The sequence below is a fragment of the Panulirus ornatus genome, chromosome 3, assembly GCF_036320965.1.
Source record: "Panulirus ornatus isolate Po-2019 chromosome 3, ASM3632096v1, whole genome shotgun sequence".
NCBI lineage: Eukaryota > Metazoa > Arthropoda > Malacostraca > Decapoda > Palinuridae > Panulirus > Panulirus ornatus.
In genome coordinates, this window is record NC_092226.1 from 31,238,470 (window position 1) to 31,382,648 (window position 144,179).

Below are 144,179 nucleotides of genomic sequence, written 5' to 3' on the forward strand. Positions count from 1 at the left end.
TCACATTATTCAGAAATCTACATATACGTAATTCAATGATACCTCTTCTTGTTTTTTATTCAATTAATCACAGGTAAATCTATAGATACTACAGCATTAAGTCCCTTGCACATACTACGAACGTAGCAATACCTGACCCATCTCTTACCTCGCTCAAGGGTTTCAACATCTTCAATGCACTACATAGGGTGCGGCATGTCTACTTTCTAAATTCCCTTCCTTATATTTTTTTTGCTTTTCTATTCCCCAATGCACAATATTTTTTTTCTGGCTGTTCTAACCCAGTAGTTGGAAGAGGATTTCCCCATATCAACTGTAGCATTCTACTACCTACGGTTTGTCTCTCACAAATTATAATTCTTTTAAATCCTTTTCACTATGCTGATTCATCTTTACACAGCAACTCACCTTCTCTCTCTCTCCTCATAATACTTTCATTCTCATACTGAATGTATTCACTCTTTCATTTCAGACTTATGCATCATCTCATAATAGGCAAACAGTAACCTAGTTAAATGCTGCAAAAATGCAATTTCTCTTTATATATCTCATCTCATAATAAACAGTAACCAAGATTAAATGCTGCAAAATGCAATTTCTTTATTTATCTGTCATTCATCTGCCTCTTTTCAAAGCACCACACTGTGATAAAATTGTAGTGTTACCAGCAGTAATGTGATATGCCTTGTGTTGATCAGAAGCTGTGGGGGTGCATCATGGATACATCTTTCAGGATGATTAAATGTTAAACCCCACTGAACACGTGCTTCCTCAGATGCTCACACAGCTCTGTTTATAGTTGAGAAAAGAGCCTCTAAACACAATATGCATACAATTCACTCATGAAAAAGTGTCAGCCCTAGCTGAGCCCCCATAAATATTATCAAACCCAAAGAATTCTACACATCAACAGGCTTGACCAAAACCACTAACATCAACCACATACACTGTAAAAACAAAATCTCCCATTGCAAAACCACGTACAATTACAGGTATCTAGTTTATAGCTGCACCTTAACAACACCCATCACATCCCTATACTTTATGTTTAGCCCCCCTTACCATTCACTAACATCAACCACATACACTGTAAAAACAAAATCTCCCATTGCAAAACCACGTACAATTACAGGTATCTAGTTTATAGCTGCACCTTAACAACACCCATCACATCCCTATACTTTATGTTTAGCCCCCCTTACCATTCACCCTTTAGAACATTCATCCATCATCATGGAACCATTATACAAACTTTACATTATGCATCTGACAACTCCAACCAATCTGCACCACCCCCCTCACAACACATATACAAACCTCTGATACCATATTCTCATCAGGAATTATGGGGCCAGGAATGTAAGCATTTATCCCATCTTTCTCCAAGACTATTTTGTCATGCAATCCATGGTGCAACTATTCCTGCTCTGTGGCCATTCAGATAAGGGATCAGGCATATCAGGCTTGGAAAAACTCTCCTTCCTCTGGCTCCCCTTCAGCATTTATCACTGCTCGTAATCAATGTAAGCACATTATCCAAGAGGCAAAGAGTTCCTTTATTCAAAGGAAGTGCGATAATCTCTCTTCATCATCCACTGATTTAGCTAAGGGCATCTCTAACAACATGTCGCTCTACCTTTCCCTCACTTTTCTGTTCTGACGGTACTATAGCTGTCTCTCCCATTGACAAAGCACTCTCTTCAGTTCATGTTTCTCCTCCAACACTACCTTGGATGACTATAACATTCCTTCATCCCTTGATGCTCCTAATACTGATCCTATGCCTCTTCCCATAATCTTTTAGGACTGTCCAAATAGCGCTTCTTTTTCTGGACACAAGCAAGGCAAGGCCCTAATGGCATCCATCCCTGTGTACTGAAAGTGTGCACCTCTGAACTTGCACCTGTGCTTACTTGTATGTTTTGTTTGTTTAAAAATCAAAACTTTCCATCTTGGAAACATGCTTTGCTGCATTCCATCCCTAAGAAGGGTGACTGTTCTGACCCCTCTATCATCCTCTTGCTTTGACATCTACCAATCTACCATTTCCAAAGTTTTTGAATCCCTCCTCAGCTCCCATATTCATAATCATCTTGAAAAATAGTCTCTCTCTGATCACCTGTATGGCTTCCGTAAGGAGAGATCCATTGGTGATATTCTTTCCTTTCTTACTAAAGTTTGGTCACCATCCCTGAAAGATTTTGGGGTAATATGTAGTTGCCCTTGACATATCTCAGGCTTTTGATAGGGTGTGGCATCGGGAGTCTCATCTCTAAGCTCCCATTTTATGGCTTCCCTCCCTCACTTTGCTTCTTCAATCTCTAGCTTTCTCTCTGATAATCTATCTGTATCTAGCTTTCTCCCTGATAATCTACCTCTATGGTTGTTGATGGAACAGCCTCCCCCCATTTCTTCAACAACAGCAATGCCTCTCAAGGTTCTTTTCAGTCCCCTGTACTTTTTCTCATTTTTTTAAATGATTTCCCCTCCTCCAAAAATAATCCAGTGCACTTATATGCTGATGACTCTACACTGCATTCATCCACATCCTTTAATTCTGCTCCCTCTTCTCTTATTCATCTCCATCTCATCATGATAAGCTTCCTCAATAAACTCAGAATTGGACAGAATATCTCGAGTGGGGTACACAAAATCTGAAGTTTAATGCCTCCAAGATCAATTTCTACCCATCTTTCTTTCGAAAACTCTTCACGACTCCTGTCTCTCCTTTGACGGTTTTGTAATCCCACCTCCTGACTAAACATATTTGGTATTACTGTATAGTCAACTTTCTTGGAAATCCCACATTACAGGAATAGCTAAGTCTGCCTCTAAGAAACTGGGTGTCCTATTTAGATGTCAAAACTTCTCTTCAGAACAGTTGCTCTGTTGTAGTACTTGCTCTTGTAGTACTGCTCTCAATTTTTTTCCTTTGCTTTTGGGGATGGGGGTTCTAGCTTTGCATCCCTACTTGACAGAGTTGATTCAAAAGCGGTTCGACTTTTAAACTGTCCCAGGTTATCTTCAAAACTTGACCCCCTTGCCTTATGCCACAATGTTGGTTCACTCTCCTCTTCTATAGGTATAACTTTGGTTTTTGCTACTTGTGCACCCAAACCACTAGCTAGACCACGCAATACTCAGTAAGCTGCTGCATCACGATTATTAATCTCCCCACATATCAGGACCCTATGAAAAGGCAAAACAATCCCTTGTATGATCAGGACAACTGTTTCATGAGAAAATTCTTTTTCAGCATCTAAGCAGGCCCTCCAGTCTTTTAGGAAGACTCATTTTTATGTGTAATGCAAGATTTCAAAGTGGATAAGGTGTCACAGTGATACTCTTGTTTATTGTCCCAAATGGTGGATTGCAAGGCCATCAAAGGAGACAAAATTTGATTGGTTTTAAAAATGCAAATAGGAAGTTGGGTTTAAAGGCATTAACCATTGACTTCATCTCCCCCACATGAAAATTTTTCCCATACCTTACAGAGGAAGTTGTAATAATATGTAATTTATGCAACAGAAGATCAAGTGGTGGATTTTGAAGTGGAGGAATATATCATTGAATATAAATATGAAAAGTTTTTATTGAGGACGTAAGGCATGTGTACGTGTAGGAAGAGAGGAAAGTGATTAGTTCTCAGTGAATGTAGGTTTGCGGCAGGGGTGTGTGATGTCTCCATGGTTGTTTAATTTGTTTATGGATGGGGTTAAGGAGGTGAATGAAAGAGTTTTGGAAAGAGGGGCAAGTATGCAGTCTGTTGGGGATGAGAGAGCTTGGGAAGCGAGTCAGTTGTTGTTCGCTGATGATACAGCGCTGGTGGCTGATTCATGTGAGAAACTGCAGAAGCTGGTGACTGAGTTTGGTAAAGTGTGCGAAAGAAGAAAGTTAAAGAGTAAATGTGAATAAGAGCAAGATTATTAGGTACAGTAGGGTTGAGGGTTAATTGGGAGGTAAGTTTGAATGGAGAAAAACCGGAGGAAGTAAAGTGTTTTAGATATCTGGGAGTGGATCTGTCAGCGGATGGAACCATGGAAGCGGAGGTGAATCATAGGGTGGGGGAGGGGCGAACAGCCTGGGAGCCTTGAAGAATGTGTGGAAGTCAAGAACATTATCTCCAAAAGCAAAAATGGCTATGTTTGAAGGAATAATGGTTCCAGCAATGTTGTATGGTTGCGAGGCGTGGGCTATGGATAGAGTTGTGCGCAGGAGGGTGGATGTGCTGGAAATGAGATATTTGAGGACAATATGTGGTGTGAGGTGGTTTGATCAAGTAAGTAATGTAAGGGTAAGAGAGATGTGTGGAAATAAAAAGAGCATGGTTGAGAGAGCAGAAGAGGGTGTTTTGAAATGGTTTGGGCAAATGGAGAGAATGAGTGAGGAAAGATTGACCAAGAGGATATATGTGTCGGAGGTGGAGGGAACGAGGAGAAGTGGGAGACCAAATTGGAGATGGAAAGATGGAGTGAAAAAGATTTTGAGTGATTGGGGCCTGAACATGCAGGAGGGTGAAAGGCAGGCAAGGAATAGAATGAATTGGATCGATGTGGTATACCGGGGTCGACGTGCTGTCAATGGATTGAATCAGGGCATGTGAAGCGTCTGGGGTAAACCATGGAAAGTTCTGTGGGGCCTGCCTGGATGTGGAAAGGGAGCTGTGGTTTCGGGCATTATTGCCTGACAGCTAGAGACTGAGTGTGAACGAATGTGGCCTTTGTTGTCTTTTCCTAGCGCTACCTCGCACACATGAGGGGGGAGGGGGATGTTATTCCATGTGTGGCGAGGTGGCGATGGGAATGAATAAAGGCAGACAGTGTGAATTGTGTGCATGTATATATATGTAGGTGTCTGTGTGTGTATATATATATATGTGTACATTGAGATGTATGTGTATGTATATTTGCGTGTGTGGACGTGTATGTTTATACATGTGTATGGATGTGGGTTGGGCCATTTCTTTCGTCTGTTCCCTTGCACTACCTCGCAAACGCAGGAGACAGCGAAAAAAAAAAAATGAGTGTACTTGATTGTTTATTAAAAGAAAATAGTTGATGAAAATAAGGGCAAGCCATAGCAAGGATGACAGAACCTTAAGGGTCATCACTATCAATAGGGAAAGGGAGAGATTTATCTGACAATAATTCCTGTGATATAAAAGCCAGAAAAGGGATCCAAAAATGAAGGAAATAGTAGTAAGGGAGAAATAAGAGGGGAGCTTGAAGATCATATCTGTGCCACACTAAATCAAAAATTTCTAATGTATCAAATGGTACAGCAGATTCCCTGAAGTCTCTAAGAGCAGATGACCAAATATTAATTACATTGAAGTAGATCTCTTAGTGATGATCAGAGTAGACTACGAGTAATGGATTTTAAGAAAATGGGAGTTGAACATATTCAAAGACTGAAAACTGAAGTCATAGCAACCTGGCAATAGTTTGAAGAGTTGGAATAGTTACCCTTCTCTGGGAGAGGTTGTGCTAATGTATGCTCGGATAATGAAAGTTCTGGTTTCTAAGCATAAGCAGAAAAATGAGCAAGTACAAGCATACAGTCAGTAAGACAGTCAGACCATTAACTATCTTTACTCATTCATGTTGAATAATATGACAAAATGGCAAAAAATTTCAAACTAAGCTGTTGTATTTGGTTTCACATTGGTAACCCTACTTTTCTTATATGGGAAAATGTGGAGCAACCAGTGCCAATATTCTAGTAACTTGCCTTGATATAACAGTGTTGTAATCACACTTATCAACCCTATCAAGAAGACAAGAAACGTAATGTTCAGTTTAAAACTGATCACACCCTTAGGTAATAGTATATTCCTTAAACACGAGTGATGTATCAGATCCTTATGCCTTTCTTGTGACCAGATAGAGAAATGTTTTTTGGAAAATAAAGAGATTGTAGGAATGGGTATAACAGTAGTATAGAGGTGTAACAATGAAGGTGACAGTATTAGGAGTCATCCTCAGTCAATTTAAGGGAGAAAAGATCAAAAGGAGTTGCCCTGTCAATATGAGAAAACCATGATGTCAAAACAGTAAAGCAAAAGATAGTACAACATTAGTGTAAATACTTAAGACCAGTAATAAGACCCATGTAGAAAAATCTGACACACTTCTGAATGAATGAATGCTTTGCCTCAGATAACATATCCATGACTTTGTAAGATGGAAGCAGAAGGTAATTAGGAGTTTTTCTGTCCCTTGTTCTGATGGTCACACAGCATGAATAGTTGAACCATGTCACACAATAGGAATGGTTGAACCATGTCACACAATAGGAATGGTTGAACCATGAACTGGGAGAAGAGACAGATTTATGCCTCCATTCCCACATCAACTTCAATGATATGCTCAGCAGAATTAGAAGCATCACCTGGGAAAAGATTGTAAATCTTCCAATGGAAAATAAAAATAGATTCTCCTGAGCCAGTCTAGGTGATCTACCAATATAGATGTTTAGAAGAGGCAGCCAAAGTAGGAGTGGTTAGGAGACATTTAGGAGTGTAGTCAGGTGAATCTATTCGAGGTGAGATTGTGTAAGTAATTGGAGGTGAAAAGTCATAATGGTTACAAGTCCACACTGCAGGAATGGTGGTTATTGATTTATTGGATGTTGTAAAGAGCTCAAACCTAATAATTACTCAGCATTTTTCAACAGGAAAAAAATCAAACTAATGACATATTGTGAACTTTTAAAGCTTAAAACTATCAATGAAACTAAACAAACATGTTTTTTAAGAATTTGTCCATCTACTTAGGGAGGTGAATGCAAGAGTTTTGGAAAGAGGGGCAAGTATGAAGTCTGTTGGGGATGAGAGAGCTTGGGAAGTGAGTCAGTTGTTGTTCGCTGATGACACGGCGCTGGTGGCTGATTCATGTAAGAAACTGCAGAAGCTGGTGACTAAGTTTGGTAAAGTGTGTGAAAGAAGAAAGTTAAGAGTAAATGTGAATAAGAGCAAGGTTATTAGGTACAGTAGGGTTGAGGGTCAAGTCAATTGGGAGGTAAGTCTGAATGGAGAAAAACTGGAGGAAGTGAAGTGTTTTAGATATCTGGGAGTGGATCTGGCAGCGGATGGAACCATGGAAGCGGAAGTGGATCATAGGGTGGGGGAGGGGGCGAAAATTCTGGGAGCCTGAAGAATGTGTGGAAGTCGAGAACATTATCTTGGAAAGCAAAAATGGGTATGTTTGAAGGAATAGTGGTTCCAACAATGTTGTATGGTTGCGAGGCGTGGGCTATGGATAGAGTTGTGCGCAGGAGGATGGATGTGCTGGAAATGAGATGTTTGAGGACAATGTGTGGTGTGAGGTGGTTTGATCGAGTAAGTAACGTAAGGGTAAGAGAGATGTGTGGAAATAAAGAGAGCATGGTTGAGAGGGCAGAAGAGGGTGTTTTGAAATGGAGAGAATGAGTGAGGAAAGATTGACCAAGAGGATATATGTGTCGGAGGTGGAGGGAACGAGGAGAAGTGGGAGGCCAAATTGGAGGTGGAAAGATGGAGTGAAAAAGATTTTGTGTGATCGGGGCCTGAACATGCAGGAGGGTGAAAGGAGGGCAAGAAATAGAGTGAATTGGATCGATGTGGTATACCGGGGTTGACGTGCTGTCAGTGGATTGAATCAGGGCATGTGAAGTGTCTGTGGTAAACCATGGAAAGCTGTGTAGGTATGTATATTTGCGTGTGTGGACGTATGTATATACATGTATATGGGGGTGGGTTGGGCCATTTCTTTCGTCTGTTTCCTTGCGCTACCTCGCAAACGCGGGAGACAGCGGAAAAAAAAAAACAAAAAAAACTTATATCAACATTGATGTCTAAAATTTCTCCACAATCACTGTTCCTTCAACTGCTGTCATAAAATTCATATTTGAATCTGACACTCCCATATCTTTGGCATTCTGTTAGTACATGTTCAATAAAAATATTGCAAATGCAGGGGTAGGTCTAATCCATTAAGAATGTACTAAATGAGGGCTTTAACCTTCCACATCACCTGTGTGGAAGGATTCCAACCATTCCTTATAGAGTGCATTGAAATCTAAATAGGAGACTTCAACTTGAGGGTGAGGAAATCACAGCCTCATTGCAAGAATTCTCATTGACAAAGAAATCTTTACTATTGTAATTTTAAGACAGTAGTATGCAAAACAAGGGAAAACAACTGTGGAGATATATCTAAAGGCAGATGAAGAAGTATAATGATTCCATGAGGTGTACAATAATCATATTAGTACATGAATTGTAAATGAAGGTTATAGCTGCAAATGAGAAAGGGGCTAAGGAATAGATTAGATATCAGAGTACCTCAAGAAAGTATGCTCTCAGGAATATCTAGATACACTCAACAAAAGAGAGATTAATGGCCCTCCTTTACAAAACATCAAGAGCTCTTCAAAATTCTAAGATTTTTCCTAGTGTTAAAAGCTTAAAAACCCAAACTCCCAGTACTATGTTTGAGCACATGACAATGACTATCACTTTTACCCACTTGATTTAAAGATTTTCTGAGAAAGTAATCAATTATATAAATGGATTATATATTTCAGGAAAACAGGATAATAAAATAAAATATCAGTGTTTTATATTATTTCCTGTATAATCTATGTAACTATATGACTTATTTACTAAAGTGAAAATACATGGAATTCTCAAAGAGAAAAACACCCTTATTCTATAGTCTGGTTCAGCCTAACACATATATCAACAAACTGTGTTTGCATATTTCTTTGCAGGTGGCTGGTACTGATGTCTACTAGTTCCACAAAAATGACCATTTACATCAGTATTTCACACACAAAGAAGCTTGAGGCAAATAATGAATGCTGCATATTCCTGGCACAAAGGACAAACGAACACAAAGGAAAATTAGCAGCTTAATGAAAATGCAATTGTACTAACATTTTACTTTTATTTGTGCACCTTTGGTGACCAAGAATAAATGGCTTTCTCACCAATTCAATAAATATATACATAAATAATTTTTCAAGGACATACAGCCCATCATTAAGAAAATGACTGAACACACTGACTTAGTTCCCAAACAGGTACAAGTGATCAAAGTCATGGCAAATTCACATCATAAAATCAGTAAAGTAGAATGCTGCAACACAGGAAACTATAAAAATTTTCCTGTCAAGCTTCACTTTCAAGTACAGCTCTTATCATGTAAACTGCCTCAGTCGTACTGTTGGGTCCATTAGTTTTAGGTCAGAAAGCCAGAACCCTTTAAAGTTCATCTTGGCATGGTAACAAAGTCACTATGACAGTGACTGCATGAAAAAGGCAGAAGTTAAATTTTTCTACAAACAAATAATACAGCCAACCATAGGAATATGTATGAGAAACCTACACAGATTTAAGTATCTTCATACCAGTCTGGAACATTACTGAAATATATATATGTAGATCCACTATTTTTTAATTTGGGTTCTGGGATTTTGGCTGTATCGTCAGATCTTTAGAGTCTGTTCCCAAGTCTGTCTGCTGAGTCATATAAAGTCAATATTTTTGCTAATGAATGAAGTGATGAGGGCTTTAGACCAGATTCTATAAATTTTAAAAGAAAAATGTAGTTACAAAATTATTCAAAATCACGTATGTACAACAGTGACTGACTGGCTAAAGGTAAAAAACAAGTTCTTATGCATGATTTCTGTGAAACTGTATACTTGTATGTTTTTCAAATTCAAATATACTATCAATTACAAAATAAATATTCATATTTGCAATATCATGCAATAATTCATCTTTCAAAGCTGCTTTACAATCTTTGAGAAATGTAATCTTCAACATACAAAAATCTCCTTTGGTACTCAACAGAATAAACAAACTTATACCAATTCAAACCGCCATTAACATATTCCATCCACAACTTAAGGATTATCCCCCTACAAGCATCAACTAGACGTGATGGTACAACAAAAAATCTTCAGCATCACTAAACAGAATTCCAGCTACCCCAACATGAACTATTTCTTCTAACCACCATTCTCCACACAGTAATAGTAAAGAAAAAAAAAATCATTTAAATCGCTATTGAAGTGATGGAGATGGAAATGGAATGTTAAGCATGACAGCAAAACCAAGTTATACCAATCCTCTTACGTGCAAACGAATCAATAAATAATCACCATGAACATTTGTGATGTCTCAAAGGGCAAAGGTGAAATAGGTTTGTTTAGTCTGTCGTCTTGTGAAAGAGGAAATTCATCAGCTTAGGTTTTTTCAATGATTTGAGATACAATCCTTTCAACTAGTGGTGACCATGTGAAACTGATATCACTGACCAATTCTACACCTAAAGTGATAATCTCAGTTCAAGCCATACTAAAAAAAAAAAAAAACTGAACTAGTCCCAATCACTAGTACCTTTTTACCTAGTCTCAAAGGTTGAGGTAAACATGGATACACAAAAAACTCAAAACTCAACTGTCTGACCACTAACATGGAACCATAATATATCCATTCACTACCGAAATTACTGACTCTAGGAACTTCAGCAACACTAGCCATGACTGGTAGTGCAGCATAGCACACAGAAAAAGTTATATGTAACTTTAATACTGAAGTATGCATGCCATACTGGATATTTGCTTCTAATCTAAAATACATTATATTTTACTCATTACAAGACAATTAACTGTTCTCAATACATGTAGAATTTTAAAACCCTATACATTAAGACCACTAAAATGTCATTTTAAATTAACACAGACTATACTGCATGAGATGGATATGGATATCCAGTACTTTACTTATCCCATCCAACACCCTCTCAGTTACCAATAAAAATTCTGGCGTCATGCATGTGCACCTGCTTGCACATAAACATTCATCACAATTAGTCACCTGTGTGTAGTCACATGTACACTGCAGCCTCATAGGCAAGTCATTTGCGAGTTTGTTACACGTGTTTGGCGTCACTGGGAACATGACTGTTGGAGGTGGTTGTCTAAAGGTACAAGGGGTTGGTTCATTGGATCGTTGGTTGGTTAGGGTAGTATTAGGTCGCTGTGTTGGCTGTCCGTAACTGTCCGTTGTGTAGTCGGCGTGGTCACGATGTCAACACGCTGCTGTGGAAACGAGATAATTAAGTAAGACCCATGAATTAATGAATTAGTCAGATTAGGAACATGTTGCCTGTGAGAAGTCATCTGACAAGAATTCTTACTTAAATTTTGTTCTTTAAATGTACTTTCAGGTTAATAAAATGAAAGGGGAAAACAAAGGCAGAAGATTATTTCCCATTACATTACATGCAAACATAATACTTTAAGAGATAGAAAACAATACATTGAAAATACATTTCTCATATCAGCACACTAAATACACAATGTGCATTCATAAAAGAAAACTAGTTTCACAATGAAGACATTTAACAGCAATGCACAACCAGCAATTACTATCACCAGTCATGCAAGTAGATAGTATGACAGTACCATGCTGATGACAATGGTTTTACACCTTGAACATTTAACGAAAAATCTACCACATGTATTAACACAACTTAGACAGCCATGCGACATCACTGATTTGTTTGTTCACCCTACAAACACAAACCCAACCATTCTCTATAATATACACATGTAATGTAACATTTAAAACTAACATTTTCTAGTCTGTGACTCAGCTTATCTGTAAAAATGCAAGTGCATATAATGCAATACAAAATTTAACAATGCTACAATCCAGTTCTTAAAGTAATTCACACTTCAAATTAAGTGATGATATCATTACCATACATATATTTCATAGTAAACCAAAATCCCTATCCATAAATTTGTTTTAGCAACTTCACAGCAATATCCCGTCCTACAGGCTAGTGTCTCGAGAGCTAAACATAACCTTCACTCAGCATTCTGGCTTTTACAATACACTATACTATATCTACATGCCATATCTAATGAGTACTTTCATAAATCATTAAATGGAAAAAATTTTCTATGCATCTCTACCTTTACAGCATTTTTTTTTAATAAGACATGTAACAAACAAGATATTAATCTCTTTAAAACTGCAGTATTACATATCTTTCAATTTGCAAATGTTCTAGCTATGTTCCCCATCTTACAGTTCTTTCAGCCTCAATATCTATATTCATATATCCACAGCAAAATGCTTTTCACAATTCAGCATCTCAAAAATACAGTTTGCCCCAATGTATCAAATATGGTAATTCAGTATGTTTCAGGCAAACCAAAATACAAGTATATGCTCAAGGTCATGTGCTTATTTATCTGTCAGGGCTTTGTTAATCATAAAAATATGCTACACTTATGAATAATTAGGAACAGATTCCAATGAAAAAATGAAACTACTCCACAATGCATTCACCCCATGTCTGAAGTTGATCCTGCAGATAGTTATGTCGAAAATAATGTAAAATATATATCTGTAGCAAGACCAAGTGAGCTAAACTGAAAAATTAACCTTTCTCCTGAAACAAAAATGGGCATGCACTAACATTATGTAAAATCCCTAAGTCTATCATTCATGTGAGAATGTTGACTGATGGTATGCTTACTGATTTTTATATGGAAAAGATTACATGTTACTGATACCTAAATTATGGGCTTGGGGAGGAATACAGAATAATACAATTTTCTTCAAAACTAAAAACCTCTAAATATATAACTCTGGTAAGTGAAATTATAAAACAAATTGCTCAAACTAATAGGGAGGGCAATTAGTCAGTTTTCTAAACATTCTCCTCCACTCTAAAAGATTCCAAGTTGAAGTCTTTCACTTCAACCTTCCCTTACCTACCTAGGTATCATCATTATGGCATGTTGACACTAGCTGCTACTGTGCAAAACTATTCACATGTGGGTGAAGTAATGAATATGAAAATACTGTGGTATATTCAGAAAATTTTTTTTAACTACAATACATATATACCATCCTAAATATACTTTTTCAGTATGAAAATAATAGTTAGTGTAATTTCATAAATCTAAAGCAGGAATTGTCAAAAATAACATCAATAAATGCAAAATAAATTTTGAGAATATGCATATGGGATAATGAGCAGTATCCTAACTGCTGACATTGGCTTCTCTCAACCATGAAAAATAATTTCAAACAACTATATTGAACTTTTACTTGCATCACAGAATCAAAAATATTAAAAAAATATATAAACATTTTTCACATATGAGATTCCTACTAATGAAGCTCTTTTAACTGGAATTAAATGTTGAAACACTTTTAAGTCAATGTCAAACAGCTGTTTTTCAAACTACTGCATACCCTTACAACAACCAAATCAAATCAAATTGTTTCAAGGAAACAATGAGAACTGACATGAAGTACTAGAAAAATAGTTCACTATCATTCATAGTAAAACGCTAAAATATAATGAGTGCAAAAAATCAAACAAATACACTGAAAATTGCTTATGTAACTACCTTTATCAGATGAAAAAATTTGCATCCTGAGGGTAATTCCCCAAAATGATAAGCTTTTAACAAGCCCAGTCTTCATGCATTTTTTAAGGTAAAGCTATGCAATAACATTCACATTACAAAATACGGAAATCAGGTTAAGAAACTTATCATACATGTGAAGACCATGCATATCAGAGGCCTGAAATCTCATACATCAACACCAAGTATCACCTAAAAATAAACCATGCACTAAATTTCTCACATACACAGTGAACATCCACACAAATGTCTGTGACATTAAGACCATTAAGTTGCATGCCACACACACTCCTTTATAAACATGCTGCCATGTTTCACTATCACAGATATCAATATCACAGCCTGTCATAAAAATGTCTTAAAACATTACTATAAAAAATACTGACAACTACAACCTTAATTCTTTCTGGAATGAAGACCACTTCAAATATACACCAATAATATGAAAACACACACACACACACACACATACTATATATGTATATATTTCTTTTCATTATATTATACACAGGAGCAGGAAAATAATCGACTCCTTTAGAGCAAGAAGGTTCTTGACAAGACTGCACTCTTCTCTGTCCATTAACAATAACACAGCCCTGCCAGAGTTAATTTGTCACTCTTGGTGTAACCACTGGCAAGCAGGCCGATAAAATATATGCTCAATTTTCACTTTCATATATGACTGTTACTTCCTACATAAGTGAGGTAGCATCGGGAACAGCTGACTGAGCACTGAAACAAAAATCCTTCTTAAGCATCTTCATCTTCATTTTTTTGGATAGTAATATAGGAGGGGAGGATTTCTAGTCTCACAGCATCCACCTCTTTTAGCTGCCTTCTATGACACACTTATGATAAAATGGCAATATTCTTTCTCACCTACCTCAAGGTTACACACTGACCTCACAAAACATTTCCTAGATGAATTCAACCAATCATGACTCCCCTTTGACACAGTACTAGGCAATAAACATCATAAAAGTATTCAACTCTATCCCCCACCACATCCTCTCACAAAAGATACTTGACACCACCCTCCACAACAACAAAAAGTGGATGGTGCTGTACGAGTGTGAACATAAGGAAGTGGACACATTAATTATGAGATGCCTGAGGACAATATGTGGGGAAAGGAGGGTTGATCATGTAAGGAATGACAGTGTAAGAGATTTGTGCTTGCAAGAGAAGTAAGATTTAAGTGCTAGATCAACATCAGAAATAAATGGAAAGAACAAGCTAAAAAGGTATGGCCATGTGCAAGGCATGAAAGTCACTAGATATACCAAGAAGTATTTGAACTGGACCCCGGACATTAGATATCCAACAGGACATCATAAAATGAGATGGAGCATGGGATCAAGAACTTGCTTGAAAGGAGAGGGTAGACATTGCAGAAACTTGTACAAAACATAGAGCACATGAACAAGAATGAGTGAAGACTGAGTGGGGGACCAGCACCTGACATGCTTCCATTAGCCTACTACCTTGTGTCTGGAGGGAAAATTGAGAAAAGTGATGTATGACAGAATGAAATGGAAGTTGCTGAAATGGTTTGGCTATGAGGAAGGAATGAAAAGACACTCACTAGAAATATATAAATGTTAGAAGTAGAGGAAGCAAGGGGTAGGGGGAATCCAAGTGGATAAGAGGATGGAGAGAAAGATGCTATGAGTTACCAGAACTTGAACATTCAGAAGGCATGCCTGGGATAGTGCAAAATAAAGCGAGATAATACAAAGGAGGAGGCTCGCTGTCTATAAGCTAAGCCATGGAGTATGCAGTGGTCAGGAGAAACCATGGAAAGGTCTGTAAGAACTGGCTGTAGATAGAGGGCTGAGGATGCAGTGCATTATACATGCAGGATAGAGAGTGGATATAAGCAAATAAAAACCACTCCATCTGTTCCTGGTGAAACCTCACTATGCAAGAAACAATGAATAAGTATGAATATCATCATTCTATTTATCTATTATACTATGTCGTTGTCTCCCACATTAGCGAGGTAGTACAAGGAAACAGATGAAAGAATGGCCCAACCCACCCACATACACATATATATACATGCACGTCCACACACGTGCATATACATATCTATACATTTCAACGAATACATACATACATATATATATATATATATATATATATATATATATATAAATATATATATATATATATATATATATATATATATATATATATATATATATATATATATATATATATATATATATATATATTTATTTATTTTGCTTTGTCGCTGTCTCCCGCGTTAGCGAGGTAGCGCAAGGAAACAGACGAAAGAATGGCCCAACCCGCCCACATACACATGTATATACATACATTTCCACCCATGCACAATATACATACCTATACATCTCAATGTACACATATATATACACACACAGACATATACATATATACACATGTACATAATTCATAGTCTGCCTTTATTTGTTCCCATCGCCACCTCGCCACACATGGAATAACAACCCCCTCCCCCCTCATGTGTGCGAGGTAGCGCTAGGAAAAACACCAACGGCCCCATTCGTTCACACTCAGTCTCTAGCTGTCATGTATAATGCACCAAAACCACAGCTCCCTTTCCACATCCAGGCCCCACAAAACTTTCCAAGGTTTACCCCCAGACACTTCACATGCTCTGGTTCAATCCATTGGCAGCATGTCGACCCCAGTATACCAAATCGTTCCAATTCACTCTATTCCTTGCACGCCTTTCACCCTCCTGCATGTTCAGGCCCTGATCGCTCAAAATCTTTTTCACCCCATCCTTCCACCTCCAATTTGGTCTCCCACTTCTCGTTCCCTTCACCTCTGACACATATATCCTCTTTGTCAATCTTTCCTCACTCATTCTCTCCATGTGACCAAACCATTTCAATACATCCTCTTCTGCTCTCTCAACCACACTCATTTTATTACCAGACATCTCTCTTACCCTTTCATTACTTACTCGATCAAACCATCTCACACCACACATTGTCCTCAAACATCTCAATTACAACACATCCACCCTCCTCCACACAAACCTTTCTACAGCCAACAACTTGCAACCATATAACATTGTTGGAACCACTATTCCTTCAAACATACCCATTTTTGCTTTCCGAGATAATGTTCTCGCCTTCCACACATTTTTCAATGCTCCCAGAACCTTCGCCCCTTCCCCACCCTATGACTCACTTCCGCTTCCACAGTTCCATCTGCTGCCAAATCCACTCCCAGATATCTAAAGCACTTCACTTCCTCCAGTTTTTCTCCATTCAAACTTACCTCCCAATTGACTTGTCCCTCAACCCTACTGTACCTAATAACCTTGCTCTAATTCATATTTACTCTTAGCTTTCTTTTTTCACACACTTTATGAAACTCAGTCACCAGCTTCTGCAGTTTCTCATCCAAATCAGCCACCAGTGCTGTATCATCAGCGAACAACAACTGACTCACTTCCCAAGCTCTCTCATCCACAACAGACTGCATACTTGCCCCTCTCTGAAACTCTTGCATTCACCTCCCTTACAACCCAATTCATAAACAAATTAAACAACCATGGAGAAATCATACACCCCTGCTGCAAACCTACATTCACTGAGAACCAATCACTTTCCTCTCTTCCTACTCGTACACATGCCTTACATCCTCGATAAAAACTTTTCACTGCTTCCAGCAACTTGTCTCCCACACCATATACTCTTAATACCTTCCACAGAGCATCTCTATCAACTCTATTATAAGCCTTCTCCAGATCCATAAATGCTACATACAAATCCATTTGTTTTTCTAAGTATAACTCACATACATTCTTCAGAGCAAACACCTGATCCACACATCCTGTACCACTTCTGAAACCACACTGCTCTTCCTAAATCTGATGTTCTGTACATGCCTTCACCCTCTCAATCAATTCCCTCCCATATAATTTCCCAGTAATACTCAACAAACTTATACCTCTGTAATTTAAACACCCACCTTTATCCCCTTTGCCTCTGTACAATGGCACTATGCATGAATTCTGCCAATCCTCAGGCACTTCGCCATGAGCCATACATATAGTGAATATCCTGATCAACCAGTCAACAACACAGTCACCCCCTTTTTTAATAAATTCCACTGCAATACCATCCAAACCAGCCACCTTGCCGGCTTTCATCTTCCGCAAAGCTTTCACTACCTCTACTCTGTTTACGTATGTATATTTTTCTATACTCATTTACCATTTCCTAAGTTGGTAACATAATGCTAGGAACACACAAAAGATTGGATTCACATACTCACATCCACTTTCCAACCATCATGTTATGCAAAGAAACCATGGCCCATATCCACAACCAGGCCCCACAGACCTTTCTGTGGTTTCCACTTGCCAACACTTTCAATGAGAATTTAAATGAACAAGAGTGAGTAGAAAAGAAAACAGTACCAAAAGGGGCACTCTCACCCAAAAGGAGCTTATATTGCCCTGCTCCCACAAGGAGCAAACCTTGAAGCCGACAGAACCCTCATAAAATAATCCTTGGGCTTCTGAATTATAATAAATAATACATAAATACATAAATACTATACTACTACTAATAATAATAATAATAGTAATACCAAATTTTATCATATACTTATATAAGGATTATGTGTACAATATTATATGGATATGAAGCATGGGCTACAGATGTAGGTGTAGGGAGAATGGTAGATGCACTGAAAGTGAAATGTCTGAGGACATCATGTGGTATGAGGTGGTTTGATTGAATAAGATAGGAGAGAAGTGTGGTATCAAAAACAGACTGGATGAGATAGATGCAAAAGGTGATGAAATGGTTTGGACATATGGAGAGAATGAGAGAAAAAAGGTTTACAAAGAAAATATATGTTTTGGATGTGGAGAGAAAATGGAGAAGGGGAAACCATATTGGAATGGAAGTATGGAGTGAAAAAAATTATCTGTGACTGGGACCTGAACATGCAAAGGGTGAAAAGCATACAAGGGAAACAGTGAATTGGAACAATGTGGTTTGGAGAGGTTGACGTGCTGTAAATGGACCAGGTAATGTGAAATGGCCAGCTAAGTCATGGAAAGGTCTGCTGGGCCTGGTTGTGGATTGGGAACAGTGGTTTTGGTTCATTACACATGAAAGCTAGAGAATGGATGTGAACAAGAAGCCCTTCATCTGTTCTTGGCAAGGCCTCACTAACGAGGGAAATAGTGATCCAGTATGAAATATACATACATATACATATTGTATTATACTGTTCACCATTTCCCACTTTAGCGATGTAGCGTTAAGAACAGAGGACTGGGTCTTTGAGGAAATATCCTCACTTGGCCCCCTTCTCTGTTCCTCTTTGGGAAAATTTAAAAAACGAGAGGGGGAGGATTTCCAGCCCCCCGCTCCCACATATACCCATACATATATATATATATATATATATATATATATATATATATAATATATATATATATATATATATATATATTTTTTGCTTTGTTGCTGTCTCCCGCGTTTGCGAGGTTGCGCAAGGAAACAGACGAAAGAAATGGCCCAACCCACCCCCATACACATGTATATACATACGTCCACACACGCAAATATACATACCTACACAGCTTTCCATGGTTTACCCCAGACGCCTCACATGCCCTGATTCAATCCACTGACAGCACGTCAACCCTGGTATACCACATCGATCCAATTCACTCTATTCCTTGCCCTCCTTTCACCCTCCTGCATGTTCAGGCCCCGATCACACAAAATCTTTTTCACTCCATCTTTCCACCTCCAATTTGGTCTCCCACTTCTCCTCGTTCCCTCCACCTCCAACACATATATCCTCTTGGTCAATCTTTCCTCACTCATTCTCTCCATGTGCTCAAACCATTTCAAAACACCCTCTTCTGCTCTCTCAACCACGCTCTTTTTATTTCCACACATCTCTCTTACCCTTACGTTACTTACTCGATCAAACCACCTCACACCACACATTGTCCTCAAACATCTCATTTCCAGCACATCCATCCTCCTGCGCCAACTCTATCCATAGCCCACGCCTCGCAACCATACAACATTGTTGTAACCACTAGTCCTTCAAACATACCCATTTTTGCTTTCCGAGATAATGTTCTCGACTTCCACACATTCTTCAAGGCTCCCAGAATTTTCGCCCCCTCCCCCACCCTATGATCCACTTCCGCTTCCATGGTTCCATCTGCTGCCAGATCCACTCCCAGATATCTAAAACACTTTACTTCCTCCAGTTTTTCTCCATTCAAACTTACCTCCCAATTGACTTGACCCTCAACCCTACTGTACCTAATAACCTTGCTCTTATTCACATTTACTCTTAACTTTCTTCTTTCACACACTTTACCAAACTCAGTCACCAGCTTCTGCACTTTCTCACATGAATCAGCCACCAGCGCTGTATCATCAGCGAACAACAACTGACTCACTTCCCAAGCTCTCTCATCCCCAACAGACTTCATACTTGCCCCTCTTTCCAAAACTCTTGCATTCACCTCACTAACAACCCCAACCATAAACAAATTAAACAACCATGGAGACATCACACACCCCTCCCGCAAACCTACATTCACTGAGAACCAATCACTTTCCTCTCTTCCTACACGTACACATGCCTTACATCCTCGATAACAACTTTTCACTGCTTCTAACAACTTGCCTCCCACACCATATATTCTTAATACCTTCCACAGAGCATCTCTATCAACTCTATCATATGCCTTCTCCAGATCCATAAATTATCCCTGGGGATAGGAGAGAAAGAATACTTCCCACGTATTCCCTGCGTGTTGTAGAAGGCGACTAAAAGGGGAGGGAGCGGGGGGCTGGAAATCCTCCCCTCTCGTTTTTTTTTAATTTTCCAAAAGAAGGAACAGAGAATTGGGCCAGGTGAGGGTATTCCCTCAAAGGCCCAGTCCTCTGTTCTTAACGCTACCTCGCTAATGCGGGAAATGGCGAATAGTTTGAAAGAAAAAAGAAAGATCCATAAATGCTACATACAAATCCATTTGCTTTTCTAAGTATTTCTCACATACATTCTTCAAAGCAAATACCTGATCCACACATCCTCTACCACTTCTGAAACCACACTGTTCTTCCCCAATCTGATGCTCTGTACATGCCTTCACCCTCTCAATCAATACCCTCCCATATAATTTACCAGGAATACTCAACAAACTTATACCTCTGTAATTTGAGCACTCACTCTTATCCCCTTTGCCTTTGTACAATGGCACTATGCACGCATTCCGCCAATCCTCAGGCACCTCACCATGAGTCATACATACATTAAATAACCTTACCAACCAGTCAATAATACAGTCACCCCCTTTTTTAATAAATTCCACTGCAATACCATCCAAACCTGCTGCCTTGCCGGCTTTCATCTTCCGCAAAGCTTTTACTACCTATTCTCTGTTTACCAAATCATTTTCCCTAACTCTCTCACTTTGCACACCACCTCGACCAAAATACCCTATATCTGCAACCCTATCATCAAACACATTCAACAAACCTTCAAAATACTCACTCCATCTCCTCACATCACCACTACTTGTTATCACCTCCCCATTTGCGCCCTTCACTGAAGTTCCTATTTGCTCCCTTGTCTTATGCACTTTATTTACCTCCTTCCACAACATCTTTTTATTCTCCCTAAAATTTAATGATACTCTCTCACCCCAACTCTCATTTGCCCTCTTTTTCACCTCTTGCACCTTTCTCTTGACCTCCTGTCTCTTTCTTTTATACATCTCCCACTCAATTGCATTTTTTCCCTGCAAAAATCGTCCAAATGCCTCTCTCTTCTCTTTCACTAATAATCTTACTTCTTCATCCCACCACTCACTACCCTTTCTAATCAACCCACCTCCCACTCTTCTCATGCCACAAGCATCTTTTGCGCAATCCATCACAGATTCCCTAAATACATCCCATTCCTCCCCCATTCCCCTTACTTCCATTGCTCTCACCTTTTTCCATTCTGTACTCAGTCTCTCCTGGTACTTCCTCACACAAGTCTCCTTCCCAAGCTCACTTACTCTCACCACCCTCTTCACCCCAACATTCACTCTTCTTTTCTGAAAACCCATACAAATCTTCACCTTAGCCTCCACAAGATAATGATCAGACATCCCTCCAGTTGCACCTCTCAGCACATTCACATCCAAAAGTCTCTCTTTCGCGCGCCTGTCAATTAACACGTAATCCAATAACGCTCTCTGGCCATCTCTCCTACGTACATGCGTATACTTATGTATATCTCGCTTTTTAAACCAGGAATTCCCAATCACCAGTCCTTTTTCAGCACATAAATCTACAAGCTCTTCACCATTTCCATTTACAACACTGAACACCCCATGTATACCAATTATTCCCTCAACTGCCACATTACTCACCTTTGCATTCAAATCACCCATCACTATAATATGTATATATATGTATATGTGTGTGTGTGTGTATATGTGCGTATGTATGTGTATGTATGTATATATGTTTATATATATATATATTGTCCCTGGGGATAGGGGTGAAAGAATACTTCCCACGCATTCCTCGCGTGTTGTAGAAGGCGACTAGAGGGGACGGGAGCGGGGGGCCAGAAATCCTCCCCTCCTTGTATTTTTTTAACTTTCTAAAACGGGAAACAGAAGAAGGAGTCACGCGGGGAGTGCTCATCCTCCTCGAAGGCTCAGACTGGGGTGTCTAAATGTGTGTGGATGTAACCAAGATGTGAAAAAATGAGAGATAGGTAGTATGTTTGAGGAAAGGAACCTGGATGTTTTGGCTCTGAGTGAAATGAAGCTCAAGGGTGAAGGGGAAGAGTGGTTTGGGAATGTCTTGGGAGTAAAGTCAGGGGTTAGTGTGAGGACAAGAGCAAGGGAAGGAGTAGCAGTACTCCTGAAACAGGAGTTGTGGGAGTATGTGATAGAATGTAAGAAAGTAAATTCTCGATTAATATGGGTAAAACTGAAAGTTGATGGAGAGAGATGGGTGATTATTGGTGCATATGCACCTGGGCATGAGAAGAAAGATCATGAGAGGCAAGTGTTTTGGGAGCAGCTGAATGAGTGTGTTAGTGGTTTTGATGCACGAGACCGGGTTATATATATATATATTATTATTCATATTCATTAATTTTGCTTTGTTGCTGTCTCCCGCGTTAGCGAGGTAGCACAAGGAAACAGACGAAAGAATGGCCCAACCCACCCACATACACATGTATATACATACACGTCCACACACACAAATATACATACCTATACATCTCAACATACACACACAGACATATACATATATACACATGCACATAATTCATACTGTCTGCCTTTATTCATTCCCATCGCCACCCCGCCACACATGAAATAACAACCCCCTCCCCCCAAATGTGCATGAGGTAGCGCTAGGAAAAGACAACAAAGGCCACTTTCGTTCACATTCAGACTCTAGCTGTCATGTAATAATACACCGAAACCACAGCTCCCTTTCCACATCCAGGCCCCACATAACTTTCCATGGTTTACCCCAGACACTTCACATGCTCTGGTTCAATCCATTGGCAGCATGTCGACCCCAGTATACCAAATCGTTCCAATTCACTCTATTCCTTGCACGCCTTTCACCCTCCTGCATGTTCAGGCCCTGATCGCTCAAAATCTTTTTCACCCCATCCTTCCACCTCCAATTTGGTCTCCCACTTCTCGTTCCCTTCACCTCTGACACATATATCCTCTTTGTCAATCTTTCCTCACTCATTCTCTCCATGTGACCAAACCATTTCAATACATCCTCTTCTGCTCTCTCAACCACACTCATTTTATTACCAGACATCTCTCTTACCCTTTCATTACTTACTCGATCAAACCATCTCACACCACACATTGTCCTCAAACATCTCAATTACAACACATCCACCCTCCTCCACACAAACCTTTCTACAGCCAACAACTTGCAACCATATAACATTGTTGGAACCACTATTCCTTCAAACATACCCATTTTTGCTTTCCGAGATAATGTTCTCGCCTTCCACACATTTTTCAATGCTCCCAGAACCTTCGCCCCTTCCCCACCCTATGACTCACTTCCGCTTCCACAGTTCCATCTGCTGCCAAATCCACTCCCAGATATCTAAAGCACTTCACTTCCTCCAGTTTTTCTCCATTCAAACTTACCTCCCAATTGACTTGTCCCTCAACCCTACTGTACCTAATAACCTTGCTCTAATTCATATTTACTCTTAGCTTTCTTTTTTCACACACTTTATGAAACTCAGTCACCAGCTTCTGCAGTTTCTCATCCAAATCAGCCACCAGTGCTGTATCATCAGCGAACAACAACTGACTCACTTCCCAAGCTCTCTCATCCACAACAGACTGCATACTTGCCCCTCTCTGAAACTCTTGCATTCACCTCCCTTACAACCCAATTCATAAACAAATTAAACAACCATGGAGAAATCATACACCCCTGCTGCAAACCTACATTCACTGAGAACCAATCACTTTCCTCTCTTCCTACTCGTACACATGCCTTACATCCTCGATAAAAACTTTTCACTGCTTCCAGCAACTTGTCTCCCACACCATATACTCTTAATACCTTCCACAGAGCATCTCTATCAACTCTATTATAAGCCTTCTCCAGATCCATAAATGCTACATACAAATCCATTTGTTTTTCTAAGTATAACTCACATACATTCTTCAGAGCAAACACCTGATCCACACATCCTGTACCACTTCTGAAACCACACTGCTCTTCCTAAATCTGATGTTCTGTACATGCCTTCACCCTCTCAATCAATTCCCTCCCATATAATTTCCCAGTAATACTCAACAAACTTATACCTCTGTAATTTAAACACCCACCTTTATCCCCTTTGCCTCTGTACAATGGCACTATGCATGAATTCTGCCAATCCTCAGGCACTTCGCCATGAGCCATACATATAGTGAATATCCTGATCAACCAGTCAACAACACAGTCACCCCCTTTTTTAATAAATTCCACTGCAATACCATCCAAACCAGCCACCTTGCCGGCTTTCATCTTCCGCAAAGCTTTCACTACCTCTACTCTGTTTACGTATGTATATTTTTCTATACTCATTTACCATTTCCTAAGTTGGTAACATAATGCTAGGAACACACAAAAGATTGGATTCACATACTCACATCCACTTTCCAACCATCATGTTATGCAAAGAAACCATGGCCCATATCCACAACCAGGCCCCACAGACCTTTCTGTGGTTTCCACTTGCCAACACTTTCAATGAGAATTTAAATGAACAAGAGTGAGTAGAAAAGAAAACAGTACCAAAAGGGGCACTCTCACCCAAAAGGAGCTTATATTGCCCTGCTCCCACAAGGAGCAAACCTTGAAGCCGACAGAACCCTCATAAAATAATCCTTGGGCTTCTGAATTATAATAAATAATACATAAATACATAAATACTATACTACTACTAATAATAATAATAATAGTAATACCAAATTTTATCATATACTTATATAAGGATTATGTGTACAATATTATATGGATATGAAGCATGGGCTACAGATGTAGGTGTAGGGAGAATGGTAGATGCACTGAAAGTGAAATGTCTGAGGACATCATGTGGTATGAGGTGGTTTGATTGAATAAGATAGGAGAGAAGTGTGGTATCAAAAACAGACTGGATGAGATAGATGCAAAAGGTGATGAAATGGTTTGGACATATGGAGAGAATGAGAGAAAAAAGGTTTACAAAGAAAATATATGTTTTGGATGTGGAGAGAAAATGGAGAAGGGGAAACCATATTGGAATGGAAGTATGGAGTGAAAAAAATTATCTGTGACTGGGACCTGAACATGCAAAGGGTGAAAAGCATACAAGGGAAACAGTGAATTGGAACAATGTGGTTTGGAGAGGTTGACGTGCTGTAAATGGACCAGGTAATGTGAAATGGCCAGCTAAGTCATGGAAAGGTCTGCTGGGCCTGGTTGTGGATTGGGAACAGTGGTTTTGGTTCATTACACATGAAAGCTAGAGAATGGATGTGAACAAGAAGCCCTTCATCTGTTCTTGGCAAGGCCTCACTAACGAGGGAAATAGTGATCCAGTATGAAATATACATACATATACATATTGTATTATACTGTTCACCATTTCCCACTTTAGCGATGTAGCGTTAAGAACAGAGGACTGGGTCTTTGAGGAAATATCCTCACTTGGCCCCCTTCTCTGTTCCTCTTTGGGAAAATTTAAAAAACGAGAGGGGGAGGATTTCCAGCCCCCCGCTCCCACATATACCCATACATATATATATATATATATATATATATATATATATATATATATATATATATATATATATATATTTTTTGCTTTGTTGCTGTCTCCCGCGTTTGCGAGGTTGCGCAAGGAAACAGACGAAAGAAATGGCCCAACCCACCCCCATACACATGTATATACATACGTCCACACACGCAAATATACATACCTACACAGCTTTCCATGGTTTACCCCAGACGCCTCACATGCCCTGATTCAATCCACTGACAGCACGTCAACCCTGGTATACCACATCGATCCAATTCACTCTATTCCTTGCCCTCCTTTCACCCTCCTGCATGTTCAGGCCCCGATCACACAAAATCTTTTTCACTCCATCTTTCCACCTCCAATTTGGTCTCCCACTTCTCCTCGTTCCCTCCACCTCCAACACATATATCCTCTTGGTCAATCTTTCCTCACTCATTCTCTCCATGTGCTCAAACCATTTCAAAACACCCTCTTCTGCTCTCTCAACCACGCTCTTTTTATTTCCACACATCTCTCTTACCCTTACGTTACTTACTCGATCAAACCACCTCACACCACACATTGTCCTCAAACATCTCATTTCCAGCACATCCATCCTCCTGCGCCAACTCTATCCATAGCCCACGCCTCGCAACCATACAACATTGTTGTAACCACTAGTCCTTCAAACATACCCATTTTTGCTTTCCGAGATAATGTTCTCGACTTCCACACATTCTTCAAGGCTCCCAGAATTTTCGCCCCCTCCCCCACCCTATGATCCACTTCCGCTTCCATGGTTCCATCTGCTGCCAGATCCACTCCCAGATATCTAAAACACTTTACTTCCTCCAGTTTTTCTCCATTCAAACTTACCTCCCAATTGACTTGACCCTCAACCCTACTGTACCTAATAACCTTGCTCTTATTCACATTTACTCTTAACTTTCTTCTTTCACACACTTTACCAAACTCAGTCACCAGCTTCTGCACTTTCTCACATGAATCAGCCACCAGCGCTGTATCATCAGCGAACAACAACTGACTCACTTCCCAAGCTCTCTCATCCCCAACAGACTTCATACTTGCCCCTCTTTCCAAAACTCTTGCATTCACCTCACTAACAACCCCAACCATAAACAAATTAAACAACCATGGAGACATCACACACCCCTCCCGCAAACCTACATTCACTGAGAACCAATCACTTTCCTCTCTTCCTACACGTACACATGCCTTACATCCTCGATAACAACTTTTCACTGCTTCTAACAACTTGCCTCCCACACCATATATTCTTAATACCTTCCACAGAGCATCTCTATCAACTCTATCATATGCCTTCTCCAGATCCATAAATTATCCCTGGGGATAGGAGAGAAAGAATACTTCCCACGTATTCCCTGCGTGTTGTAGAAGGCGACTAAAAGGGGAGGGAGCGGGGGGCTGGAAATCCTCCCCTCTCGTTTTTTTTTAATTTTCCAAAAGAAGGAACAGAGAATTGGGCCAGGTGAGGGTATTCCCTCAAAGGCCCAGTCCTCTGTTCTTAACGCTACCTCGCTAATGCGGGAAATGGCGAATAGTTTGAAAGAAAAAAGAAAGATCCATAAATGCTACATACAAATCCATTTGCTTTTCTAAGTATTTCTCACATACATTCTTCAAAGCAAATACCTGATCCACACATCCTCTACCACTTCTGAAACCACACTGTTCTTCCCCAATCTGATGCTCTGTACATGCCTTCACCCTCTCAATCAATACCCTCCCATATAATTTACCAGGAATACTCAACAAACTTATACCTCTGTAATTTGAGCACTCACTCTTATCCCCTTTGCCTTTGTACAATGGCACTATGCACGCATTCCGCCAATCCTCAGGCACCTCACCATGAGTCATACATACATTAAATAACCTTACCAACCAGTCAATAATACAGTCACCCCCTTTTTTAATAAATTCCACTGCAATACCATCCAAACCTGCTGCCTTGCCGGCTTTCATCTTCCGCAAAGCTTTTACTACCTATTCTCTGTTTACCAAATCATTTTCCCTAACTCTCTCACTTTGCACACCACCTCGACCAAAATACCCTATATCTGCAACCCTATCATCAAACACATTCAACAAACCTTCAAAATACTCACTCCATCTCCTCACATCACCACTACTTGTTATCACCTCCCCATTTGCGCCCTTCACTGAAGTTCCTATTTGCTCCCTTGTCTTATGCACTTTATTTACCTCCTTCCACAACATCTTTTTATTCTCCCTAAAATTTAATGATACTCTCTCACCCCAACTCTCATTTGCCCTCTTTTTCACCTCTTGCACCTTTCTCTTGACCTCCTGTCTCTTTCTTTTATACATCTCCCACTCAATTGCATTTTTTCCCTGCAAAAATCGTCCAAATGCCTCTCTCTTCTCTTTCACTAATAATCTTACTTCTTCATCCCACCACTCACTACCCTTTCTAATCAACCCACCTCCCACTCTTCTCATGCCACAAGCATCTTTTGCGCAATCCATCACAGATTCCCTAAATACATCCCATTCCTCCCCCATTCCCCTTACTTCCATTGCTCTCACCTTTTTCCATTCTGTACTCAGTCTCTCCTGGTACTTCCTCACACAAGTCTCCTTCCCAAGCTCACTTACTCTCACCACCCTCTTCACCCCAACATTCACTCTTCTTTTCTGAAAACCCATACAAATCTTCACCTTAGCCTCCACAAGATAATGATCAGACATCCCTCCAGTTGCACCTCTCAGCACATTCACATCCAAAAGTCTCTCTTTCGCGCGCCTGTCAATTAACACGTAATCCAATAACGCTCTCTGGCCATCTCTCCTACGTACATGCGTATACTTATGTATATCTCGCTTTTTAAACCAGGAATTCCCAATCACCAGTCCTTTTTCAGCACATAAATCTACAAGCTCTTCACCATTTCCATTTACAACACTGAACACCCCATGTATACCAATTATTCCCTCAACTGCCACATTACTCACCTTTGCATTCAAATCACCCATCACTATAATATGTATATATATGTATATGTGTGTGTGTGTGTATATGTGCGTATGTATGTGTATGTATGTATATATGTTTATATATATATATATTGTCCCTGGGGATAGGGGTGAAAGAATACTTCCCACGCATTCCTCGCGTGTTGTAGAAGGCGACTAGAGGGGACGGGAGCGGGGGGCCAGAAATCCTCCCCTCCTTGTATTTTTTTAACTTTCTAAAACGGGAAACAGAAGAAGGAGTCACGCGGGGAGTGCTCATCCTCCTCGAAGGCTCAGACTGGGGTGTCTAAATGTGTGTGGATGTAACCAAGATGTGAAAAAATGAGAGATAGGTAGTATGTTTGAGGAAAGGAACCTGGATGTTTTGGCTCTGAGTGAAATGAAGCTCAAGGGTGAAGGGGAAGAGTGGTTTGGGAATGTCTTGGGAGTAAAGTCAGGGGTTAGTGTGAGGACAAGAGCAAGGGAAGGAGTAGCAGTACTCCTGAAACAGGAGTTGTGGGAGTATGTGATAGAATGTAAGAAAGTAAATTCTCGATTAATATGGGTAAAACTGAAAGTTGATGGAGAGAGATGGGTGATTATTGGTGCATATGCACCTGGGCATGAGAAGAAAGATCATGAGAGGCAAGTGTTTTGGGAGCAGCTGAATGAGTGTGTTAGTGGTTTTGATGCACGAGACCGGGTTATATATATATATATATATATATATATTATTATTCATATTCATTAATTTTGCTTTGTTGCTGTCTCCCGCGTTAGCGAGGTAGCACAAGGAAACAGACGAAAGAATGGCCCAACCCACCCACATACACATGTATATACATACACGTCCACACACACAAATATACATACCTATACATCTCAACATACACACACAGACATATACATATATACACATGCACATAATTCATACTGTCTGCCTTTATTCATTCCCATCGCCACCCCGCCACACATGAAATAACAACCCCCTCCCCCCAAATGTGCGTGAGGTAGCGCTAGGAAAAGACAACAAAGGCCACTTTCGTTCACATTCAGACTCTAGCTGTCATGTAATAATACACCGAAACCACAGCTCCCTTTCCACATCCAGGCCCCACATAACTTTCCATGGTTTACCCCAGACACCTTATAAGCCCTGGTTCAATCCATTGACAGCACGTCGACCCTGGTATACCACATCGTTCCAATTCACTCTATTCCTTGCACGCCTTTCACCCTCCTGCATGTTCAGGCCCGATCACTCAAAATCTTTTTCACTCCATCTTTCCACCTCCAATTTGGTCTCCCACTTCTCCTCGTTCCCTCCACCTCTGACACATATATCCTCTTGGTCAATCTTACCTCACTCATTTTCTCCATGTGACCAAACCATTTCAAAACACCCTCTTCTGCTCTCTAAACCACACTCTTTTTATTACCACACATCTCTCTTACCCTATCATTACTTACTCGATCAAACTACCTCACACCACATATTGTCCTCAAACATCTCATTTCCAGCACATCCACCCTCCTCTGCACAACTCTATCCATAGCCCACACCTCGCAACCATATAACATTGTTGGAACCACTATTCCTTCAAACATACCCATTTTTGCTTTCCGAAATAATGGTTTCGACTTCCACACATTGTTCAACGCTCCCAGAACTTTTGCCCCCTCCCCCACCCTATGATTCACTTCCGCTTCCATAGTTCCATCCGCTGCTAAATCCACTCCCAGATACCTAAAACACTTCACTTCCTCCAGTTTTTCTCCATTCAAAATTACCTCCCAATTGACTTGTCCCTCAACCCTACTGTACCTCAAAACCTTGCTCTTATTCACATTTACTCTCAGCTTTCTTCTTTCACACACTTTACCAAACGCAGTCACCAGCTTCTGTGGTTTCTCACATGAATCAGCCACCAGCGCTGTATCATCAGCAAACAACAACTGACTCACATCCAAAGCTCTCTCATCCACAACAGATTGCATACTTGCCCCTCTTTCCAAAACTCTTGCATTCACCTCCCTAACAACCCCATCCAAAAACAAATTAAACAACCATGGAGACATCACACACCCCTGCCGCAAACCTACATTCACTGAGAACAAATCACTTTCCCCTCTTCTTACACGTACACATGCCTTACATCCTCGATAAAAACTTTTCACTGCTTCTAACAACTTGTCTTCCACACCATATATTCCTAATACCTTCCACAGAGCTGTGGTTTCAGTGCATTATACATGACAGCTAGAGACTGAGTGTGAACGAATGTGGCCTTTGTTGTCTTTTCCTAGCGCTACCTCGCGCGCGTGCAGGGGAAGGGAGGGGTGTCATTTCACGTGTGGCACGGTGGCGACGGGAATGAATAAGGCAGCAAGTATGAATTATGTACATGTGCATATATGTATATGTCTGTGTATGTATGTATATATATATATATATGTATACGGTGAAATGTATAGGTATGTATATGTGCGTATGTGGTCATGTATGCATATACATGTGTATGTGGGTGGGTTGGGCCATTCTTTCGTCTGTTTCCTTGCGCTACCTCGCTAACATGGGAGACAAAGTATAATAAATAAAAATAAACATATATATTTTTTCTTTATTATACCTAATCACTGTTTCCCATGTCAGTGAGGTAGCCCCAGTAAACAGACAAAGAATGGACCATCCACTCATATACATATATATATACATAAATGCCCATATGCACATATACATACATACACATATCAACAAATACATACACAGACATATATACACATGTACATATTCATACTTGCTTGCCTTCATCCATTTCTGTTGCTAACCTGCCCCACATGAAACAGCTTTGCTAACCCCCCCTCAGCAAGGTAGCGCCAGGAAAACAGACAAAAAGGCCACATTTGTTCACACTCAGTCTCTAGCTGTCATGTGTAATGCACTGAAACCTCACAGACCTTTCCATGGTTTACCCCAGACATTTCACATGGAAAGAATGAGCGAGGACAAGTTGACAGAGGATATGTGTTGGAAGTGGAAGGATCTAGAAGTGGGAGACCAATTTGGAGATGGAAGGATGGCGTGAAAAAGATTTTGAATGACCTGGGCCTGAACATACACGAAGGTGAGAGTTTGCTAATGATATAGCACTGGTGGTAGATTCAAGTAAGGCTATTTCAGTTCTTTATTTTACTAGGATACAAAGGTTTTTCTAGGTTTCTAAGCATGGGCCTTTAACATCAATTTTTAAGGAATGTAAGACAATCTTGCTGAAATCTTAAGGGACACTGTGAAGAGAATGAGAAAAAGTAGTGTGTGTTAAATTTGGCACAATCTTTCAACCGCTCACATACATCCCTACACCCTGCCAAAAACTGAAGTTTGTATATGCTTACAGTTTTTTATCAAACTAATCAAATGATGTGGATATACATATTGACTGCTTTATCTCATGTCAAATTTAGAAACGTTGAATACATATATATTAGCTAACTCTGTAAATTCTTCATGATCGACTTTTTTAAAGGCTATCCTTCAATCCTCAATGTCTTTATTCACAATGCAGTTTTCTTTCATTAGTAGTCAAGTCCAATTTTGCAAGCAAATACAGAAAAGACTGATATTTGCTCATCATTTCACTGATCGCACATTTTTCTTATGCCTGAACAGTGGTCCAGTCTCCAATGAAAGCATATGTGGTTAATATGGAGTTTCCTTCACACTTCATACTAACATTAGTCCATATATGCATGAGAAGCACATGGAAAATTACATATTACATTCAAATGTTACTTTCAAAGGATTACAGGACTACAGCACAAATCACTGACAAGGTATGCAATACAATGTAATTACTTCCACTGTCATGCAGAAATTTGACTAGGTCTGCTAAGCCATAAATGAATTTCCTAAATTTCTTCTGACTTTTCAACTCTCAGCCATCACTCCAAGTTTTTCACGTCAAGGAAGTCATACCTTAATTTACCTAAATCATACTGTTCACATTTATCCAGTAGTGTGGGAAACCTGTATGTGCTTACATACAACATAATTACATACATATTGGGCTGCATCTGCAAGAGGTTACAACAGAAATAAAAAGCCACCCTTGACAGAGTTGTATCATCAAAGAACTTCTCTTGGAAGTAGCTCAGCTTTGGGCTGCAGGAGTCCTTAGAAAGAGGTGCACATGCAGGGGGAGGGGGTTGTCATTTCGTGTGTGGCGGAGTGGTGACAGGAATGAATAAGGGCAGACAGTATGAATTATGTACATGTGTATATATGTATATGTCTGTGTGTGTATATATATGTATACGTTGAGATGTATAGGTATGCATATGTGCGTGTGTGGACATGTATGTATATACATGTGTCTGTGGGTGGGTTAGGCCATTCTTTCGTCCGTTTCCTTGCGCTACCTTGCTAACGTGGGAGACAGCGACAAAGTATGATAAATAAATAAATATATATATATAGGGTGGGGGAGGGGGTGAAAGTTCTGGGAGCGTTGAAGAATGTGTGGAAGTCGAAAACATTATCTCGGAAAGCAAAAATGGGTATGCTTGAAGGAATAGTGGTTCCATCAATGTTATATGGTTGCGAGGCATGGGCTATAGATAAGAGTTGTGTGAAGGAGGGTGGTTGTGCTGGAAATGAGATGTCTGAGGACAATAGGTTGTGTGAGGTGGTTTGATTGAGTAAGTAATAATAGGGTAAGAGAGATGTGTGGTAATAAAAAGAGTGTGGTTGAGAGAGCAGAAGAGGGTGTTTTGAAATGGTTTGGTCACATGGAGAGAATGAGAGGAAAGATTGACCAAGAGGATTATATGTGTCAGAGGTGCAGGGAACAAGGAGAAGTGGGAGACCAAATTGGAGGTGGAAGGATGAAGTGAAAAAGATTTTGAGTAATCAGGGCCTGAACATACAGGAGGGTGAAAGGTATACAAGGAATAGAGTGAATTGGAATGACGTGGTATACTGGGGTTGACGTGCTGTCAATGGATTGAACCAGGGCATGTGAAGCATCTGGGGTAAGCCGTGGAAAGGGCCTGGATGTGGAAGGGGAGCTGTGGTTTCGGTGCATTACACTGTCGTGTCCTGTGTTAGAGAGGTAGCACAAGGAAACAGACGAGGAATGACCCAACCCACCCACATACACATACATAAACACCAAAACACACACATATACATACATATACATTTCAACGTATACATACAAAAAGATGCAAAGACATATACGTATATACACATATTCATACATGCTGACTTCATCCATTTCTGTCGCAACCCCGCCACACATCAAATAGCATCCCCCCCACTCCTCCTCTCTAAGGAGGAAGCTCCAGGAACAGACAGAAAAGGCCACATTTGTTCACACTCAGTCTCTAGCTGTCGTGTGTAATGCACTGAAACCACAGCTCCCTTTCCACACACACGCACACACTTGCCTTCATCCATTCCCATTGCTACTCTGCCCCACAGGAAACAGCATTGTTACCCCTTGCCTCAGCGATGTAGTGCCAGGAAAACAAATAAAAAAGCCACATTCATTCATGTATACCCTGTGTGTCATAAAAGGTGACTAAAAGGGGAGGGAGTGGGGGACTGGAAATCCTCCCATCCATCTTTTACTTTTCCAAAAGAAGGAACAGAGAAGGGGGCCAAATGAGGTATTTCTCCCTTTGGATAGAAAGAATACTTCTCATGTATTCCTTGCATGTCATAGAAAGCTACTAAAAGGGGAGGGAGCGGGAGTCTGGAAATCCTCCCTTCTTGTTTATAATTTTCCAAAAGAAGGAACAGAGAAGGGGCCAAGTGAGGATATTCCCACTAGGGCTCAGTCCTCTGTTCTTAACACTATCATGCTAATGTGGGAAATGACAAATATGTATAAAAAAAATATATTCATATATCCATATATCATACTTAATCGGTTTCCTGCGTCAATGAGGTAGAGCAAGTTAACAGACAAAGAATGGCCCAACAACTCATGGACACGTATACATAAATGCCTATACACGCACATATACATAAATATACATTTCAATGTATACATACATATACATACACAGCCATATACACATGTACACATTTATACTTGCTGCCTTCATCCATTCCTGGTGCAACCATGCCACACATGAAATAGCACCGCCCCAAATTTTTGGCAAGGTAGTGGCAGGAAAAGACAAAACAGGCCACATTCATTCACACTCAGTCTCTAGCTGTCATGTGTAATGCACCGAAACCACAGCTTCCTTTCCACATCCAGGCCCCACAGACCTTTCCATGGTTTACCCCAGACACCTGGGGAGAAAGAATACTTCCAAAGTCATAAAAGGCGACTGAAATAGGAGGAAGTGGGTAGGTGGGTGATTGGGGTGGGGGGCTGCAAAATCCTCCTATCCAATTTTTACTTTTCCAAAAGAAGGAACAGAGAAGGGGAATAAGTGAGAATTTTCCCTCTTAAGCTCAGTCCTCTTTTCTTAACAGTACCTTGCTAATGCAGGAAATGGCGAACATTATTAAAATATATACATTGCATTACCCTATGACCTTTTTCACTGAATGGACTCCTGCAGCTTCAAAGATAAATGATGGATTCCTTTGGAGTGTCCCCTTTCCCCGAAGACAATAATAAAGCCTCATTAAAGATGACTTTTCACTCGGACTGTGATCTTATGTAACCATAAGCAGGTGGAGTCCAGTAACACACACACACACTCTATATATATATATATATATATATATATATATATATATATATATATATATATATATATATATATATATATATATATATATATATATATATATATATATATATATAAGTACACTAAAAATGCACTATATAATGCATACTGAACATGAAAATTATGTACAATTACTTTTTACCAGTTAATGCATGCTATGATTGTGGAAACAGTAAAGTCCATTTCAAGGTAAGGGGAAAACCCTGTACAATACCTCATCATACAAAAGAAAAGGACTTTGCATATTTCAAAAATTTGCATAGAACCTTTATCCTATTTGTGTTCCTGCAGTACAGAATAAACACAACTTTCATTTTGTGAATGTACTTAATTTTCAAGAGTACATAAATATACAGAAAGTGGTAAAAACTTATTTCATTTACATTAACTTTTGAAAATGATCCTGCAAGGATCACAACTTGAGAATCAAATACAATGTGTAGTACACCCTTAATAATTTTCTTAAAAAAACTTATACTTTCACCAAAGCATTTCATGAAGGATGGCTAAACATTTTATCTATTATCTTATATTTCTTTATGTAAATAATGATGAATCAAGAAGAATATCAAGGAAAATCCCATTTTTGGAAAGTTAATCCTGATCCTCTTGTTCATGAAGAAAAATAATTAGTTCCATACACTTTCATCTGAAAATGTTACATGATATTCTCCATACCTCATTGCACTAGCTTGCTCAACTCTGGTCATCGATGCGTAATCTCTTGCGACCAGAATCAGCTTTATCATGTGGGTCAGCTTCCATTACTTTCAGCCGGGAACCTAATACCTCTTGACCATGTAACACCTGAAAATAAATTGAAGTAAAATTTACATGAAATATTATATGAAAGAAAATATTTTAATCTTTAAAGTTCACCTAATCTATTAATCCAAAGTATGGGGATATGGGAGAAGAAATATCATATGAAAGAAAATATTCTAATCTTTAAAGTTCACCTTGATTTATTAATCCAAAGTATGGGTATAAGGGAGAAGGAATGCTTCCTACTTATTCCCTGCATGTCGTAAAAGGTGACTAAGAGGGTGAAACATGGGGCTGAAAACCCTACCCTTCTTGTATCTCAGTATCTAAAAGATGGACCACAAGAAACTATGCAAGAATTGCTCAACCTCCTTAGAGGCTGGATATACACAAGATAAGAATAGGCAGTATGTTTGAGGAAAGGAATCAGGATGTTCTAGCTCTGGGCGAAACACTGCTCAAGCGTAAGGGGAATTAAATGGTTTAGAAATGTATTAGGAGTAAAGTAAGGAAGCTAAGGAAGGGGTTTCACTTCTGCTGAATGAGTTGTGGGAATGTGTGAAAGACTGTAAGTAAGCTCCAGACCAATATGAGTAAAAAGAAAAGTGCATCATGGGAGAAGGGTTATAATTTGTGCTTAAGTATCTAGCAATGAGAGGGATGTGGTGAATGTTTTTTTGGAGCTGAGTGAGTGTCTTCAGTTTTGATGCTAGAGATCAGTATCAGTGAAAGGTGACTTGAATAATTTAGTTGGTAATGTGGCAATTAAGGGTATAACTGGGGGGTTTGGGGTATTCAGTGATTTGAAAGGAAAGGGCAAACAGCTAGTGGCATTGTGCTGAAAAAAGACAGGTGACTTAGAATACTTGGTTTAAAAAGGGGTATAAACAAAAATATATGAAGAGAAGGAAAGATGTTAAGCAGGAATCGTTATATTAGGTACCAATTAGCAGACATGCAAAAAAGACATTCTTGGATGTATTAACTGGTAGAGATGACCATGAAGGTTTATAAGAGGCTTTCAGAAAAAAAAGAGAAACTGATATAGGTTAGATTATGAAAGTAAGACAGCTTAGAAAAGTCTTGTGTGAAAAGATTCAAGGAGAGTTTGAGCACAGAATGGCAAAAGGTGAAAGTAAATGAAGCTCAGGGAGTGGGTAAGGAATTGGAGGGCGTTTAGAGAAGTAGTGCTGGCATGTTCAACGCAAGTGTGTTGCATTAGGGAAATGAGTATGTTAGAAAGGGTAATGAATGGTGGGATGAGATAATTAACAAACTTGTGGGAGATAGGCAGGTGAGAAAGAGTAAAAAGTGGCAGGATGAGGAAGTAAAGTTGCTTGTGAAGCAGAAAAGAAAGGCGGATAGCATTACTCGCAGGGAAGGAGCAAAAGTGAGAGGGAGATATAAAAAAGAAAAAAAAAAAGCAGGAGTACGTCAAGAGGAAGGTGCTAGAGCCAGAGATCATGAGTGAATATTAACAAAACTTCAAGAAGAAAATGATTTGGGAGGAGGCTTAATAGTGAGGAAAACAAGAGAATAAATAGGAAAAATCACTTAAGAGCAAAAACAGGGAAGTGGTGACATACAGAGCCAAGATGAGGAGATGGAATGAGTACTGTAAAGGTTTGTTGAATGTACCTGATGACAGGATGGCAAATGTTGGGCGTTTGGGATGGGGAGGTATGCTAAGTGAGACAGACATGGTTTGGTGAAAGCCTTGTGAAAGCTGAAATGTGGCTGGAGTAGATGGTACTGCCATTAAATTGCTAATTAATTTGTCTAGATTTTCCAGGTGGTCTTAATGGATGGTACTGCAGCTGGGAAAAGCATGTGACAGAGTTAAGTGAAATGCTTTGTGGGAAGTGTTAAGGATATATGGTATTGGGGACAACAGCTGGAAGGTGTAAAAGTCTTCTATATGGAGCAAATGCATGTGTAATAAGAGTGGATGGACAGCTGAGCAAAAGTTTTGGGATACATGTAGGCAAGAGGCAGGGCTGTGTGATGTCATCGTGGCTTTTTAATGGGGAGGTGATAAGTAGTGGTGATGTGAGAAGGAGATGGAGTGAGTATCTTGAAGGTTTATTGAATGTGTTTGATGATAGAGTGGCAGATATAGGGTGTTTTGGTCGAGGTGGTGTGCAAAGTGAGAGGGTTAGGGAGAATGATTTGGTAAACAGAGAAGAGGTAGTAAAAGCATTGTGGAAGATGAAAGCCGGCAAGGCAGTGGGTTTGGATGGTATTGCAGTGGAATTTATTAAAAAAGGGGGTGACTGTATTGTTGACTGGTTGGTAAGGTTATTTAATGTATGTACGACTCATGGTGAGGTACCTGAGGACTGGCAGAATGCTTGCATAGTGCCATTGTACAAAGGCAAAGGGGATAAGGGTGAGTGCTCAAATTACAGAGGTATAAGTTTGTTGAGTATTCCTGGGAAATTATATGGGAGGGTATTGATTGAGAGGGTGAAGGCATATACAGAGCATCAATTTGGGAAAGAGCAGTGTGGTTTCAGAAGTGGTAGAGGATGTGTGGATCAGCTGTTTGCTTTGATGAATGTGTGTGAGACATACTTAGAAAAGCAAATGGATTTGTATGTAGCATTTAAGGATATGGAGAAGGGATATGATAGAAATGACAGAGATGCTCTGTGGAAGGTATTAAGAATATATGGTGTGGGAGGTAAGCGGTTAGAAGCAGTGATAAGTTTTTATCAAGGATGCAAGGCATGTGTATGTGTAAAAATAGAGGAAAGCGATTGGTTCTCAGTGAATGTTGGTTTGCGACAGGGGTGCATGATGTCTCCATGGTTGTTTAATTTGTTTATGGATGGGGTTGTTGGGGAGGTGAATGCAAGAGTTTTGGAAAGAGGGGCAGGTATGCAGTCCGTTGTGGATGATAGAGCTTGGGAAGTGAGTCAGTTGTTGTTCGCTGATGATACAGCACTGGTGGCTGATTCGTGTGAGAAACTGCAGAAGCTGGTGACTGAGTTTGGTAAAGTGTGTGAAAGAAGAAAGCTGAGAGTAAATGTGAATAAGAGCAAGGTTATTAGGTACAGTAGGGTTGAGGGACAAGTCAATTGGGAGATAAGTTTGAATGGAGAAAAACTGGAGGAAGTGAAGTGTTTTAGATATCTGGGAGTGGATTTGGCAGCAGATGGAACCATGGAAGCAGAAGTGAATCATAAGAAGGAGGAGGGGAGCGAAAGTTCTGAAAGCGTTGAAAAATGTGTGGAAGTCGAGAACGTTATCTTGGAAAGCAAAAATGGGTATGTTTGAAGGAATAGTCGTTCCAACAATGTTATATGGTTGCGAGGCGTGGGCTATAGATAGAGTTGTGCGGAAGAGGGTGGACGTGCTGGAAATGAGATGTTTGAGGACAATATGTGGTGTGAGGTGGTTTAATCAAGTAATCAACAATAGGGTAAGAGAGATGTGTGGTAATAAAGAGTGTGGTTGAGAGAGCGGAAGAGGGTGTTTTGAAATCGTTTGGTCACATGGAAAGAATGAGTGAGGAAAGATTGACCAAGAGGATACATGTGTCAGAGGTGGAGGGAATGAGAAGTGGGAGACCAAATTGGAGATGGAGAGAAAGAGTGAAAAAGATTTTGAGTGATTGGGGCCTGAACATGCAGGAGGGTGAAAGGCATGCAAGGAACAGAATGAATTGGAATGATGTGGTATACCAGGTCGATGTGCTGTCAATGGATTTAACCAGGGCATGTGAAGCATCTGGGATAAACCATGGAAAGTTCTTTGGGGCCTGGATGTGGAAAGGGAGCTGAGGTTTCGGTGCATTATACATGACAGCTAGCGACTGAGTGTAAACAAATGTGGCCTTTGTTGTCTTTTCCTAGCACTACCTCGCACACTTTTGGGGGGGAGGGTTTGTTATTTCGTGTGGCGGGGTGGCAATATTTATCTATTTTACTTTGTTGAGCAAGTAAGCAGTCTGTTGTGGGTAAAAGGGCTTGGGAAGTGAGTCAGCTGTTCGCTGATGATACAGATGTAGTGGCTGATTCAGGTGAGAAACTGCAGAAGTTGGTGACTGAGTTTGGTAAAGTGTGTGTGAGAGTAAATGTGAATAAGGGCAAGGTCATCAGGTTCAGTAGGGTGGAGGGACAAGTAAACCAGAAATTAAGTTTGAATGGAGAAAAACTGGAGGAAGTGTTTCAGATATCTGGGAGTGGATTTAGCAGCAGATGGAACTATGGAAGTGGAAGAGAGTCACAGGGTGGGGAAGGGGGCAAAGGTTCTAAGAGCGATGAAGAATGTGTGGAAGGCGAGAGCAATATCTCAGATGTTGGTTCCAACAACATTATATGGTTGCAAGGCATGGGCTATAGATAGGATTGCACAGAGGAGGGTGGATGTGTTGGAAATTGAATGTTTAAGGACAACGTGTGGTGTGAGGTGGTTTAATCAAGTACGTAATGAAAGGGTTAGAGAGATGCGTGGTAATAAAGAGCGTGGTTGAGAAAGCAGAAGAGAACGTGTTGAAATGGTTTGTACACATGGAGAGAATGAGAGAGGAAAGGTTGACAAAAGTAAATGTGTCAGAAGTGGAGGGAAGGAGGAGAAGTGGGAGACCAAATTGGAGGTGGAAGAATGGAGTGAAAAAGATGTGAAGCGATCGGGGCCTGAACCTACAGGAGGATAAAAGGCGTGCAAGGAATAGAGAGAATTGTGTATAATGGGGTCGACTTGCTGTCAATGGATTGAACCAGAGCACGTGAAGCGTCTGGGGTAAACCATGGAAAGGTGTGTGGGGCCTGCATGTGGAAAGGGAGCTGTCGTTTCTTTGCACTACACATGACAGGTAGAGGGGTGTGCGTGTGTGTGTGTGGCAGGGTGGCGATAGGAATGGATGAAGGCAGCAAGTATGAATATGTACATGTTGTATATATGTATATGTGTGTGTGTGTTATGTGTATACATTGAAATGTATATATATGTATATATGCATGTATGGGCATTTATGTATACATGTGTGCGTGGGTGGGTAGGGCCACTCCTCGTCTGGAGTGATAAGAGTTGAAATTAAAACTACAAAAAAAAGGGTGCAGAGATGGAGTGTGGTGGTCAGATATGGTGGCTAAGCCTGTTTGTGGATGATACTGGGCTGTTTGCAAAGAGTGAAGAGGAGTTGCAAAAGGTTGTGTGTTTTATGATGTGTGAAAGTGTATGTGACTGAAGGTAAACACAAGTAAAAGTAAAGTAATAGTGTATGAAAGGAAATGGAGATAAAGTATAGATACTGCAAAACCATATAGAATGAAAGCATATTTTAAAACAAACTAGAGAGAAAGTATACGAAATTGTGCTGTGGATACGGGAAGAAAAAGACTGGAAGAGGTGAGGGAATCTAAGCATCTGGGAGGTGTCTTGGGTAAGTGTGGTGATATGGAAGGACAGATGAAGGAAGACAGCAGTACAGGGTAAGAGAGTCACTGGGTCCTTAATAGAATACTACCTTGTTCACTTAGATCTGATAGCTGGCGCCAAGAAATGTTTGAATCAAGAGTGCTCATTGGTTAATGCAAAGCTCAGGGGCATGGTAAATCTACAGCTCGTCTTACTTTACCCTACTTATATTAATATTTGTAAAATTCTTGCAATATAAGCAGCCAGTTTAAATATGGAATAATTTCCAAAGATAAAGAGGTAAAAATTAGTGTAAAAAGTTTACCATTACCAAGGAAAATTAAAGCATCTGGGGTAAACCATGGAAAGTTCTGTGGGGCCTGGATGTGGAAAGGGAGCTGTGGTTTCGGGCATTATTACATGACAGCTAAAGACTGAGTGTGAACGAATGGGGCCTTTGTTGTCTTTTCCTAGCGCTACCTTGCACATATGAGGGGGAGGGGGATGTTATTCCATGTGTGGCGAGGTGGCGATGGGAATAGATAAAGGCAGACAGTATGAATTATGTACATGTGTATATATGTATATGTCTGTGTGTGTATATATATGTGTACATTGAGATGTATAGGTATGTATATTTGCGTGTGTGGACATGTATGTATATACGTGTGTATGGGGGGTGGTTGGGCCATTTCTTTCGCCTGTTTCCTTGCACTACCTCGCAAATGTGGGAGACAGCGACAAAGCAAAATAAAGAATAAAAAAATAATATAAAAAGATAAGTGACGTTTGAAGTAAATGTGGGTATGTAGGTGCTTTCAATAAAAAAGGTTACGTGTCTTGTCTCATAAGGCAATGGTGCCAACTGTATGGACTCGTACTGTAAATTTTGGTTATCCGCCAGTTTTCATTATTCTGTAGATTACTATTATTTGCCAGTTTATGTAATTTTTTGTAAATCATTTGTGTCTGGCTTTAATTTACATGACTCAAAGAAATAGGCAAATTTGACATTAGGAGTTCAAAGGCCATACTTCTGGCATCAGTGCATTACATGCGCTTTCAGATTGTCAGCTTAATATTTTCATATTTATTCCCCATGATGCATTTTGCACTGGTCACTATATTTAAGGAGATACATGACCAATCAAATACTATTCCTGAAATGTTATACCATCTATTTTGTTTTATTTCTGGCTGAGTAAATATTTGAAAATGAAGAAATGGCAGGAAACTACAACAGCATGTGCTAAAGTCTGCCGACACTGCAACTTACTCCCAATTATTTAAAGGTTTGTGGTTGTTTATTTCACACCTTCTTACTCTAATGTGATGATAATATAAAAACCTTTCATTATATTATGATGTAATAGACTTGAAAGGTGTCGTGAACAAATAAGGTACAACGTTTACAGAGCAGGTGGGTGAGCCAGTGTTATAACAATTGTTAGATTTTCAAGTCTTACACAGCAGTAATTATGTATGATAATCATAAAATATAAAGAAATATCTTAGATATATCCTAATGAACGTAGGTCCTTGATCTAAGTAAACCAATAAATGACAATAAAAAGTAGGCTAGGATATTACAGCAGCCTGACTGGTGCTGGGTGGCAACCCTGTGGTCATAGATGTTCCCGCAGCAGCCACTCGTTGTTTGGTAACCAAAGTGACTCCCTACTCCAAACACACACCCTTCACCTGTTTGTGTCCACCAATACCAGCAAAGCTTTGTGTAAACCCAGCTATCAGATCTAAGTGAACAGGGTATAGAGGTGTAACCATGGAAGTGAAGAGAGGATTAAGGGACAACATAGTTCTCCCAACCCTGACCTATTCAGCTGAAACATGGACGTGGAACGAGGGACATATGTCAAGAATCTAGGTTGTGGAAATGAGCCATTTGAGAAGAGCATGTGGTGTGACTAGATGGAATGAAGAAAGAAATGAAAGGGTGTACGAGAGATGTGGTATGGCAAGGAATGTGAAGGGAGTGAATTATGGTGGTAGAATGGATGAAACTTAATACTCTGAGGGGGTTTGGGCATGTGGAAAGAATGCAAGACTGGCAGTTTATAAGGATAGTGTATGATAGTACAATTAAAGGGGGTGGTATGAGTGAAAGATCACCTGTGACATGGGCAAATAGGGTGGAGGAATACTGGAGGGAAAGAAACAGAGGAAGAATGTGTGGAATGGTGTATGCAAGGGAGGCATGTAAGGACAGGGATAGGTGGAGACTCTTTTGCTATGGTCACCCCTTGATGGGAGTTCCTGAAGGGAACGGGTGGTGAAGACATAGATGGATGGATAGAATGTATATACAAATCAGGGATTTGCAGGTGCTTATGGACCTGACACCTAGAGGTTGAAAGGTAATAGTTAGTGGGTAAGATGAAAGGAGGGAAAAATTACACAGCTTAGGTGTTCAAGGGAAGATATCTAACTACATCTCAGATGCCTGTTCCAATTGGAACTTTTAGGGAGTGGCCAAGGTAACAGTCTCCATAACTAGTTAACTCCAGTGCCTCACCCTTAACAAGCCACTGGCAGAGGGCAACTCTGATGCAGTGTTTGCAGAGGCTCCTACCTAATGTTGTTATTGACTACTTCTACCTAATGTTCCTCCCTGAATGTTCCTACTGACTACTATCTACTAGCCAACCATTTTGCCAAAGAAAAATCTAGAGTGACAAAGAATGAGCTGTGTGAGGTAAGTGTTGTCAAGTGTTATGTATGACAAGGAGAGATTGTATGTTTGTGGACAGAAATAGTAGTTCCAACAATGTTACATGGCTGTGAGACATGGGCTGCGAAGAGGATTGTATGGAGTAGGGTGGATGTGTTAGAAATGAAATGTTTGAGGACAATATGTGGTGTGAGGTGGTTTGATCGAGTAAGTAATGAAAGGGTAAGAGAGATGTGTAGAAATAAAAAGAGCAGGGTTGAAAGAGCAGGAGAAAGTATGTTGAAATAGTTTGGACGTATGGAGAGAATGAGTTAGGAAAGATGGACAAAAGAGTATATATGTGTCAGAAGTGGAGGGGAGGAGGAGAAGCAGGAGACCAAACTGGAGGTGGAAGGATGGAGTGAAAAAGATTTTGAAAGATTGGGGCCTGAACATACAGGAGGGTGAGAGGCATGCAAGGAACAGAGTAAATGGACTGAACTAGGGCATGTGAAATGTCTGGGGTAAACCATGGAACGGTCTGTGTGGCCTGGATGTGGATAGGGAGCTGTGGTTTCGTTGCATTACACATGACAGTTGGAGACTGAGTGTGAACAAATATGACCTTTTTTGTCTGTTTTCCTGGAGCTACATTCCACGATACAAGCATTCAATCAATACCCAGACACATGAGCATGATCCATATATATACATACACTGAAAACCCTAACTAAACCACCACCAACACTACCAACCCAAATTCTTATGAAATTCAGCTACAATCCCATCCACTTTACTGCACTTCTTACACAATGTTTTCTCCACCTCTTCTCATTTAACTAAATCATTTGCTATGATTCTATCACTTCATAAACCTCCACATTCAAAACACCCACATATGTCATTCAAGCACATTAATAAACCTTCAAAATAATCAGTCCATCTCCTCTCTACCTCATTTCTGCCTTTTACTATTTCTTCAATTACCCTCTTCACCAATGTTCCCATTTGTTCTTGTTTTTCTCAATTTACCCTCTTCCAAAACATGCAGTCTGCTGGTACTAACTCGCCGCAACTCTCATTTGCCTTCCTCTGACCTCCTGCTGCTTGCTCTCATGCAACTACCAATCAGTGGCACTCCTTTCCTGCAAATAATGCCCATATACCTCTCTCTTCTTTTTCACTGACAATCTAAATTTCTCATCCCTCCTCTCACTACCCTTTCTCACCTGTCAATCTCCCAACTTCCAAATGCCACATACTTTTCTCATGCTATTCTACACTCAATCTCTCCCGGTATCTCTTCTAACAATCCTCATTTCCAAGCACACCATTTTCACAACCTTCTTCCCATCCTTATCATATAAGTCTTCACCCTCACCCCCACTAAGCCAAGATCAGACATCTCAAGATCTGGCCTTCTCAGCACATTCAAACCCAAGTCTCTCCTTTGGAGGCCTATCAGTTAGTACATAATCCAAAAATGCCCCTTTATCTTTTTCTACACACTGTGCGAGCAAAAGAGTACAAAGGAATTCAAAAAGGAACAGACCACTGGGTACCTTTGAGGCTGCTTACATTAACAGAATACATCAGAAACTCACATATTAATATCAGTGGTAAAAGTTAGAAGGCATACAGATGATTCAAAATGTCAATGTGAATAAGGAAGCACAAATAACATATATTAAGGACTTGGAGCATTATATTTATCAAGCCTATTCATAAACATATCTACAGTACTGTTTCTAACCACTCTAACTGGCAAATCAGTTCATTTGTTAATAATCCTATTGAAGGAATAGCACTTCACCTCATTCGCGGTAAACCATTTGCCCGAGTTTGCATCCATTACTATGAGTGATCAGAAAAAAGTCTTAAGCAGCTTAACATATCATGATTATCAAAGCCTTTGATAATCTGAATACTTGCATTAGATCATCTCTTATTCTTCTCTTTTCTAAGCTAAAGAGATTTATGCTGTTTAATCGGATCTCACAGGAACTTGACGCTGCACTCTCTCCATTCTGTCGCATCTTTTTTTTTGGTGAGGTGATCAAAACTGAACACAATATTCAAGATGGGGATGAACCAATGAACTGTAAAGAGTAAGGATGATTTCCATGGACTTCAATTAGAAGGCCCTACCCTACCAGTCCATCAGTTTGTCTATGTCAGTCTGAAGCTGTTGGCATTCAGGTTCATCTATTGATTTATTTCCCAACTTTGTATGAGAAGAAAACTGGACGATAACTTCTGCACAGTTACTTATGATCTTTTTTGAGTATTTGTGTTACATTAACAAACTTCCCATTCATCTGGAATCTTTCCCATTGGTTGAAAAGGAAAGTAAAGGGTCTAACCATTTCATTTTTTGCCTCTTTGACTGTGCACAGAGAAAGCTAATCAGGGCCTGCCATTTTATATACTTTCATTCCATTTACTGGTGATACTGTCTTCAGCTTTTATGTTAATTTGTTGAGCAACATACTTCTTTTATATCAGCAAAGCTGGAGTTGGGACATGGGTTGAGTCTTTAATCGTAAACACAGATACAAAAATTCTAAATTTTGCCATGACTTCATTATCCTGAACCGAGTCAACATTTTCTGCAATTAAGAGACCATGAATGGCCAATGAATCTCGCTTCCTGCTTCTAACATAACTGTAAAATTCCTTAAGGCTTCCTTTGACATTTTCAGCAATGTATACTTCACACTGGTGTTTGTCAAATTTCACTCATACTTTCTCTATGCTAAGAAAGGAGTAACACTACTCCTGAAGCAGGAGTTGCAGAAGTGTGTGTAATTGAGAGCAAGTAAATTTTAGATTGATATAGGGAAAAATGAAAGTGGATGGTGATACGCATAGACTTTGGGAACCCTCAAGACCATTATCATGGATGACAGTAGTTTTCCTGAGGAGATTCTGAACATGGTTAAGACAGGATGATTTTGTAAGAGAATGCCTTTGTGTACATTTCTCATGAAATGAAGAGTGCACCAGGATTCAAGGTACCAAGCCTGCAGGGGTGGACCAAATGCTGAAGGTGATTGCAAGGTTAAATCATTTATGAATTACTGGTCTATCATTCCAAAAATTGCAGGGCTCATAAGGGATACATGATGAAATTTTTGCCAGTCCATTATAATTCTAATTGAAAGGAGTGGGTAACTGGCAGTTTTTTCTGAGACTATTTTGCTGGCAAAGCTCCATGCAGAGCTGAAGGAATACTGTGTGAAGGAGAATAAAAGTTTCAAGTTTCTCCTAATCAATAAAGCCACCGGGTCATCAATCTTCATTACAGATCTTCAAGAGAGCAAAGAAATAGTGTTTCTTCTGTTGAACACTACATTTTTAATCCAGCCACTGGACTAAGGGTGATACCTACTTTTATGGCCTACTATTTGCAAAGTTTGTGAAGACTGCAGATAATGACCAAATGGCATTGAGGGAATTCTCGAACTCCTTCACCTTCAAGAAAGCTACCATGACCATCAACAAGGCCTGGAAAGAAATCACCAGTGTTTTTATGAACACAGTGTGGCAAAAGCTTTGCCCTCAGTTTGTTCATGGATTTTGGGGTTTGATGTTGACACCAACATATCAAGAATGTGTTAAAACATTGTTGAAATGGCCAAAGATGAAGGCTTTAATAAGGCTGAGTCGCAAGAACTGCTCGTGAATAAACATCATCATCTTCAGTTGGAGAAGGAACACCAGGAGGTGAAAATAGGAGGTGAGTAAAAGCATGCACTCCCTAAGATGTTAGCTGAAGCATTTCAAAACACTGACCTTGCTCTTGTTATATTTGACAAGAATGATTGAAACACAGAACACAGTTCAAAAGTGGCTCAAAATGTCCTAAATGACATCAGGTACTATCTACCATGATAAGACAATGAAGGCTAAACAAACAATTGATTTCTTTTTGAAGAAAACATACACTTACAAGGACAAACCATTAACATTTAGCATCATAATATCTAAACACACTCAACCATCACCACCACTTTTGCCAAGAATGTCATGATTCAGATGAAACACCTCCCCACTAGCTCCTTGACTCATCTCCTCACTCTTCATCAGCACTATCAAGCAATTCAAAAACAGCAGTAAACAAAAATGCTGAAATTAAGTTTATTTTCTGCTTATATTTACTAGAAGTCATTTACAGTATGTGTTATATCAACACTGTTGGAACAACTATTCCTTCAAACATACCCATTTTTGCTTTCAGAGATAATGTTCTCGACTTCCACACATTCTTCAAGGCTCCCAGGATTTTCGCCCCCTCCCCCACCCTATGATTCACTTCCACTTCCATGGTTCCATCCACAGCCAGATCCACTCCCAGATATCTAAAACACTTTACTTCCTCCAGTTTTTCTCCATTCAAACTTACCTCCCAAATGACTTGACTCTCAACCCTACTGTACCTAATAACCTTGCTCTTATTCACATTTACTCTTAACTTTCTTCTTTCACACACTTTACCAAACTCACTCTTAACTTTCTTCTTTCACACACTTTACCAAACTCAGTCACCAGCTTCTGCAGTTTCTCACATGAATCAGCCATGCTGTATCATCAGCGAACAACAATTGACTCACTTCCCAAGCTCTCTCATCCCCAACAGACTGCATACATGCCCCTCTTATCAAAACTCTTGCATTCACCTCCCTAACAACCCATCCATAAACAAATTAAACAACCATGGAGACATCACACACCCCTGCCGCAAACCTACACTCACTGAGAACCAATCACTTTCCTCTCTTCCTACACGTGCACATGCCTTACATCCTCGATAAAAACTTTTCACTGCTTCTAACAACTTGCCCCACACCATATATTCTTAGTACCTTCCACAGAGCATCTCTATCAACTGTATCAAATGTCTTCTCCAGATCCATAAATGCTACATACAAATCCATTTGCTTTTCTATGTATGTATATATATATATCTTTTTTTTCCTTTTTTTGCTTTGTCGCTGTCTCCCGCGTTTGCGAGGTAGCGCAAGGAAACAGACGAAAGAAATGGCCCAACCCACCCCCATACACATGTATATACATACGTCCACACACGCAAATATACATACCTACACAGATTTCCATGGTTTACCCCAGACGCTTCACATGCCTTGATTCAATCCACTGACAGCACGTCAACCCCGGTATACCACATCGCTCCAATTCACTCTATTCCTTGCCCTCCTTTCACCCTCCTGCATGTTCAGGCCCCGATCACACAAAATCTTTTTCACTCCATCTTTCCACCTCCAATTTGGTCTCCCTCTTCTCCTCGTTCCCTCCACCTCCGACACATATATCCTCTTGGTCAATCTTTCCTCACTCATTCTCTCCATGTGACCATACCATTTCAAAACACCCTCCTCTGCTCTCTCAACCACGCTCTTTTTATTTCCACACATCTCTCTTACCCTTACGTTACTTACTCGATCAAACCACCTCACACCACACATTGTCCTCAAACATCTCATTTCCAGCACATCCATCCTCCTGCGCACAACTCTATCCATAGTCCACGCTTCGCAACTATACAACATTGTTGGAACCACTATTCCTTCAAACATACCCATTTTTGCTCTCCGAGATAATGTTCTCGACTTCCACACATTCTTCAAGGCTCCCAGAATTTTCGCCCCCTCCCCCACCCTATTATCCACTTCCGCTTCCATATATATATTTTTTTTCTGTCGCTGTCTCCCACATTTCCGAGGTAGTACAAGGAAACAGACGAAAGAAATGGCCCAACCCACCCCCATACACATGTATATACATACGTCCACACACGCAAATATACATACCTACACAGCTTTTCATGGTTTACCCCAGACGCTTCACATGCCCTGATTCAATCCACTGACAGCACGTCAACCCCGGTATACCACATCGATCCAATTCACTCTATTCCTTGCCCTCCTTTCACCCTCCTGCATGTTCAGGCCCCGATCTCACAAAATCTTTTTCACTACATCTTTCCACCTCCAATTTGGTCTCCCACTTCTCCTCGTTCCCTCCACCTCCGACACATATATCCTCTTGGTCAATCTTTCCTCACTCATTCTCTCCATGTGCCCAAACCATTTCAAAACACCCTCTTCTGCTCTCTCAACCACGCTCTTTTTATTTCCACACATCTCTCTTACCCTTACGTTACTCACTCGATCAAACCACCTCACACCACACATTGTCCTCAAATATCTCATTTCCAGCACATCCATCCTCCTGCGCCAACTCTATCCATAGCCCACGCCTCGCAACCATACAACATTGTTGGAACAACTATTCCTTCAAACATACCCATTTTTGCTTTCCGAGATAATGTTCTCGACTTCCACACATTCTTCAAGGCTCCCAGAATTTTCGCCCCTCCCCCACCCTATGATCCACTTCCGCTTCCATGGTTCCATCCGCTGCCAGATCCACTCCCAGATATCTAAAACACTTTACTTCCTCCAGTTTTTCTCCATTCAAACTTACCTCCCAATTGACTTGACCCTCAACCCTACTGTACCTAATAACCTTGCTCTTATTCACATTTACTCTTAGCTTTCTTCTTTCACACACTTTACCAAACTCAGTCACCAGCTTCTGCAGTTTCTCACATGAATCAGCCACCAGCGCTGTATCATCAGCGAACAACAACTGACTCACTTCCCAAGCTCTCTCATCCCCAACAGACTTCATACTTGCCCCTCTTTCCAAAATTCTTGCATTCACCTCACTAACAACCCCAACCATAAACAAATTAAACAACCATGGAGACATCACACACCCCTGCCGCAAACCTACATTCACTGAGAACCAATCACTTTCCTCTCTTCCTACACGTACACATGCCTTACATCCTCGATAAAAACTTTTCACTGCTTCTGACAACTTGCCTCCCACACCATATATTCTTAATACCTTCCACAGAGCATCTCCATCAACTCTATCATATGCCTTCTCCAGATCCATAAATGCTACATACAAATCCATTTGCTTTTCTAAGTATTTCTCACATACATTCTTCAAAGCAAACACCTGATCCACACATCCTCTACCACTTCTGAAACCACACTGCTCTTCACCAATCTGATGCTCTGTACATGCCTTCACCCTCTCAATCAATACCCTACCATATAATTTACCAGGAATACTCAACAAACTTATACCTCTGTAATTTGAGCACTCACTCTTATCCCCTTTGACTTTGTACAATGGCACTATGCAAGCATTCCGCCAATCCTCAGGCACCTCACCATGAGTCATACATACATTAAATAACCTTACCAACCAGTCAATAATACAGTCACCCCCTTTTTTAATAAATTCCACTGCAATACCATCCAAACCTGCTGCCTTGCCGGCTTTCATCTTCCGCAAAGCTTTTACTACCTCTTCTCTGTTTGCCAAATCATTTTCCCTAACCCTCTCACTTTGCACACCACCTCGACCAAAACACCCTATATCTGCCACTCTATCATCAAACACATTCAACAAACCTTCAAAATACTCACTCCATCTCCTTCTCACATCACCACTACTTGTTATCACCTCCCCATCTGCGCCCTTCACTGAAGTTCCCATTTGCTCCCTTGTCTTACGCACTTTATTTACCTCATTCCAGAACATCTTTTCATTCTCCCTAAAATTTAATGATACTCTCTCACCCCAACTCTCATTTGCCCTCTTTTTCACCTCTTGCACCTTTCTCTTGACCTCCTGCCTCTTTCTTTTATACATCTCCCACTCAATTGCATTTTTTCCCTGCAAAAATCGTCCAAATGCCTCTCTCTTCTCTTACACTAATAATCTTACTTCTTCATCCCACCACTCACTACCCTTTCTAATCAACCCACCTCCCACTCTTCTCATGCCACAAGCATCTTTTGCACAATCCATCACTGATTCCCTAAATACATCCCATTCCTCCCCCACTCTCCTTACTTCCATTGTTCTCACCTTTTTCCATTCTGTGCTCAGTCTCTCCTGGTACTTCCTCAAACAAGTCTCCTTCCCAAGCTCACTTACTCTCACCACCCTCTTCACCTCAACATTCACTCTTCTTTTCTGAAAACCCATACAAATCTTCACCTTAGCCTCCACAAGATAATGATCAGACATCCCTCCAGTTGCACCTCTCAGCACATTAACATCCAAAAGTCTCTCTTTCGCGCGCCTTTCGGGAGCGGGGGGCCAGAAATCCTCCCCTCCTTGTATCTTTTTTAACTTTCTAAAATGGGAAACAGAAGGAGTCACCTGGGGAGTGCTCATCCTCCTCAAAGGCTCAGACTGGGGTGTCTAAATGTGTGTGGATGTAAACAAGATGTGAAAAAAGGAGAGATAGGTAGTATGTTTGAGGAAAGGAACCTGGATGTTTTGGCTCTGAGTGAAACAAAGCTCAAGGGTAAAGGTTTGGGAATGTCTTGGGAGTAAAGTCAGGGGATGGTGAGAGGACAAGAGCAAGGGAAGGAGTAGCACTACTCCTGAAACAGGAGTTGTGGGAGTATGTGACAGAATGTAAGAAAGTAAATTCTAGATTGATATGGGTAAAACTGAAAGTTGATGGAGAGAGATGGGTGATTATTGGTGCATATGCACATGGGCATGAGACGAAAGATCATGTGAGGCAAGTGTTTTGAGAGCAGCTGAATGAGTGTGTTAGTGGTTTTGATGCACGAGACCGGGTTATAGTGATGGGTGATTTGAATGCAAAGGTGAGTAATGTGGCAGTTGAGGGAATAACTGGTATACATGGGGTGTTCAGTGTTGTAAATGGAAATGGTGAAGAGCTTGTAGATTTATGTGCTGAAAAAGGACTGGTGATTGGGAATACCTGGTTTAAAAAGCGAGATATACATAAGTATACGTATGTAAGTAGGAGAGATGGCCAGAGAGCGTTATTGGATTATGTGTTAATATATATATACATATATATATCTTTCTTCTTTCTTTCATACTATTCGCCATTTCCCGTGTTAGCGAGGTAGCGTTAAGAACAGAGGACTGGGCCTTTCAGGAAATGTCCTCATCTGGCCCCCTTCTCTGTTCCTTCTTTGAAAAAAAAAGAGGAGGATGATTTCCAGCCCCCCGCTCCCTTCCCTTTTAGTCGCCTTCTACGACACGCAGGAAATGCGTGGGGAGTATTCTTTCTCCCCTATATATATATATATATATATATATATATATATATTTTTTGCTTTGTTGCTGTCTCCCGCGTTTGCGAGGTAGCGCAAGGAAACAGACGAAAGAAATGGCCCAACCCCCCCCTATACACATGTATATACATACACGTCCACACACGCAAATATACATACCTACACAGCTTTCCATGTTTTACCCCAGACGCCTCACATGCCCTGATTCAATCAACTGACAGCACATCAACCCCGGTATACCACATCGATCCAATTCACTCTATTCCTTGCCCTCCTTTCACCCTCCTGCATGTTCAGGCACCGATCACACAAAATCTTTTTCACTCCATCTTTCCACCTCCAATTTGGTCTCCCACTTCTCGTTCCCTCCACCTCCGACACATATATCCTCTTGGTCAATCTTTCCTCACTCATTCTCTCCATGTGCCCAAACCATTTCAAAACACCCTCTTCTGCTCTCTCAACCACGCTCTTTTTATTTCCACACATCTCTCTTACCCTTACGTTACTTACTCGATCAAACCACCTCACACCACACATTGTCCTCAAACATCTCATTTCCAGCACATCCATCCTCCTGCGCACAACTCTATCCATAGCCCACGCCTCGCAACCATACAACATTGTTGGAACAACTATTCCTTCAAACATACCCATTTTTGCTTTCCGAGATAATGTTCTCGACTTCCACACATTCTTCAAGGCTCCCAGGATTTTCGCCCCCTCCCCCACCCTATGATCCACTTCCGCTTCCATGGTTCCATCCGCTGCCAGATCCACTCCCAGATATCTAAAACACTTTACTTCCTCCAGTTCTTCTCCATTCAAACTTACCTCCCAATTGACTCGACCCTCAACCCTACTGTACCTAATAACCTTGCTCTTATTCACATATACTCTTAACTTTCTTCTTTCACACACTTTACCAAACTCAGTCACCAGCTTCTGCAGTTTCTCACATGAATCAGCCACCAGCGCTGTATCATCAGCGAACAACAACTGACTCACTTCCCAAGCTCTCTCATCCCCAACAGACTTCATACTTGCCCCTCTTTCCAAAACTCTTGCATTCACCTCCCTAACAACCCCATCCATAAACAAATTAAACAACCATGGAGACATCACACACCCCTGCCGCAAACCTACATTCACTGAGAACCAATCACTTTCCTCTCTTCCTACACGTACACATGCCTTACATCATCGATAAAAACTTTTCACTGCTTCTAACAACTTGTCTCCCACACCATATATTCTTAATACCTTCCACAGAGCATCTCCATCAACTCTATCATATGCCTTCTCCAGATCCATAAATGCTACATACAAATCCATTTGCTTTTCTAAGTATTTCTCACATACATTTTTCAAAGCAAACACCTGATCCACACATCCTCTACCACTTCTGAAACCACACTGCTCTTCCCCAATCTGATGCTCTGTACATGCCTTCACCCTCTCAATCAATACCCTCCCATGTAATTTACCAGGAATACTCAACAAACTTATACCTCTGAAATTTGAGCACTCACTCTTATCCCCTTTGCCTTTGTACAATGGCACTATGCATGCATTCCGCCAATCCTCAGGCACCTCACCATGAGTCATACATACATTAAATAACCTTACCAACCAGTCAATAATACAGTATATATATATATATATATATTTTTTTTTTTTTTTTTATACTTTGTCGCTGTCTCCCGCGTTTGCGAGGTAGCGCAAGGAAACAGACGAAAGAAATGGCCCAACCCCCCCCCATACACATGTACATACACACGTCCACACACGCAAATATACATACCTACACAGCTTTCCATGGTTTACCCCGGACGCTTCACACGCCCCGATTCAATCCACTGACAGCACGTCAACCCCTGTACACCACATCACTCCAATTCGCTCTCTTTCTTGCCCTCCTTTCACCCTCCGGCATGTTCAGGCCCCGATCACACAAAATCCTTTTCACTCCATCTTTCCACCTCCAATTTGGTCTCCCTCTTCTCCTTGTTCCCTCCACCTCCGACACATATATCCTCTTGGTCAATCTTTCCTCACTCATTCTCTCCATGTGCCCAAACCATTTCAAAACACCCTCTTCTGCTCTCTCAACCACGCTCTTTTTATTTCCACACATCTCTCTTACCCTTACGTTACTTACTCGATCAAACCACCTCACACCACACATTGTCCTCAAACATCTCATTTCCAGCATATCCATCCTCCTGCGCACAACTCTATCCATAGCCCACGCCTCGCAACCATACAACATTGTTGGAACCACTATTCCTTCAAACATACCCATTTTTGCTTTCCGGGATAATGTTCTCGACTTCCACACATTTTTCAAGGCTCCCAAAATTTTCGCCCCCTCCCCCACCCTATGATCCACTTCCGCTTCCATGGTTCCATCCGCTGACAGATCCACTCCCAGATATCTAAAACACTTCACTTCCTCCAGTTTTTCTCCATTCAAACTCACCTCCCAATTGACTTGACCCTCAACCCTACTGTACCTAATAACCTTGCTCTTATTCACATATATATATATATATATATATATATATATATATATATATATATATATACATATATATATATTTTTTTTCATACTATTCGCCATTTCCCGCGATAGCGAGGTAGCGTTAAGAACAGAGGACTGGGCCTTTGAGGGAATACCCTCACCTGGCCCCCTTCTCTGTTCCTTCTTTTGGAAAATTAAAATAAAAAAATGAGAGGGGAGGATTTCCAGCCCCCCCGCTCCCTTCCCTTTTAGTCGCCTTCTACGACACGCAGGGAATACGTGGGAAGTATTCTTTCTCCCCTATCCCCAGGGATAAAATATATATATATATATATATATATATATATATATATATATATATATATATATATATATGGAGGGATGTCTGATCATTATCTTGTGGAGGCTAAGGTGAAGATTTGTATGGGTTTTCAGAAAAGAAGAGTGAATGTTGGGGTGAAGAGGGTGGTGAGAGTAAGTGAGCTTGGGAAGGAGACTTGTGTGAGGAAGTACCAGGAGAGACTGAGTACTGAATGGAAAAAGGTGAGAACAATGGAAGTAAGGGGAGTGGGGGAGGAATGGGATGTATTTAGGGAATCAGTGATGGATTGCGCAAAAGATGCTTGTGGCATGAGAAGAGTGGGAGGTGGGTTGATTAGAAAGGGTAGTGAGTGGTGGGATGAAGAAGTAAGATTATTAGTGAAAGAGAAGAGAGAGGCATTTGGACGATTTTTGCAGGGAAAAAATGCAACTGAGTGGGAGATGTATAAAAGAAAGAGACAGGAGGTCAAGAGAAAGGTGCAAGAGGTGAAAAAGAGGGCAAATGAGAGTTGGGGTGAGAGAGTATCATTAAATTTTAGGGAGAATAAAAAGATGTTCTGGAAGGAGGTAAATAAAGTGCGTAAGACAAGGGAGCAAATGGGAACTTCAGTGAAGGGCACAAATGGGGAGGTGATAACAAGTAGTGGTGATGTGAAAAGGAGATGGAGTGAGTATTTTGAAGGTTTGTTGAATGTGTTTGATGATAGAGTGGCAGATATGGGGTGTTTTGGTCGAGGTGGTGTGCAAAGTGAGAGGGTTAGGGAAAATGATTTGGTAAACAGAGAAGAGGTAGTAAAAGCTTTGCGGAAGATGAAAGCCGGCAAGGCAGCAGGTTTGGATGGTATTGCAGTGGAATTTATTAAAAAAGGGATGACTGTATTATTGACTGGTTGGTAAGGTTATTTAATGTATGTATGACTCATTTTTTTTTTTTTTAACTTTCTAAAATGGGAAACAGAAGAAGGAGTCACGCGGGGAGTGCTCATCCTCCTCAAAGGCTCAGATTGGGGTGCCTAAATGTGTGTGGATGTAACCAAGATGTGAAAAAAGGAGAGATAGGTAGTATGTTTGAGGAAAGGAACCTGGATGTTTTGGCTCTGAGTGAAATGAAGCTCAAGGGTAAAGGGGAAGAGTGGTTTGGGAATGTCTTGGGAGTAAAGTCAGGGGTTAGTGAGAGGACAAGAGCAAGGGAAGGAGTAGCAGTACTCCTGAAACAGGAGTTGTGGGAGTATGTGCTAGAATGTAAGAAAGTAAATTCTCGATTAATATGGGTAAAACTGAAAGTTGATGGAGAGAGATGGGTGATTATTGGTGCATATGCACCTGGGCATGAGAAGAAAGATCATGAGAGGCAAGTGTTTTGGGAGCAGCTGAGTGAGTGTGTTAGTGGTTTTGATGCACGAGACCAGGTTATAGTGATGGGTGATTTGAATGCAAAGGTGAGTAATGTGGCAGTTGAGGGAATAATTGGTATACATGGGGTGTTCAGTGTTGTAAATGGAAATGAAGAGCTTGTAGATTTATGTGCTGAAAAAGGACTGATGATTGGGAATACCTGGTTTAAAAAGCGAGATATACATAAGTATACTTATTTAAGTAGGAGAGATGGCCAGAGAGCGTTATTGGATTACATGTTAATTGACAGGCGCGCGAAAGAGAGACTTTTGGATGTTAATGTGCTGAGAGGTGCAACTGGAGGGATGTCTGATCATTATCTTGTGGAGGCAAAGGTGAAGATTTGTATGGGTTTTCAGAAAAGAAGAGTGAATGTTGGGGTGAAGAGGGTGGTGAGAGTGAGTGAGTTTGGGAAGGAGACTTGTGTGAGGAAGTACCAGGAGAGACTGAGTACAGAATGGAATATTCGCCATTTCCCGCATTAGCGAGGTTGCGTTAAGAACAGAGGACTGGACCTTTGAGGGAATATCCTCACCTGGCCCCCTTCTCTGTCCCTTCTTTTGGAAAATTAAAAAAAACGAGAGGGGAGGATTTCCAGCCCCCCCCCGCTCCCTTCCCATTTAGTCGCCTTCTACGACACTCAGGGAATACGTGAGAAGTATTCTTTCTCCCCTATCTATATATATATACATATATATACGTTGAGATGGTTAGGTATGTGCATGTGTGGACGTGTATGTATATACATGTGTATGTGGGTGAGTTGGGCCATTCTTTCGTCTGCTTCCTTGCGCTACCTCGCTATCACGGGAGACAGCGACAAAGTTTAATAAATAAACTGTATATGTGTATATGTTTATATGTATATGTGTGGTTATGTATATATATGTGTATATGAGTGGATTTGCCATTCTTCGTCTATTTCCTGCCGTTACCTCGCTGACATGGGAAGCACCTATCAAGTATAATAAACATGAAATAATTTACTATGATACAGCAGTAGACGATCACATGAAGTAAACTGCATGGATGACAATTTAAGATGTAAGGTGTTTTATGGAAGAAAAGAGGGTATATGAATATTTTAGTCAAGACTGTATAATAGTCAAGATTTAGAATACATAGATGTAATAATGCTAATAGATTCATAGAAAAAACAATGAGGTTGTTAAATTTTGTAAATGTAAATATCAGATTATGTGCTGCCTACATGTGTGTAATCAATTGAAAGTAGTTATATTGTAATGCAGACATCTCACCGTCTTGTGGATGGGGTCCCTTTTAATTTGAGAATAAAATTTTGTAAACTGAATTGTCATAAAAATATTGAATTCTAAATCAATATATTCAATCAAATACTCACCACGATGGCTTTGTCTGCAGAGTCTTTCGAAGAATATTTAGCATATCCAAATGTTTTGCCATTTAGCATATAGATATCAATGAGGTTCCCAAACCTTCCAAAGACATCTTTCAAAGCATATATTGGTGGTGGTGAAGGATGGCATACAATAAACAACCTGAAAATATCCAAATTTTAATGTATGTAATTACATAATTCGTTGCTCTAAATATTACGTAAGAAATCTGATCAATTACAAAATCATATCTTAAAAAAGTTTTGTAACATCTAATGTCATTTACCTCTCTGCAACAGCAGAGTCAACAGGTGCAAGTGGCTGAGGAGGAGGTAACTTGACAGAACAGTAAGAGGGGTCATAAGTTTCTCCACCACTAATCTGTCCTTGGCTTCCCCCGATGTTATTCACATTCCCAGGTCCTGCAATAAAAGGATTTCATATGATACAAGAATTCTTAAATTATATCTATTTATTTATTTTGCTTTGTCGCCGTCTCCTGCGTTAGCGAGGTAGCGCAAGGAAACAGATGAAAGAATGGCCCAATCCACCCGCATACACATGTATATACATACACATCCAGACACGCAAATATACATACCTATACCTCTCAACGTATACATATGTATACACACACAGACATATACATATATACACATGTACATAATTCATACTGTCTGCCTTTATTCATTGCCACCCCGCTACACATGAAATAACAACCCCCTCCCCCCTGCATGTGCATGAAGTAGCCCTAGGAAAAGACAACTAAGACCATATTCGTTCACACTCAGTCTCTAGCTGTCATGTAATAATGCACCGAAACCACAGCTCCCTCTCCACATCCAGGCCCCACACAACTTTCCATGGTTTACCCCAAATGCTTCACATACCCTGGTTCAATCCATTGGTAGCATGTCGACCCCAGTATACCAAATCGTTCCAATTCACACTATTCCTTGCATGCCTTTCACCCTCCTGTATGTTCAGGCCCTGATCACTCAAAATCTTTTTCACTCTATCTTTCCACCTCCAATTGGGTCTCCCACTCCTCGTTCCCTCCACCTCTGACACATATATCCTCTAGGTCAATCTTTCCTCACTCATTCTCTCCATGTGACCAAACCATTTCAATACATCCTCTTCTGCTCTCTCAACCACACTCATTTTATTACCACACATCTCTCTTACCCTATTATTACTTACTCGATCAAACCACACCACATATTGTCCTCAAACATCTCATTTCCAGCACATCCACCCTCCTCCGCACAACTCTATTTATAGCCCATGCCTTGCAACCATATAACATTGTTGGAACCACAATTCCCTCAAACATACCCATTTTTGCTTTCGAAGATAATGTTCTCGACTTCCACGCATTCTTCAACGCTCCCAGAACTTTCACCCCCTCCCCCACCCTATGATTCACTTCCGCTTCCATGGTTCCATCCGCTGCCAAATCCACTCCCAGATATCTAAAACACTTTACTTCCTCCAGTTTTTCTCCATTCAAACTTACCTCCCAATTGACTTGTCCCTCAACCCTACTGTACCTAATAACCTTGCTCTTATTCACATTTACTCTCAGCTTTCTTCTTTCACACACTTTACCAAACTCAGTCACTAGCTTCTGCAGTTTCTCACATGAATCAACCACCAGCGCTGTATCATCAGCGAACAACAACTGACTCGCTTCCCAAGCTCTCTCATCCACAACAGACTGCATACTTACCCATCTTTCCAAAACTCTTGCATTTACCTCACTAACAACCCCATCCATAAACAAATTAAACAATCATGGAAACATCACACACCCCTGCCGCAAACCTACATTCACTGAGAACCAATCACTTTCCTCTCTTCCTACACGTACACATGCCTTACGTCCTTGATAAAAACTTTTCACTGCTTCTAACAACTTGCCTCCCACACCATACATTCTTAATACCTTCCACAGAGCATCTCTGTCATTTCTATCATATCCCTTCTCCAGATCCTTAAATGCTACATACAAATCCATTTGCTTTTCTAAGTATTTCTCACACACATTTGTCCAAGCAAACACCTGATCCACACATCCTCTACCACTTCTGAAACCACACTGCTCTTCCCCAGTCTGATGCTCTGTACATGCCTTCACCCTCTCAATCAATACCCTACCATATAATTTACCAGAAACACTCAACAAACTTATACCTCGGTAATTTGAGCACTCACTTTTATCCCCTTTGCCTTTGTACAATGGCACTATGCAAGCATTCTGCCAATCCTCAGGCACCTCACCATGAGTCATACATACATTAAATAACCTTGCCAACCAGTCAACAATACAGTCACCCCCTTTTTTAATAAATTCCACTGCAATACCATCCAAACCTGCTGCCTTGCCGGCTTTCATCTTCCACAATGCTTTTACTACCTCTTCTCTGTTTACCAAATCATTCTCCCTAACCCTCTCACTTTGCACACCACCTCGACCAAAACACCCTATATCTGCTACTCTATCATCAAATACATTCAACAGACCCTCAAAATATTCACTCCATCTTATTCTCACATCACCACTACTTGTTATCACCTCCCCATTAGCCCCCTTCACTGAAGTTCCCATTTGTCCCCGTGTCTTACGCACTTTATTTACCTCCTTCCAAAACATCTTTTTATTCTCCCTAAAATTTAATGATACTCTTTCACCCCAACTCTCATTTGCCCTCTTTTTCACCTCTTGCACCTTTCTCTTGACCTCCTGCCTCTTTCTTTTATACATCTCCCAGTCATTTGCATTATTTCCCTGCAAAAATTGTCCAAATGCCGCTCTCTTCTCTTTCACTAATAATCTTACTTCTTCATCCCACCACTCACTACCCTTTCTTATCTGCCCACCTCCCACGCTTCTTATGCCACAAGCATCTTTTGCGCAAGCCATCACTGCTTCCCTAAATACATCCCATTCCTCCACCACTCCCGTTACCTCCTTTGTTCTCACCTTTTTCCATTCTGTACTCAGTCTCTCCTGGTACTTCCTCACACAAGTCTCCTTCCCAAGCTCATTTACTCTCACCACTCTTTTCACCCCAACATTCTCTCTTCTTTACTGAAAACCTCTACAAATCTTCACCTTAGCCTCCACAAGATAATGATCAGACATCCCTCTAGTTGCACCTCTCAGCACATTAACATCCAGTCTCTCTTTCGGGCACCTATCAATTAACACGTAATCCAATAACGCTCTCTGGCCATCTCTCCTAGTTACATACGTATACTTATGTATATCTCTCTTTTTAAACCAGGTATACCCAATCACCAGTCCATTTTCAGCACATAAATCTACAAGCTCTTCACTATTTCCATTTACAACACTGAACACCCCATGTACACCAATTATTCTCTCAACTGCCACATTACTCACCTTTGCATTCAAATCACCCATCACTATAACCTGGTCTTGTGCATCAAAACTACTAACACACTCACTCAGCTGCTCCCAAAACATTTGCCTCTCATGATCTTTCTTCTCATGCCCAGGTACATAAGCACCAATAATCACCCATCTCTCTCCATCAACTTTCAGTTTTACCCATATCAATCTAGAGTTTACTTTCTTACACTCTATCACATACTTCCACCACTCCTGTTTCAGTAGTGCTACTCCTTCCCTTGCTCTTGTCCTCTCACTAACCCCTGACTTTACTCCCAAGACATTCCTAAACCACTCTTCCCTTTTATCCTTGAGCTTTGTTTCACTCAGAGCCAAAACATCCAGGTTCCTTTCCTCAAACATACTACCTATCTTTCCTTTTTTCTCATCTTGGTTACATCCACACACATTTAGATACCCCAATCTGAGCCTTCGAGGAGGATGAGCACTCCCTGCGTGACTCCTTCTGTTTCCCCTTTCAGAAAGTTAAAATACAAGGAGGGGAGGGTTTCCAGCCCCCCTCTGCTCCCGTCCCCTTTAGTCGCCTTCTACAACATGTGAGGAATGTGTGGGAAGTATTCTTTCTCCCCTATCCCTGGGGATAGGGGAGAAAATACTCTACTATAAATATTACATAATCATGAAAGAGCTTGTCATAAGTGTAGGGGAAGCTAGGAGTGTGGAGATGCCGGGGGTGAGGGATGCTAGGTGATGATTATTACTTCTCTTGAAGCACTGTTCACTGTCCTCACCATCAATCTGTTTTAAAAACTTACAAGATGAGAGCTTGAGTAAAAATTTATCTATATTTATTATACTTAATCACTGTTTCCTGCATTAGCGAGGTAGCGCAAGGAAACAGACAAAGAATGGCACAACCCTCACATACACACACACATATATATATATATACATAAATGCCCATGCATAAATATACATTTCAACGTATACATACATAAACATTTTTATTCATCTATTTTGCTTTGTCGCTGTCTCCCATGTCTGCGAGGTAGCGCAAGGAAACAGACGAAAGAAATGGCCCAACCCACCCCCATACACATGTACATACATACACGTCCACACACGCAAATATACATACCTATACATCTCAATGTACACATATATATACACACACAGACACATACATATATACCTATGCACACAATTCACACTGTCTGCCTTTATTCATTCCCATCGCCACCTCGCCACACATGGAATACCATCCCCCTCCCCCTCATGTGTGCGAGGTAGCGCTAGGAAAAGACAACAAAGTCCCCATTTGTTCACACTCAGTCTCTAGCTGTCATGCAATAATGCCCGAAACCACAGCTCCCTTTCCACATCCAGGCCCCACAAAACTTTCCATGGTTTACCCCAGATGCTTTACATGCCCTGATTCAATCCACTGACAGCACGTCAAACCCAGTATACCACATCGATCCAATTCACTCTATTCCTTGCCCGCCTTTCACCCTCCTGCATGTTCAGGCCCCGATCACTCAAAATCTTTTTCACTCCATCTTTCCACCTCCAATTTGGTCTCCCACTTCTCCTTGTTCCCTCCACCTCCGACACATATATCCTCTTGGTCAATCTTTCCTCACTCATTCTCTCCATGTGCCCAAACCATTTCAAAACACCCTCTTCTGCTCTCTCAACCATGCTCTTTTTATTTCCACACATCTCTCTTACCCTTACATTACTTACTCGATCAAACCACCTCACACCACACATTGTCCTCAAACATCTCATTTCCAGCACATCCACCCTCCTGCGCACAACTCTATCCATAGCCCACGCCTTGCAACCATACAACATTGTTGGAATCACTATTCTTTCAAACATACCCATTTTTGCTTTCTGAGATAATGTTCTCGACTTCCAAACATTCTTCAAGGCTCCCAGGATTTTCACCCCCTCCCCCACCCTATGATTCGCTTCCACTTCCATGGTTCCACTCATCCAGTGGTGATTCATTGAACATTACATGACGTAAAGTTCAACATCAAGTTGGTTGAATTACAAAAGCACTGTGATGACATACATTATGTATCAAATGGTGAACATTATGTAATGTTACATATTGGTCTAACTAAAGTAGTAGTGCGTTGACATACATTATGCATTCAATGATGAATATTAAGTAAAGTAAAGTTACATACTTGATGAACTGTAGTAATACTGCTTTAACATATGTAATGAATTTAATGGTGAACACTAAGTAATGAATAATTTTACAGTTGCATTATATTAGTATAGTAGTTGACATACAAGTAACTAAAAGAAAATAATACTATTTGCTTGCTTAGCTGTACATTATTCATTCATTATTTATGAAATTCACAGTAGTATGCATATGACAATTCTTATATCTGTACAACGACTGGATGGTGCAAGGTGACTGTGGTGACCAGGTGCAAGGTGATTGTGATGACCAACATCAGTCAGGTGACTGCCCCTCTGACTCATAGGGAAACTGTTACAGAGTTGCTGTGGTAAGCTGGGTCACAGCTTCAACAGTCAGAGGGCTGAAGGATATGTCATTGCCACATTGTTTACACTGAGGTGACTGCAGTTTTGGCAAAAGCCTCTCAAAAGACTTTCATAGAGTTATGGGCTCACCAGTTCATTGATAAGGTATCTAATATGTACATCCCCTTTACAATCAAATTTACTGGAGGTAACACTATTGTGAGATGATGGTAGGTCCAACCAGGTGTAATCCATGTATCAAGCCAGGTTGGGGAGGAAGGGGAAAAAGAGAAAGAATTTTGGTCAACAAGGAGAAAAAGAGAAAGAATTTTGGTCAACATGTTGACCTACTTTATCTTGGAACAATATGGACTGGTGTTTACGTTTGACACCACAAATGACACTCTCATATGTCTTAGAAGCCATAGCTAGGGTTAAATCTAAGCAAAATAAGCTATGAATCTCACAGAATTGCGGTATCACCAACAAGTGCAGTGTAAAAAATGTAAGTAAGCGCACCCTTCACACAATGCCATCTGTGGCCGCCCAGTAAACTAGTCTAGTGGCTGCGGTAATTTCAAGTTACCTCACGTAATACTGTCTGGACTAAAAGAGGTGCCAAACCATCAGTTGCCGGAAATTTGGTGGTGTACCTGTATATGCTGTCTGCATTAACCATGTTCTCAATAAATATCTTCTATGCGTCCACCACTCTTACACAAAAGTATTTCTTTATAACTATATTTACAAGTTTCTTACCTAATTTCATGGTATGTCCTCGGGTTGTTCTATCCCTTTATCCCTCAAAGAAATGTCCACTCTCCACTTTGATGATTTCTTTTAAAAACTCAGTCTTATCTCTTCCAAGGTGGATAAATTTAAAGCCACCAGCCTTTCCCTATAATAAACTCTCTTATGGTACCATCTTTGATGCCCTAATCTGAATGGAGAAATATTGGAGGGAGTGAAGTGTTTTAGATATCTGGGAGGGGACATAAAAGTGAATGAAACCAAGAAAGCAGAAGTGAGTCACAGGGTGGGGGAAAAGGGCAGAGGTTTTGGAAGCAATGAAGAATGTGGAAGAAGAGAACGTTATCTTGGAGAGCAAAAATGAGTATGTTTAAAGGAATAGTAGTTCCAACAATATTATATGGTTGCAACACATGGGTTACAGCTAGGGTCGTAAGGAGGAGGGTGGATGTGTTGGAAATCAAATTTTTGATAACATGTGGTGTGAGGTGGTTTCATCAAGTATGTAATGAAAGGGTAAGAGGGATATATGGAAATAAAAGAGTGTGTGGTTGAGAGAGCAGAAGATGGTGTGTTAAAATGATTTGGACGTATGGAGAGTGAGGAAAGATTGACAAAGAGGATATATGTGTCAGAGGTGGAGGGAACAAGGAGAAGCAGGAGACATAAGTGGATGTGGAAGGATGAAATGAAAAAGATTTTGAGCGATCTGGGCTTGAACATAGAGGAGGGTGAGAGGTGTGCAAGGTGTAGAGTGAATTGGAAAGATGTAGTATACAGGGGTCAATGTGTTGTCAATGGACTGAACTAGGGCATATGAAATGTCTGGCGAAAACCATGGAAAGGTTTGTGGGGCCTGGATGTGGATAGGGATCTACGGTTTCGGTGCACTGCACATGACAGCTATACATTTCAACTTATATATACACAGACATATACATATATACACGTACATATTGATCCCTGGGGATAGGGGAGAAAGAATACTTCCTACGCATTCCTCACGTGTCGTAGAAGGCAACTAAAGGGGACGGGAGCGGGGGGCCAGAAACCCTCCCCTCCTTGTATTTTAACTTTCTAAAAGGGGAAACAGAAGAAGGAGTCACGCGAGGAGTGCTCATCCTCCTCGAAGGCTCAGATTGGGGTGTCTAAATGTGTGTGGATGTAACCAAGATGAGAGAAAAGAAGAGATAGGTAGTATGTTTGAGGAAAGGAACCTGGATGTTTTGGCTCTGAGTGAAACGAAGCTCAAGGGTAAAAGGGAAGAGTGGTTTGGGAATGTCTTGGGAGTAAAGTCAGGGGTTAGTGAGAGGACAAGAGCAAGGGAAGGAGTAGCACTACTCCTGAATCAGGAGTTGTGGGAATATGTGATAGAGTGTAAGAAAGTAAATTCTAGATTGATATGGGTAAAACTGAAAGTTGATGGAGAGAGATGGGTGATTATTGGTGCATATGCACCTGGGCATGAGAAGAAAGATCATGAGAGGCAAGTGTTTTGGGAGCAGCTGAATGAGTGTGTCAGTGGTTTTGATGCACAAGACCGGGTTATAGTGATGGAAGATTTGAATGCAAAAGTGAGTAATGTGGCAGTTGAGGGAATAATTGGTATACATGGAGTGTTCAGTGTTGTAAATGGAAATGGTGAAGAGCTTGTAGATTTATGTGCTGAAAAAGGACTAGTGATTGGGAATACCTGGTTTAAAAAGAGAGATATACATAAGTATATGTATGTAACTAGGAGAGATGGCCAGAGAGCATTATTGGATTATGTGTTAATTGATAGACGCACGAAAGAGAGACTTTTGGATGTTAATGTGCTGAGAGGTGCAACTGGAGGGATGTCTGATCATTATCTTGTGGAGGCGAAGGTGAAGATTTGTGGGGGTTTTCAGAAAAGAAGAGAGAATGTTGGGGTGAAGAGAGTGGTGAGAGTAAGTGAGCTTGGGAAGGAGACTTGTGTGAGGAAGTACCAGGAGAGACTGAGTACAGAATGGAAAAAGGTGAGAACAAAGGAGGTAAGGGGAGTGGGGGAGGAATGGGATGTATTTAGGGAAGTAGTGATGGCTTGCGCAAAAGATGCTTGTGGCATGAGAAGCGTGGGAGGTGGGTTGATTTGAAAAGGTAGTGAGTGGTGGGATGAACAAGTAAGATTATTAGCGAAAGAGAAGAGAGAGGCATTTGAATGATTTTTGCAGGGAAAAAATGCAAATGAGTGGGAGAGGTATAAAAGAAAGAGGCAGGAGGTCAAGAGAAAGGTGCAAGAGGTGAAAAAGAGGGCAAATGAGAGTTGGGGTGAGAGATTATCATTAAATTTCAGGGAGAATAAAAAGATGTTCTGGAAGGAGGTAAATAAAGTGCGTAAGACAAGGGAGCAAATGGGAACTTCAGTGAAGGGGGCTAATGGGGAGGTGATAACAAGTAGTGGTGATGTGAAAAGGAGATGGAGTGAGTATTTTGAAGGTTTGTTGAATGTGTTTGATGATAGAGTGGCAGATATAGGGTGTTTTGGTCGAGGTGGTGTGCAAAGTGAGAGGGTTAGGGAAAATGATTTGGTAAATAGAGAAGAGGTAGTAAAAGCTTTACGGAAGATGAAAGCCGGCAAAGCAGCAGGTTTGGATGGTATTGCAGTGGAATTTATTAAAAAAGGGGGTGACTAAATTGTTGACTGGTTGGTAAGGTTATTTAATGTATGTATGATTCATGGTGAGGTGCCTGAGGATTGGCGGAATGCTTGCATAGTGCCATTGTACAAAGGCAAAGGGGATAAGAGTGAGTGCTCAAATTACAGAGGTATAAGTTTGTTGAGTATTCCTGGTAAATCATATGGGAGGGTATTCATTAAGAGGGTGAAGGTGTGTACAGAGCATCAGATTGGGGAAGAACAGTGTGGTTTCAGAAGTGGTACAGGATGTGTGGATCAGGTGTTTGCTTTGAAGAATGTGAGAAATACTTAGAAAAAGAAATGGATTTGTATGTAGCATTTATGGATCTGGAGAAGGCATATGATAGAGTTGATAGAGATGCTCTGTGGAAGGTTTTTAGAATATATGGTGTGGGAGGCAAGTTGTTAGAAGCAGTGAAAAGTTTTTATCGAGGATGTAAGGCATGTGTACGTGCAGGAAGAGAGGAAAGTGATTGGTTCTCAGTGAATGTAGGTTTGCGGCAGGGGTGTGTGATGTCTCCATGGTTGTTTAATTTGTTTATGGATGGGGTTGTTAGGGAGGTGAATGCAAGAGTTTTGGAAAGAGGGGCAAGTATGCAGTCTGTTGTGGATGAGAGAGCTTGGGAAGTGAGTCAGTTGGTGTTCGCTGATGATACAGCGCTGGTGGCTGATTCATGTAAGAAACTGCAGAAGCTGGTGACTGAGTTTGGTAAAGTGTGTGAAAGAAGAAAGTTAAGAGTAAATGTGAATAAGAGCAAGGTTATTAGGTACAGTAGGGTTGAGGGTCAAGTCAATTGGGAGGTAAGTTTGAATGGAGTAAAACTGGAGGAAGTAAAGTGTTTTAGATATCTGGGAGAGGATCTGGCAGCGGATGGAACCATGGAAGCAGAAGTGAATCATAGGGTGGGGGAGGGGGCGAAAATTCTGGGAGCCTTGAAGAATGTTTGGAAGTCGAGAACATTATCTCGGAAAGCAAAAATGGGTATGTTTGAAGGAATAGTGGTTCCAACAATGTTGTATGGTTGCGAGGCGTGGGCTATGGATAGAGTTGTGCGCAGGAGGGTGGATGTGCTGGAAATGAGATGTTTGAGGACAATATGTGGTGTGAGGTGGTTTGATCTAGTAAGTAATGTAAGGGTAAGAGAGATGTGTGGAAATAAAAAGTGTGTGGTTGAGAGGGCAGAAGAGGGTGTTTTGAAATGGTTTGGTCACATGGAGAGAATGAGTGGGGAAAGATTGACCAAGAGGATATATGTGTCAGAGGTTGAGGGAACGAGGAGAAGTGGGAGACCAAATTGGAGGTGGAAGGATGGAGTGAAAAAAGATTTTGAGTGATCGGGGCCTGAACATGCGTGAAAGGCGTGCAAGGAATAGAGTGAATTGGAACGATGTGGTATACCGAGGTCGATGTGCTGTCAATGATTGGACCAGGGCATGTGAAGCGTCTGGGGTAAACCATGTAAAGTGTGTGGGGCCTGGATGTGGAAAGGGAGCTGTGGTTTCAGTGCATTATTACACGACAGCTAGAGACTGAGTGTGAACGAATGGGGCCTTTGGTGTCTTTCCTAGCGCTACCTCGCACACATGAGGGGGGAGGGGGTTGTTATTCCATGTGTGGCAGGGTGGCGATGGGAACAAATAAAGGCAGACAGTATGAATTATGTACATGTGTATATATGTATATGTCTGTGTGTGTATATATATGTGTACATTGAGATGTATAGGTATGTATATTTGCGTGTGTGGACATGTATGTATATACATGTGTATGTGGGCGGGTTGGGCCATTCTTTCGTCTGTTTCCTTGCGCTACCTCGCTAACACGGGAGACAGCGACAAAGCAAAATAATAATAAAAAAAAAAATATTCGTAATTGCTGCCTTCCTCAGTTCTTGTCGCCACCCCACCACACATGAAATAGCATCTCCCCCCCTCCAGTGAGGTAGCACCAGGAAAAGCACTCGTTCACACTCTGTCTCTAGCTGTCATGTGTAATGCACTGAAACTACAGCTCCCTTTCCACATCCAGGGCCCACACACCTTTCCATGGTTTACCCCAGAAGCATCACATGCCCTGGTTCAATCCATTGACAGCATCAACCCTAGTATACCATATCATTCCACTTCACTCTATTCCTTGTACGCCTTTCACCCTCCTGTATGTTCAGGCCCCGGTCACTCAAAATCTTTTCCTGAACATGCAGGGGAGTGAAAGGTGTGCAAGGAATAGAGTGAATTGGAACGTCGTGGTACACTGGGGTCAACATACTGTCAATGGATTGAACCAGGGAATGTGAAGCGTATGAGGTAAACCATGGAAAGTTCTGTGGGGACTGGATGTGGAAAGGGAGCTGTGGTTTCAGTGCATTACACATGACAGCTGGAGATTGAGCGTGAACAAATGTGGCCTTTGTTGTCTTTTTCTGGCACTACCTCGTGACTGCATGGGGGGAGGGGGGCGCCGTGTCACGTGTGGCAGGGTGGCGACGGGAATAGATGGGGGCAGCAAGAATGAGTGTGTACATGTGTATACATGTATATGTCTGTGTATGTAAATGCATGTATACATTGAAATGTACAGGCATGTATATAAGCATGTGTGGGTGTTGATGTATATACATGTGTATGTGGGTAGATTGGGCCATTCTTTCGTATGCATCCTTGCACTACCTTGCAAATGCAGGAGACAGCAAATAAGTATAATGAAATAAATAAATGAAAACATATATATTAAAGCAGCAAGTAAGAATATGTACATGTGTATATATGTATATGTCTGTGTATGTATATACATGTGTATTTGGGTAGGTTGGACCATTCTTTTGTCTGTTTCCTTGCGCTACTTTGCTAATGTGGGAGACAACAACTAAGTATAATAAATATAAATATGTGTATATGATTAGATGGGTCTTTCTTCATTGGTCTCCTTGCACTACCTCGCTAACGTGAAAAATGGCAATCAAGTATAATAAAAAATCAGCAATTGCATCTTTACAATGAGGATAAATATTAGAACACAAACCTTGATTTAGCCCAGCGGCTTGTATGAGAGATGTGGCCTGAGCAATGGTTTCGGCTAACTGTGCCAAGTTCTGCTGAATATTGCTGTTTGGCTGTCCACCAGATAAAGACTGTGGTGCTACACTCAAACCACCCGGAGGACTTCCTCCCATAGTCCCATTGTGTGGGGCAATGGCACCTGTTACACCTCGAGGTAGACCTGCAAATGGTGGACCTCCTGGGGCACCTGGCATCATAGGTGGTGGGCCTCTGCAATGAGTACAGTGCTCAGCAACATCAGCAAAGAAGAAAAAACAAATTCAATCAAACCTTAAAAAGTAAAACCTCACAAATGAGTAATCACAGATAAAAGAAATCTAGTATGGCAGGGAATGCAAAGGGAATGAACTATGAAGTGGAAGAGTGGGTGGAGTGAAAATGGAAATAATGAATGCAAGTTATGGGAGGGCATGGAAGGAGGCATGGTATGGACGGGAATGAGGGAATTATTGGGAAGAGGAAAAGAGGGATGCGCATTTCTGTTATCACTAATTGTATGGGAGGGTGTTACAAAGCATGGATGGAATGGATCAAGATACAGCATGGATGAAAGAAAAGATTGGGATTGTGAAGTATGCATAGGTTTGAGTATATGTGCCTGTGAATATGAATTCATGACTGTATGAAATAAGGATGAAATGAAGCTTTTCTGGAGAAATTTGAATGACTGTATAAATGGTTTTGAGAATGAGAGAAACATGGTCATATTGGTATTGTGTGATATAAATGCAAAAGTGGGATATGATGAAATTAGTGAGATAGTAGACAAATGGGGAGTGCCTAGAGTAAATGAAAATGGAAGTTTTTTCATACATATCTGGCATTTCCTGCATTAGTGAGGTAACGTTAAGAACATAGGACTGAGCCTTATAGGGAACATCCTCACTTGGCTCCTTTCTCTGTTCCTTTTTTTGGAAAAGAAGGATGGAAGTTATCTTGTGATATTTGTGCTGAGATGGGTATATTCCTTGCAAACACCTTTTTTCTGCACAAGATGATCCACAGACATACATGGATGATGAATAATGGAAGAGAAAAGCAAAAGGCTTTGACAAACTATGGCAGTTTATGAAACACTGAGAAAGGCCATGTGAGATGCTAGAGTTGTGAGAGAATTCTTTGGAGACTGACCATTTTGTTGTTCTTGTGGGAATGAGGATCGGGAAGAAGTGGAGGTATGGTTTAAGGAAGAATGGAGAGGTGTTGCCAAGCAAGAAGATGAATCAGAAAAAATGCAGGGAGAAGTATGAAAGGACGGTATCTGAAAGATAGAGGTGCAGTGAATGTAGGAATGCAGTCATGTGTGAATGGTGTTAAAAATGTTTGGAGAAACACTATAAAATGTTGTAGAATCAGCATTTGGATACAAGGTAGTAAAAAGGGCAATGCATGGTTGACAGAAGTGATCAGAAATGCCGTGAGAGAGAATAAAAAGACTTATGGTAAATTGCTCAATAGGAATGCATCAGTGGAAGTTCGGCAAAGGAGGGAACAAGACTGCATACTTGCCCCTCTCCAAAATTCTTGCATTCACCCCCCTAACAATCCCATCCATAAACAAATTAAACAACCATGGTGGCATCAAGCACACCTGCCGCAAACCGACATTTACTGAGAACCAATCACTTTCCTCTCTTCCTACTCATACACATGCCTTACATCCTCGATAAAAACTTTTCACTGCTTCTAACAACTTGCCTCCCACACCATATATTCTTAATACCTTCCATAGAGCATCTCTATCAACTCTTATCATATGCCTTCTCCAGTTCCATAAATGCTACATACAAATCCATTTGCTTCTCTAAGTATTTCTCACATACATTCTTCAAAGCAAACACCTGATCCACACATTCTCTACCACTTCTGAAACCAGACTGCTCTTCCCCAATCTGATGTTCTGTACATGCCTTCACCCTCTCAGTCAATACCCTCTCAAATAATTTCCCAGTAATACTCAACAAACTTATACCTCTGTAATTTGAGCACTCACCTTTATCCATGGAGACATCACACACCCCTGCCGCAAACCTACATTCACTGAGAACCAATCACATTCCTCTCTTCCTACACGTACACATGCCTTACATCCTCGATAAAAACTTTTCACTGCTTCTAACAACTTGCCTCCCACACCATATATTCTTAATACCTTCCACAGAGCATCTCTATCAACTCTATCATATGCCTTCTCCAGATCCATAAATGCTACATACAAATCCATTTGCTTTTCTAAGTACTTTTCACATACATTCTTCAAAGCAAACACCTGATCCACACATCCTCTACCACTTCTGAAACCACACTGCTCTTCCCCAATCTGATGCTCTGTAATTTGTTTATGGATGGGGTTGTTAGGGAGGTGAATGCAAGAGTTTTGGAAAGAGGGGCAAGTATGAAGTCTGTTGGGGATGAGAGAGCTTGGGAAGTCAGTCAGTTGTTGTTCGCTGATGATACAGCGCTGGTGGCTGATTCATGTGAGAAACTGCAGAGGCAGGTGACTGAGTTTGGTAAAGTGTGTGAAAGAAGAAAGTTAAGAGTAAATGTGAATAAGAGCAAGGTTATTAGGTACAGTAGGGTTGAGGGTCAAGTCAATTGGGAGGTGAGTTTGAATGGAGAAAAACTGGAGGAAGTGAAGTGTTTTAGATATCTGGGAGTGGATCTGGCAGCGGATGGAACCATGGAAGCGGAAGTGGATCATAGGGTGGGGGAGGGGGCGAAAATTCTGGGAGCCTTGAAGAATGTGTGGAAGTCGAGAACATTATCTCGGAAAGCAAAAATGGGTATGTTTGAAGGAATAGTGGTTCCAACAATGTTGTATGGTTGCGAGGCGTGGGCTATGGATAGAGTGGTGCGCAGGAGGATGGATGTGCTGGAAATGAGATGTTTGAGGACAATGTGTGGTGTGAGGTGGTTTGATCGAGTAAGTAACGTAAGGGTAAGAGAGATGTGTGGAAATAAAAAGAGCGTGGTTGAGAGAGCAGAAGAGGGTGTTTTGAAATGGTTCGGGCACATGTAGAGAATGAGTGAGGAAAGATTGACCAAGAGAATATATGTGTCGGAGGTGGAGGGAACAAGGAGAAGTGGGAGACCAAATTGGAGGTGGAAAGATGGAGTGAAAAAGATTTTGAGTGATCGGGGCCTGAACATGCAGGAGGGTGAAAGGAGGGCAAGGAATAGAGTGAATTGGAGCGATGTGGTATACCGGGGTTGACGTGCTGTCAGTGGATTGAATCAAGGCATGTGAAGCGTCTGAGGTAAACCATGGAAAGCTGTGTAGGTATGTGTATTTGTGTGTGTGGACGTATGTATATACATGTGTATGGGGGTGGGTTGGGCCATTTCTTTCGTCTGTTTCCTTGCGCTACCTCGCAAACACGGGAGACAGCGAAAAAAAAAAAAAAAAAAAAATAAATAAAAAATAAAAAATAAAAAAAATATAAAACATATGTGTTTTCCTGGCACTACCTCACTGAAGCAGAGGGTAGTGATGCTGTTTCCTGTGGGACGGGGTAGCACCAGGAATGGATGAAGGCAAGCAAGTATGAATATGTACGTGTATATATGTATGTCTGTGTATGCATATATTGAAATGTATGCGTACATGTGCGTGTTTGGGCATGCATGTATATACGAGTGGATGGGCCATTCCTTCTCTGTTTTCTGGCACTACCTCGCTGATGAGGGAAACAGGGATCAAGTATAATATATAACATAAAAACATAACTTTCCCTTTACTATCATTCTAATGTCTGCACATTTTCATTTTCATGAAGCATTACAAACTAAGTTTATGCATCACAAACATCCTTCTCTCCTATAAATTTCAATGCAGATACCTAAATGTATGAAATCATATCATAACTGTTATAAACTTACGGAGGCATGTCATGGTGGGAATCAAACTTGACAATCAGCCGCTGACCAGGTGGATACTCAAATCCATGAAGTTTCTCCTTAGCATATGTTGCAGACTGAGTATTGCTATAGACCACAGCAGCAACTCCTCGTGCCTGATAATGAAGGATCTTTTTAATCATGCCAAGTCATCTTATTGTGCATAAGTACAAAACGTATTACAAAATGTGTAAGCAACTTTGGCACTGGTTCAACTGTCCTCAGTCACACAAGAAAGCATAAATAAGGGAGAAATGTTTGTCTTCCTTGACCATGATCAACCATATCCTCAAACTTTGTACTGTTCTTTAGATTTCTCAACTTTTTTTTAATTTGAGCTTATTTTCCACCTTATAATCTTGTACATTTTATGCATATAGAGCAATTTCACAATTCTTAATTATTGGTGCATTTATGTGTGGCTGTTTCATTTTCTTACCAAACAACATGCAAAATTCTTAAGCAGTAGTTTTTAAGTACAGCAGTAGGGGCTAAGGCACCTCAAGTTATGGAAATGACTAAACACTCAAAATAATGTCCAGATGCTCTGTGCTTCAACCACCAGTAATGATGTTCATTATATTTAGGAACATTATATTTTCATAGAACAAATAAAAATCAAATGCAAAGAAATTACTAATCTCCCAGAGAACTCCCAGTAATTATTCTTATTCATAGATCAACACCTCAAACTTTCATATGTATAATGGAGATATCTGGTAAAGAAGACACCTTATTTCCCCCTCATATACTAATTAGTTTTTCTTCAGCAAACAAGTTTCATTCTACCATTTATAGAAATATGCAGTGAACTAAGACAGCTTTACCTACTAAGAGACATTAATGTTTCCTATAATGCACTAATCATATCAAATGCTTGGTTTAGACCAGTTTATGCTAAGAAATATCAACTGTCAACACTATCAACAGCATGCACTTTTAACTCTCCTCTAAATTGTTCCTTCACCTAATATATCAGCAACAACTTTTCTTAACCCTTAAACTCCAAGTGACTTGCAAAATGTTGCAGAGGATTTTGAAATAATAACAGGTCTTGAAATTTTCTGTTTTACAATATAAAATGAGAAATAATCATACAAGTAAAAGTAAAGGATGTTTACAAACAAGTGAGCAAACATACTTTATAAAGACATGGTTTAGCGCTGAAGTTAACATACAGATCACCCAGAGGCAGTGGAGGGATGGTGGAGGAAGGGTGAAGGCTGAGTGAACTGGTGTGCCTAGTAACACAAATAATGAAACTATCACTATTCATTTGAGGACAATGTGTGGTGTGAGGTGGTTTGATCGAGTAAGTAACGTAAGGGTAAGAGAGATGTGTGGAAATAAAAAGAGCGTGGTTGAGAGAGCAGAAGAGGGTGTTTTGAAATGGTTTGGGCACATGGAGAGAATGAGTGAGGAAAGATTGACCAAGAGGATATATGTGTCGGAGGTGGAGGGAACGAGGAGAAGAGGGAGACCAAATTGGAGGTGGAAAGATGGAGTGAAAAAGATTTTGTGTGATCGGGGCCTGAACATGCAGGAGGGTGAAAGGAGGGCAAGGAATAGAGTGAATTGGAGCGATGTGGTATACAGGGTTTGACGTGCTGTCAGTGGATTGAATCAAGGCATGTGAAGCGTCTGGGGTAAACCATGGAAAGCTGTGTAGGTATGTATATTTGCGTGTGTGGACGTGTGTATGTACATGTGTATGGGGGGGGGGGTTGGGCCATTTCTTTCGTCTGTTTCCTTGCGCTACCTCGCAAACGCGGGAGACAGCGACAAAGTATAAAAAAAAAAAAAAAAAAAAAAAAAAAAAAAAAAAAATCACTATTCATAAAGAAATATATGCAAAAGTATGAGATATGTACAGAAAAGGGAATTAACATAACTCATACAGTTGTGATATAGCGATAAAGCTACGTTTAAATCAGCTGGGGAAGATGGTGGTACGGTGATGGGGGAAAAGGGAGAAGGGATTTCCTACTATACAATGAAAAACACACAAAAAATATATATGTACAAACAAACTTTATATGGCAAGAATAACAGTGAAATTAACACACAGATCGCCTAGCAATGGTGGGATAGTGTCGGATTAGAAAAGGAAGAGCACGGCAGTGGTCCTAATAACACAAATTTGATACGGAAACCAATACCATTTATGAAGGAAATACATGTAAAAGTACAGGATACTTAAAAAAGTACTCAACATTCCTTATATGGCCATGATAAAGTGTCTAAGTTACAGTTCGGTGCAAATCAAGCAATGGAGAAGATGGTGGAGAAAGGAAGGCTGGAGAAAGGTAATGAGGGGTGAGCCTTGTGCTACAAATTCACTAAATGATAAATAATTTTGTTACCAAATTTACATAAATTTACACCTTTACATTTACTTGCATATGTATTTACAATTCTGTACTACTTTTAGAGTGACAGTCTCTAAAGGAAGCACCTACTGTGATCAGGACAACACTCACATGCCATATAAATGGCAAAACATTAATGGAAAATCTACATAACGCCTAGATCATTAGCATTCATATGCTGATTTCCAGAGCCTGCTGCAGACGTCCTAGTATGGGACTCCTGGAGGTTAAGGGTTAATAAGAGAGATCTTTGAGCTAGTTAACTACAAACTAAGCATAAAAAAGTATCCAACCTGATGCATGGAAAGTCTTCTACTTCTTTATTGTGCTCAAAAAAGTATTTTACAAATCACTTTTGTCCTTGCTTGCTTGTAACTACTTTCTAAATTGTTTTAGTTTATTTTTTTCTATATCATGGAGATGAGGCTCCTATTAATATCCCTAATATCTATAATAAAACTTTTTGAGGGTTTTGTGTGTTCCATACAGTTGTAGAGTGATTTGACAAACTGAACTACAAACTATGTACCTCTCTTTCTATCATCTCTCCATCAATTCATAAACATTCATTCTAGTGTCATTAACCCAGAGAGACCCAGATAAACTATTTCTAAATAAATACTTTATTTACATTAATACTTTTCAACAAACCATATCTGCATTTACAACCAATGAGACCAAGTTCAATCCAGGTCACAGGCTGTTTCTGTGGGGTACCAATCTGTATATGACGTGAAAAACCTGTCATGACGTTACCTTCAGCTAGCCATTCTTAGCCTCAAAAATGCAGTCTTATGATACTACAAAAATGAGCCTAACTGCAAGACATCATGCTAATAAAAACAGTTCATTCAGTAGATGAACATCCCTGTTGAAACAAACAGAAAAAATTCTGCACTTGTATTCACCTGCTTTTTAGTTGCTAATATTTTGAGTCAAATCTACCATTTCAAAAACATTAACCACTGCATTATCTAGAGGTATCTGAGACTCTTGAAACTGTCAAAATAATTTAGTTATGAAGGCTGTGCATCAACAAAATCCATTATACATACATAATCCTTACATTTGCCTCGTTTGTAAACCTATTAAAATAAAATGATCTTCAAAATGCCTCTTATTCATGGAAAATGAACAAATTCTGATAATACTCATCAATAAACAGAATAAACTTATAATAATGTAAATGCACAATTATCTTTTTTTTCTATATCATGGAAATGAAGCTCCTATTAATATCCCTAATATCTATAATAAAACTTTTTGAGGGTTTTGTGTGTTCCACACACAATGTGATCACCTCTCACATTCAGGCATAGTATGAAACTCTATATGATGTACTTATTTTAGGTTACATACTTTGTATGTATAAATCAACAATCTATATTCTCAGAGTGACTGTACATGAAAAATCCCTGAATGATCACCCCATTTTCATAGAACTGTTATAAACCAAAAAAATCTCAGTTATCTAACCCAATCACTCTTAGTGCCTATTCATGAAAAATCCTTGAATTATCACCTCATTAGCATATAGTTTCTGCAAAATCATGAACATCTTAACTATCTACATCAAACCCAAAAGTATAACCTGTTCTATACAATTATGTCCTGGATAACAGAGTCGGATTATGTCAAAGACAGGAAGGATAGGAGAATGATGTACATAAGGTAACAAGTCCAATTTGTGGTGTTCCCTACAACATGTTCAAAAGAAATCATGAAATAAACTATCACCTTATATCAATAAAAAGTGAATCTGCCCCAGTTTCCCTGTTCATGTGCTGTATGATAAATAGTATACCTGTCCAGACTTGCGGTCTTTCCTCAGGTCGCAGTAATCAAGACCGGGGATTAGGTCAAACAACTTCCAGAGCTGGTCCTGGTTGAGGGTCGGCGAAGCAATAACAGTCAGCCGCGTCACACCTTCAGGATTTAGCCCACTTGTGTCCACTGTAGAGGGGTCGGATGTCCGCAATGAGTTGTGTCATAGGTCAACATGGGCCAAACAGGTAAATAAGTCCTCAGTTTGTTTAAAGAATTTCCAAAAGGTGCACTTTCTTAAAACAGATTATCTTTAGTCAATTCCATGTCACAAAAAATCAACATTTCATATGATCAAAATAGGGACTGACCTTCAAAAAATTGTCACAAAATGTGACTAAAAAAACTATATAAAAATCAGTAAAAAAGTACACCCCTGAGAATTCTCTAACCAAAAATTAGATTTAGGGTAAAAAAGGACATCTTTTTTACATTGCCTTTAGGCTAAAGTACAAAGGCATTACATGTGAAGTCATTAGTGGTTACACAAATTAAAGTTTTGTAATAGCATATACACCTATACTGATTAAATCATAGTAACTAAAGGCAAAATAAAACTGCAAGCCAACGCAACTCAAGGAAAATAACTTCAAATGCATTTAACACAGCATAGTGAAACCCTTGTGATTTTACTCGTGAGCAGCGAATTATTGAAAAAAAAAAAATAATAATCATGCTTTTTAAGGACATCATGCTTTTCATATATGCCTATAAATGACTGACAAAGAACTACAAAAAATAAGAAATTCCAAATTATATAGTACACTTACTCTGAGCAGGACTATGTTGTTAAACTAACAGCAATATTTAACAGTATCAATCATAAAACAATAATAAACATTCTGATTCTTACTCAACTGCCTCTAGAGAAAAACTGGCAAATTATAATGACAAATAATGATAAATAATAATGTGATAAAGAATACCCATAGTCCAGTAGCAAGTCCTTGTGTGTCCCAGTAAATTTTGTCAGTTATAAGGCATCTGAACTGTCCCTGACATTTTGATTCTAATTCAGAAATGAAATAATCATAAAAACTATTGTCTGAAATAGAAAAAAATTCAGCAATAAAAGTAGGAACAAGAAAAGAGTCTAGGAGAATGAAGAGGCAAATTATATATCCATAAAAGGTCTTTGATCCATGTTACTTTTCCTTCCACTAATGTTTATATAGTAAAATATGTGAAATCACAGGAAGAAATAATAAGCATATCTACACAGCAGTAGAAATCATGACAAGCATGAATACTTAATATAAAAAAAAATCAAAGTTAAATAACAGACATAAAAGTGCACAGGGTAGTTACAGCTAATGACCATTCTCTTTATATCACACAAATTCTAAAATATTCAGCTTTGGGGTACACAAAAGCATCTCACACATACATTTAAATAATGAAGTGAATAAACCTTCCATAATTTCATAAGGAATGCTCACATAAACCCTTGAACCACAAGATAACAATGGATGATGTCAACTAAGAGTACTATGAAAACTGGAAAATGACAGTCAAACATGCAACTAAAGAGATGCTGGCAATGGCCTCATTACTCTTAAAACAAGATACTTAACAAGAAAAGTGAGACATGCATACAACTACATCCTTCTTAAGTCCAAAAATATCATAAATGTATATAACTCCAATCTCTTCCTATGTGACTTCCCATTACCTACTACTAAGCATAACATGAAGGTCCTTTCATATGCAGAAGACCTCACAATCACAGTCACATCTCATCCTAGAAACCAAATGCAGCACTACATCACACAACTGGAACAATGGCTCATCCAGAACAGAATGTCTACATCTGCAGTCTTTAATCACTCTCTTAACCTAAGAGACACACAAATCCAACTCATATGCTCCATTCAACTTGAATGGACAATCACTTCCAATGAACAAAACACTGACAATCATAAGCATCATATCCAATACACACATGAAACTCACTCCCCACACCAAAAACACCAACACCAAAGCAACACAAACTAAATGCCCTTACAACACTAACTGGCATCAACTGGGAAAAAAAGAATCCCTAATCCTACTCTTTAAACAATTCTCCACTCCATACTAAACTATGCCTCATCTGCCCAGTCTTTCACTCTTTCAAAAGTAAATATAACACTACAAACCACATAAAAAATCATTGGTTGCCTAGCAACTACAAACATTCCACAAAAACATCATGAAAAAAGATCCTCCCAGTAAAATCCTACTTCAACATTTTTTGGCACAATTCTTTGCAACAGCACTAAATCCCTCCCACCAAAAGTACTCAATAACTAACAACCAACCCTCATGAGGAAATAAAAGCTTACCTGAGCCTCACAATTTAGTTAACTCAACTCAAAACCCCTAACCCCTACCATACACAATGACAAAACACAAACACATACATATGAAAATTACCCAACAAGCACTGCACAAAACAACCAGCATCCCAACTCACTCTTAAATACTACTCAAACTCCCCAAATAAGCACAAGTCATCAGTAATCCCAACATTACTAAAAACAATATTTCAATACATTCCAAGACCCTTCATGCTCATGACACAACTACAGTGAAGACACCAACCATTACAACTGACTTGCCCCACACATTCCCAAACACACAGACAAGTATCACACTACACTATGACTATGGTTCTGCTTGGTGGATGTGGCCAGTTTCTTGAGCACTGTGGCAGTCCCATGAAGATAGAATGACTCCTGTGGCAGGTAGTAAGTGATCCAGTATCTTTTGAATGATAAATCTTAGAAGGAAAATTGCTCTCTAATTTAGGAACACAGACAATGTGGGAAATTCTATTTATCTACGTGTCATCTTGGACTACATTCCCATTCATGAGGAGCAAATCAAGAGCATATAGCCTCTAGTTCACAATCAATTGAGTGGAAAATTTCTATCAATCATTCCATAAGTGAGGGCAACACAATTATAATAATCAGGGCAAGATTTAATTACAGTAATATCAATAAAAGAAAACATAAGCCAACCTACAACCAATGGTGGAAGTAAACAAACAAGCAAACAATGTAACAATTCAAACTGAATAATTTCAAATTATATGCTCTTATAAAGTAAACCTGGGGATAGGGGAGAAAGAATACTTCCAACGTATTCCCTGCGTGTCGTAGAAAGCGACTAAAAGGGGAGGGAGCAGGGGGCTAGAAATCCTCCCCTCTTGTTTTCTAATTTTCCAAAAGGAGGAACAGAGAAGGGGGCCAAGTGAGGATAATCCCTCAAAGGCTCAGTCCTCTGTTCTTAGTGCTACCTCGCTAATGCGGGAAAATGCGAATAGTATGAAAGAAAAGATAAGGTAAACCAAACTATTTCTACTTCTCTAATTAACAGAAATAGACTTCACCACTTGAGATTCTCAGATCAATACTCTACACGTAAGTACTTAACTGCCCAGCAACCTAATTCTCATAAATAGTTTAAATTTCTCGATCTTTAACCTTACTCCCATTTACAAGAAGATGAAATGCCACAACCAAGAAAATTTTGTCATAATTCTGCAGTACCTAACTCAACATGCATGGTGACATAAGGGCAGGGACAAAAAGTGTAACCCTACTACAGCTGATTTACCTGACCATATGTAAGTAACTATTAATGATACATATGTACAACTCCAGCATACAAAGCATGACCTGACAATCCTTATTCATACTTCTCAATAATATAACTAGAACAGTGTCAGTGCTGATGAAGTAAAAGAGAAAAGTTGCTACCAAAGACAATCATATGCTCTGACTATCTTTCACCTGCAACTCCACTCTCACATACTTGAGGTGCATCATGTACATACATACATTCACCTGTTTAGGCTATCAATTTTTAAACTCTTGGGTCCATAATCCCTCAACCAGGCAATTAGCTCAAGGCATCCACCTCCCTGGGAAGACCTGCTACCTTGTTCAAATACTAAACAATAAAAATAGAGGAACATCCAGGAGCATTCATATCAACACTTTCTAAAACAGAAACAGCATACAATGAGGAAAAGAATCTAAATCCCAAATATGCTTTTGAGAACTATCAGCGTGCACAAAATTTCAAATCACATGTATTGCTAAAAAGGAAAAAGGGGTAAAGAAACAGCTGTCTTTGTGCTCTTAATAAAGTATCAATTATGAATGGCAACCCACATGTTCAAACTTAGAATTACCTTTTCAACTACAAACCAATCTAGGAGTAAAAATTTTGCCATTCAGCATAGCAACTTAAGCAGAAGCTCCTCCAAATGCCATCAACCTTGCAATAAGCACATTCCTCCCTCCCTACATTTTCTTTCAGCATACAATGCCTCACTCTATTTTCACCTTATCTGCAGTTTTGCTGTGCCTATTTTTACTATTCAAGAATTCTTTGTCACTCTTCCTCCTTTAGTCTTCAAACATCCATACCATTTCCATATTCCACCATTTACTCTAGAGAGTGCTCTCTTTATCATATTGTACCTCTCCTTCATTTCCTCATTTCTCACTGTAGTTATTCAAACAATAAGACAGTGTTGTAGAATGTAAAATGAATGTTGGAGCTCTACAGATGAGACAAGAAAACATTTGAACCTTGACAGAAGTTCAACCCAGTTTAATGCACTCTATGAAAGGCCTATTAAATGGAAATATCTGCAGTTTACAAGCTGTTCTCTGGCAACAACTCTCCATTACAAAATAAGAATGAAATGTTATCAATGTCTAACCGTTCCCTGGGATGTAAAACTACGATATATGTAAATAATACAGCAATGGAAAAACTGGAGCTAATGTTTGCACATGAATCCAAATAAGAGAGGGTTAAATGTTTTAGTGTATGTATATGGGGAAAATTTCTTATGACATCTGGAGAATATGAAAAAGGTTCAAAAACCCATATTTTGGTATAAATGATCTGTTTTAATGGTAAAATGGGGCTGAAATATCTAAGAGCATCATAGGTGAACTGATGAAAAAAAAAAAAAAGGCATTACAGTTCATCACTAAGGAAAAGCAGTGAAATTACTTTGGGAAAGAAAAATAGCAAGCACAGTTCAGAACCTGAGTTAAGATTGTGGAGCAAGGGAGATGAAAATCATACCCTTCTGTTTTACTTTTACAAAAGAAGGAACAGGTGAAGAAAGCCACGTGAGGATTTTTTCCCCAGGGCTCAGTCATCTGTCCTTGATGTTACCTTGCAAACACGGGAAATGGCAAATATGTATGGAAAAAAGTTCACCAGTCTAAGGAAAAGCAGTGAAATTGTTTTGGAAATTAAAAATGGCAACCACAGTTTAGAACATGAGTTTAGATTTACAAAAAGCAGACGGAGGAATCAATGAAAGAAAAAAAATTTATCATTCAATCAATATCTTAAAAGACCATTACTGTTAAGTGGCAGGGTAATCTATGCAGAACCTCCCCTGCACACCATAATCTTGGCATCATTTCATATATCTTTATCAATATAGCATTTCATTCATGAGTAATCTCATCATGCTAATAAAATATCAGTACCCTATCCTATCATCATCAAGAACTTCCTTCACTAGACTAAATCTTCCTTTAATCAGATTCTCCTTTCACATCTTAAAAAATTCCTTTCCAACTGCTTACAGTCTCTATTAGCCACTGCACTTCCCTTTACAATTCTGAGTTACTTTCCTTCCTTAAAGTTCTAGTACTGACTGCTTTTCCAAATCTCTGGCATAACAAACTAAGGAAGGAAGGAAGGAAGGAAGGAAGGAAGGAAGGAATTGGGGGTTAAGGTTTAGAGTAGAGAAAATACTGGTAAACAAAGTTTAAGGCAAACTGCAATGGTGGAAATAACATGTAAAAAGAATCCATGAAGGAAGAATCACACTATAGGAAAGGAAAATGTGAAGGCATTTCAAATGCTCAAAAGAAAGATTTACTTGTCTTGAGAGAAACGTGTAATATTTAAAAGCCAGTATCATTAAAAAATGGACACCCATCTGTAAAGCAGGACTATGTAAGTAACAACCCTAATATTTACACTAACTTTACATGATGTTCATCATAAAAGGAAATGGCCTATTCAACTAATATACAGACATACATTATAAATTCAGACAGAGATCATCATCTACACTGGATGCAATCTGACTCATTCAAGTAATTCACTGCACTTAAAATTCATTTAGTGTAGATATGAATTTTGAATAAAACTGCGGAATTCTGTTCTACCAACAGTATAGTTTCTGAGACTTGAACACATATAACCTTAAGTAGTGGTATAAGGTGCTTAACTTTAAAGTTTCTCTGAAAAGCACATAAATCTCATGTTTGCAAAAATATATCCTTTGTCTTGGTGGAAGGATATAATTCAGACAAATATTTCTGATTCCTACATGAATCAAAAGGTCTCAAATACTTACTATAAGAAATGGCATCAAAGGCTGAAAGATGGTTATTCAGGTGTGGGGTGAGTGGTCCTCCTGATGAATACCCTCCATAGCCTCCATCGCTGCCCCGAATATCCCCCCTTAGGTCTCTGCCTCCTCCATCAAACTTTATTCCATCACTTTTCTGAGGTTTGGGGTCAGCAAATACTGGTTTAAAGGATCGCTCACAGCTTTCAAATGCCTTAGCTGCATGAGACATTCTGTGAATTCAAATATACCAAAAAAATTACTAGACTAGAATAAATAAGGAGTCTTGGACATGAAGAAGGCAGTTAAAAGGAATTTTAAGAGTATCTTTCAAATTCTCTAAGATTGAACAAATGTACACCACTTATTTCATGATGGCATTTCAACTTTTAGCTAATACTGTACAATCATCTGATTTTTCCACAATTGCTGATTACTCTAAAGCATGTTTACGTGGTTATTTCCCATGTGAAGTTCAGGGAAAAGTCTTCATTAATGGGTAAAATTACTGTAAAATTACAGCATTATGACCCTTTCTGTGGGAAGGCTTATGATTCACCATCCACTTACTGATCTTTTCTTGTGGGGATAAACATACACTGGGGTGTCTGAACATGCAAGGATGCAACTAAGAATGGAGAGAGGGGTCCTGTGTTTAATGGTAACCTGGATGTTTGGCTCTGAGTGAAACTAAGCTGATAGGGAAGAAGGTAGAATAGACTGAAAATGTTCTGGATACCTGTGAAGGTAACAGTGAAAGAGGGGGGTGGCACTTCTGATGGAGTTATGGAAATGTGCTGAATAGTGTAAGGAATTCAAAACTGATGTGAATTAGAGTACAAGCCGACATTGAAAGGTAGGCGACTATTAGTGCTAATGTACCTGGAAAAAAAAGGGGGGGGGGGGGGGGGGCGGCTTTTAAGATGAGCTACGCGAGTGCTTCGGCAATTCTGATACAAAGAATCTTACCTTGGTGCTAGGGAATCTGAATGCATATTTGGGTAATATGGACAGGCAAAATGGGAGCACTTTGTTAGTTGTGTGCTGAAAAAGGATTGGAGACTGGGATACTTGGTTTGAAAACAGGCACATACATATGCTTACAAGGATAAGTGGGCTGGGGGCATCAGGCATAGCTGGATTATGTCACTGTCACTGACAAGTATAAAAAGGAAGGGTTATTGGAGGTGAAACTTATGATGGAAGGTAGGCAAGATGTCTATCATTTCTTGATAGACTGCTAAAGTTTGTAATGGTTTTAGGAAAAGAAGAAATGATACGTGAAAGAGGGTGGGAAGCCTGTGAGCTTGGGAAAGGCCTGAATGCAAACACACATAGAGAGAATGCTTATTGAGTAGCAACAATTAGAGTGACTGAAAAAAGGGGAGAGAAAGGAATGGAAGGTAATTAGGAAAACAGTGACAGGTGGAATGAAGAACTTACATTTCTAATAAAAGAGAAAAGAGAAGGGTATGGAGGGTACCTGCAGGAAAGGAGTGAGAATGATTGGGAGGTTCAATGACAATAAAATGTTTAGAAAGGAGCTGATCAGTATACCTGGAGCAGTCTTCAGGGGTTTTCTCTTATCATAGCCAAGGCAGTTCACAGGAACAGGTAGCCCCCATAGCCTGGTTGGTCTAGTAAACAGTATAGTATACAGGTACACCATTTTCCGGCACTCTTGGTTCCAAAGCCTTGCTGGATTAACCATTTTACCGGACCAACTGTGGTCATGCCATAATAATTCATCAACACACCTATAACCCACCAATTATACATTTCCCATGTGTCTAAAGTACACAAGTTTTGCAAATTCGTCTATATACTCAGCAGTTCCTTCGTGGTTTGCAGACTGCTTTTCTTGGCAGACTTTATTCATGGAAATTCCATGACGCTTCTAGAATCTTTGAAGCCATCCTTCACTACAGTTACGCTCATGTTGTAACTTAAGTTCTTTATGGAACAACTTAGCGTGGTTCATTATCATGCTACCTGACAAGTCCACTCCATCACTCCGATGCTGTCGAAACCATTCCATCATCACTCGATCGTGCTCAGTGCTCTTACCCTCTTTCACAGTTTTTCTAATCGTCATTTGCTTCTAAGAATCGCTGTTTGCATAGAATTTCAATATTTTCTCCCTTTGCTTCTTTATATCATAATCAGTTGACAGACCAATACTGTAGGTGTCACACGGCTTATGCACCGAAGCACCACAGTCCAATTTCTTTCCAATAGTTCTACTTCATCTTGAATCAATATGGACTGATGTTTACTTTTAACACCACAACTGACACTCTCATATGTCTTAAGCCATAGCTAGGGATAAATTTAAGCAAAATAAGCTAAGAAGCTCACAGATTTGCAGTATCACCAATAACAACTGCAGTGTAAAGAATGTAAACAAGCATGCCCGACACACAATGCCATCTGTGGCTGCCCAGTAAACTAGTCTGGTGGCCGCTGTAATTTCAAGTTCCCTCACATAATTTTGTCCGGACTAAAGAGGGAACTGAACCATCAGTTGCCGGAAATTCGGGGGTGTTCTTGTACAGGACACTCTTTACACTTCCCCAGTGTGCTTCCTATTGTGTTTCTGATGATTGCACACAAGGTGTTACAGAATCTTAGGCCCCAGACATTTAAAGTGTTCTCTGTGTATATTGCACCTTTGATTTCAGAGGTAGTAAAATAAATAAATATAAATAGAGTGTAAGAAAGTAAACTCTAGATTGATATGGGTAAAACTGAAAGTGGATGGAGAGAGATGGTGATTATAGGTGCATATGCACCTGGGCATGAGAAGAAAGATCATGAGAGGCAAGTGTTCTGGAAGCAGCTGAGTGAGTGTGTTAGTAGTTTTGATGTACGAGACTGGGTTATAGTGATGGGTGATTTGAATGCAAAGGCAAGTAATGTGGCAGTTGAGGGAGTAATTGGTGTACATGGGGTGTTCAGTGTTGTAAATGGCAACAGTGAAGAGCTTGTAGATTTATGTGCTGAAAAAGGACTGGTGATTGGGAATACCTGGTTTAAAAAGAGAGATATACATAAGTATACGTATGTAAGTAGGAGAGATGGCCAGAGAGCGTTATTGGATTCTTGTTAATTGATAGGTGCGCGAAAGAGAGACTTGCGGATGTTAATGTGCTGAGAGGCGCAACTGGAGGGATCTCCGATCATTATCTTGTGGGGGCGAAGGTGAAGATTTGTAAAGGTTTTCAGAAAAGAAGAGAGAATGTTGGGGTGAAAAGAGTGGTGAGAGTAAGTGAGCTTAGGAAGGAGACTTGTGTAAGGAAGTACCAGGAGAGACTGAGTACAGGATGGAAAAAGGTGAAAACAAAGGACGTAAGGGGAGTGGGGGAGGAATGGGATGTATTTAGGGAAGCACTGATGGCTTGCGCAAAAGATACTTGTGGCATGAAAAGCATGGGAGGTGGGCAGATTAGAAAGGGTAGTGAGTGCTGGGATGAAGAAGTAAGATTATTAGCGAAAGAGAAGAGAGAGGCATTTGGGCTATTTTTGCTGGGAAGTAATGCAAATGACTGGGAGATGTATAAAAGAAAGAGGCAGGAGGTCAAGAGCAAGGTGCAAGAGGTGAAAAAGAGGGCAAATGAGAGTTGGGGTGAGAGAGTATCATTAAATTTTGGGAGAATAAAAAGATGTTTTGGAAGGAGGTAAATAAATTGCGTAAGACAAGGGATGGGAACTTCAGTGAAGGGGGTTAATGGGGAGGTGATAACAAGCAGTGGTGATGTGAGAAGGAGATGGAGTGAGTATTTTGAAGGTTTGTTGAATGTGCTTGATGATAGGGTGGCAGATACAGGGTGTTTTGATCGAGGTGGTGTGCAAAGTGAGAGGGTTGGGGAAAATGATTTGGTAAACAGAGAATAGGTAGTAAAAGCTTTGCGGAAGATGAAAGCCGACAAGGCAGTGGGTTTGGATGGTATTGCAGTGGAATTTATTAAAAAGGGGGTGACTGTATTGTTGACTGGTTGGTAAGGTTATCTAATGTATGTATGATTCATGGTGAGGTGCCTGAGGATATGCAGAATGCTTGCATAGTGCCATTGTACAAAGGAAAAGGGGATAAAAGTGAGTACTCAAATTACAGGGGTATAAGTTTGTTGAGTATTCCTGGGAAATTATATGGGAGGGTATTGATTGAGAGGGTGTAGGCATGTACAGAGCATCAGATTGGGGAAGAGCAGTGTGGTTTCAGAAGTGGTAGAGGATGTGTGGATCAGGTGTTTGCTTTGAAGAATGTATGTGAGAAATACTTTGAAAATCAAATGGATTTGTATGTACCATTTATGGATCTGGAGAAGGCATATGACAGAGTTGATAGAGATGCTCTGTGGAAGGTATTAAGAATATATGGTGTGGTAGGCAAGTTGTTAGAAGCAGTGAAAAGTTTTTATCGAGGATGTAAGGCATGTGTATGTGTAGGAAGAGAGGAAAGTGATTGGTTCTCAGTGAATGTAGGTTTGTGGCAGGGGTGTGTGATGTCTCCATGGTTGTTTAATTTGTTTATGGATGGGGTTGTTAGGCAGGTCAATGCATGAGTTTTGGAAAGGGGCAAGTATGCAGTCTGTTGTGGATGAGAGAGCTTGGGAAGTGAGTCAGTTGTTGTTCGCTGATGATAACAGCGAACAGAGAAACAGCAGAAGCTGGTGAATGGGTTTGGTAAAGTGTATAAAAGAAGAAAGCTGAGAGGAAATGTGAATAAGAGCAAGGTTATTAAGTACAGTAGGGTTGAGGGACAAGTCAATTGGGAGGTAAGTTTGAATGGAGAAAAACTGGAGGAAGTGAAGTGTTTTAGATATCTGGGAGTGGATTTGGCAGCGGATGGAACCAAGGAAGCGGAAGTGAATCGATAGGGTGGGGGAGGGGGTGAAAGTTCTGGGAGCGTTGAAGAATGTGTGGAAGTCGAGAACATTATCTCAGAAAGCAAAAATGGGTATGTTTGAAGGAATAGTGGTTCCAACAGTGTTATATGGTTGCGAGGTCAATAAAAAGTTATTTCTAAGAACAAGTTAAGGACCATATCCAATAAGATTTTCCTGGTGAAGATGATATAAATCTCCCATATGCACTCCAAGTAGTACAGCATCAATCATTTCAAGCATTCTGAGTAATCTAGTTCCTTTACCATATCAATATGGACCTTGAAAGTTCTCATAACACTTTCTAATTATGTAATTTCATTTGCCTTTTCCCATGATGTCAGAACATGGCAACATTCAATTTGTGAGGAATTAATGCCTTTTAAAATATTATCGTCTTTCTCTTCCTTTGTCATCATCTTTCTAGAGGAAGCAATTGTTGTTTTGTTGTATTTGCTGAAGGTTAGTAAGTAGTGCAGTCCTTGTGTTAGGTAAAGTTTGGAAAAGCTGCGTGAGGGCTGGGAGAATGCTAATCAGTAGCACATAAATTCAGAGTCAGAAATGGTGATGCCAAACAACCACAGACTATCCACATAAGCAGCTGACGTTATGACACCTTAGCTTTCTAATGGTTCAGTTTTACACAAACTTTGTTTCATGTGCAAAATTATCAAAAATACCTTAATTACCTTCAGGCTATGTGTATAAGTTGTATTTGAAATATAAATGGATTTTGTGTTCAAACTTGGGTCCCATCCCCAAGATATCTCAATACCTATTATTTAGCCATCATGACAAATGTGGAAAACAGGATGGTATGGAAACAAACAGGTTAGAGCAGAGACATACCTCAACGTTTCAACCGTTCAATAGTCTTCCTCAGGAGATGCCTACTCCAGCATACAGCAGGACCATGTTCCCCAGCAAGTGATGTTCACCCAGTCCAAAGCCTTGGTGTGTTGCTCTCTGATTGGATCACTTTTCCTGCTGCCTCCATTCATTCACAGCCATCTCCGCTGCCTGACGTGACCAGCAGATGAACCAAGACCTTTTGTTAATATTGCTCTTAATCCCACCTCTAGGTAAGCTCTCACACTAGGCCAAGGCAACTACAGGCAAGTGACAAACCGTTTTGATAGTGTGAGAGCTTACCTAGAGGAAAGGATTAAGAACAACATTAACAAAAGGTCTAGGTTCATTTGCTGGTCACATCAGGCAGCAGAGATCGCTGTGAATGAGTGGAGGCGGCTCAGGATATGTGATACAATCAGAGAGCAACACTGGTGACCATCACTTGCTGGGGAATATGGTCCCACAGAATGCTGGAATCAGTATCTCCTGAGGAAGACAGTTGAATGGCTAAACATTGAGGTATGTCTCAGCTCTAACCCATCTGTTTCCATACCATCCTGTTTTCCACATATCACATTATATTTTTTTTTTTTTTTTTTCATACTATTCACTATTTCCCGCGTTAAGAACAGAGGACTGAGCCTTTGAGGGAATATCCTCACTTGGCCCCCTTCTCTGTTCCTTCTTTTGGAAAATTAAAAATGACGGGAGGATTTCCAGCCCGCCGCTCCCATCTCATTATATTATTATTTTTTTTTTTATTATACTTTGTCGCTGTCTCCCGCGTTTGCGAGGTAGCGCAAGGAAACAGACGAGAAAAAAAAAAAAAATCTCATTATATATAAACAAATATTCCAAAATCCAAAACACTTCTAGTCTCAGGCATTTTGGATAAAGGATACTCAACCTGTATGCCATGTTAATGCTGTCAGTCAACAACTGTATGAGACTGCTTTGCCTCCACCTTTGTAGAGAGACAATATGAGTCACTTCCACAGACAGTCAGAGCCAGAATCTCAACTTTTTCTCCAAAGGAAACATGATGCTTGTGCTGGATGTGTTTGGCATTCTTTTATGAAGAATGAGTTCCACGGGTCAAGACCTGGGGCTGAGTGCATGGACATGCTCTCAATGGCCCTCTCAAAATCTTACTGTTGAGGTGGTAAAATTTGTTAGGTGCAACACTGAGGACTAACTGCCCCTCCCTCCAAGACCCTTACATATACCTTCCTCACCACCTCAATCAAAAATATATTTAAAAGCCATGGTGACATCCCACGTCCTTGAGGCAGACTCGGAGTTACCTGGAATCAGTCATCCTGTTTCCTTCCTATTCACAAACATGCTTCAAGCTGCTCTTACATAAAATGGATATGTAAAAGTAAAAGCCACTGCACATACTAATAAGGTTACCAAAAAAGGTTCAATGTATTACCTGTGATATTTTACATATGCAAAACCCTTGCTGTCTCTAGTGTTACGATCTCGCACTATGGAAACATAATCAATGTCACCAAACTGTACAAAGTGCTCCCGTAAGTCAGATTCAGGAAGTGTCTTCGGAACAACAACAAAAAGGCGCAGGAGTCTCTCCTCTTCATTCATATCCCGTCGCGACCCCTGGTCACGGCTGAAAGAGAAGCAAAAAATTCTTGAGTTTCCTGAGAACGAGATATGATTAAAATGCAAAATTTTTAACATCCTTTAAGTATCTTAAACATGGATACATCCCAGTACGTTTACTAAGAAAACTACCATGAAAGTTTTTCTTCTAATTCATTTGCGCAAAAGTTATCAGCTACATAAAACATTTTCCAATGCATCATAAAATTACTATGAAAAGCCAGTTGAGAGTCTTTCTTTGATTACTGTTACTACAGGGCTATGATAAAAGACAAACTGTTTCTTTAATCAAAATGGCTAAACACTAATAGAGTACCAACTTAGCTAGTTAGGCAAATTGTGTACAAATCTGTCTAGCGAGTTTTTGAATTTTTCCACTGCACAGTTCATAATGCTTCTGCAACTTGCAGGTTGTGACAAACAGTTTTGATTCACATATATTAACACAGTATCTCAAAATATCTAGAGCATCCCTATAACTCAGTGGTAATATTCTTGAGTGTACATAAGGGAATGTAACTTTCAGGATTGTCCATGTAAAAGTTATCATAATGAACACCTACTCACTATGCTTTCCTAATAATATGAATTTGAGTGATTTCACTCTTTCCCAGAAGGTATGATTCTTATTATTCAGTCACTACTGGCTGTGTATAATCCTTACAAATATTCTTACTTGGAAACTTTGCACAAGGGAAATATAAAGTTTCTGATGTGTTACCACTGGTCTTGTTTTTCAATTTAGGAAAAGGTGGAAAATCTGTGTGTGTAACCACATCAGAACAAGCAACAAGTCATCATTAAAAGCCTAAAAACACAAGGGAAGGCCCTGACGTCGTAACTTACAAGTTCACTTCTTCACAAACTTAGGTAAACCATTTCTTAATTTTTTTTCTAAGCATGACTGTATTGATTCGAGTGTCACTATGGGGGAAAAATAATCTGAAACTAAAATAATATTTTTTGAGTCATGTAGGGGTTAATCATATATATCTCCACTGAACCCAGGTTACAATCTACTCTAAATAACACAACACACCCTTCCAAGATCACATCCATTGGATGTGTGCGTGTGTGTTTACTTACTCCCATTAATCTGTCTACTGGTCTTTTACTCCATTAATCTATCACTATAAAAGTAATTCCCTACACCTTTTTCAAATAGATTCTTGCTTGATTTCATGTTATGTCCTTTGTATGTTCTATCTCTAAATCTCTTAAAAGAACTTTTTTCGTTGCCTGTGTCACTGAGCTGTCTTAAAACTTTAAGACAATCCTTTCCTGTAACTCAGTTCTCTTAATTCTGGTGCCTTAGTTTTTGCTCTCTCCTGAACCTTATCCATTCCTTCTGCGCTTCTTTTAAGTTCAGTGACAAAGCTTAAAAAGCATATTCTAGTTCTGTCTTCTTGTAATAGCTTGCCAAGTAATTCCTTAACCAGGAATTTGATTGCAATTCTAATATTTACCGAGATAGTTGGTTTCAAGTGTTCTGCTAAGGTAGGTCTCTTGTGACATGTCAAGGATGTTGTTGACTCCTAAGTCCTCCGTACAGATTGTTTCCTGATAGATGACAATCAAGTTGAAACCTATTATGGTCAACCATCCTCATTACTTTACATTTACTCAAGCTGAACTACATAAATCATGCATCAGACCAACTTTAGAGTTTGGAACCATCCCCTCATACTGTGATGCAATCCACCAGGCTATTCACTTTTCATATTACCCTTGCATCATTTGCAAACATGTTCAGGTATGAATCCATGCTTTAAAGCAAATAATTTTCAATGACCAAGAAGAGTAATGGTCCCAGAACTGTTGACCTCGACCCATTTTGAATAGGCTCCATAGACATGTATCCTTTGTTCCCTTCCACCTGGAAGGAGTTTCCCCTTTATTCCTGCCTGATGATTCAGCTTCACCAATCTCCCATGTAGTAATGTCATATGCTTTCTGGCATTCCAGATACAATCAATCCACCCATACTTCCCTTCGGCCAAAGACGAGCTCACTCTCACACAGAGATCTAGGAGGTTTGTTACAACTGACCCCCTTTCCCTAAAACCATAGTCTCTCACTTTAGTAATATCTATGTAGTAAGTCATCTACTTGCTTTTCATTATATTTTCCAGTACCTTACAGACTACATTTGACAGTGAACAGAGTGTGAAACAGTGAGTGTGCCTGTGAGTTCTGTGTAAATACCTATTAGTACACTTCAAGGTGAGACTTTTTCACATGTAGGGCCCCATCTACTGTATTTTCTGAAAAATCAAGAAGACCTTCAAATCTCTGAAAGTTGCTGGCATTTACAGTCCCCTTGTTTAGAAATTCCAATCATGTACCACCCATTCAATTACCAGCATTTCTTAACATCCTTCTTAGCCAACCTCTTTCTCAGCTTCTGATTATGAGTCATAGGGTAGGTGAGGGGGCAAAGGTTCTGGGAGCACTGAAGAATGTGTGGAAAGAGGGAACATTATCTAAGAGGGCAAAAATGGAAATGTTTGAAGGTATATATAGTCCTAGTTGCTGCATTCAGTCTACAGTCAACCCACCTGTTCATCCACCCAAAGGTTGGTCGATAAATTAGGTACTTGGCTAGGGTGGGTGTGTGTGTAATTACCTATATTTAATTATCAATTTGTACTGTATGGGGAAGAAGCTTTACATTTTGGGGGACAATCTTTGAACATTCAACTTCTTAATGTAATGTCTGAAATAACCATGCCCTTGGTCATCTTATTCCATTCATCCACCACTCATACTATAAGGTACTTCCTGACAAACAAGTTTCTTGCTTAATTTCACAAATTGTCCTCTGGTTCCTCCACCCCTAAAACTCTTGAGGAACTTTTCAATGTCCACATCATCGAAGAGTTAAAACAGGTCACCCCTCTCTTCTCCCTTCCAAGATTGGCAAATTTAAAGCCTTTAGCTTTTCCCAGTAACTTGGCTCTCTTAATTCTAGTACCGTCTTTGTTGGCCTTCTCTATTAGCTCTTTTTGCTTCTTTCAGTCAGTTGACCAAACATGAGAAGGATATAGTTTAAGCCTTATGTGGGACATGAAAAGCTTGTTAAAATTTCCTTATCCATACACACTCTCTTTTACTATTCTCCTATGCAGGACTCTACAGTCAGGATAGGGATAATGTTGACTCCTGGGTCAGGGTGGACAGTGTGAGTGGTTGGGTTGGGGAGGGGAGGGTCATTCATGGGGTTGGGGAAGGGAAGAGCCATGCAGGGGGTTGAGGTTAAGAGTAGGAAGGGCTAGGCAGAGTGGGGTCAGAAGGGAAGACCATGCAGGAGGTTGAGGTCTGGGTAAAGGGAGGGATGTCTAATGAATGGGGGCTGGGGAAGAAGATGGCTGTGCAGGGGTGGAGGTCACTTAGACACCTAATATAGGCCTTGAAGTCCCTATTATCAAAGCAAGGTTCTGAGGCAATAGCAAGTTGACCAAAGAAGCTAGTAAATTCAAAAAGATGTACAATAGTACACAAGGTTCAACAAAAGGGGTCCTATGAGTGTACAACTTTTATATATATATATATATATATATATATATATATATATATATATATGGTTGCGAGGCGTGGGCTATGGATAGAGATGTGCGCAGGAGGATGGATGTGCTGGAAATGAGATGTTTGAGGACAATGTGTGGTGTGAGGTGGTTTGATCGAGTAAGTAACGTAAGGGTAAGAGAGATGTGTGGAAATAAAAAGAGCGTGGTCGAGAGAGCAGAAGAGGGTGTTTTGAAATGGTTTGGGCACATGGAGAGAATGAGTGAGGAGAGATTGACCAAGAGGATATATGTGTCGGAGGTGGAGGGAACGAGGAGAAGAGGGAGACCAAATTGGAGGTGGAAAGATGGAGTGAAAAAGATTTTGTGTGATCGGGGCCTGAACATGCAGGAGGGTGAAAGGAGGGCAAGAAATAGAGTGAATTGGAGTCATGTGGTATACAGGGGTTGACGTGCTGTCAGTGGATTGAAGCAAGGCATGTGAAGCGTCTGGGGTAAACCATGGAAAGCTGTGTAGGTATGTATATTTGCGTGTCTGGACGTGTGTATGTACATGTGTATGGGGGGGGGGGTTGGGCCATTTCTTTCGTCTGTTTCCTTGCGCTACCTCGCAAACGCGGGAGACAGCGACAAAGTATAAAAAAAAAAAAAAAAAAAAAAAAAAAATATATATATATATATCCATAAACAAATTAAACAACCATGGAGACATCACACACCCCTGCCGCAAACCAACATTCACTGAGAACCAATCACTTTCCTCTCTTCCTACACGTACACATGCCTTACATCCTCGATAAAAACTTTTCACTGCTTCTAACAACTTTCCTCCCACACCATATATTCTTAATACCTTCCACAGAGCATCTCTATCAACTCTATCATATGCCTTCTCCACATCCATAAATGCTGCATACAAATCCATTTGCTTTTCTAAGTATTTCTCACATACATTCTTCAAAGCAAACACCTGATCAACACATCCTCTACCACTTCTGAAACCACACTGCTCTTCCCCAATCTGATGCTCTGTACATGCCTTCACCCTCTCAATCAATACCCTCCCATATAATTTACCGCAAACGCGGGAGACAGCGACAAAGTATATAAAATATATATATATATATATATATATATATATATATATATATATATATATATATATATATATTTTTCTTTTTTTTTTGCTTTGTCGCTGTCTCCCGCATTTGCAAGGTAGCGCAAAGAAACAGACAAAAGAAATGGCCCAACCCACCCCCATACACATGTATATACATACGTCCACACACGCAAATATACATACCTACACAGCTTTCCATGGTTTACCCCAGACGCTTCACATGCCTTGATTCAATCCACTGACAGCACGTCAACCCCGGTATACCACATTGCTCCAATTCACTCTATTCCTTGCCCTCCTTTCACCCTCCTGCATGTTCAGGCCCCGATCACACAAAATCTTTTTCACTCCATCTTTCCACCTCCAATTTGGTCTCCCTCTTCTTCTCGTTCCCTCCACCTCCGACACATATATCCTCTTGGTCAATCTTTCCTCACTCATTCTCTCCACGTGCCCAAACCATTTCAAAACACCCTCTTCTGCTCTCTCAACCACGCTCTTTTTATTTCCACACATCTCTCTTACCCTTACGTTACTTACTCGATCAAACCACCTCATACCACACATTGTCCTCAAACATCTCATTTCCAGCACATCCATCCTCCTGCGCACCACTCTATCCATAGCCCACGCCTCGCAACCATACAACATTGTTGGAACCACTATTCCTTCAAACATACCCATTTTTGCTTTCCGAGATAATGTTCTAGACTTCCACACATTCTTCTAGGCTCCCAGAATTTTCGCCCCCTCCCCCACCCTATAATCCACTTCCGCTTCCATGGTTCCATCCGCTGCCAGATCCACTCCCAGATATCTAAAACACTTCACTTCCTCCAGTTTTTCTCCATTCAAACTCACCTCCCAATTGACTTGACCCTCAACCCTACTGTACCTAATAACCTTGCTCTTATTCACATTTACTCTTAACTTTCTTCTTTCACACACTTTACCAAACTCAGTCACCAGCTTCTGCAGTTTCTCACATGAATCAGCCACCAGCGCTGTATCATCAGCGAATAACAACTGACTCACTTCCCAAGCTCTCTCATTGCATTGCATTGTCGCTGTCTCCCGCATTTGCGAGGTAGCGCAAGGAAACAGACGAAAGAAATGGCCCAACCCATCCCCATACACATGTATATACATACACGTCCACACACGCAAATATACATACCTATACATCTCAATGTACACATATGTATACACACACAGACACATACATATATACCCATGCACACAATTCACACTGTCTGCCTTTATTCATTCCCATCGCCACCTCGCCACACATGGAATACCATCCCCCTCCCCCCTCATGTATGCGAGGTAGCGCTAGGAAAAGACAACAAAGTCCCCATTCGTTCACACTCAGTCTCTAGCTGTCATGCAATAATGCCCGAAACCACAGCTCCCTTTCCACATCCAGGCCCCACAGAACTTTCCATGGTTTACCCCAGACGCTTCACATGCCCTGATTCAATCCACTGACAGCACGTCAACCCCGGTATACCACATCGATCCAATTCACTCTATTCCTTGCCCGCCTTTCACCTTTCTGCATATTCAGGCCCTGATCACTCAAAATCTTTTTCACTCCATCTTTTCACCTCCAGTTTGTGCTGGATGTGCTGGAAATGAGATGTTTGAGGACAATGTGTGGTGTGAGGTGATTTGATCGAGTAAGTAATGTAAGGGTAAGAGAGAGGTGTGGAAATAAAAAGAGCGTGGTTGAGAGAGCAGAAGAGGGTGTTTTGAAATGGTTTGGGCACATGGAGAGAATGAGTGAGGAAAGATTGACCAAGAGGATATATGTGTCGGAGGTGGAGGGAACGAGGAGAAGTGGGAGACCAAATTGGAGGTGGAAAGATGGAGCGAAAAAGATTTTGAGTGATCGGGGCCCGAACATGCAGGAGGGTGAAAGGAGGGCAAGGAATAGAGTGAATTGGATCGATGTGGTATACCGCGGTTGACGTGCTGTCAGTGGATTGAATCAGGGCATGTGAAGCGTCTGGGGTAAACCATGGAAAGTTCTGTGGGGCCTGGATGTGGAAAGGGAGCTGTGGTTTCGGGCACTATTGCATGACAGCTAGAGACTGAGTGTGAACGAATGGGGCCTTTGTTGTCTTTTCCTAGCGCTACCTCGCATACATGAGGGGGGAGGGGGATGGTATTCCATGTGTGGCGAGGTGGCGATGGGAATGAATAAAGGCAGACAGTGTGAATTGTGTGCATGGGTATATATGTATGTGTCTGTGTGTGTATATATATGTGTACATTGAGATGTATAGGTATGTATATTTGCAGGGAGATGTATAAAAGAAAGAGGCAGGAGGTCAAGAGAAAGGTGCAAGAGGTGAAAAAGAGGGCAAATGAGAGTTGGGGTGAGGGAGTATCATTAAACTTTAGGGAGAATAAAAAGATGTTTTGGAAGGAGGTAAATAAAGTGCGTAAGACAAGGGAATGAATGGGAACTTCAGTGAAGGGGGGTAATGAGGAGGTGATAACAAGTTGTGATGATGTGAGAAGGAGATGGAGTGAGTATTTTGAAGGTATGTTGAATGTGTTTGATGATAGAGTGGCGAGTGGTGGATATAGGGTGTTTTGGTCGAGGTGGTGTGCAAGGTGTGAGGGTTAGGGAAAATGATTTGGTAAACAGAGAAGAGGTAGTAAAAGCTTTGCGGAAGATGAAAGCCGGCAAGGCAGCGGGTTTGGATGGTACTGCAGTGGAATCTATTAATAAAGGGGGTGACTGTATTGTTGACTGGTTGGTAAGGTTATTTAATGTATGTATGACTCATGGTGAGGTGCCTGAGGATTGGCGGAATGCTTGCATAGTGCTATTGTACAAAGGCAAAGGGGATAAAAGTGAGTGCTCAAATTACAGAGGTATAAGTTTGTTGAGTATTCCTGGGAAATTATATGGGGGGGTATTGATTGATAGGGTGAAGGCATGTACAGAGCATCAGATTGAGGAAGAGCAGTGTGGTTTCAGAAGTGGTAGAGGATGTGTGGATCAGGTGTTTGCTTTGAAGAATGTTTGTGAGAAATACTTAGAAAAGCCAATGGATTTGTATGGAGCATTTATGGATCTGGAGAAGGCATATGATAGAGTTGATAGAGATACTCTGTGGAAGGTATTAAGAATATATGGTGTGGGAGGCAAGTTGTTAGAAGCAGTGAAAAGTTTTTATCGAGGATGTAAGGCATGTGTACGTGTAGGAAGAGAGGAAAGTGATTGGTTCTAAGTGAATGTAGGTTTGTGGCAGGGGTGTGTGATGTCTCCATGGTTGTTTAATTTGTTTATGGATGGGGTTGTTAGTGAGGTGAATGCAGGAGTTTTGGAGAGAGGGGCAAGTATGCAGTCTGTTGTGGATGAGAGAGCTTGGGAAGTGAGTCAGTTGTTGTTTGCTGATGATACAGTGCTGGTGGCTGATTCAGGTGAGAAACTGCTGAAGCTGGTGACTGAGTTTGGTAAAGTGTGTGAAAGAAGAAAGCCGAGAGTAAATGTGAATAAGAGTAAGGTCATTAGGTACAGTAGGGTTGAGGGACAAGTCGATTGGGAGGTAAGTTTGAATGGAGAAAAACTGGAGGAAGTGAAGTGTTTTATATATCTGGGAGTGGATTTGGCAGCGGATGGAACCATGGAAGTGGAAGTGAATCATAGGGTGGGGGAGGGGGAGAAAGTTCTGGGTGCATTGAAGAATGTGTGGAAGTCGAAAATATTATCTCGGAAAGCAAAAATGGGTATGTTTGAAGGAATAGTGGTTCCAACAATGTTATATGGTTGCAAGGCGTGGGCTATAAATAGAGTTGTGCGCAGGAGGGTGGAGGTGCTGGAAATGAGATGTTTGAGGACAATATGTGGTGCGAGGTGGTTTGATCGAGGAAGTAATAATAGGGTATGAGAGATGTGTGCTAATAAAAAGTGTGGTTGAGAAAACAGAAGAGGGTGTTTTGAAATGGTTTGGTCACATGGAGAGAATGAGTGAGGAAAGACTGACAAAGAGGATATATGTGTCAGAGGTGGAGGGAACGAGGGGAAGTGGGAGACCAAACTGGAGGCAGAAAGATGAAGTGAAAAACATTTTGAGTGATCGGGGCCTGAACATGCAGGAGGGTGAAAGGCGTGCAAGGAACAGAGTGAATTGGAACGACGTGGCATACTGGGGTTTACGTGCTGTCAATGGATTAAACCAGGGCATGTGAAGCATGTGGGGTAAACCATGGAAAGTTGTGTGGGGCCTGGATGTGGAAAGGGAGCTGTGGTTTCGGGCATTATTGCATGACAGCTAGAGACTGAGTGTGAACGAATGGGGACTTTGTTGTCTTTTCCTAGCGCTACCTTGCACACATGAGGGGGGAGGGGGATGGTATTCCATGTGTGGCGAGGTGGCGATGGGAATGAATAAAGGCAGACAGTGTGAATTGTGTGCATGGGTATATATGTATGTGTCTGTGTGTGTACATGTATGTGTACATTGAGATGTATAGGTATGTATATTTGCATGTGTGGACATGTATGTATATACATGTGTATGGGGTGGGTTGGGCCATTTCTTTCGTCTGTTTCCTTGCGCTACCTCACAAACGCGGGAGACAGCGACAAAGCAATATAAATAAATAAATAAATAAATATATATATATATATATATATATATATATATATATATATATATATATATATATATATATATATATATATATATATATATATATATATATGTATATATATATATATATTTTTTTTTCCATACTATTCGCCATTTCCCGCGATAACGAGGTAGCGTTAAGAACAGAGGACTGGGCCTTTGAGGGAATACCCTCACCTGGCCCCCTTCTCTGTTCCTTCTTTTGGAAAATTATCCCTGGGGATAGGGGAGAAAGAATACTTCCCACGTATTCCCTGCGTGTCGTAGAAGGCGACTAAAAGGGAAGGGAGCGGGGGGCTGGAAATCCTCCCCTCTCATTTTTTTTTTTTTAGCCAAAGTGGTAGAGGATGTGTGGATCAGGTGTTTGCTTTGAAGAATGTATGTGAGAAATACTTAGAAAAGCAAATGGATTTGTATGTAGCATTTATGGATCTGGAGAAGGCATATGATAGAGTTGATAGAGATACTCTGTGGAAGGTATTAAGAATATATGGTGTGGGAGGCAAGTTGTTAGAAGCAGTGAAAAGTTTTTTATCGAGGATGTAAGGCATGTGTACGTGTAGGAAGAGAGGAAAGTGATTGGTTCTCAGTGAATGTAGGTTTGCGGCAGGGGTGTGTGATGTCTCCATGGTTGTTTAATTTGTTTATGGATGGGGTTGTTAGGGAGGTAAATGCAAGAGTCTTGGAAAGAGGGGCAAGTATGAAGTCTGTTGGGGATGAGAGAGCTTGGGAAGTGAGTCAGTTGTTGTTCGCTGATGATACAGCGCTGGTGGTGGATTCATGGGAGAAACTGCAGAAGCTGGTGACGGAGTTTGGTAAAGTGTGTGGAAGAAGAAAGTTAAGAGTAAATGTGAATAAGAGCAAGGTTATTAGGTACAGTAGGGTTGAGGGTCAAGTCAATTGGGAGGTGAGTTTGAATGGAGAAAAACTGGAGGAAGTGAAGTGTTTTAGATATCTGGGAGTGGATCTGGCAGCGGATGGAACCATGGAAGCGGAAGTGGATCATAGGGTGGGGGAGGGGGCGAAAATTTTGGGAGCCTTGAAAAATGTGTGGAAGTCGAGAACATTATCTCGGAAAGCAAAAATGGGTATGTTTGAAGGAATAGTGGTTCCAACAATGTTGTATGGTTGCGAGGCGTGGGCTATGGATAGAGTTGTGCGCAGGAGGATGGATGTGCTGGAAATGAGATGTTTGAGGACAATGTGTGGTGTGAGGTGGTTTGATCGAGTAAGTAACGTAAGGGTAAGAGAGATGTGTGGAAATAAAAAGAGCGTGGTTGAGAGAGCAGAAGAGGGTGTTTTGAAATGGTTTGGGCACATGGAGAGAATGAGTGAGGAAAGATTGACCAAGAGGATATATGTGTCGGAGGTGGAGGGAACGAGGAGAAGAGGGAGACCAAATTGGAGGTGGAAAGATGGAGTGAAAAGGATTTTGTGTGATCGGGGCCTGAACATGCAGGAGGGTGAAAGGAGGGCAAGGAATAGAGTGAATTGGAGCGATGTGGTATACAGGGGTTGACGTGCTGTCGGTGGATTGAATCAAGGCATGTGAAGCGTCCGGGGTAAACCATGGAAAGCTGTGTAGGTATGTATATTTGCGTGTGTGGACGTGTGTATGTACATGTGTATGGGGGGGGTTGGGCCATTTCTTTCGTCTGTTTCCTTGCGCTACCTCACAACCGCGGGAGACAGCGACGAGGTATAAAAAAAAAAAAAAAAAATATATATATATATATATATATATATATATATATATATATATATATATATATATTATCCCTGGGGATAGGGGATTAAGAATACTTCCCACGTATTCCCTGCGTGTCGTAGAAGGCGACTAAAAGGGAAGGGAGCGGGGGGCTGGAAATCCTCCCCTCTCGTTTTTTTTTTTTTTTTTTTTTTTTTTTTTCAATTTTCCAAAAGAAGGAACAGAGAATTGGGCCAGGTGAGGGTATTCCCTCAAAGGCCCAGTCCTCTGTTCTTAACGCTACCTCGCTAATGCGGGAAATGGCGAATAGTTTGAAAAAAAGAAAGAAAAATATATATATATATATATATAGTTGATAGTGATGCTCTGTGGAAGGTATTAAGAGTACATGGTGTGGGAGGTAAGTTGCTAGAAACAGTGAAAAGTTTTTATCAAGGACGTAAGGCATGTGTACGAGTAGGGAGAGAGGAAAGTGACTGGTTCCCAGTGAATGATGGTTTGCGGCAGGGGTGCGTGATGTCTCCATGGTTGTTCAATTTGTTTATGGGTGGGGTGGTTAGGGAGCTAAATGCAAGAGTTTTGGAGAGAGGGGTAAGTATGTGATCTGTTGTGAATGAGAGGGCTTGGGAAGTGAGTCTGTTGTTGTTTGCTGATGATATAGCACTAGTGGCTGATTCAGATGAGAAACTGAAGAAGTTGGTGACTGAGTTTGGTAAATTATGTGAAAGAAGAAAGCTGAGAGTAAATGTGAATAAGAGCAAGGCTATTTGGTTCAGTAAGGTTGAGGGACAATTGGGAGGTAAGTTTGAATGGAGAAAAATTGGAGGAGGTGGTGTTTTAGACATCTGGGAGTGGACTAAGCAGCGGATGTAACCATAGAAGCGGAAGTGAGTCACAGGGTGGGGGAGCGCGCTAAGGTTCTGGGAGCGTTGAAGAATGTGTGGAAGGCAAGAACGTTATCCCAGAGAGCAAAAATGGGTATGTCTGAAGGAACAGTTATTTGCTTGCGAGGCATGGGCTATAGATAGGGTTGTGCAGAGGGTGGTGGACGTATTGGAAATGAAATGTTAGTGGTGTAAGATGGTTTGATCGAGTAAGTAATGAAAGGGTAAGAGAGATGTGTGGTAACAAAAAGTGTGCTTGAGAGAGCAGAAGAGGGTGTATTGAAATGGTTTGGTCACATGAAGAGAATGAGTGAGGAAAGATTGACAAAGAAGATATAAGAGTCAGAGGTGGAGAGAACGAGGAGAAATGGGACACCAAATTGGAGGTGGAAGAATGGAGTGAAAAAGATCTTGAGCGATCAGGGCCTGAACATACAGGAGGGTGAAAGGCGTGCAAGGAATAGTGTGAATTGAAACGATGTGGTATACCGGGGTCGACGTGCTGTCAATGGATTGAACCAGGGCATGTGAAGCATTTGGGGTAAACCATGGAAAGTTTTGTGGGGCCTGGATGAGGAAAGGGAGCTGTGGTTTCAGTGCATTACACATGACAGCTAGAGACTAAGTGTGAATGAATGTGACCTTTCCTGTCTTTTCCTAATGCTACCTCGCAAGCACGCAGGGGGAGGGGGTGCCATTTCATGTGTGGCAGGGTGGCGGCAGGAATGGATGAAGGCAGCAAGTATGAATATGTATATGTGTATATGTCTGTGTATGGGCATTACAGATGGGGAGTACAGTTTCAAGCTGAAAGTTCTTTAAAAGTAATAACCTTTACAGAAAACATAATGACTGCATTACCTGTGTGCAATGAGGACCTTGAGTGGTCTTGGATGGCCTCCAATACAGCGACCATTCATCTCTTCCATAGCAAGTGCTGCCTCAGAAGTTTTGGCAAACTTGATGTACGTAACACCTGAAAAAATAAGACATATGAAGACTATGCACACCATAAGTGTGATGTATTTCCACTTTTTCCATTTGTCACAATATGTTTTTGTTCTAATTTTTCTACAACCAATACTCAGTACCTAGTAATAATACATTTGTAAACTACAGAGCTGAAAACTCTCACTTATGAAAAGTTTACCAGTAAGTGTTAAAAAAAATCAACTTGATATAATGATCAAGAAATAAAAAAAGTAAAACCCTACAAACATTAGGACAAAACTTCTATGGGCTTCTAAATTCTGATGGGAAGAAAAATCAGTCAAACCTCAACATCAACAGAAATTCCTTCCAATTAAATCTACCAAACCAATACGGGTTTACACTATTTTCAAACAAAAATGGCTACACAAATAGAATGACAAACATAAGTGCACATGAATGCATTTTCATCAACAGCCAAAGACAGATCACTCCTTTGATTAAATGACACTATTTATTATGTACGTAAAGCCATCCTCTTTATCAAAATACTGTTCAAATATACTATCCATCCATAAGCTTCATGTACTACCCTGAATACATGTGGCCTTCAGCCCAATTCTGTAACTTGACTCATATAATACTCTACTGTCCACATGTACAGTGACTCGAGTAAACTGCATTTGTCTATGTACTGAATACGAGTAGCTTTCAACCTATCTCCACAACCAAACTCATATGATACTCTACTATCCATAAACCTACATACATGGGTACTGATCCATCTCATACTGTGCCTGTATCCATGTGCTGAATACAAGGGGCCCTCAACCCACTGTAACTTGATTCACAATATTATGCAAAAACGTGAGTACATAATCAAAAATATTTTGTAAGTATCTATCTATATTTATCTATTATACTTAATCAGTTTCCCGCATCAGCGAGGTAGAGCCAGGAAACAAAGAATGGCACATCCACTCTTATACACACACACACACATATATCCCTGGGGAAAGGGAAGAAAGAAAACTACCCACATATTCCCTGAGTGTCATAGAAGAAGACTAAAAGGGGAGGGAGCAGGGGGGAGGGGGCCTGGAAATCCTCCCCTCATTTTTATTTTCAAAAAAAAAAAAAAAGAACAGAAAAGGAGGCCAAGTGAGGACATTCTCTCTATGGCTTGGTCCTCTGTTCTTAACACTACCTCGCTAACACAGGAAATGGCAAATATGAATGAATAAATATCTTTTATTACCATTACACTTAATCGCTGTTTCCCGTCAGCAAGGTAGCACCAGGAAACAGACAAAGAACGGCCCATCCACTCATTAACATACATTTTATCTCTATTTACTATACTTTGTCGCTGTCTCCCACATCAGCGAGGTACTGGAAGGAAACAGACGAAAGAATGGCTCAACCCAACAACATACACATGTATATAAATACACATCCACAAACGCACTTATACATACCTATACCTTTCAACGTATACATATATATATATATATATATATATATATATATATATATATATATATATATATATATATATATATATACTTACATATACATAAATACATCTGTACAATTCATACATGCTGTCTGAATATGTATGTGATAGATTGTAAGAAAGTAAACTCTAGATTGATATGGGTAAAACTGAAAGTGGATGGAGAGAGATGGGTGATTATTGGTGCCTATGCACCTGGGAATGAGAAGAAAGATCATGAGAGGCAAGAGTTTTGGGAGCAGCTGAGTGAGTGTGTTAGTAGTTTTGATGCACGAGACCGGGTTATAGTGATGGGTGATTTGAATGCAAAGGAGAGTAATGTGGCAGTTGAGGGAAAAATTGGTGTACATGGGGTGTTCAGTGTTGTAAATGGAAACAGTGAAGAGCTTGTAGATTTATGTGCTGAAAAAGGACTGGTGATTGGGAATACCTGGTTTAAAAAGATATATATACATAAATATATGTATGTAAGTAGGAGAGATGGCCAGAGATCATCATTGGATTACGTGGTAATTGATAAGCGCGCAAAAGAGAGACTTTTGGATGTTAATGTGCTGACAGGTGCAACTGGAGGGATGTCTGATTATCATCAGGTGGAGGCAAAGGTGAAGATTTGTAGAGGTTTTCAGAAAAGAAGAGAAAGTGTTGGGGTGAAGAGAGTGGTGAGAGTAAGTGAGCTTGGGAAGGAGACTTGTGTGAGGAAGTACCAAAAGAGACTGAGTACAGAATGGAAAAAGGCAAGAACAAAGGATGTAAGGGGAGTGGTGAGAAATGAGATGTATTTAGGGAAGCAGTGATGGCTTGCGCAAAAGATGCTTGTGACATGAGAAGGGTGGGAGGTGGGCAGATTAGAAAGGGTAGTGAGTGGTGAGATGAAGAAGTAAGATTATTAGTGAAAGAGAATTGAGGCATTTGGACAATTTTTGCAGGGAAATAATGCAAATGACCGGGAGATGTGTAAAAGAAAGAGGCAGGAGGTCAAGAGAAAGATGCGAGAGGTGGAAAAGAGGGTAAATGAGTTGGGGCGAGAGAGTATCATTAAATTTTAGGGAGAATAAAAAGACGTTTTGGAAGGAGGTAAATAAAGTGCGTAAGACAAAGGAACAAATGGCAACTTCAGTGAAGGGGGTTAAAGGGGAGGTGATACCAAGATGTGGTGATGTGAGAAGGAGATGGAGTGAGTATTTTGAAGGTTTGTTGAATGTGTTTGATGATAAAGTGGCAGATATAGGGTATTTTGGTAGAGGTGGTGTGCAAAGTGAGAGGGTTAGGGAAATTGATTTGGTAAACAGAGAAGAGGTACTAAAAGCTTTGCAGAAGAAGAAAGCCGGCAAGGCAGCGGGTTTAGATGGTATTGCAGAGGAATTTATTAAAAATGGGGGTGACTGTATTGTTGACTGGTTGGTAGGGTTATTCAATGTATATATGACTTATGGTGAGGTGCCTGAGGACTGGCGGAATGCTTGCATAGTACCACTGTAAAAAGGCAAAGGGGATAAAAGTGAGTGCTCAAATTACAGAGGTATAAGTTTGTTCAGTATTCCTGGGAAATTATATGGGAAGGTATTGATTGATAGGGTGAAGGCATGTACAGAGCATCAGACTGGGGAAGAGCAGTGTGGTTTCAGAAGTGGTAGAGGATGTGTGGATCAGGTGTTTGCTTTGAAGAATGTATGTGAGAAATACTTAGAAAAGCAAATGGATTTGTATGTACCATATATGGATCTGGAGAAGGCATATGACAGAGTTGATAGAGATGCTCTGTGGAAGGTATTAAGAATATATGGTATGGTAGGCAAGTTGTTAGAAGCAGTGAAAAGTTTTTATCGAGGATGTAAGGCATGTGTACGTGTAGGAAGAGAGGAAAGTGATTGGTTCTCAGTGAATGTAGGTTTGCGGCAGGGGTGTGTGATGTCGCCATGTTTGTTTAATTTGTTTATGGATGGGTTTGCTAGGGAGGTGAATGCAAGAGATTTGGAACGAGGGGCAAGTATGCAGTCTGCTGTGGATAAGAGAGCTTGGGAAGTGAGTCAGTTGTTGTTCGCTGATGATACAGCGCTGGCGGCTGATTCATGTGAGAAACTGCAGAAGCTGGTGACTGAGTTTGGTAAAGTGTGTGAAAGAAGAAAGCTGAGAGTAAATGTGAATATGAGCAAGGTTATTAGGTACAGTAGGGTTGAGAGATAAGTCAATTGGGAGGTGAGTTTGAATGGAGAGAGACTGGAGGTTTTAGATATCTGGGAGTGGATTTGGCAGCGGATGGAACAATGAAAGCAGATGCGAATCATAGGGTGGGGGAGGGGGCGAAAGTTCTGGGAGTGTTGAAGAATGTGTGGAAGTTGAGGACATTATCTCAGAAAGCAAAAATGTGTAGGTTTGAAGGAATAGTGGTTCCAAAAATGTTATATGGTTGAGAGGTGTGAGCTGTGGATAGAGTTGTGCGGAGGTGGGTGGATGTGCTGGAAATGAGATGTTTGAGGACAATATGTGGTGTGAGGTGGTTTGATCGAGTAAGTAATAATAGGGTAAGAGAGATGTGCGGTAATAAAAAAAAGAGTGTGGTTGAGAGAGCAAAAGAGGGTGTTTTGAAATGGTTTGGTCACATGGAGAGAATGAGTGAGGAAAGATTGACCAAAAGGATATATGTGTCGGAGGTGGAGGGAACGAGGTGAAGTGGGAGACCAAATTGGAGGTGGAAAGATGGAGTGAAAAAGATTTTGAGTGATTGGGGCCTGAACATGCAGGAGGGTGAAAGGCGGGTAAGGAATAGAGTGAATTGGATCGATGTGGTATACCGGGGTTGACGTGCTGTCAGTGGATTGAATCAGGGCATATGAAGCGTCTGGGGTAAACCAGGGAAAGTTGTGTGGGGCCTGGATGTGGAAAGGGAGCTGTGGTTTCGGGCATTATTGAATGACAGCTAGAGACTGAGTGTGAACGAATGGGGCCTTTGTTGTCTTTTCCTAGCGTTACCTCGCACACATGAGGGGGGAGGGGGATGGTATTCCATGTGTGGCGAGGTGGCGATGGGAATGAATAAAGGCAGACAGTGTGAATTGTGTGCATGGGTATATATGTATGTGTCTGTGTGTGTATATATATGTGTACATTGAGATGTATAGGTATGTATACTTGTGTGTGTGGACGTGTATGTATATACATGTGTATGGGGGTGGGTTGGGCCATTTCTTTCTTGTTTCCTTGCACTACCTCGCAAATGCGGGAGACAGCGACAAAGCAAAATAACTAAAATAAATATTTTTTTTTTATACTTTGTCGCTGTCTCCCGCGTTTGCGAGGTAGCGCAAGGAAACAGACGAAAGAAATGGCCCAACCCCCCCCCATACACATGTATATACATACGTCCACACACGCAAATATACATACCTACACAGCTTTCCATGGTTTACCCCACACGCTTCACATGCCTTGATTCAATCCACTGACAGCACGTCAGCCCCGGTATACCACATCGCTCCAATTCACTCTATTCCTCGCCCTCCTTTCACCCTCCTGCATGTTCAGGCCCCGATCACACAAAATCTTTTTCACTCCATCTTTCCACCTCCAATTTGGTCTCCCTCTTCTCCTTGTTCCCTCCACCTCCGACACATATATCCTCTTGGTCAATCTTTCCTCACTCATCCTCTCCATGTGCCCAAACCACTTCAAAACACCCTCTTCTGCTCTCTCAACCACGCTCTTTTTATTTCCACACATCTCTCTTACCCTTACGTTACTCACTCGATCAAACCACCTCACACCACACATTGTCCTCAAACATCTCATTTCCAGCACATCCATCCTCCTGCGCACAACTCTATCCATAGCCCACGCCTCGCAACCATACAACATTGTTGGAACCACTATTCCTTCAAACATACCCATTTTTGCTTTCCGAGATAATGTTCTCGACTTCCACACATTCTTCAAGGCCCCCAGAATTTTCGCCCCCTCCCCCACCCTATGATCCACTTCCGCTTCCATGGTTCCATCCGCTGCCAGATCCACTCCCAGATATCTAAAACACTTCACTTCCTCCAGTTTTTCTCCATTCAAACTCACCTCCCAATTGACTTGACCCTCAACCCTACTGTACCTAATAACCTTGCTCTTATTCACATTTACTCTTAACTTTCTTCTTCCACACACTTTACCAAACTCAGTCACCAGCTTCTGCAGTTTCACACATGAATCAGCCACCAGCGCTGTGTCATCAGCGAACAACAACTGACTCACTTCCCAAGCTCTCTCATCCCCAACAGACTTCATACTTGCCCCTCTTTCCAAAACTCTTGCATTTACCTCCCTAACAACCCCATCCATAAACAAATTAAACAACCATGGAGACATCACACACCCCTGCCGCAAACCTACATTCACTGAGAACCAATCACTTTCCTCTCTTCCTACACGTACACATGCCTTACATCCTCGATAAAAACTTTTCACTGCTTCTAACAACTTTCCTCCCACACCATATATTCTTAATACCTTCCACAGAGCATCTCTATCAACTCTATCATATGCCTTCTCCAGATCCATAAATGCTACATACAAATCCATTTGCTTTTCTAAGTATTTCTCACATACATTCTTCAAAGCAAACACCTGATCCACACATCCTCTACCACTTCTGAAACCACACTGCTCTTCCCCAATCTGATGCTCTGTACATGCCTTCACCCTCTCAATCAATACCCTCCCATATAATTTACCAGGAATACTCAACAAACTTATACCTCTGTAATTTGAGCACTCACTCTTATCCCCTTTGCCTTTGTACAATGGCACTATGCATGCATTCCGCCAATCCTCAGGCACCTCACCATGAGTCATACATACATTAAATAACCTTACCAACCAGTCAACAATACAGTCACCACCTTTTTTAATAAATTCCACTGCAATACCATCCAAACCTGCTGCCTTGCCGGCTTTCATCTTCCGCAAAGCTTTCACTACCTCTTCTCTGTTTACCAAATCATTTTCCCTAACCCTCTCATTTTGCACACCACCTCGACCAAAACACCCTATATCTGCCACTCTATCATCAAACACATTCAACAAACCTTCGAAATACTCACTCCATCTCCTTTTCACATCACCACTACTTGTTATCACCTCCCCATATATATATATATATATATATATATATATATATATATATATATATATATATATATATATATATATATATATATAACTTGTCCCTCAACCCTACTAAACCAAATAAGGTTACTTTTATTCACATCACTCTTAACTTTCTCCTTTGACACACTCTTCTAAACTTAGTCACCCACTTTTGCTGTTTCTCACTTGAATCAGCCACCAATGCTATATCATTGGCGAACAACAACTGACTTACTTCTCAGGCCTTCTCATCCCCAACAAACTGCATACTTGCCCTTCTTCTCAAGACTCTTGCATTTATCTACCTCACCACCCTATCCATAAACAAATTAAACAACCATGGTGACATCACACACCCCTGCCACAGACCAACCTTCACTGGGAACCATTCATTGTCCTCTCTTCCAACTGATACACACACTCTACACCCTTGATAAAAGCTTGATAAAGCCAGTGCGAGAGGAAAGCTGCTAGATATGTGAGAGGAAAGCTACTAAAATCAGTGAGTTCTATCAAGGGTGTAAGGTATGCGTACAAGTAGGAAGAGAGTAGAGTAAATTGTTTCCCAAGTAAAGGATGGTCAGCAGCAGGTTTGTGTTACGTCACTATGGTTGATCAATTTGTTTATGGATTGGAAGTTGAGGGAGATGCAAGACTCTCTGAAGAGCAAGTATGCAGGCTGTGGGAGATGGAAGGGCCTAGGAAGTGAGTCAGTTGTTGTTTGCTTATGATACAGAAGATACAGCACTGGGGGGATATTTGAGTGAGAGACTGAAGAAGTGGGTAACTGAGTTTGGAAGAATGCACAAAAGGGGAAAGCTGCAAGTAAATGTGAATAAAAGCAAAGATATCAGGTTTGCCTGGGTTAAGGTACAGGTCAGTTGGGGTGCATCTGAATGGAAAAACGTGCAAGTTAAGTGTTTCTGATATATGGTTGTGAACATGGCAGCGAATGGAACCATGATAGTGGAAGAGTCACATGGTGGGTAAGGGGGTGAAGGTTCTTGAGAGCTAAAAAATGTGTGGAAGGAGAGGATGTCATCCAAGAGGGTAAAAATGGATATCTTGAAAGGTAAAGCAGTCCCAATGATAGTATATGTGGGCAAGACATGGGCTCCAGATAAGGCTTTGTGGTGTAGGGTGAATGTATCGGAAATGAAATATTTAAGGACAATCTGTAGTGAGGTGGTTTGATCAAGCAAGTAATGAAAGGGTAAGGGAGAGGTGTGGTAATAAAATGCATGTGAATGAGAGAGCGGAAGTGTGTGCTGACATGGGTTAGACATACAGAAAGAACAGTCAACTAAGAGGATTTACATGTCAGAAGTGGAGGGGATAAGGAGACCAAATTTAAAATGGAAAGATAGTGACATAGATTTTGAATGATCGGGGCCATAACATGCAGAGGGATGAAAAGCATGCACGTGATAAGAGTGAACTGGAATGATGTGGTATACTGGGGTCGACACGCTGTTAATGGACTGAACCAGGGAAAGGTCTTTGGGGACTGCCTGGGGGTAGGGGGCCGTCATTTAGGTGCTTTGCGCGAATATAAATTGGGTGTGAGCAGATGTGGCCTTTCTTTGTTCCTGGCACTACCTCGATAAAATGTGAAACAGTGATCAAGTATCAAGAAAAGAGTTGACAGATGTAATCAAGGGATTTCTATTTGATGAATCTTATTAATATACAGTCAGCACTATACATTAAGGCATGAGAGGGCCCTCAACAACGTGGGAAATTGTAAATTCTTGTTTCACCTTCCTTATAAAGACCCTGGCAGGCGTAATATATGAAATCATGCACTGACAATGCTAATCATATTTTGGTACTAATGTGATAATGCATCAAAACCATTAGTTTGTGTATAGCAACTATGGGGCTCGTCTGTTTAGATCATCTCAGCATTCTGAGTATTTTTTTATTCCATTTTTGACTGAAATTACCTAGCAATCTCACCATCCAATTATGCCCAGACAATTACAGAGCAGAAGGAAATACAAAGCTGAGCACAATTTGAAATATATCACAAAGCAAATAAGGGTCTACCAGAAAAATGTCCACAGATTGGCAAAATGGTTTCAGGAATTTGGAATGTCCATTTCACCAGTCTCTTCCTAAGTTTGGAAGGCTAAGATTAACATTTCCATGGATCTATAAAGTGATTGCAAGACATGTTAAGCCCATGCATGACAGCACATGAAATCAAGCAGAACAACCCTAACTTGCTCGAACATATCTTTCAAGGGATTGTTCAACATTAATTCATAATGTCTAGGAAGTTTCATGCCCAATGTAATCCTCTACCTAGAAGAATAAACAAGTGAAAATTTTTAAGAAATACAATGTTTGGGACCAGGAAAAATGGAGAAAATGTTGACATTTACTGAAACTGGAAACACTAGAAGGAAGGTGAATAAGTCACCCATTTGGACACATTTGCCACAGTAAAAATAAAAGATTATAAAACATCCTCCTCATATGGTCTGGGGTTGTTTCAGCTGTTATGGTGTTGGTGATTTCGTAATCTAACCCAAGAAAGTGAACCACGTAGTGTACTTAAATTCCCTTACGGACCATTTACCTGATTTATGTGAAAGTGCACACTGCCAAGTGTTTCACAGGGGCTGAATGAGACATGTGAATTATTTCAAGGAATGGAAAGGAAAAAGCCCCAACCTAAACACAACTAAAAACCTGTGGTCTATTGTAAAGCTTGAGAAGGCAATTAAGCAACTACAGGGTAGATTTTACCCAGAACTACTCAAGAATCTTAACGACAACATTCCCAACATGCTACAGTACTGCATCAAATGGAAATAGAATGTAACAAAGTATCAATATTGTTGGCGAGTGAAAATTACATTTTTGACCATGTAACCAAGGTAAAATATCTTTTTTCAGCTTGCAACATGACTTTTGGCACAGACTGTACCTTTGCAGATAAAATCTTCTTTTATCAAAAACACACCGTGTCAATGTTTTACGAAGTAGGTAAAATGGATGCTTGTTTCACTGGTCACAAGTGTAAATCATATAAATCATTAAGCATCCATACACATACAGTATATTCATTTTTCCTTTTGAGGGACTAAAAGGGTTACAATAACTGTGGTAATATGTAACACCCCCTCAGACAGTACATCAAGGTCAGAAACTGAGTCAGGTTTATATGACGACATAAGTGGAAGCTACCTAAAATTAAAGTTAAAAAAGATGTGAATAATTCTGTAGCAAAATTTAGGGACAAACTTAACAGAAGATACCATAAATGCAAACAACGAATAAAGTTCAGAAAATTAGATACACAAAAGGAGAGTTTAAATGATGGGGCTTGAAATGTCTCTCCCTCTGTTATATATGCTAAGTTGAGCATTTACAGTGGCAAAAATCTATAGTCTTTGGAGCAGAATAATGCTACATCTATATTTGTTGAAGTTTAAACTTGGCAGTCATAATGTCTTGAAACACTATGTGTGGAGCATTCTCACATTTTAAAAGATATAACAAGTATTCTACTTGATTTTATTCTGTGGAAATTGTAAAGCACCACAATCTACTGGTTATTCATCAGTTTTCAGTATAAAAAAAAATATTCAAAAACTTAAAGCTACTTACATAAAATCATACAATACAGCTTCCATTAATCAACATCTAAAACTTTAAAATCAATATAAATCATAAATTTTGGCTTTTTATAAATTCTGTACATAAGTCTATCTACATTAAAATTATCTTTAGAATTTCACCAGTACTTTCATTACTTTAATCTTTATCATATAATTCTGGGTTTGACACCTACATATCTGGCATTCTCTTAGTATTTATTTCAAGAATGTTACTACAATTAGATACAGTACACATTTCAAGAATGTTATCATTAGCTGCAACATACTTTTCTAAACAAAAAGATATACAACTCTGAAACTCAGCCTAATGAGTCTTCTGAAAAAAAAAAAAAAAAGATGCACAGCTCTGCAACTCAACTTAGCGAGACTGTTCTAAACAAAAAGTATATATAAAACTCTGCAACTCAACCTAGCCAACTTGTTTATGTTTTCTATATGTCCTTCAAACCCTAAATGCTGCAAGTCATCACATGCAATATGCACAGCAAGAATCAGCATTCATCATATGAATCATATGAAATGCGAGTTTCTAGGGCTTTTTCTTGATTTCCAGTCAATGTTAGAGCACTTTTTTGTATATATCTAACATAAATATTGGTATAATTATTGAACTGCTGGTAAACTTCAGCACCCAAGGACTAAACCACAACAGTATAAATTAGTGCACTTATTTGTATATCATCAATTACTTTCACTTAACAATGGGAGACCATTTTTTTTATCCATACTGTGAGTGAGAAAAAGTGCATAACTCCCACTATGTAAGGATTAATTCATACAGCTCCACTACAATGCATATCAAGTACTCCAGGAGCATTTTCAAGCATATGAGGTAAACTGTGAGGTATTTTTGTCAATATTTTTTTCACAAACATATATGATTATTAAGGGTTTTTATCAGTACATCTTTCAATGTGACAACTTCAAAACATGAGGGCAAAGGTATTTTACAGGCTTCACTGACATTTTCTCATACACTAACAGGAGTATATTTTTTCTTGAGACAAGGACATCATACATCTCAAATGCTGAGAAGAGAAAAAACTGACTTAGTATCCACTCCACCTGCAATGAGTGAGTTCAAAAAGTCTCGATTCTCTACAAATGGACTGAGCTCAATCGTGTGAAATCTGGCACTGGACACTGGGGAGAGAGTCTTATCTTTTCCAACAGCATTCATGGCTATATAAGGTAAGACAATTACTAAAAACCCCAGCTTCAGAGATTCTTAATTCAAGCTACAACTCTGACCAAGCACTGCTGAATCTGTTTTTCCACATTAGACTGAACTAAAATGTCTATGAAGTGACATAAAAGTGTTTGATTCATACTTGTTCCACCACATACATAAAGCAACTAATATCTAATTCACAAGTCAGCTTCATATGAAACAAAGGAACAGCACTAAAGTTGAAAGAACTTACAGCAACAGTGAATACTGCCTAGCTCCTAGAAAACATTAAAGCTTTCACAAAAAAAAAGGGGGAGATTACCAAAGGGATAAATCACAAACAATCTGTAAACAGTTTACTTAGTTTGATGCATGTGAATCAAAAGAGTACCAGTATATATCAGAGGGCACAGGTATCAATTAAACACAAGTGCACACATGAAGGAAAAAATTATGTAAGAGCACAAGTAACAATTACAACAGACTATCCAATGAATTTGGAACAATACCATTTGCAAATAGAAGTAATAAATGTGCAAAACTGGGTCCAACTGAGATTTGTACTCCTGACTAAAAAATTCAACACTGATTAAAACTTGGATGAGTTTGAGTAAGGTGTGGACAGATACACCACACTGTATTGTCTGTGAATAATCAAAGACTCTCCTGCATGAAATATCAATGTTTTTGGACAGAAACACCACAGTGTATTGTTTGTGAATAATCAAAGACTCTCCTGCATGAAATATCAATGTTTTTAGTAATCATTTATATCACTAGCACTATTTGTTTTTCAAACAAATTTTGAAAAACAAAAACAATCATTTACTTACCTTGAACTACCTTACTAACTGGATATTAAAAAAAGCTACTCAAGCAAAGCAAGAAAAGAGAAAGCTAATCATTAGGATTTCAGAGGTTTATTTTCATGAGAATGGGTGCATACAGAAAAATTAATCTAAAATCTAAAGGAATCTCAAAAGTAGAAAGTATTTTAAAGATCAAAGAAAATGTGGAGCAAGAGTATAACAAATCTGATACATAGCTTTCAAACCTCATGAGAACAAATCAAACCCAGCTAGATGAGGTAAGAAACCATTAAATTTACAGCCAAACTACACCAACCCTAGGTAGGGCCTTCCAAGTTTCTCATTCCCAAGCTGGGCCTTACAAAATGTCTTATTCCTAATGTAATATCAATTGCCACGTGAAATTATCTAAAAAAATATCAAGAAGGTAACATAAACTACCAATAATACAGCACTACTTTAATCCACCACTTTCAAACAAAACCTTTTGCTGCTTTCCCAATAAAATCTCTTGATTGCATTAAATATACTACAATGGACGTTAATATTATAAAATATTGTCATGGAGAGTCATTAGTGAATAAATGACTATATTTGAAAGTCTTGTCTGAATCTTGGTAAAGTTATGTCAAGTTCAGAGAACATGATATACATAGTCTAATCAATACTGATGTTGATTCCATACGTTTTTCCTCCTATTCTACACGAAGCTTTCCTTTTTTCTTTTTTTTTGCTGAAGTACGAACACAACGACTGGTTACACGCAATTACCAGTACTAAGCAGATCTATGTCCTCCATACAATCATAAAATCAGTGTTTTAATGTTAATTCATAGTGTGACAGTTCAAACAATATTTCAACAAAAATCACACCACTGCCAGAATTACAATTTGCAGAACTCTATAACGCCTACAGTAATGAATCTAAAGACTGTGAGATTCAATCAAGTTTCTTGGATTGATACAACAGTCTCTTGAGGTGAAACATCTCTACCAACTGTACGAAATAAAGACGAAGGTTTTCGTAAACATTACGGTGGAAAGCCTGAAGTATAAATCAACCATTCATGTTTTTGGTAATAAAATTGCATTACCTTTAACCTTTATAACAAATCTAGCTTAGGTTCGTCTTGATCAGGTTTGCCACTTTCCCAAGCTGGGCCTTAAAAAGTCTCATTCCTATTATCATATTAACTGCCACGTGAATCTATTTAAAAAAAATATCAAGAAGGTAATATAACACAACTACCAATAATAAAAATGCTTTCATCCACCACTTTCATACTATAATTTCTCTAGTTGAATCTTTGTTGCTACAGTAAGGATTGATATGCATGTTGTTTTACTAACCTTTAAAACAAACTATATTTACACACTAACGTGGGTAAAGCCGCATCTTTATCCATAACTTTATCTTTTCTTTCAGTTGATCTTTATGAAGGCGGCAACAGGCACTAAAGTCATCCCAACCGATCACTTTATATCGCTCGTGATATTTCATTAGAAACCTTTCTGTTGTCTGAACAAACGCACTTACATCAACTTAAGACTCACTTAAAAGCACTAATCTCTCTCTCTCTCCAGTGAAAAACACTTGTTTAAAGTGAACTTCCTTAAGGTTAAGGAATTCTTAGGATCTTCACTTGCAACCGAAACAATCTTTAGCCTGGCCGTAAATGTCCGGTATAAAATCCCTTACTATATATCATCTTGTGAACATCTGAACATCTGCTGTTTAATTCAAATGTAAATCAAAGAACAACAAATAAATAAAACCCACTAATTTGTAAAGGACCGACCATCGAGCTTCCCCGTAAGAAAACAAACCATACAACGCCGGAGACACAAATACCGGCCTATAAATCACTTAATAATTTGATAACCTGTGATATTACAAGCGATTAATCTATTCGCGACAATGGCGTTCCTCCAGACAAATATCTGCCGGGCAAGAATCGATCGTGCTGGTCTTGGGCGTGGGTTTGACAGGAAGCCGCACCGCACAGAACGCTTCGCCACATTTTAGCGAGGGGTTTATATTTCCACTTCAGATAACGTTACACTAACTGACTAACTAATTCTTGATGTTATGTTCAGTATTTAGATGCTTACCTTTTGGTTCGTCGGTATTTCTGTCCTTCACTACCCATATTTCCTCTATCGTGCCGTACTTGGAGAAACTTTCACGAAAATCCTCTTCCGTTATGGACTTGCCACACACAATAAACAATCTAGAATGAGGAGGATCATCATATTTAGATTCTCTGCCATATTTGCCTCCATCAGAACCATGAAAATTGTCCCTAGATTCGTAGCGACGCGAGATCTTGTCCGTTGACGCCATCTTTTCCCGAGCAACTCCCAACCTGAGGCAAAATTCACATCGGTCTCCCTCTCAATATATAAACGGAAGAAAATGGACACCGAAGCTCCCGACTGAGACAAAAGAGCATCGTATTTGAGATTTAAGGGAATGCCATCACATACAATCCTACTTTATTAGCATTCGATATCTAAAATACATTTGAAGAGTATCTTGCATTCAATTTTATTTTACTTATAAAACTTTCACCTGCTACTTCAAAGAACGTAAAAAGGAATTATTTCTGTATGAACGAACTTAGTGTTCACTTCTCTAGTATTTGCTTTACATTGAGAGAGAATTAGATGTATTCTGAACTAAAGAAAATGAGGAAATAATGCATAGAAGCTAACGAGCTTGAGAAACTTGGAATTCCATTACCACACACATTAGCCTCTTAGGAAGAGGTGAAAGTATTTTATGGTTGATTCCAGACGGTAGTGAATTTAACAGCTGAGCGTCTTTACTACAGTATGAATGAATATATTCCGGCCGAATACATTTTCTGTTTCTTACACAAGTTTGTGATATTTAACCATTATCATTAATGTGACAATGGTCATTTGGAATATCTGTTTCCCATGTTTATCCATTTGGCATCCACGAAGTAACATGTAACTGAATGGAGAGTAGCCTACTACAGAATCTTACTCCTCGCTGCACATGATTTTTCGTACAGTATTAGAATAGAGGTAGATTACAGACGTGTTGAAGACTGCCATTTGAACTACTTGTCTCCTTCTCTCTTTAGTCGCAGACGAAAAGCCCTTGACGAGGTTAATGGAGGAAAAAGGTGGAAGGGCGGTTTATAAGCATGAGGCCGTGCTAGGCCTTAATTAAGGCCGGGCGATTCAAAACGTCTCATCGAAGCCAGGCCTTAACTAAATTGGGGGAAAAAATCGCAGAGACAGGAAGAAATGATACATGAGTTTTCGAGAGAGCGGAAAACTTCCTTTCAACAACGAGGTAGGACTTAGCTGCCAGGAAAAACATGAGAAGGTAAGGAGTTTTGAAGGTTATCAGTGTGAGGAAATATACATCATAACGGCCCACTTCTGAGTTACCAATGGTTACACTGTAATCAACCAACGCAATAGCTTGTCTAGTATTACGTGATCTACCCAACGATAGGGGCACAGATGCAACCAGTTCTAGGGAGCAGAGACCAGAGTAACATACACCGATAAAAAAGGGAAAGAACCACCACAGCATAGTAGGGCAAGTGGGTAAAGTTCTGAGGTAAGACTGGGAGCAGCGGAGCGTTACAAGGGGAGGGAAGGGAAAGTCCCCAGGGACTAATAGTTTGGAAGCCCAGATAATAGAAGCCAATACTACTCAAATCATCCCAGAACTTTAGGAAGCGGGGAACGCCTCTGAAAAATGTAAGGCTCCAACTTAACTATCATCCCACGGCTAAGCCGAAGGGGGTGAGCTGATAATAAGATCCACCTTTCTTTATATAGTTATTATGATTTTCACTCTTGGCGGGCTCTTGAACGAATGTAAAACGTATTTGACAATAAACTCGCATATTCACGAGGGTCAGATTTACTCTGGTATTTTCTCCTGTCTCAACCAGTAATACGAGATCACTCATACGTCGGCCAAACGCAACTCGCAGATCAGTGGTGTCAGGTGCACGGAAAACATTCTTCTTGAAGCGTATTTTATTTGTCTTGCATATTTTTCACGTTTGCGAGGTAGCGCAAGGAAACAGACGAAAGAAATGGCCCAACCCACCCCCATACACATGTATATACATACGTCCACACACGCAAATATACATACCTACACAGCTTTCCATGGTTTACCCCAGACGCTTCACATGCCTTGATTCAATCCACTGACAGCACGTCAACCCCGGTATACCACATCGCTCCAATTCACTCTATTCCTTGCCCTCCTTTCACCCTCCTGCATGTTCAGGCCCCGATCACACAAAATCTTTTTCACTCCATCTTTCCACCTCCAATTTGGTCTCCCTCTTCTCCTCGTTCCCTCCACCTCCGACACATATATCCTCTTGGTCAATCTTTCCTCACTCATTCTCTCCATGTGCCCAAACCATTTCAAAACACCCTCTTCTGCTCTCTCAACCACGCTCTTCTTATTTCCACACATCTCTCTTACCCTTACGTTACTTACTCGATCAAACCACCTCACACCACACATTGTCCTCAAACATCTCATTTCCAGCACATCCATCCTCCTGCGCACAACTCTATCCATAGCCCACGCCTCGCAACCATACAACATTGTTGGAACCACTATTCCTTCAAACACACCCATTTTTGCTTTCCGAGATAATGTTCTCTACTTCCACACATTCTTCAAGGCTCCCAGAATTTTCGCTCCCTCCCCCACCCTATGATCCACTTCCGCTTCCATGGTTCCATCCGCTGCCAGATCCACTCCCAGATATCTAAAACACTTCACTTCCTCCAGTTTTTCTCCATTCAAACTCACCTCCCAACTGACTTGACCCTCAACCCTACTGTACCTAATAACCTTGCTCTTATTCACATTTACTCTTAACTTTCTTCTTTCACACACTTTACCAAACTCAGTCACCAGCTTCTGCAGTTTCTCACATGAATCAGCCATCAGCGCTGTATCATCAGCGAACAACAACTGACTCACTTCCCAAGCTCTCTCATCCCCAACAGACTTCATACTTGCCCCTCTTTCCAAAACTCTTGCATTCACCTCCCTAACAACCCCATCCATAAACAAATTCAACAACCATGGAGACATCACACACCCCTGCCGCAAACCTACATTCACTGAGAACCAATCACTTTCCTCTCTTCCTACACGTACACATGCCTTACATCCTTGATAAAAACTTTTCACTGCTTCTAACAACTTGCCTCCCACACCATATATTCTTAATACCTTCCACAGAGCATCTCTATCAACTCTATCATATGCCTTCTCCAGATCCATAAATGCTACATACAAATCCATTTGCTTTTCTAAGTATTTCTCACATACATTCTTCAAAGCAAACACCTGATCCACACATCCTCTACCACTTCTGAAACCACACTGCTCTTCCCCAATCTGATGCTCTGTACATGCCTTCACCCTCTCAATCAATACCCTCCCATATAATTTACCAGGAATACTCAACAAACTTATACCTCTGTAATTTGAGCACTCACTCTTATCCCCTTTGCTTTTGTACAAAGGCACTATGCACGCATTCCGCTAATTCTCAGGCACCTCACCATAAGTCATACGTACATTAAATAACCTTACCAACCAGTCAACAATACAGTCACCCCCTTTTTTAATAAATTCCACTGCAATACCATCCAAACCTGCTGCCTTGCCGGCTTTCATCTTCCGCAAAGCTTTTACTACCTCTTCTCTGTTTACCAAATCATTTTCCCTAACCTTCTCACTTTGCACACCACCTCGACCAAAACACCCTATATCTGCCACTCTATCATCAAACACATTCAACAAACCTTCAAAATACTCACTCCGTAGTTACACTCTCGTAAAATGCTGGGTGGACAAAAACTCCGAGCCAGCCTCAAGCATCACTCCTCGCCCTGATAAGAAATAGATAACAACACACACGTGTTCGTAACATGTACATACATAAACGCCCATACACGCATATATACATACATATACGTTGCAATGTATACGTAACATATACATACACAGACATATACATATATACACATGTACATATTCATGTTTGCTGCCCTCATTCATTCACTTCGTCACCCCGCCACACATGAAAATCAGTAGTTCATACAATCTAACGTAATTTTTCTATACATGTTGCATGACATGTTTCGTGGAGATAATCCACCTCATCAGGTGCCAGTACTTAACAAGTCATTTGAATCCCATCACAATTGATTCCCGCCGTCCAACACCAAACTTTATAGACCAAGCAATGCTTGCTTTGTCTGGCCATAACAGCTATGAGGAAGAGTGATTGAGGGGGGGGGGGGGGGGGGGGGGTCACGTGGCGGAGGTTGACCTGGGTGTGTCTTGAACAACTTTTTTCATGTCTTCGTGCAATGTCAGTTCTCTCATTGATGATTTGGTTAATGCTAGGATGGTCAGTGAAATTGCCTTGGGACAAATCAAAATTCTTAGTATCAGCAATTAAGACATTCAATGACGTTGCGTGTGACATAATCAGCAAAGCGGTATAAAATAACGGGATTCTCAAGATCTACGAGGTGACCATTTTCATGATAATGTTTAGCGCTCGCATTTTTGTGGTCATCTCTGCGTACTGAATGACGGTGCCATAACACCTCTCCGTTACAGTTTTACCTGTCTGGCCTATATAAACATATTTACATGACTTGCATTTGACGGCGTAAACATTCCAAATCGTTGCCTTGCAACCGTATAATATTTTTGGAACTACTATTCCTTCACACATACACATTTTTGCTCTCCGAGATAAAGTTCTCTTTTTCCACACATTCTTCATCGCTACCAAAACCTTCGCCACCCTCCTCACCGAAGGACTCACTTCCGCTCCATGGTGCCATTCGCTATATCGATATCTAAAACACTTCACTTCCTCCAATTTTTCTCCGTTCAAACTTACATCCCAACTAACTTGTCCCTCAACCTTGGTAAATCTAATAACCTTCCTTTAATTCACATTTACTCTCAACTTTCTCCTTTCACACTTTTCCAAACTCAGTCACCAGCTTCTGCAGTTTCTCACTCGAATGAGCCACCAGTGATGTATCATCGGCGAACAACAACTGACTCACTTCCCAGGCCCTTTCATCACCAACAGACTGCATACTTCCCCCTCCCTCTCCAAAACTCTAGCGTTTACCTTTCTAACCACCCCATTAATGGGACATCCCACACCCCTACTGCAGACCGACCTTCACTAGGAACCAATCATTTTCCCTTCTTACTACTCGTACATATTCCTTATACCCTTGATAAAAACTTCTTACTGCTTCTAACAACTTACACCCCGCACCATATATCAAGACCTTCCAAAAAGCATGTCTATTAACCCTATCATATTCCTCTCCAGTTCTATCTGTTTTTCTAAGTATTCATCATATGTATTCGTCAAAATAAACACCTGATCCACACAGCCTCTACCACTTCTAAAACTACACTGCTCTTCCCTAGTCTGATGCTTTGTACATGTCTTCGCCCTCTCAATCAATACCCTCCCATACAATTTCCCAGGAATGCTCAACAAAAGTACGACTCTGTAATTTAAATATTCACCTTTATTCTCTTTGCCTTTGTACAATGGCACTTTACAAGCACTCTGCCAATCCTCAGGCACTTCATAATCCATACATACAATGAATATATAATTTTTCGTACTTAATCACCATTTGCCTAAAACAGATAAAACGCCGCATCCGAGCACATTCATTCCATAACTGTCATGAGTAATGCACCGAAACAACTTTCCACATTTAGGCCCCACAAACCTCTCCATGGTTTTACCCCGGACGCTTCATATGCCCTGGTTCAGTCCACTGACAGCACGTCAACCCTTATCCCATATACGCATCTTGCACGTTTAGGACACAATCACTCAAAATCTTTTTCACTCCATCCCATCTTCAATTTGCTTTACCCCTTCACCTTGTTCCCTTTACTTCTGACACATAAATCCTCTTTGTCAATCTTTCCTACATCATTCTCTTTGTATGTCAAACCATTTCAGCACACCCTCTTCTGCTCTCTTAACTCTACTCTTTTTATTACCACACCTCCCTTCTAACTTCTATCATTTACTTGATCAAACAACCTCACATCACTTATTATCCTAAAACATTTCATTTCTAACACACTCACGTTCCTCTGCACATCCTCCTCCGTAGCCCATGCCTTACATTGCTGGGGCTATTAAAGCCTCAAACATACCCATTTTTGCTTACCCAGATAACGTTCTTTCCACACATTTTTCAGAGCTCCCAGAACCTGCCCTCCCCCCACCTACCCAATGACTCACTTCCGTTTCAACAGTGCCATTCAGGTGTGTGAAACACTTCACTTCCTCCAACTTTTCTCCATTCAATCTCACACTCCAACTAACCTGTTCCTCAACCCTGCTAAAACTAATAACATTGATTTTATTCACATTTACTCTCAACTTCTTTCTTTCACACATTCCTCCAAACTCAGTCACCAACCTCTGCAGTTTCTCACACGAATCTGCCACTAGTGCTATAATATCAGCAAACAACAACTGACTAACTTTCCAGGCCCTATCATCCCTTATAGAATGCATTTTCGCTCCTCTCTCCGAGACTCACATTTTAGAAATATATACTGTATATGAACAAATTGTTCAAAAATCTTAGAAACTGATAGAATACTTTGGCCCCAGGAACCAAAATCCTTAATACATCACGAACAGTGGGAGTTAAGTCAGACTGCTCCGCCTTGATTCAGTTACGTAAAATATGTAGAGAAAGAACTTCCTAGGCATGGGGGAGTGTTTCACTCAAAGAACCGATCCCTCCTGTATTCAAGTCAATCGCTCAGAGAATAATGAGAATAATATATATATATATATATATATATATATATATATATATATATATATATATATATATATATATATATATATATATATATATATATTTCTTTTTTTCTTTCAAACTATTCGCCATTTCCCGCATTAGCGAGGTAGCGTTAAGAACAGAGGACTGGGCCTTTGAGGGAATACCCTCACCTGGCCCAATTCTCTGTTCCTTCTTTTGGAAAATTAAAAAAAAAAACGAGAGGGGAGGATTTCCAGCCCCCCGCTCCCTCCCCTTTTAGTCGCCTTTTACGACACGCAGGGAATACGTGGGAAGTATTCTTTGTCCCCTATCCCCAGGGAAATATATATATATATATATATATATATATATATATATATGGATGTGCTGGAAATGATATGTTTGAGGACAATGTGTGGTGTGAGGTGGTTTGATCGAGTAAGTAACGTAAGGGTAAGAGAGATGTGTGGAAATAAAAAGAGCGTGGTTGAGAGAGCAGAAGAGGGTGTTTTGAAATGGTTTGGGCACATGGAGAGAATGAGCGAGGAAAGATTGACCAAGAGGATATATGTGTCGGAGGTGGAGAGAACGAGGAGAAGAGGGAGACCAAATTGGAGGTGGAAAGATGGAGTGAAAAAGATTTTGTGTGATCGGGGCCTGAACATGCAGGAGGGTGAAAGGAGGGCAAGGAATAGAGTGAATTGGAGCGATGTGGTATACCGGGGTTGACGTGCTGTCAGTGGATTGAATCGGGGCATGTGAAGCGTCTGGGGTAAACCATGGAAAGCTGTGTAGGTATGTATATTTTGCGTGTGTGGACGTATGTATATACATGTGTATGGGGGTGGGTTGGGCCATTTCTTTCGTCTGTCTCCTTGCGCTACCTCGCAAACGCGGGAGACAGCGACAAAGCAAAAAGAAGAAGAAGAAAAAAAAAAAAATATATATATATATATTTACCAAATCATTTTCCCTAACCCTCTCAGTTTGCACACCACCTCGACCAAAACACCCTATATCTGCCACTCTATCATCAAACACATTCAACAAACCTTCAAAATACTCACTCCATCTCCTCACATCACCACTACTTGTTATCACCTCCCCATTTGCGCCCTTCACTGAAGTTCCCATTTGCTCCCTTGTCTTACGCACTTTATTTACCTCCTTCCAGAACATCTTTTTATTCTCCCTAAAATTTAGTGATACTCTCTCACCCCAACTCTCATTTGCCCTCTTTTTCACCTTTTGCACCTTTCTCTTGACCTCCTGTCTCTTTCTTTTATACATCTCCCACTCAATTGCATTTTTTCCCTGCAAAAATCGGCCAAATGCCTCTCTCTTCTCTTTCACTAATAATCTTACTTTGCGGAAGATGAAAGCCGGCAAGGCAGCAGGTTTGGATGGTATTGCAGTGGAATTTATTAAAAAAGGGGGTGACTGTATTATTGACTGGTTGGTAAGGTTATTTAATGTATGTATGACTTATGGTGAGGTGCCTGAGGATTGGCGGAACGCGTGCTTAGTGCCATTGTACAAAGGCAAAGGGGACAAGAGTGAGTGCTCAAATTACAGAGGTATAAGTTTGTTGAGTATTCCTGGTAAATTATATGGGAGGGTATTGATTGAGAGGGTGAAGGCATGTACAGAGCATCAGATTGGGGAAGAGCAGTGTGGTTTCAGAAGTGGTAGAGGATGTGTGGATCAGGTGTTTGCTTTGAAGAATGTATGTGAGAAATACTTAGAAAAGCAAATGGATTTGTATGTAGCATTTATGGATCTGGAGAAGGCATATGATAGAGTTGATAGAGATGCTCTGTGGAAGGTATTAAGAATATATGGTGTGGGAGGCAAGTTGTTAGAAGCAGTGAAAAGTTTTTATCGAGGATGTAAGGCATGAGTACGTGTAGGAAGAGGAAAGTGATTGGTTCTCAGTGAATGTAGGTTTGCGGCAGGGGTGTGTGATGTCTCCATGGTTGTTTAATTTGTTTATGGATGGGGTTGTTAGGGAGGTGAATGCAAGAGTTTTGGAAAGAGGGGCAAGTATGAAGTCTGTTGGGGATGAGAGAGCTTGGGAAGTGAGTCAGTTGTTGTTCGCTGATGATACAGCGCTGGTGGCTGATTCATGTGAGAAACTGCAGAAGCTGGTGACTGAGTTTGGTAAAGTGTGTGAAAGAAGAAAGTTAAGAGTAAATGTGAATAAGAGCAAGGTAATTAGGTACAGTAGGGTTGAGGGTCAAGTCAATTGGGAGGTAAGTTTAAATGGAGAAAAACTGGAGGAAGTAAAGAGTTTTAGATATCTGGGAGTGGATCTGGCAGCGGATGGAACCATGGAAGCGGAAGTGGATCATTGGGTGGGGGAGGGGGCGAAAATCCTGGGAGCCTTGAAGAATGTGTGGAAGTCGAGAACATTATCTCGGAAAGCAAAAATGGGTATGTTTGAAGGAATAGCGGTTCCAACAATGTTGTATGGTTGCGAGGCGTGGGCTATGGATAGAGTTGTACGCAGGAGGATGGATGTGCTGGAAATGAGATGTTTGAGGACAATGTGTGGTGTGAGGTGGTTTGATCGAGATATGTGGAAATAAAAAGAGTTATATGAATACGAATAAAGTGTATATGAACGCGCACCTTAATAGAACATACAAAGCTCCAACAGCCAGGATCGAACCTGGATAACTCAGCGTTGTACAGTCAGGTTCGGTAAAACGCTATCAGCTGGCTATGTGTTCTGTTCGGAAACAACCGATAGACCCCGTTGCTCACCATTGTGAGACGAAGGGTATTCGAGTACTTAGTATTTCGAATAGTTGTTTCCTATTATACAGTCCCTTAGCCTAACGGTTAGCATGCCTGCCTGTTGCACAAGGGGTCCCAGGTTCGATCCTGGCTGTTGGAGCTTTGTATGTTCTATGAAGGTGCGCGTTCATATACACTTTATTCGTATATATATATATATATATATATATATATATATATATATATAAACGAACATAATTCCCATTTTCTTGTAGGCGGACGACTGCTTGTGTACTGCTGGATTTTCAATGCAGACTAGATGTTATTTTAAGTGGCTATGTTTGCTGTAGCGACGGGGGAATTACAGAGCCATCACAGATGGGAAAGCTGCGAGGGGTTTTGATAGAAAGATGGGAGTAAAAACGAGTTTAAGAGGCATTAGACATGACTAGCTTGCGTCTGATCTTCTGAGACATTGTCTAAATCTGCGCTCATGAAGGGAGTTGCAACGTACGTTGAAGTAGAAAATAGGGAACATAAATGAAAGAAAGAGGAAGAATGCAATAATTTCTCTACCAAGTTGTCGTTGAAGTTACTCTTTATTTCGCTGTGCCCATTTCCTCACCTTACATTTCAACTGAAAAGAATTATTAACCATGTCATATGACCAACACTGGAGACTGCATCCGTCTATGTACTGGTTGTCACAACCCTGAATACACTTTACTTCTCTTAGAGGTATAACATTTTCCATAAGTTTTTCTCTATGATTTGAACGCTTTTGTCAAGTCATTCACACAGAGAAGGAAAATCCCGCAAATAATTTTACCCCGTTCCAAAAAACAACTTGAATTGAGTCAAGTTCCCTTTCCTCACTATATCATAATGTCTGCCACAATTACGGTGTGGTTTAGATGTTCAACAGCTAAACATGCAACATGATTAAATCGTCTGCTAAGATTACGTTATCTGACATAGTTAAATTGCTTATAGTATGATATCAAAGGTTAACAGTTCACCTGGGTTTAATTGTCCACAATAGTTAATGTCCCCCATACTCGCAGTATTTGTGGAACTACCCGGAGGTGCCATAAGTTAAGGTGACCACTCCAGGGAAATTCATTTTATTGTGGTTATATCTACCGGATTCACTGTTCGGTCATACATGTTTCCGTAAAGATCACAGTGTTCAGTCACAACTGGTTCCATAAATATCACAGTGTTCAGTCACATATGGTTCCGTAAAGATCACAGTACATAGTGTCACCAGGTTCCGTTAAGATCACAGCGTTCAGTCACACTTGGTTCCGTAAAGATCACAGTAGATAGTGTCACCTGGTTCCGTTAAGATCACACCGTTCAGTCACACTTGGTTCTATAAAGACTGCAGCATTCAGTCATACCTAGTTCCGTAAAGATCTCAATGTTCAGTCACACTTGTGTTCATAAAGATTACAGCGTTCAGTAACACCTAGTTCCGTAAAGATCACAATGTTCAGTCACATCTGGCTCTGTAAGGCTGCGGAAAACGTTCTTTGAATTTGCAGCAAGTGATGTCAATGACATCGAGTGTGGTAATGGTATAAGGAAAAAAAATCGGAACTTCCATAGTTCCGTTTCCCTTTCCAGTAACATATGCGAGGTATTTTGTTAGTGCCGCAGATTCTGATTTCGTTCAAGTGGATATCATACAGAGAAGTGAATACAAAGAAATTCAAACAGCAACAGACCACTGCGTCCTTTCGAGGTTATTTATGTTAGTGGAAGAGATCAACTCACAGATTGCTGTGGTAAGTGTAGAAAGGCATGCAGGTGATTCAGAGAAAATCATACAAAAAGTTCATGTAACTAAGGAGGCATAAATAATGATAGTCGCGGACATGTGGCGAAATTTATATCAAGTCTACTCTACAACGTATCTGTAGTACTATTTTCAACCACTTGGAGAAAACATTTGATATTAAAAATCCTGTTAAAGAAAATGTACTAAGTATTATTCGAGGTAAAAACGTTGGCCCACGAGTTTGTATCTATTATTACGAACGAAATCTGGCGAATCAAGCTTTCATTAGCTTGTTAAATCGATATCACCAAGGCCTTGGATAATGGTGAATACTTACATTAGACTTCCTCTTTCTGGGAATCATCTTCGTTGCTCGACGCTGTGCTCTCTCCATTTTTTCCAAGCAGGGAGAACATAACTGAACACATTCAAAACAGGGAAGCTTTTAAATTCGAAATCCCTGCATATGAATCTATTTTTCTTTTTTTACTCGGCTTGTCACCTGAGATTATCAAACCCAAGTCTTTTTCCTCGATTATTTTTTGCAGCTAAACAAACTCACATTGCAGCTTATCTCAGTTTTACTACTGTATGTAAAATTTGCACTTATTGATATCAAAATTCATTCGCCACGTACGAGTCCCGTCTGTTAGTCTGAAGCCGCAGGTGTGCAATTCGAGTTGTAGATTTATTTCCTAGTTTAGCATCGTCTGCAAATTCTGATTTCTAACAATGCCGCTCATTATCAAATACCTTTTATTTATAAGGAAAAGAGAATCGGTTCCAAGACTAATGCTTGTGGCACATCGCTTCCTACGTATAACCTTTCAGAATCGTCACCATTAATCGCTATTCTTTGTTCACGGGCAGTCAACCAATTTCCTAACAACCGAGAATGTGAAATTGGTATTGATCCCACGTGCCTTGATTTCTGCTGGTAATCTCTGATGCGGAGCTTTACAAATCCTCTTTGAAAATATGAACAGATGACATCAACTGTCTTACTTTCATCATACATGATAATCATACCATGGAAATAAATCAAACAGATTTGTCAAACATGAGCGATTTAGTCGTAAACCATGTTGAGAATCGTATATTATATGATGGTCTTCTAAATGGCTATCAATTTCCTCCCAAAGGATGGTTCCCATAAGTTTTTCAACTGCAGGCGATAAGCATATTGGTCAATTATTTCCGAGCAGTGACTTACTACTTTTTCCAGTATCGGTGTTACACTAGCACTTAAAATTCCTCTGAAACTTCCCCCGTAGCAAGTGAACTTCTGGAAAGAACAATCGAAGGCTTTAAAAGTTCATGTTTCGCCTCTTTCATCGTCTGGATAGAATCTATCAGGGCTTGCCGTTTTGTTTACTCTCACTCAGGTTGTTTCTGATAACATATCTTCAGCATTCATCATTTCATTACAGAGCCCTATCTTCATTTATCAATGAAAATGGATTCGTGACCTGGAAATATGTAATGTTTACGATCATAAATGAAGTTGCCAAAAAAAAAGTTACAATGGCTTCTTTGTCTTGAACCACGTTACCATTTTTCGTAATCAATCCACCAATTGACTAAGTAAGACATTCTTGTTTCTGACTCAATTTTAGTACTCCTTCGGGTTTCTTCTGTTGTTTTCGGTAATATACGCTTCTTAGTGACGTTTCCTTCGTCAGATTTAGTGAAGTTTACTTTGTCGGATAAGTCTCTTTACGTACCTTTACATGATTCATTCTATCATGTTGGTTATTTGAGTTTCTTACGTGCTACTTTCTTTGACAATTAGCATTTCTTTGTTTCACTTTTTCCTTGGCTACGTTTTAGAAAAAGACCGGTTACCACGCATTAGCACGTAGGATTAAATCCCCTCTACTGCCTTTAAAACTTAAGTTTTTCCAAGCTACTCTTACGTTTTTGTTGACCAAAACATCCTAGATTTGCCTGCCACTAGCAATGCAACATTTCATTAAAATTTGCGCCTAAAATCATGAGTTCTGAAAATTTTCATGCCGAAAGGCAACCTCCCTGTTGAGATGAGAACACCAACCCCGGACCGCCTTAAGGCTGCGCTACACAAGCGTTTTATCCCGCGTGATCAATCACACAGGCGAACAGAACCAACGGTTAGTCATTTCGTGTTCAACAGACGAGCTATAATACAGAATGGAGAGTACGGCGTCGAGCTACCAAGATGATTCCCGGACTGAGAAACAATTCTCACGAGATGAGCTTACGACTTGAATCTATTTAGCTTAGAAAAGATGTCAAGAGGTGATCAAATACAATTATTCAAGATAATTAGAGGATTTGATAGTCTTATCAAACGACGTAAGACTTGATTCGTCTGATCTTACTTGTATCAATAGCTATAAACTCGTGGGCAAACGATTTACATGAAACGAAGCGAAGTACTTTTTCAAGAGGATTGTTAACGTATGGAACGATTTTCCAAGTAAAGTGAATGAAAGCTGTACCTTAGTTACGTTTAAGAACGGACTTGAAAAACATCTCGTTTCCAGTCCACGACTTTCATTATTTGCCTCCATAGTCAAAATTAATAAATCATCTGTCTGCCTTCTAACATTTACCACACTATTCTGTTTCTGATATCTTCTAAGCTTCCAAAAAGGCGTATTGGAGTGTGCTCATGGTAGGCGTACGAGAAACTGAAAATATATATCATAAACATAGCGTGGAAATGTTCATGGAACTCTTACCAAAACGAGCTTATTGGACTGTCGTTTTCCTCTTCATCGACTGCGTTGAATGCACAGGATCTAATGTCCTGTAAACAGCAATGGAACTTTATAAATTCAATAAAGGATTCTTCGGACTGCCGTGTATCCAATGAAATGATTGGCAAGAAAGCAGTGGCGAAATAGCACTGCTAGGAAGACGAAAGGTAAAACCGGGTAATATTAGACGTAAACAAAACAAATGAGATGTTTTTTTGATTATCAAGCCTAATATGATAAGTTTGGACTTTAGTATTTCAGATAATATATAATAGAAATATTAAATACATGCACCAATAATTATTTTGCCATAACATATATTTTATCGAAGTGAAAATTTGCAGTCACAAGTATAGATCTTGACAAAGCAACTGATGAGAACATCCGGGATCACAGCGAGCCATTTTGAGTTGCGTGAAGGTTCGTTAAATTGGCGCAAATTCGACATAAAGTGTGACAGATTAGAAAATTTGACAAAAAGTGCTATACTGACGCCGCCTCTAGTCGCTCCCTGGACCATGGGGAAATACAGTGATCTCAGCCTAGTGATTGCAGGTAAGATTAGCCTATCAAACATAACGTTAGTTCACTGTACTTCACGTAACTGAAACAGGTAAGTCTACCTAGTCTATTTATCAACCTAATCTGATAAATGTTAGTTTAGGGTTTACTGATGTTTTCGACAAGACCTATGGTATCACGGTCACAAAGATTTAGACGGTTGAGTGACCTTGAAACAGACGGTTGAGTGACCTTGAAACAGGTTTAACAAATCACCCAACTGCAACTCTTGGCTTAGGTATATATTAAGTTCTATATTGAGAAGGTCGTAAGGAAGTCTCACCATATCTTGTTCTTTGGTGACTTCCCTTGAAGACATGTTTAGGGTCATCACGGATTCATGATAATTATGTTCTCAAGGTGAGAAAAGACCAAGACACGAAAAAATCACATTCGCAAGATTTATTACATCCTCACAATTTTTAGCTTGTAGTGTAGGGTGAACCACCATCTGCATTGAGGGTTAGGAAATTATCATAAAAGCAACAGGAAATTGTGTGTGTACACGTGATGATTTATCCTTGTTTTTCAGTGAAAGGAAATATCGTAATTTTTACATGGCTTGAAGTAGTGACAGTAAATATTAAACAGCCCAACCATCGATACTAATCCAGAGTGTGGATGAATTCATGTTAGTATGTTGGATCTGGCACATCAGCTGGTCTCAACAAATAACGCTTCACTATAGGGCCTCAGAAGTTAATGCAGAGAGAGTTAAGCCTTGTGGCAGAAAATGCTTATGAATTATACAAGGACTGGGCAAAATTATGTAAGCTGTGATAGTGGTACAGTAATATACAAAATGCTTAAATTGGGGGGGAAATTTTTAGAGGGAAGTTCTTGACATATTAGATCATGACATACAGTGGATCATTTGCAGTGTGATGTTTGATAAGTATATCATAAAGGAGGAGGATAAAAGATCATGTTATGATTGGGTTACACAGTTTTACCTTCAGAAAGCACAGCAGCCGTTGCTTCTTTAAAAAAAGAGTGGGATGGATTCTGACACTTCAGAACGAGTGAAACGAAACCAGTGATGCCACTTTTCAAAACTTTGACTTTTCTCAGGCTAGATTTTGTTGTGTAATATTACCTTTTATGACAGGTGAGACTCGTGTTGAAATTTCAGCTGAGAACATTTACAACTCGTACTTAATGCTTTAAAAGTCAGAGTGGCTGAGAACGACTGAAATCATTTGGATTTTGATTCCTGGGTCAGACTAGAGATAAATAGACTTGTGAAAGATAGAAGGCGTGGTTCAAAACCTGCATTTTCGCATATTATTCACCAATGGAACGGTAGACATGAGATTGCGAAGAAAACTACGGGAAGACGTTAGACAATGGCTAGGAACATTATGATTTACCAGTTAGTGAAGAAGATAAAGAACTCGCTGGATAGATATCTGTAACGTGTACCTAATCAGCCAGGCAGAAGTGAATACGTGGGCCTGAGGTCCTCAGCCTGCAATAACGTGATCACAAGCTTCTTTCCAGACCGAGCTGTGTAAAATAAAGCCTAGCATTAATGTCGACTTCAGGTTATTATTATTCTTACACGTCGAAAATGCTTATGTGGCAAAGATTGTTTCTTATTCCCCATTATTTATATTCCCCCTTATCCCAATGACGTGAAGTCAGTTTTCACTGTCAGTGATGATGGTGGCGTGACGCACTGAGCACTGTGTCCACCCGTATATTCAGTGGTGTGTTTGTTTATCCTATGTTTGAAAATATCATGAGAGCCTTGGTATTGCCAGTCTTTTCTTCTATTGCTTTTAAGGGGATCGCATCCTCCTCAGTGGTGTTACAGCCAGACCACCTCGCTGTGAGGTCTGGGTTTCTATGTAACACCCTCTACTTTTTTTTTTCTTTTCATACACCAGAGCTTTCAGTGCATCCTAAATCCTCCCCTTCCCCCTCTCCCCCTCTCCCCTTTGTATGACTCATCTTTCACTTCAGCGTTACATTACTATCCTTGTTAGAATTTACCTCCAAATATCTGAACTCGTCCACATCTTTCAGACTTCACCATGCAAGCTGATCTTACATTCTAATCTTCCGTCCTTTTGAAAAACTAGCGTCTTACTTTTATTCATTCATATTGACATCCACCTCCTCCATACTTCATCGTACCGGCCCACCATTTTATCTAGCTCTTCTGATCCAGCTAACAATACAGCGTCGTCTGCATACAACTTCTTATGTTTTATCCATGATTATAGATCACGCCACCCCCACGCAGCGCCCCTGCCATAACACTATTAAACGGCCACTGCAACATCACACAGCCTTGATGCACTCCTACTTACTCCCACGTTAATTTTCTGCGGCAGTTTAACGTAATTACTCGTGCCATTCATCCGGGTCTTGCAGTAAGAGAAGTAGTATTCTCGTGGATTCTATGCTCTGATTGTAAGCATGGCATCATAAGCAAACATACAAATGTTAGATTTCAGTCCCCGAAAGAGATGACTCAAGACTAAAGAACAGCATTGGGTGTAGTACTGAGCCTTTATGGAGTCCGCATGTAAGAATCCCATAACTGACACATTGAAAAGAAGGAAAGAAAAAGAAAATCCTGCACGTGTCTTGTGTGTGTGTGTGTGTGTGTGTTTAAATAATAACTGCTTATTTGATGTAGGCAGCCATTTGGCTTAAAAGGAAACAAACACTCAAGGTATTACAGACATTACAGAACTGGGAGCCTTGTGTGTGTGTGTGTGTGTGTGTGATTACCTGTTTTTACAGAATGAGGACAGTTCTCCACTCGTGAAGGCTCATTTTTTAATTCTCCTTTCCCTATCATATAACTTTTTACGTTTCTTTACTCTCTACATTCAAGGTCTTAACCCTTGGCTTATTCTTTTCGTCCATCGTTCTACAATCATATATCTTTTCAAACTTCTCTGTATGGTCTGCCTTGACACCATCATCACTTACCGTACTCTGTTCGTCCACTCCTTTACTGCGTCCCATCTTTCTTTACAACTTCCTCTTTTCTGACAATTTGCATAGTTTATTGACATGACCCCTTGTTCTCTGTTGTTTAAAGAGAAGAAAAAAGAAGAAAATTGACACATTTTAATTCAGGAACTTGAGAACTGAAATAAGATCTCCCCTCTCTTCTCTCTTCCACTGTGGCCAAAGTTCATACCCTTCAGCCTTTTCTCGTAGTTCACCGATACTATCTCAGGTGACGTCTTTTGTGTCCTTTCCTGAACCTTCTCTACTAGATTTTTATCTTTCTTTGCATGCGTGGCCAAATTTGAGATGCATAATGTGATTCAGACCTCAAACAAGCTGAAAGCAGATTAGTGAGCGTTTCCTTATCTGTGGATTTAAAAGGCAATTTTGAAATAATCCCACAGATTATTTTTCTTCTTAATGTCATGATCTTGCTTTGCATTTGGTGCATTAACGACCCTCAAGCCTCTCTCACACATGGTTACACGATTTGTTTCCCCACCAGATTATAGTTGGAACTAGTTCTGTTATTTATCCTAGTATTTATCTGGGTTGAACTTTGCCAGCCATGTATCTGAATCTCCTTCCTCTCGTAAACAATTTATTTGGGTAGAAAAATGACAGGGCGACGAGGCTGAACCCTGCTATCTAACCCAACCCACGGAAAGCCGACATACTTCCTCAGTTCGCTTCCATGCAGGTTATGTATATGCTCCAATTAAGGCGTCTAGACATCTCTAACGCGTTTCCTGAAAGATCATTTATCTAATCCACCTCTTGTGTTTGGCGGTGTCAGATGCCTTTGGGAGGTCCAAAAATATACAGTCCATATCTTGTCTGAACTAGAACTCTGTTAGAGAGGTCCAGATTTATTACATATACCATGTATGATCTGTTTTAGTCATGTTGTCTCTTATTTGGAAGGTCATTCCTTTGCTTTCGGACTGAATGTTCCTTCGCTCTGCGGAACGCTTCTCAGATATTGGTCTTTTGCACAGTGCATTCTACCGACCTCCTCCTTTAAACATGTGAACGCCATTTGCTTTTCTTTCCTCCCTTGGCAGTAAACCGTCTTTTGATGATTTTTCTAACATTTCAGTTCGGCTGTCACGTGTTTCTGTTTACTACTTTTTAAGGACAAATGGGAAGATTTTCACATCAGGTTCGCGTGCTTTCTATGACCAAGGTCCTTCAGCAGCCTACTTATGTCTGTTTTAACTGTTTCAGTGAGTTCCAAGGATTCAAACCCATCCCATATCATGAGAGGTGGGCTATAATGTACTCCGCTGCGTATACTCTTTACAGATTCAGTTCCTGGCGAATTATCTTATTTCTTCAGCAACACAACGCTCTGGATCCACACCTCGAGCAGTGGCTTACCAACTAAGAGTTTAATCCTTAGAGCTTTAAGAAACAGATTTTGAATTTCAATTACCTTGTCCACAATGTCTTTGTTATTCAGTTTTTATGGACCCCTTTCTTTATCTTACGATGTCCAGTCCTCGTTGTCTTATACCATCAAATTGTAGGTGTCTTTAATGTCTCCTGTCTCATCACCACAGCATATGTCAGTGTTCCTTACTTTTTAATCTTTTGCTGAACTGTACATCTTTCTTTTTTGACCGTATTTCTCTGTCATTGATACCAGCGTACTCACCTTATCATCGTTACAGATTCATAGAACCTTATGTAATAGTCATTATATTCTGAACGCGGTATTCCATTCCTCACTTTATGTTTCTACACTAAACAGTTGAAGTCTAAGGAAGTTTCAAAACAGTCTCCATTTTGAATCTGGTTTCCTATCTGATCTTCAGTTTTCTTCTAAGACGTTATGAATGAAGTAGTCAGAGTCAGGCTCAACGTGAGTTCCAATGTATCTGAGGACCTTGTGTCTCCATAACTGCCTTCCCCCTTATGAATCCATTTCTGATCTCTTTGTGGGAGAAATCCTTTTTTTTTTTTTTTTCCCTAAAACTCCACCCTCTTCGGGAGGGGCAAGGCTCGCTGCACCCATCCCGATCGTTCAGTCATTAATTTCATTGTGTAATTGTCCAAGTACGGTCAAATCTTTCGGATGGTTAAAAGTAATCAGTGAGGCTATGCAAATGCTTCCTAAAGTGTGTGTGTGTGTGTGTGTGTGTGTGTGTGTGTGTGTGTGTGTGTGTTGTTATCCATAGGGTTAAGGTGATTCAGAGCCATCTCCAACCACTGTGCTGAAGGGGATTTTCGTTTCGGGCAACGAGACGCATCTTACGAATGGCCCAAGCATTTTACCTCAGTTGTCCCTGTGCTACAGACTAGGGTACGCCACCGCTGGACCACTCTGCTGCTGGGTACGGACAACGCCCCCGTCTCAACCATCACACTGGTAACCCTCAGCCTAACCAAAGGGGAGTCGGCGTCGGGGAAGCACCAAAGCCTATCATGTTTTACAGAAATGAAGCTTGAAGTAGAAACTGCTTAATGTGGATACCTACTTAGGAGAAAATGAATCTGTTGATTCTGGTGTGGCCACATCCAGTACAGTCTGGAATAGTATGTAGTCTGCATACAAAAAAAATAAAAAGAAAAGAAAAAAATGAAGTAATCAGCGTGACTAATTCATAGCGGGAGACCAAAGTCAGGCGAAAACAGATGAATGACTTATGATCATTACATGGGAACAAAAAGTTCTTGCGATGAGACACGGTATAAAAAGAGTGCACATTCAGTTTTGTAATATTTTTTGCATCATTTGTCGGCTCACGAATCACAGTCTCATGAAAGTGAAGAACGGACAGTACGTGCAAAAGAACATAAACGAAGCGTCGTATTTTCTGTCATCTCTGTCATTCGATTTTGTATTTCATATCATCGCGGCCCAAGATGAATTTCAGAGATGTGGGAAGATAGAATCTGTGATGTTGATATGATCAACAATACATAGAAACTAAAGACAGTAGATAATAGAAATAATCAATCATGAACTTATATTTTGAAATAATTAATGAGAATAGGTAATCTCCTCCATTTCTATTTGCTTATATTCATCCAATGAAAAGACGGTCTTTTCTGTCCGTTTCCTGTCTATAGACACAGCAAGGAAGTTCTCAGAAGTACGTTACCTAACCCCACCCATACTTGCCAGTAATGCTTCCATTTCCTTTGCAGGAAAGAAATTACTGGCTGCTGGCGTGTAATATTTTCGGGAAAGTCATATTGTTGAACAGGAAGGTTTCCCGGCAATATGGGAGTTATGAAGAGGGAAAAATGGAGGGGTGAGTGGTTGCAAACCACTGAACATTGCCATCTGCCGTCCAAGGTATCATGGCCAGGTAAAGAGTGACGGTGATGATAGAGGGTGTGGTAATTAGGAAGGGACAGAATGGTTGTGGTGGTGAAGTAAGATGTGGTAGCCTAGGAAGGAAGGTGTGGTGGTGAGGGAGAGTGTGGTAGCCATGGAGGAAGGGAGTGATAGTGGCGGTGAGGGATTGTGGTAGCAAGGGCGGAAGGTCATGATGACGGTGAGGGAGTGTGTGGTAGCACAGTCTGCCCGATGTTGGTGAGGAAGTGTGTGGTAGCAAGGGAGGAAAGGGCATGATGATGGTGATTGAGGATATGTTTGCCAGTGTGGGAGGGAATGATGTTGATGAGGGAGGATGTCTTAGCCAGGGTGGGACGGCGTGGTGGCCAGTATGGGAGGATGTGGTTGTCAGGGTGGATGAGTGTGATAGTTCTCCGCAGGAGAGAACGTACGAGGGCCCGGAGGGCCGAATCTGCCTGTATCACTCGTTATTCTGAATCTAATCAAGCTGTTTCCAGAGGAAAACCACATCATTGTCTGCCAGTTATGATAAAAGGAAACACTTCGCATGGTGTAAACCAAGACTTGCGGCCAGGCAAACATAAAAGGAACGCAAACACGAAAATAATGTGGAGGAAAGTATACCACCCTGTTGCACGCCGTCACCTTACCAAGAGATCCGAGGCATCACCAGAGGCAGTAGGAATGTATTTCTTTGAAGTCATCTGGAATCATTAACTTCATCCTCGGCGAAAATATCAGTGCAGCCCTGAGCCACACAGGCTGCGAGGGATTCACCAGGCGCTAGTGTGGCACGGTTCGGTCTCGTAGACGACCCTTAGATGCTCATCACAACTGAAATATATGTGTTTGTTGGATGTTCACCCATGTACGATCCTATGAGCTATAACGGTTAGTCCTACAAATGTCTTAAAGCTGACTGGGCATCAAGAGAGTTATTGGTACTATTGCAACAAGTTCTGAGGATCGGAAAGGATATTCGTTTCAGATGTAGATGCTTTTCAAAATTCGACCATCGCCATCAAACGATCACATAAAGCTGTTCTGGTAATCTATTGATGCTGCTGCCCCAACTGTAGATCACCGTTAACCCTAACTTAGCCTAAACCAACCTTGCAGGGGTTAGGTTCACGTATCAGGGAACATGTTGACCAAGGAATGATGGCAAGCCAGATTAGGTACTGGTGGATGGTGAACACAGAGTGCTACGTAGTTTCATTTACTAACGGATAACCAATCCAATCACCGGCTTTTTTTCCAAGGGAGCTGAACACCAGATAATTTTGCTTATGGGGTGTTGCACATCACTGCTACTATGGGCATATAAGTAATGAGCAACGTAAATGCATCCACAGTTCTAGTTGGGTCACCCAGATGTAATACCTCGGCTCGCTTTGTTTTTATCTGTCAAGTGAATTAGTTTGAGCGCGGGCTGGCAACGCTGCAGTCCTCGTGTGCTTCGAGAGTCTTACTCAGTGTGTGTAGCTGCCGACGCGCTGGTTACCAAGGGCTGTTGTCCGGCACACATGCAACCCAGCGTAATCCTTATGCTCATGTAAGACCTGGCACGGACCTCCACTCCACATCTGCTGGGTCTTGGCTTACTGGCTCAGAGTTGAAGTGACAACCATCACGCGTGAGGCTCTGGCGGCACCGAGCAGGAATTTCATGACTTCTTGTCCGGACTGCCCGACAAAGCTGTCGTAGAGATGTTCCCGCCATTACTTTAGTCTTCCTGGCCACCAGTCCTCTTGGTTGCGACTCATCTCGGCCACCAGTCTATCCAGGCTACAAGTCTTCTTGGATACTGATCTCCCTGGTCTCCAGTAATCATAGCTACTAGTCTGCCCACGGTACCAGTAATCTTGATTAATTTGTGCTGTTACCAGTCTTCCTGGCTACCAGTCTTCTTGACTGCATTGTCCAAGTCTCTCGACCACTCGTACCCGGGGACGTTGACAGGCTTTTAGAGAAAGCACGTAAACTTAGCCAAAGAGATTCTTTTTCTCAAGTGACGGTTCAGCCGGCGGTATCCCAGCACAAGCTTGGAACTGTCTTAACTTTGAGGTCGCAGGCTAGCAACTGTCTGACCTTGAGGGTATAGGCTTGAAAATGTCTCACACTGAGAGGCTTGAAGTTCTTTGAGAATATAAGCTAAACACACTTGATTCTTCTAGAAAACTAAAATGTAGCATATGTCTCATAACGGCTAGATATTGACTCATATTGCGTCTGTGTAGATAAAAAGCTGTCGAAGGGGATTAGGAATGAGTGATGAAGCAGAAACTGCCCCGTCCCTGGGTGCACTGAACCCTCATCTGCAGACGTGAGGCAAACATCCAAACCAAGTGAAAAGTTCGCATGCCTGGGGAATACCTCGCATTTCACCAAGCAGCAACCAGAGAGACGAGGCGCCATTCACAGGACAATACTGCACAAAATACTCATTAGTGGATATGGACGTGCGAGCCGTGGTGTAAATTCCTAATTTACTGTAACAGTCAAAACTCCAGCAGGATGTAAGGAATGGTATAGGCGCCCCCAGCCAGAAGGTCGGGATATAGAGGGGTCGGGGAGAGGACAAGAGTAACGTGGGTACAGAGGTAACTTATTTCAGTGTTCGACGCATCCATTTGCGTGGTGACTCTGGAGGTCAGGAGTAGCGTGGGAACTGGGGAGGTCAGGAGTAGCGTGGGATCTGGGGAGGTCAGGAGTAGCGTGGGATCTGGGGAGGTCAGGAGTGCCGTGGGGACTGGGGAGGTCAGGAGGAACGTGGGGACTGGGAAGATCAGGAGTACCGTGGGGACTGTGGAGGTCAGGAGTAGCGTGGGGACTG

General features: G+C 40.4%; 2 protein-coding genes across 6 annotated transcripts in view; both read right to left on the bottom strand.

Annotated features, from left to right (window-relative positions):
* Idua (alpha-L-iduronidase) overlaps window positions 1-728 on the bottom strand; it is a 24,671-nt gene extending 23,943 nt beyond the window's left edge. For all 3 annotated transcript variants that reach the window (XM_071686472.1, XM_071686463.1, XM_071686454.1), the window contains exon 1: window positions 1-728. This exon is cut by the window's left edge. The gene's annotated coding sequence lies outside the window, so the exon portion shown is untranslated.
* Window positions 729-8,590: 7,862 nt separating this feature from the next.
* Window positions 8,591-120,746, bottom strand: LOC139761894 (RNA-binding protein 45). 3 transcript variants are annotated; one of them, XM_071686502.1, is made up of 11 exons: window positions 120,478-120,746; window positions 106,039-106,153; window positions 93,105-93,299; window positions 85,938-86,164; window positions 79,527-79,675; window positions 75,336-75,469; window positions 71,419-71,666; window positions 59,381-59,516; window positions 59,100-59,256; window positions 36,208-36,336; window positions 8,591-11,088 (listed from the first exon to the last, which is right to left on the bottom strand). In XM_071686502.1, the coding sequence occupies exons 1-10, from the start codon at window positions 120,707-120,709 to the stop codon at window positions 36,226-36,228; spliced, it is 1,704 nt and encodes a 567-aa protein (XP_071542603.1). In that variant the 5' UTR covers window positions 120,710-120,746; the 3' UTR covers window positions 8,591-11,088; window positions 36,208-36,225. The 3 variants fall into 3 exon arrangements, with proteins under 3 accessions (XP_071542603.1, XP_071542584.1, XP_071542592.1); XM_071686483.1 differs by having other exon boundaries at window positions 8,591-11,091; XM_071686491.1 differs by having other exon boundaries at window positions 8,591-14,175.
* Window positions 120,747-144,179: the final 23,433 nt, after the last annotated feature.

What these genes read in the sequence shown, in the direction of transcription:
- LOC139761894 (XM_071686502.1), bottom strand. Translation starts at nt 120,709, where the DNA reads ATGGCGTCAACGGACAAGATCTCGCGTCGCTACGAATCTAGGGACAAT. An exon ending in CTTTGATGCCATTTCTTATA is followed by an intron (nt 79,676 to 85,937) that starts GTAAGTATTTGA and finishes ACCCCTCTACAG; the next exon opens with TGGACACAAGTGGGCTAAAT. An exon ending in AGCCGCTGGGCTAAATCAAG is followed by an intron (nt 59,517 to 71,418) that starts GTTTGTGTTCTA and finishes CTTTTATTGCAG; the next exon opens with GACCTGGGAATGTGAATAAC.